Source organism: Zootoca vivipara, chromosome 2 (genome assembly GCF_963506605.1).
Source record: "Zootoca vivipara chromosome 2, rZooViv1.1, whole genome shotgun sequence".
NCBI lineage: Eukaryota > Metazoa > Chordata > Lepidosauria > Squamata > Lacertidae > Zootoca > Zootoca vivipara.
Genome location: NC_083277.1, coordinates 3,494,970 through 3,624,840, shown reverse-complemented (window position 1 = coordinate 3,624,840; position 129,871 = coordinate 3,494,970). Strand labels below are relative to the sequence as shown.

Sequence of the window (129,871 nt, the reverse complement as noted above, 5' to 3'; positions counted from 1 at the left end):
AATGGTTTAAATAATAAAATCAAAAGAAATAAAATTGAACATATATTTTAAAAAGGGGCATGGGACGTGGTGTGCTTACAAGAAACCCACGTTCCTAAAAAACATGAAAGAGTTCTGATAAATAATAAATTGGGTAACGAATTTATTTCCTCCAACCAGAAAAAGAAAAAGGGAGTTGTGATATATGTCAACAAAAAAATTAAATCAGAAAAATTGTTCCAGGATAAAGAAGGAAGGGTGGTGGCAACACGGTTGTATTTACCAGATGGTAATATTGTTGTGATAAATGTCTATGCGCCAAATGGAGGAAAAACAATTTTTTTAGAAGATTAAAAGCCCAAATAGAAGAATATATAAATGAGGAGGAAATAATATTGACCGGGGACTTCAATGGAGTGGTAAGACCTGAATTGGACAAATCTAATAAGGGGAAACAATACAAAGGGAAATTGCCCAAAAAACTTTTTGAAATAATAGAAGAGTTAGACCTACAAGATTGTTGGAGACTAAAAAACCCAAATGAAAGAAAATATACATTCTATTCTGGAGCCCAGAGATCGGCAACAAGAATAGACATAATGTGGATTACTAATAAAATAATGACTAGGTTACATAAATGTGAGATAATGGAAAAATCATTGACGGATCACAATCCAATCATACTGAAACTGAGGGATAAAGGTAAAAGGAATGATCGATGGAGATTAGATGAGAGCATTTTAAATGATGAAAAATTTGTTATTAAAGTTAAAAAATTGATAAAAGAATTTTTCCAAATAAATCAGGTAGGGAATATTGAATTAACTACAGTATGGGAAGCTAGCAAAGCTTACATACGAGGTATATATATACAACAGAAATGTAAAAATAGGAAAGAAAGGGAAGCCAATGTAAATATAATAAAGAAAAAAATGGAGGATAAAGAGAAAGAATTGGTGAAGAACCCACAAAGTCAGAAAATAGCGTCAGAAATTAAAATCCTGCAAAATGAGTTATCAATATTGATGGGGGAAGAAATAGGGAAAAAAATCAAATGGGCGAAACAAAGAAGCTTTGAAATGGGAGGGAAAATTGGGAAGTTATTAGCTTGGCAGTTAAAGAAAAGGAAAAATGAAAGGATAATCACAAATATCAAGATGGACGGGAAATATTGGATGAAGAGAGAGGATATTCATAAATGTTTTGTCAAATATTATAGAAAATTATATAAAGGAGAGGAGATAAATGAAGAAGAATTAGAAAACCATTTCAAAAAATGTAAATTAAATCAATTAACAGATGAGGAGAGGGAGAGTCTAAACCAACCAATAACGCTGCAAGAAATATATGAAATAATAGGGAAATTACAAACTGGGAAATCTCCGGGAACAGACGGTCTCACAAATCAACATTACAAGATATTTAAAGAAGAAATTGGAGGAATTTATGTGAAATTGATAAATGAAATAGTAGAAAAAGGAACCCTCCCCCAAAGCTGGCAAGAAGCTTACATAACTTTGATCCCTAAAGGAGATAAAACAAATGATCAGGTGGAAAATTTCAGACCAATATCCTTATTGAATACAGATTACAAAATTTTTGCAGGGGTTTTAGCAAACAGGATTAAAGGGGTACTAAATAGAATAATTGGAATGAATCAACAGGGATTTTTACCAAATAGAAAAATGAATAAGAATATTCGGATATTATTGGATTTAATAGAATATTTAGATTGGAACCCGGGACAAAAAGCGGCCTTTATTTTTTTAGACGCGGAAAAAGCATTTGACCACGTGAATTGGAAATACATGATTGGAGCGTTAGAACATATTGGAATAGAAGGTAATTTTTTAAAAGGTATACAGGCAATTTACAATAAACAAAAGGGCAAATTAATAATAAATGGGGAAGTAATAGAAGAGATTGAAATAACAAGGGGCACACGACAAGGATGCCCGCTTTCACCCCTCTTATTTGTATTATCGATTGAGTATTTGTTAAAAGAAATCAAAGACGATGAAGGAATAGGAGGCATAAAAGTGGGGGGAAATGTTCATAAAGTTATGGCATTTGCTGATGACGTAATTATTACGTTAGAAGATCCCATAGATAACATTCGGAATCTAGAAAAGAATTTGGATAGGTATGGAGAAATATCGGGCTTTAGGATAAATGCAAAGAAAACGAAAATAATTGTTAAAAATATGAGGAAGAAAGACGAGGAAGAACTAAGCAAGAAGATAAATTGGGAGATTGTTAAGAAGACAAAATACTTAGGAATAGAGGTCACGGCCAATAATGTAAATTTATTTGAAAATAATTATGGAAAAAATGGAGAGAAATCAAACAAGATTTAGAAAGATGGAATAACCTAAAATTATCCTTCTCGGCAAGAATAGCAGCAGTTAAAATGTCGGTGCTGCCTAAAATGCTATTCCTATTCCAAATGATCCAAATTATAGGGAAGAGAGAGACATTTGAAATGTGGAAGAAAGATCTGAGCAAATTTATATGGGCAGGAAAGAAGGCAAGGATACAATTTAGATTACTAACTGACACAAAAGAGAGAGGAGGCTGGGGAATGCCGGATCTTAAATTATATCATGCGGCAGCGGGGATGTGTTGGATTAGCGAATGGATTAAATTGGATAGTAAAGAATTGTTAAATGTGGAAGGCTTCAGGAACAATCAGGGATGGCACGCTTATTTGCTGGAGGAGAAAAAGGGGGGATACAAGGAGTTTACGGACCACGTCATTAAAAAACCCTTATTAAAGATCTGGAAGGAATATAAAGAAATTTTAGAACCAAAAACACCTAAGTGGGCCTCCCCCCCTTGAGATGACATCTTTATTTAGTAAAAACAAAGAAGGGAAATGGATGACGTATCAGGAGCTCCTAATAAAGGAGAATGAACAATTAAAATTAAAACCATACCAACAAATAAAAAAACATTGCACAAGCTGGTTACAATATTGTCAGGTGCAGAGTCTATTCCAGAAACATAAAGAGATTGGGTTTCAAGAAGGGAATTCGAAATTGGAGGAGTATTTGATAGTAAACAAAGAAAAATCATTAGCTAAAATATATAATTATCTCTTGGAATGGTTGGTTAAAGCAACTATGATAAAGTGGGCACAAGACATTGGGAGACCCATCTATATTAACCAGTGGGAAAGATTGTGGAAAGAAGGGATGAATTTCACGGCATGTACGGGAATAAAAGAAAATATGCTAAAATTAATGTATAGGTGGCATATCACCCCAGAAAAAATTGCAAAAATTTATAAGAGAAATTCAAACAAATGTTGGAAATGTCAAGAAGAGATTGGAAATTATTATCATTGTTGGTGGCAGTGCAGTAAAATTAAAGAATTTTGGAATCTGATATATGAAAAGTTAAAGAAAATGTTAAAAACAACATTTGAAAAAAAACCAGAGATATTTTTATTAAGTATGACACCTGAAAATTTCCCTAAAGATAGAGAAAATATCCTCCTCTATGCGGGTGCGGCAGCCAGACTCCTGATAGCTCAGAACTGGAAGGGGGAAAAAGTCCCGACAGTATTGGAATGGCAGGAGAAATTAGTAGAATTCATGAATCTCTCCAAAATGACATCAGCAATCAGAAATAAACCCAAACAGAGTTGTAAAAAAGAATGGAAATATGTTGAGGATTATTTAAAAAAAGAAGGAATGAATACTGATTTGGTGATCTGCTTAGATTGAAAGATATGAAGGGGAATATAGGAAATGTAGATAGGATATTAGGTAAGCCAAGAGAAAGAAATTTAATAAAGGAAAGCGGTGCGCAAGCATTAGGAAGCAACTACTAGTAGTATCACCATGTTTGTTTGCCTTTTTCACTTTTTTTTCTTTTCTTCTTTCTTCTTTCTTTCTTTTTCCCCCCACCCTTTCTTTTGCTCTCTTTTCCTTCCCTCCTTTTCTCCTTTTTTGGTACTTGAAGAGCAGTATTTGTATTATATTATGATTTGTATTATATTATGATTTGTATGGTTTATGTTTTTTTTTGTGTGTGTGTGTGTGTGTGATTAGTTTGATACAATTAGTTTGGTTCATTTAACTCATTTTTTGTTTGTTGTTACGATTATTTTGTTTTTATGTATCATTTTAAGAAATGGAAATAAAGATTGTTTTTTATTTTTTTAAAAAATGAAAGTAATGGAAAGTGGATTAATCCGTTCCAGACAAAGAAAAACACCCCCTAAAACAGCAATTTAACACAAATTTTACTGTCTAACGAGACCATTGATCCATAAAATGAAGGCAATAACCGATGTACAGTGCTACCTCATGTTAAGTACTTAATTGGTTCCGGAAGTCCGTACTTGACCTGAAGTGTACTTAACCTGAAGCAAACTTTCCCATTGAAAGTAATGGAAAGTAAACATTTCTGGGTCTACAGAGTACTTAACTTGAAACTACTCAACCTGAAGCGTACTTAGCCCAAGGTATGACTGTACTGTCTTATTTATTTTATAGTACAGTGCATTTATAATTGCTTTCATTTTATGAATAAATGGTCTTTTTAGATAGTAAAATTCATGTTAAATTGCTGTTTTAGGAGTTGTTTTTAAAAGTCTGGAACGGATTAATCTGTTTTGCATTACTTTCTGTGGGAAAGCACGCCTTGGTTTTGGAACACTTTGGTTTTTGAACAAACTTCCAGAACTGATTAAATTTGAGAACCAAGGTACCACTGTAGTCAGTTTCTTCAGTCAGTCCTCACTGACTATATACCCACAATGGGTTACCTTTCAGTTTTTGTGTGAACGTAAACAAAGATCCTTGGAGACTCAGGCAGAAGTTGAACAAACAAGATTTTTTTACAAAACAAAGTTGAAAAAAGCAAAGGATGTGTCAGGGGATATGTTCTTTCAGGAAACAGTTACCTTAATAATAAATTCTACTAAATTTAGTGTATGTTACAGGCTTCTAAACAAGGTAGTAAACGCACAGCTTCTTTTAAACTTCTGTTGCTTCTTTTAAGTTATTTCTCTTCGATGTTACAAGTGTCTACAGAGGATGGCCAATGCTGAGCTTATTTCCAGTTATTTCACTTCAGCTCCTTAACTTAGCTGTTGCAGCTTAATATTTTGATTCTTAAACAAGGTGGTACTTTCTGTCAGTTTCCACACTCCTGCTGTTCTGGCAGTATAGCAGACCAGGGGTCACCACACCCTTCATAAGTGGTTTGGGTTTTTTCTCTTTCCAGAAGATCTTTCCCTTCCTGACTGAAATGAAACCCAAGTAGACAGTATCCTCACAGCTTCTCCTTCTCCTTGCTTCCAGCCTTCCAGTTCACTCTTGTCAGAATACTCTCACAAGACACTAGTCCACGGGTGTCAGACCCAAGGCCCGCGGGCCAAATGTGGCCCGCGAGACCTCGCCATGCGGCCCGCGAGACCTCGTCATGTGGCCTAGAGCGCCAGAATGCAGGGGGCGCTGAGCAGCCCGCCCGCCGCCCGCTGCCGCCACCGCCGCCCTGTGCTGCCTGGGGCCGACTCCCGCGTCTGCAGGGGGGCGTAGTTGGCCCCCTGCACCAGCCCCTCCCCGCCGCCGCATCATACCCTCTGCCAGCCAATAGGGCTCAGGGGGGCGGAGTCCAGCTGCAGCGGGAGAATTTCTCTTTGCTGGGCTTCCGGCGAGGCATCACGGCGCGCGCCACGGAGCTCCTGAGGGCAGCCATCGTGTTTGCACTGCCCGAAGAGCTCCTGAGCCACTGAGACCGCCGCCGCGTGAGCCTGCTGGACCCCCCCCCCAGCTGAACAGAGAGAGAGAGAGAGAGAGAGAGAGAGAGAGAGATATCGACCCTACTGCGCAAGCGCCATTCATTTCCATGGGAGTTCGCCCTGCAAAGCCCCCTGAAATGAATGGCGGCGGCAAGAGTGGATCGTTTCCTGAGCCATTGAGCAAGGTTAGTGGCCGCTGGAGACGCAGGGAGGGAGGGAGGGAGGCTCTCAGAAGCAGCCGGAGCCCACCCGGGCAGATTAACCCTTGGGCTGCTGGGTACCATCAGCTCATTCACCCGCTGTCTTTCTTCCGCTGCTTTCGAGAGAAGTCTGGCTAGGTGGCAAGGCTGGAGTTGCAGGCTGATGCAAAGGAAGGGGCTTGAGGAGCTGGGAACGGGGAAAGAGATCTCTTAGAGATCTCTGCTGGCACCAGAGAGGGATGGCTGGTCGGGCAGTTTCAGCTCACGGAGGATTGTTTTCTGTTTGAGAAGCGGGGAGGCTATTGACAGGGAAGCGAGCGCTCACTTTCCCTCTGGAGAGCTCAACAGCTGCTCTCGGGCTGGCAGCGCCTTGAAATCAATTTTAAAGAGAGGGAAAGGGGAGGAGAACAAGCGGGGATGGATGGAAAGAAGGCGGGAGGGAGGGAGGGAGAGAGGGAGAGAAGGAGGGAGGGAGGGAGGGGAGGAGGACAAACCGGGAGCCTCTGAGGGGGAGAGCGAGAGAGCTAGGAGACAACGGGGGAGCAGCCGCTTTGCAGCCGGCCTCAAGATCTCACATCTATACACTCTCCGATCGATGGCAAGGAGGGATAATATTTGTCAGCTGCAGTCCTCCCCCACCTTTTCCATTCTAACCCAAGAAGGGAGGGAGCCGGAGGAGGCCATCTGTCTAAGAGGCATTTCCTCTCGGTTCCAAAAACAAAACAAGAATTAGCCCATTATAAAAGAGGAGAGAAGAACCCCGCAAGCAAGTAAAATCTAGTCAGAAAAGTTTTTAAAAAAAGTTAATGCCTTGTGTTTGCCATATGTGTAATAAACAGTGTTTGGCAATATTTGTATGTTTTTTTTAAAAATCACTCTCTGTTACCAAAAATCATTTTTCAATAAATTGTACAATAATTGTACATTTGAATACCTACTTGCCATTATTCTGACTATGTTTTTGCTTTCAGAGCTAGTTATTACTTACATTATTACAAAAAACAGTAATAATTGAATGCAGTGACAATAATTTATAATAATAAAGAGTGGACACATAGTCCTACAGATACAACCGGCCCTTTGAGGGTGAGCAAACTGCTGATGCGGCCCCCGATGAATTTGAGTTTGACACCCCTGCACTAGTCGTTCTAAGCTCAGAGACCCTTTTCTCTAGCTTTGGATAATTTCCTCAGAGTGGATTTCATACACAGACCAGAACCAACCCTCCTTCCTCTCCCACAAAACTTTCCCTCCGCTCTCTCAGAAACTGCTCATTTTATTTTCCCTCCAAAAGTGCTGGCTCCACCCCCTGTCTTGGTAGCCGATCAGAGAGAGGCTCCAGCCCTCTCATGGAATTCTGAAGGCACTGCACCCCCTGACTCCAGCTCAGGTGCCCATCACAGATAACGTCTACAATTACTAATTACACACAATCAACAAACCTTGGCTGGTTTGACGGTTGATTCAAAGCAGCTAAGAAAGCTCTAGCTAAGACAAGACATAAGAATCCATCAGAGGAACCCATGGAATATTTGATCAAACGTAGGTTGGAATACAAGAGTGCTCCACAACAAGAAAGTTGAAAATATGAAACCCTTGGGACTAGCTAATGGAACAGAGGGAAGACAAATGCTGGGAGCTGGCGGCCCAGAGTTAAATTTAAGACAGATCATAAGAGGAAGCCTGAATGGCAACCAGTCTCCTGTAATGAGATGAAAACCCTCATTTCTTGCCTGAAATCAAACGCAACATCCCCATGAGGTCATGGAATGGTGGATAGAATAAAAGGTGGGGAAGTGGGAAAGAAAAGAGGTAAAACAGATTACAAAAGCAAAACGCTGTAGGTCATAAGATGGACTAATCCTAGCCTATCCACTAACAATATAGTATTTCAAGCACATTAATGAGCAGCACAGGGAATGGTCAGTTTCCCAGTGGTATGGAAGATGCAGTTATGGACCCCATGGCGAGGGTCAGTGGGGACAAAGCTGCTTGGGCAGCTGTCTTGCACACACACCCAGTGACGGAGCTTCATGCTCTGGGGTTGGGTGGGGCTGGTGTGCGTCTTGGGGGCATGGCATGCCACCTGTGGGGCGCGGTGCCCAGCGCAAGCGGAGGAACAGCTGCGATACAGGGGCTGCTTTGCTTAAAGGAACGTCTGATGGAAGGAAACCAAAGCCTTTATTTCATTCATATATATATATATATATATATATATATATATATATATATATTCTTGGGTTACAAAAATACATGCATTGTGTCCATTTTCAGGTTGTAGAGTCTTTTCTACAGAGCAGTTACATTTGGTGGGGGAGAAATCAAGGCCTTCATCCACATCCCTCACCGAATGACTCAGAGACTTCTCTCCCTCTCCCCCTCCCTTGCACATTCCTCAACCCCTTTCACAATTGTCCCTCAGCCCTGATTTTTTCACACCTTCCTTTAGAACAGTTCTATGACCTAAAAGATGCAGAAAAGCACCTTCATTGGTCACCTTCCACGTATGTCACAAGCTTCTATTATTATAACTATTACCCTGCCCTTCACCCAAAGGTACCAGGGTAGGTTACAGAAACTAAAGCATTTGAAAGTTTAAAACAACTCACAATCGCAGAAAAAGGAGGGTCCTTAAAAAAATACAGCAAACCCACAATTTATGCTCACGTTTACTTGTACGATCGCTACCTTCCACAAGCAACCGGGGGGGGGAAACAAATTTGAAATATGCAGGGGGAAATTCAAAATATATACAGTAAGCAGTAGGAAAACATAAGGAAGGGGATGAGAGAGCAGGAAGCAACACTTTTCAATCCTATCGCCCACTGCACTTGCCCAGAGAGAGGGTTTGGGCGTCATCAGAGGGTATGAGTTGGCAGAGTGAGATTGGGCCTAGCAGGAGCACACAGAGCGAGGGAGGAGAGGGGATCCAGAATGAGAGGGAAAGGTGGTCTGAGTGAGCACTGAGCAGAGGAGGTGTGGAGATGGTTCCATCTGAGAGCATGGCCCCAGAATGCAAGGGAGGTGCATCCCCACCCAGAAACATGTGTTTGCACCAAAATGACTTTGCTTGCACCAAAAGGCTCTCTCGAGTGTGGTGTAGTGGTTAAGAGCGGCAGACTCGTAATCTGGTGAACTGGATTCCTGTCTCCGCTCCTACCCCTGCAGCTTGTGGGTGACCTTGGGCTAGTCACACTTCTTTGAAGTCTCTCAGCCCCACTCACCTCATTAAGTGTTTGTTGTGGAGGAGGAAGGGAAAGGAGATTGTTAGCTGCTTTGAAACTCCTTCGGGTAGTGATAAAGCGGGATATCAAATCCAAACTCTTCCTCTTCCTCTTCTTCCTCTTCTTCTTCTTCTTCTTCTTCTTCTTCTTCTTCTTCTTCTTCTTCTTCTTCTTCTTCTTCTTCTTCTTCTTCTTCTTCTTATCTTCCACAGCCAGTGAAGAAATTCAAAGCCAGCACCTGTTTTAAGAACCGCTTCAACCACAAGAACATGCACATGTCTGGGGAGGCTGCATATGAGCACAAGCAGGAGTCAAATACATCCCCTGAGCACTTAAAACAACGGATAAGCAACGAGGGATATGTGCCAGAACAAGTTCTTAATGTCGGGGCTTGTCTGTGGGGGGAAATGTCTAAATAAAGCCTTGTAATACCGTGTTTCCCTTTAAAAAAAAAGGCGTAGTCATAAAGTAATCCGTAGCAGGCTTTTTAAACATTTGTTAAATAGAAGACACCCCCTGGAAATAAGCCATACCTCCGCGCTGCGCTGTGTGAGACCGCGAGCGCCCAGCCAGCCAGCGGGACCCAGCAGCAGCGCTGTCCTCGTCCTCGTCCTCCTGCTGCTGCTGCTGCCCGGCTGGGCTCCGGCTGTCCCCGCCCAGCCTCCTCCGCGACCCCCAGGGGGCTCGCCTCCACCTGGACCGACCGACAGCAGCAGCGGGAGGACGAGGACGGCGCTGCTGCTGGGTCCCGCTGCCTGGATTCCTAGAGAGGATAGGAAGTGGAGGGCGGGGGAGGGTGAAGTCCTCCAGAGCAGAAGCCCTCCCCTGCCCAGTCCCTTCCTGCAAGCAAAGAGGAAGCTGCTTTCTTCTCTCTGCTTTGCAAAAACTTCCTCGGTGCCCCTCGTGGAATCTGGTGAGTCTCTTCTCTCTTCCCCTTTAGGGTGCAACTGGGAGAAGGGCGTCCCAGGGCTGCAAGGGAGGAGGGAAGGGCCACCCCCCCGTTCAGCTCATGCATGGGGGGGAGACCCCCAAGTCAGGGACAGGGAGCAGAGGGTCCTGCCCCCAATTCCTCTCTGCCAAGCCGTGGGGGGGGGGCTGAGTGTCCAGCAGGTCTGCAACTCTGTTCTTCCTTTGGACGGAGATGCTGCCTTCCTTTTTGGGGAGGAGTCTTCGGGGCAACAAAAACAGGGCATGCAAATAAGCCCCCTTCAGATTTAGGGGAGAGTCGCCTTTCATAACACAGATAAGCATCCGAGGAATCCGAGGGAGGAGAAGTCCTGGGGAGATACAGCCCCCCAAGTGTAGAGACTGGATGGGAGACCCTCTCCCACCATCTACCCATCAACTACAATTCCCAGAGTTCCCTGGCAAGAAGTGTGGGTTGGTGACCACCAGGGCCCGTCTTAAGCCTATCTGGCGCCGTGGTGCAAAGCTCCCTCCGGCGCCCCCCCCCCACGGTTTCCCGATGTCTTTTACAGCGAGAATAGTCATTTTGTAACAAACTGCAAACGCTAGTCACACACAAAAAATAGGATTCTGGGTGGGGGTTCAGCTTTATAGTTATAGTTTGAGCAGGAAGGGAGTCTTGGTGACAAACTGCAAGTTAAGAAAGGTAAATAATCTCTTTGCCCAAGAAACTGCAGTAGGGTAAATCCCCTTACTACCACATTCTTTTCAATGAAACTTTGTTTTTTCTTGCTCCCACACTGTCTTTCTTATTTCCCCAAATTTCAAGTTTTCTGCCTGTGATGTTTCTTCTTCTTCCCTGCCTCGTTCTGTGTTAATTCTTATTTTCTCTTCCCTCTTTCATTTCCTTTCATTCATTTTGGGGGTGGGAAGTATGCTGGATGCTTGGGGGGGGGAGTCAGAGCTTAGAATAAACCCCACTTACACTCCCATATTTTATCCCCCCAATGTACACATAAAAGTGTAAAAAGATGGCGACCTGAATGGGCTGCACCACTTCAGAAGGGTGCATGGTGCACATTACAGACTGAGACTTTAGTAGGTAATTGTCAGGGTCGAGACAGATGAGGAGGAATGGTGGCACACATACCCTGGCGAGGAGGTACCCGCAGAAGAATTTGAGGAATTCCTGCCTGATGAAGACTGGAAGCGGCACTTCTCTGAGGAGGAGGAATCTGACAGAGGGGGGAAGGAGATCAGAGCTGGGAGAAGTTGGGTCAGAAGCAGGTCCCAGTCAGGGAGGGAATCAGCCGGCCCCCTCCATTCGCTGCTCGACAACGCAGAGCAGAGAGAAAAAGACTGCAATTAGAAACAGCTGCAGCTCGTAGAAAGCGTGGGAGCGAATCAGATACTTAAGGGGAGGTTGGATGCCCCATTTTTCAGCGTCTGCAACTGCCGTGCTGAAGGCATAGTTGAAAACGCTCGCCGTGTGTTTATTCCTGTATTCTGACTCCTGGCTAACCCTGACCTCGGCTTCCTGACTGAACGGACTTCGGCTTTATATGACCCTGACTGCTGGCTTTGACCTGGACTGCGTACCTTGGCTTCACCTGGCCCTGACTGCTGCTCTTCAGTGCACCAACTTGTCGGCGTCCTAACAGTGATGCTGATTTCCTACTTGCAGGGAGTCATTTGTTTTAATGATTTTAAAAGAGAGGGGAACATTTAGTTCCCGCCTGCAGGTTTCCCATAGGAACTGGGTTGGCCACTCTGAGAACAGGATGCTGAACTAGATGAGTCTATTGCCTGATCCAGCAGGGCTCTTGTTCATAAACTCTGGCATTTTCAGTGAGGGGAGAGACTCCATCAGGCAAGGCCTCCTTCCACCTGCCTTGCTCTACCCTGTAGTCTCTGCTTCTCAATGTGTATTGTATTTTATGTACTGTGGCTTGCAGTTGATTTATTGATTATAGTTTAGATATTATTTATTGCAACTGTTGAGTGGATTTCTGTTTTAACTTTTATATGTTGATATTATTGTTTTATATTATTCTAATGATTGTTGAATGTTACTTTTTTGATGTAGGTTGCCTACATCAAAAGGTTATGTTTTATTATATTCTGTTGGAAGCCGCCCAGAGTGGCTGGCGTATAAATAATAAATTATTATTATTATTATTATTATTATTATTATTCAGTTAAAAGGATCAGGTGGTAACTAATGGAAAATACTCTGCCTGAGAAAGCTATTATCAGACAGACTAGACAATAAAGGGCTAAATGGACAAAGAGTAGTAATGGACAAACAACTTTCTTCACTTTATTAATGCAATACTATGGTGTCAACATATTATGAAGTTAACCATTCCTGGTAACAGAGGAAATTGGAACCACTAGAAATATTTAGAAATGGGGTTTCTCTTGGGAAGGGGCTGCCCCATTTGTGCTTCTCCAGGGGCAGGAGAATCCCTGCAGGGCCTCTGAGAATCCCTTTGCTTCTTCCTCTCTCCCAGGACCCTGCAGCTTGTTTTGGCTCCTTGACTCTTCGGGAAGGATGAGTCCTGCAAAGGTAGCGAGGATGGAAGGGGGAAGATGGACGGTTGACCTGATCAGGTTGTCTCCTGCATCCCTCTTCACAACCTCTGGGCTTTCCCTCCCAGGGACCTCTGAGAGATCTGGTGAGTTCCAGGGGAGTGGAGATGGGAGTATGGAGGGATGGAGCCAGAGAGGTATTGGGGCTTGCTCAGCTTGGGGGTGGCAGGGGAGGTAGGCAGACAGATGGAGATTGAGAAGGTGAGCACATTTTTGGGCTCCTCCACCTGCCTGCCTGCCTGCCTGTGCCTTTGTCTTCTGCAGACAATTTGAGCTAGGAATACATCACAGCTCCCCGGCCACCACAATGTATTGGTGGATCAAAATGTCTAATACCAGTGACGTGATCTGAATGCCTTACCAATGTCAGACTACATACCGCTGCATCACACAGCAGTAGAAGCAACGAATCTTTAAAGTAACGTGATCCTGCTTTGCACTTTGAATGCAGATAGGGCCTCTGTGTGTTGCCTTTTTCTTTTCTTTTTGGAATAACTTTTTATTTGCTTTTTAAAACAAGGAACATATGAATAATAAATGATACAAACAGGTAGACCGGGACTTCTCATGTCATTTGTATCTCTCAAAACTAGCAGAATATCTATAACATGGTTCATCATTAGTTGGCAGTTTATGAGTTCTTGGTTCATGAACACATAGCTTGATGTCTATTAAGGAGCTGTTGTGGTTGTTGTGCTTAGATTAAGTTTGAGTAATAGTCAGTTTCCCTCTTCTGTTAGCAATGAAACAATTCAGAGTTGCTCTCCTCAAGAACATGGGGGGGGGTTCAAACTGAAGAAAGTGATTTACATCTAAATTTAAATTTACACTAACCAGATTGAGGTAAATGCTGATGGGGAGTGTGCAAGTGATGGCGTTGCTGTTTCTTTCATAGACAAGACGTGGACATTGCTGGATCCTGACCAAAGAACTCTGCATAAGGAAGTCATGGAGGAGAATAGTGGAATCATGGACCCTCTAGGTAAAACTCCCCTTTGGATCATAAGATCAGTTTTTAAATTCCATACATACCTCTATGTGATGAACCTCCACTACTTGGATAGAGACCAACAGCATCTGGGATTCTTGCATCCCCACTGTGAGCCCTGAATGGAGGGATATCAACTCTTTTCTCTGTGAATATTCTTTGTCTAGTCATCCCTTTCTAAACAATGACCAGACTTGTCTGAACTGCCCAGGCCTTCTTAAATGTCGGCTTGAGAGTTTTTTGGGAAGTTGGAAGTAACTTCTGTCAGGTTTGTTGTTTTTGCTTTTGCTTCTGTCTGCATTTGGTTGACCAAAGAGATGACTGACCTTTCAGATGGAGTGGACTCCATGATGGAGCCAAACAAAATCTATCCTGGATGAAAGCCAAGCAATATGTCAGTTAATACCACCAACAAAGGCAGTGAAAACTATAGTAAGGCCTCACCTCTAACTCTCTTCAACTCTTCCTCTATCATAAGCATTCATTAACATTGTTCAATAATCTGGAGCTCCATTTCTTCCTGAGGCTCTAATTAGCTTCTCTCTTCATTGCAGATGGTGATGAATTGGAAGGGAAGAACAAGGGGGACCACAACAGAATCCACATAGCGGAGAAGTCAGATAAATATTCAGAGTGTGGAGAGAACATCCGTCAGAGCTCCCAATCCACCTCCAATCAAAGAAAGAGCTTAATTAAAAGGAATAGTCTCACATCACACGAAAGAACACAGAGTAGGGAGAAATTGTATCAGTGCAGAGTATGTGGGAAGAGCTTCAATCGGAAGTATAGTCTCACTTTGCACCAAAGAATTCATACAGGGGAGAAACCTTATCAATGCTTGGAATGTGGAAAGAGCTTCAGATACAGGGCATATCTCATTTGCCATCAAAGAATTCATACAGGGGAGAAACCCTATCAGTGCTTGGACTGTGGAAAGAGCTTCAGTCACAGGAACAATCTCACTTGCCATCAAAGAATTCATACAGGGGATAAACCGTATCAGTGCTTAGAATGTGGGAAGAGCTTTCGTCTGAGTGGTGATCTCACTTTCCATCATAGAATTCATACAGGGGAGAAACCCTATCAATGCTTGGAATGTGGAAATAGCTTCAGTCACAGTAATAGTCTCACTGCCCATCGAAGAATTCATACAGAGGAACAACCCTATCAGTGCTTGGACTGTGGAAAGAGCTTCAGTCAAAGGAGCACTCTCAAGACCCATCAAAGAATTCATACAGGGGAGAAACCCTATCAGTGCTTGGAATGTGGGAAGAGCTTCAGTAACAGTGCTATTCTCACTGCCCATCGAAGAATTCATACAGGGGAACAACCCTATCAGTGCTTGGACTGTGGAAAGAGCTTCAGTCACAGACACAATCTCACTTCCCATCAAAGAATTCATACAGGGGAGAAACCCTATCAGTGCTTGGAATGTGAAAAGAGCTTTAGACGCAGCCACCATCTGACTTCACATCAAAGAATTCATACCGGGCAGAAACCCTATCAGTGCTTGGAATGTGGAAAGAGCTTTCGTCAGAGTGGTGATCTCAATTCCCATCAAAGACTTCATACAGGCGGGAAACCGTATAATTGCTTGGAATGTGGAAAGAGCTTTCGTCTGAGTGGTGATCTCACTTCCCATCAAAGAATTCATACAGGGGAGAAACCCTATCGATGCCTGGAATGTGGAAAGCGCTTTAGTCTCGGCCACAGTCTCACTTCCCATCAAAGAATTCATACAGGGGAAAAACCCTATCAGTGCTTCGAATGTGGAAAAAGCTTCAGTCACAGGCACAGTCTCACTTCCCATCGAAAAGTTCATACAGGGGAGAAACCCTATCAGTGCTTCGAATGTGGAAAAAGCTTCAGTCAAAGTGCCCGTCTCACTTCTCATCAAAGCATTCATACAGAGGAGAAACCCTATCATTGCTTGGAATGTGGAAAGCGCTTCAGTCGGAAGGATATTCTCACTTCCCATCAAAGAATTCATACAGGGGAGAAACCCTATCAGTGCTTGGAATGTGGAAAGAGCTTTCGTCAGAGTGGGGATCTCACTTCCCATCGACGAATTCATACAGGGGAGAAACCCTATCAGTGCTTGGAATGTGGAAAGAGCTTCAGTCAGAAGAATAGTTTCACTTCTCATCAAAGAATTCATACAGGGGAGAAACCCTATCAGTGTTTGGAATGTGGAAAGAGCTTCAGTCGGAAGGATAATCTCACTTCCCATCAAAGAATTCATGCAAGAGCGAAAATGTCTTAGTGTTTGCAATGTGGGAGAAGATTCTGTCATGGCCCACCAAATACAGGGTTGAAAGCATATCAGCACATGGAACGTGTATAAAATTTCACTTGTTAAAAAGTCAATTTAAAATTTCACAGCAGGGTGAATTATGAAATTATAGATTCAGAATCTAGTCCAACCCCCTCCAGAAATTTCATTTCAAGCATCCATGACAGATGGTCATCCAACGTCTTCTTGCAAAACTCCCAATGAAGGTCCACCCCCTTCTGATAGAGTTCCTTTTCACTGTCAGGTCTTACTATTACAGATAAAATATTAAAAAAGACTTTGGAGAAGACTTCCGGTGTGATGGCCTATGGCGTTTGACTGCTTTCCTAGGACACGGCACCCCAGTCGTGCAATTAAACAATGTGAATCTGGGGGTAATTATCCCTGTTGAACCCCGCAGGGACGGGGCGAATGTGCCTTCATCCGCGGGGTCGTCCGATATCTGCTGCTTGCTACAATGGAATGCAGGGGCAGGGGCTCTGGATGTTTAGCATTGCACCAATTGGAAACTCTCCAATGCCAACGCCATGAGCGGGAGCATTCCTGTTTTTCAATAAAGATTTGAATTCGGGCTTTGACAGGACTTTCATCGCTCTGCTACAGAATATGTGATGTGAACGTCTCATTTTTTTTATACTTGCTACTGTTGGGCCAATGCCCTCCCTCACTTGTCTGAATGGTGAGGAACTTAGCCTGTAGTAGCAGAGTACAGCAGAACCAAACTGTCATTGGAACGCAGTATCAAGATTTATTTACAAAAGAAAATAATAAGTCAACAGAACGGGGAGCTGACTCACACACCCATATACTTCAGCAAAAGCCAGGTGCAACCACCAGAGGGGAGGAGGGCAACGCCCAGCGGGGAGAGGGAGGAGATATATAATAGCTCCCATTCTCGCACAACAATATATTAGGTAATTAAAACAAAACAAAAAATGAGAAAAATATCCTTCCACTTGCACCTTAGGGACCAACTATGTTTGTTATTGGTATCAGCTTTTGTGTGCATGCAAACTTCTTCAGAAGATTATGCAATCAGGCAATTAAAGGCAGCATGTCACATTATGCAATCAAAGAACGAAACATTGCAATACTGACAGCTACTTCATGATTTGGCAAGCCTCATGGAGAAAGATTCAAGTAATTAAATGGAATGCAAGTGAAACTTTATAAATAAATTGAGAATTTGATGTTTAATGGCGCGATCCTTTGTGGAGGGCTCTAATTAGAAGTGGCAAGGTATCAACTTGTTTGAAGTTATGAAGAGACTTTGTTCAAATACATGATTAAATATGTTTTCGGCTGGGAATGATAAAATGGCACAAATGATGGTGCATTAGGAAAAAAGGAGCCCCTCTCAAAGGGGACAGAAGACAACCAACAAATTACAACTGGGGAATATTTCACACAAGAAACCACATCTGCTCGCATGGACTTTTGTCATATAAGGATTTATATAAGTGAAGGCGAGTCTTTGATCTTTGGAAGGTTCCCCTAGGGGGAAGACAGCCCAGAGTCCTAGAAGATAAGACGGTGGGATGAAATAGGGCCTTCTGAGGAGGGATTGCACCAAAAACAATTGATTGACAACAGGAAGAAGAACAAAATTTTACTCTTACATGTTAATTTGCATATAGATCTGTTAAATATGATGAAAGTCGCATACCAGTGGCTGTCAAGATAAGATAAAGGATTAAGATCAGCTTACAATCTATTTGAAATAAACAACAAAGAGATTTGGAATCATTGGCAGCATTTGAATAAATGTACACAATTTTATTAGCACAAAAATGAATTGGAACAATAGGAAAGTAATATTTACAACTGTACAACATTCAGAAACTATGATTAAATAAAACAGTTAAGGGAGCAGGGAGGTGTCTGTGAGGGGAGAGGGAGGGAAAGGGGGGAAATGTAATTGACTGTACTCCTGAAAATTTGTATGGATTTTGTATTTTTTTCTTTAATAAAAAACTTTATTTTAAAAAAAGATCAGTATAATATTGGGCTCCAGGGTTAAAACGTTATCTAAAATGAATCACATATTACTTGAGTGGGATACAAAGAATGAAATGATGAAATCATCAATGATAAGCTGGTCCAGAGATGAAGGACACAACACTGACTTTGCTTTATGGGAACAACTGTGGAAAGCAAATTTAAGGGTTACATCTCTCAACATGCTAAGGGAAAACTTCATGAAGATGATGCAGAGGAGGTCAACCAAGATGACCAAGGGTCTGAAACCAAGCCTTATGAGGAGTGCTTGAAGGAACTGGGGGGGGGGTTATATATTTTAAGTGAAGTTTGCCAAAATCTACACTTCTGGCATGGGTTGCCATACGCCCAGATTTTATCGGACTTTCCAGCAATTTCTGCGCACACGCTGCTTACAATTCAGGATGTGTGGCAACCATATGTATATACAGTGGTACCTCAGTTTTCAAACAGCTTAGTTCCTGAACAACTTTGAACTCAAAAGCTGCAAACCTGGAAGTCAGTGTTCCGGTTTGCAAAGTTTGCTTTGGAAGGCGAACATTTTCCTGAGCTTCTACTATTGCACTGCTAATTTGTGCCCCCCCATTGTAATCAAAGCCTTTTTCCTCCTATTTTTCCTGTTGTGATGCTAATTTGGGTCCCCCCCCATTGTAATCAAAGCCCTTTTCCTCCTATTTTTCCTGTTGTGATGCTAATTTGGTTCTCCCCCCCCCATTGTAATCAAAGCCTTCCATTTCTGATTCAGTGTTCTGAGCTGATATTTGCAGCTTCTATTTGCTCCTTCTCTTTTTTTGTTTCTGTGACTGTGACTTGTTCATCATTTTTGATTCTGTTATTGCGGCACTGTATAAAAGCGGCCCATCCAAACAATGGCTATCATCAGTGCAGGTAAAGGGAGAAAATTAATTTACAGTACTGTCTTCTTTATTTCATAGTACAGTACATTGATTATTGCTTTCATTTTATGGATCAATGGTCTCGTTAGTAAAATTCATGTTAAATTGCTGTTTTAGGAGTTGTTTTTAAAAGTCTGGAACATATTAAAAAAAATTGCATTACTTTCTATGGGAAAGCACGCCTTGGTTTTGGAACACTTTGGTTTTTGAACAGACTTTCAGAACGGATTAAGTTTGAGAACCAAGGTACCACTGTAGTCAGTTTCTTCAGTCTGACTATATACCCACAATGGGTTGTCTTACAGTTTGTGTGTGAACATAATCAAAGATCCTTGGAGACTCAGGCAGAAGTTGAACAAACAAGATTTATATCACAGAACAAAGTTGAAAAAAGCAAAGGATGTGTCAGGAGATAATGTTTTTTCAGGAAACAGATACCTTAATAATAAATTGTACTAAATTTAGTGCATATTACAAGCTTCTAAACAAGGTAGTAAACACACAGCTTCTTTTAAAGTTCTGTTTGCTCATGTGAACTAAGGCTTGACTTCACATTCCACACATCCAACTTGTTTCTCTCCTGGTTACAGGTAGGTAGCCGTGTTGGTCTGGATCGAAGTAAAATAAAAAAATTCCTTCAGTAGCACCTTAAAGACCAACTAAGTTTTTATTTTGGTATGAGCTTTCGTGTGCATGCACACTTCTTCAGATACAGTGAATTATTTTGTTTCTCTCCTGTGTGAGTTCATTTATGTACTCTTAAGTGATCGACTTTGACTAAACCCATTTTCACATGCCATGCATTTAAATGTGTACAGTGGAACCTCGGTTTATGAACACCTCAGTTTACAAATTTTCGGTTTACGAACGCCGCGGCCCCCTCTGGAACGGATTAATTCACTTTCCATTACTTTCAATGGGAAAGTTTCCTTCAGTTTATGAACGCTTCAGTTTATGAACATACTTCTGGAACCAATTACACCCATGCTTCGGGTTAAGTACGCTTCAGGTTGAGTACTCTGCGGACCCATCTGGAACAGATTAATCCACTTTCCATTACTTTCAATGGGAAAGTTCGCTTCAGTTTATGAACGCTTCAGTTTATAAACAGACTTCCGGAACCAATTGTGTTCATAAACCGAGGTACCACTGTATTCCTCTGGTGTATAGTAAGGTTGTCCTTTGATCTGAACTACGTTCCACACTTCACACAACCCTAGAATACCTCTTGAACACTGAACAGATCTTTATGGATCAAAAAGGAACACATATGTTGATATACAACCTGAGGCCACTGGGTACAAGGGTGAGGCTGCATATGAGGGGCAGGAGGTGTGTGTCTTGTATTAACATTTTTGTACATTTTTAATGCCAATACAATAATATATATATATATATATATATATATATATATATATATTATATAAAGGTATTTGTATGCCAGTGATCTATATTGGAATCATAGAATCTTACAGTTGGAAGGGACACCCAAGGGTCATCTAGTCCAACCCCTGCAGTGCAGGAATCTCAGCTAAAGCATCCATGACAGAAGGCCATCCAACTTCTGCTTAAAGATCTTAAAGACCTCCAAGGAAGTGGAGTCCACAACCTACTGAGGGAGACCAATCCACTTTCGAACAGCTCTTAGTATCAGAAGGTTTCTCTGTATGTTTAGTCGGAATCTCCATCCCTGTAACTTGAAGCCCTTGGTTCGAGTCCTTGTTAACTTGGGGGTTGGACTGGATGGCCCTTGTGGTTTCTTCCAACTCTATGATTCTATTGAAATAGGAATCGGGGTACACAATCCAGGTTTAAGGGGTCCAGAAATGAACAGAGAGGGGACACATTCATTGCCCACTCAGAAGCCATATTTTTACCTGACATCAGGTCAAAGGGGAGACTGCCTGAACCAAGGGAAAGAATAATCCCTTCTTGCCCCAGACTTGCCCCAGGATGCTCTCCACCCTAGTAAACATTCCACGATTATCATAAACCCTGCTATCAACACCCTAGAGGGGCACACATAACAAAAGTCAAGTCAGGATGTCTGGAATGACAGCTATCACGATCGTTACACAAAATCCCGTTCTGGCTGCTGACGAAGCGTCTCCGTCTCCCTCCCAGAAGAGATTATCGGTTCCAGGAAACGCAACCGATCCTGTGTTAATAAACTATGTCAATTGAAAGGATTAATTGTTTTATACTATATAGCCAAAGCCTTTTCTCCATGCCCTCTCCTAGGCTGAGATTTCGTTGTATTTTATAACCATGTTACAAGCTGTCAAAACGTTCCTTGAAAATGTCAATACGAAGCTGCTATGTATCCACTGTGTTCCCTCCTTCCCGCTACAATAATTGTATAACTCCTTCCCAGAACAGCCCTGAAGTGTAACTTTTGATACCTTTCAATTGATATTGTATCCACTAGACAAAACGTTCCTGCAAGCTTCATTTCTATTAACTTTGTATATTCCGTTGCTCAGTATATGTTTATGGACAAATTTATATGAACCCCTATATACCCTATGGACTTTTTACTCTCTACGCTTTCCACCTTGTCATTCCTTATCCCACACTGCCACCTAGCCAGTCTTCGACAAAATGACACTAATACACAAGCTCAAGGAAGAAAAACAACTTTATTTAGATTTTTGATATCGCTGACGTCTGCCGCATAAGCATCAACTGGACTATCACCAGGAACTGTCACCTTTTGTTTTTCCTCATCAAGGACTATCAACTTGTTTGTCCTCACCGGATAGCCCTCCTCCCAAATCCATTTATCGCCTTTCATACAATTGTGTAACATGTACAGAAAAACCTATAAAACTGTAAACCTTCCTTTGTTCTGGGTTCTTCACTCCGTGCTGCTGCGTGAGCGAGGAACCCTGTTGCAACAGTTTTTTTTAATTCTTTAATAAACTGTACTTTGCTTTTGACAGCCTTAGTTTGGTCTCTGTCATTCTACGGCCAGCGGCAACATCGTGCCTGCTTGCCTGGATCCTTGGGCTCTCCCTGGGTCAGGATCCATTTCTCTGGGTTCATAGGAACCAGCTTAAATTTTACAACAATTTGGTGACCACTTCGGGGACCCAGTTTTTCCTTGAGCCCCGGACTTTCTGGGGAAAGGAGACCCAGCGCGCTCCTGCCTCTTGCAGGGGGAAACCCGACTTCAGGGTCCGGAGCTCAGGGGAGTGATTGGGAGCCTAGCGGGACCAAGCCAAGGCAAAGCAAAGCTTTGGGAAGGGTTGGTTTTTTCCCAGGAACCTGATCGTTGAGGAAAACCGAAGCTTCAGGAGTCATTCGTTGTGAGTATTAAACAGGGACATTTTGGGGTGGGCTGATTACTGCAGCAACTAAAAATCTAAAACTTCACTCTTCACTGTTCTCTCCTTTTCTGTTTCTTATCTTGGGCTCTAGTTGCAGCTAAGCTGTAAAGGCATAAGGGATAAAGAAGAATTGGAGCCTTTTGGGATCCGTCCTTTCGTTAAAACGAAATCCCTAGAAGGACGGACCCAGCTCGCTCCTGCCAATCTGCGCAGGGGTTCTGAGCAATCTACCCAACCTTATTCCGTGTTCCTCTGCTCTTAATCTTCGGGTGAAGACGCCCCTCTGCCATGGCGACCCTTGTTGGGTATGACCCATGATCAGAGATTGCAAGTGCGCCCATTCCTTTTCCTACTTTGTATTCCTCAGTTCCGACCTGACATTGCGTAGGCAAGCGTTCAGTAGGATCTGAGTCTAGTGTGTAAGAGGCAGGAAAGTTGCTGCAGGACCCTAGGCAATTAATGACCAGGAGGGGGTCCTTAGGTATCTAGCCACACCAGCCACCTAGTTAGCAAGTGCACGCAACAGGTAGGCAGGAGACGGTATCGTCTGTTGAGTGAGTCTTAGACTCAGGAGTTTAAGGTATAGAGTGTCCCGGATTGGAGGGTCTTCTGCCCGCACTGCAGTATAAATAGGCCAGAGAGTTGAACATGGGCACCCAATCTTCTAAGGAATTCCTACCCCAAACTCCCAACCGGAGCAAAGCACAGTGGAAGCTGGTAGGGACTTTGAGGGAGAAACCCCTTTACAATTTGTCCTCCAAAGTTGGAGTGATATCCCTGGAGCAGACAAGCTAGACAGAAACCAATTGCAAAAACTTTGTAAGAAAAAAACATTGGGTCCGATTTACTATGGACCACCCAGATGAGGGGAAATGGCTACCAGGAGGTTCCTTTAACATACAGAGAATCTCCACTTTAAAATTGACCCTGGAAGACCAGTACCCCCTTCAGAATGTTTACACGTTACATGTTGTCTGTTATGTGTGTTGTCTGTTAAGTGTATGTGCGTCTGTTCCTTGTGTCTGCTATAGTTCGTTGTTTCCCTTAAAGTAAATGAGAGATGTAATCCAGGTTTAGAAAATTAGGGGTTTGTGTTTAAAATTTGGCCATGACACCCACAGACTGCCTTTTTAAAGCACGCATAGTTTAAAATAATATAATAATAAGGCAAGCTTGCTTAAATAATCTTATGTAAGGGCTTGATCAACCCAAAAACAATGGCAAATATTTAAAAGAGTGGAGGTAGTGTGTAAAGGTTTGTTTTAAAGAGGCTGTAGAAGGCCATTTTTTCCTCTCCAAAAGTAAAAAGAGGGGGCAGGATGAAGGAAAATAAAGAGTTGTAAGTTTGAAAATGCTTGCTCAATGCTTTGAAAATATTTTGAAACTTGAAAATGTTCACTTCATGAGGTGTACAAATGTTTGTTATTGAGAGAGGCTCCAAAGGAGAGTCTTTCTCCAAGTGACTAGAGGAATATTGACTAAAGGAAAATTGAACAGCTATTCCTATAAAGGTGAATTGTCTATCTGAGTCTAGTTTTAGCTTCAATTGTGTTGGACAGAAGGGTTATTGTTGGGCTCCTGATACCAGTCTCTTAAGGAAAAAACTCATCTGCTAAAGGGTTCTGTATAAAGTTGGTATTTTCATTCAAATCTTGTGAATCCTGTATCTTAGAGGGTTAGACTAAATGACCTCAGGGTCCCTTCTAACCCCCATTTTAGAGCTATGTGAAAGGCAATGTGTCTGATGTGGTGATGGGTTGAAATTCAGCCCAGCTCTGCTTTCTGGCAAGGAAAGATTATTGGTTTTCAGAGTTGGAACAAGAGTGTCATTGTTGTTTTTTATGGAGTGATTATATAAGTTTTTATCACTTTGTCTATTAAGGTTTAAAGTTTAAGCACATATGAAAGTCTTGAACATTTCCCAATCTTTATCCAATCTTAAGGTTTGCTAAAGGCTTCTATATAACGTTGGTACTTTTAATCTTCCCCTTCCTTATTTTTCCCTTAGTACACACGTGTGCTTCCGTGATAGGGCATAGCCTGTGTTTCCTTCCCAGTCAGGCATCTGTACTCAAATGTATGTGTATCCTAAGGGCGGTGATAGTGTTGAGATCCCCATAATTCAGAAGGGGTGGACTAGATTACTCAAGCACTGAAAAGTGAGTTTAAACTCTGGTGGCTTAGTGAAATGGCCTGAATTCAGTCAAGCTTTACTCTTTGGTGGAGAAAGATGGAAAGATAGATTTTTAAAGTTTGGCATGAAGAGTTTGAGCTGCCACTTAGAAAGAGGTAGAGATGGTATATCATACATTGAAAATATCTGGTGTTTTCCCCCCCCACCATATTGTCAGCTATTTTTTTAACTGCAAAACTCCAGCCAACAGTTCAAGCACATACAAATTCATAATCAAGCAGAATGAGCCTTGACCATCCCTGTAAATAAAGGGCCAGAAATTTTTGTCTGGAATTGGTAAGGCTGAAAATCAACGAGAATGCAAAGGATTTTATGAATTCTGGCTCTATGGCCATTCCCCATACATAAGGGGGCAGAGAATTTAGTCTGCCATGGCTGTAATAAATTATTTAAAACATCTACAGGTTTACCACTCCCATCAGCCCATCACCCATTCCCACCCACCCCCACCACCCTCTGTATATATATATAGGGTCTGACACTTCTGTTTCTAGTGTATCTGAAGAAGTGTGCATGCACACGAAAGCTCATACCAAAATATAAACTTAGTTGGTCTTTAAGGTGCTACTGAAGGTTTTTTTTTTTTTTTTTGCTTTCTATGGGAAAGCGCACCTTTGTTTTGGAACGCTTTGGTTTTCGAACAGACTTCCAGAACGGATTAAGTTTGAGAACCAAGGTACCATTGTAGTCAGTTTCTTCAGTCAGTCCTGACTGACTATATAACCAGAATGGGTTTTCTTAACAGATTTTGTGTGAACGTAAACAAAGACCCTTGGAGACTCAGGCAGAAGTTGAACAAACAAGAAATATTTATTTTACAGAACAAAGTTGAAAAAAGCAAAGGATGTGTCAGGAGATAATGTTCTTTCAGGAAACAGTTACCTTAATAATAAATTGTACTAAATTTAGTGCATGTTACAGGCTTCAAAACTAGGAAGTAAACGCACAGCTTCTTGTAAACTTCTGTTGCTTCTTTTAAGCTATTCCTCTTCGATGTTACATGTGTCTTCAGAGGATGGCCAATGCTGAGCTTATTTCGAGTTATTTCACTTCTGCTCCTTAACTTAGCTGTTGCAGTTTAATATTTTGCTTCTTAAACAAGGTGGTACTTTCTGTCAGTTTCCACGCTCCTGCTATTCTGGCAGTATAGCAGACCCAGGGGTCACCACACGCTTCATAAGTGGTTTGGGATTATTCTCTTTCTAGAAGATCTTTCCCTTCATGACTGAAATGAGACCCAAGAAGACAGTATCCTCACAGCTTCTCCTTCTCCTTGCTTCCAGCCTTCCAGTTCACTCCTGCTGTGGCAAGGCTACCTGAAGAAAGCATATTATTGTACCTGTACCTCACAATCTGGTGCCTTATTCCTGAAACTAACTGTATGCTTCAAATTAGTGTCTTGTTCAAAAAGGCAATAATCGCTGTGCCTAACTGCTGCATTAACAGAGAGCATATATCTAGCCAAGAAAACATACTGAGAGAACATATATATTTAGCTGTGTTCACAGTCTGCAAAGGAAGGCATCCATCACCTAGTCACAAGATGTTTGGCAAAAACGATGTCCAAGTTGAAGTTGGGTGCTTTCCACACAGGTTGTCTGATAAAGATAAGGGGCTTTTTGCCTTGCCTGCCAAAAGGGGATTTTTGGCTATGACTGTGTATACCATGAGGCCTAAATAGGGTAAGAGTAATGGAAATGCTGTGCCTTGGCAGAAAAAATCAGAAGTAATCCTAAAAGGCTATAGGAAGGGCGATGTCCAAGCTTATTGGTTTAATTTTTCTGCAATATATGAATATGCATTTCTGATGTTGTATGCTGAAAAGGTATATACAGTGGTACCTCGGTTTATGAACACAATTGGTTCTGGAAGTCTGTTCATAAACTGAAGCGTTCATAAACTGAAGCGAACTTTCCCATTGAAAGTAATGAAAAGTGGATTAATCTGTTCCAGACGGTCTGCGGAGTACTTAAACTGAAGCGTTCATAAACTGAAGCGAACTTTCCCATTGAAAGTAATGGAAAGTGGAGTAATTCGTTCCAGACGGGTCCACAGAGTACTCAACCTGAAGCGTACTTAACCCGAAGCATGGGTGTAATTGGTTCCGGAAGTCTGTTCATAAACTGAAGAGTTCATAAACTGAAGCGAACTTTCCAATTGAAAGTTATGGAAAGTGATTTAATCCGTTCCAGATGGGTCTGCGGCATTCGTAAACCAAAAATTCATAAACCGAGGTGTTCATAAACCAAGGTCCCACTGTACTGTAAACTCTGGGCACTGTTGCCCTGGGTCCAGACTTTGGGAGAAGACTCCTCTTGGCCTGTTGCTGTTAGGAATAAACTTACTTTCTATTTCTCCAACTGCTGCATCTGTGATCCTTGAGAGGCCTCATACCTTAGGTCCCAGGTATCCCAGCAACACTGTCTGAATACTCTTACAAGACACTAGTCTTTCTAAGCTCAGACCCTTTTCTCTAGCTTTGGATAATTTCCTCAGAGTGGATTTCATACACAGACCAGAACCAACCGACCCTCCCTCCTCTCCCACAAACCTCTCCCTCCACTCTCAGAAACTGCTCATTTTATTTTCCCTCCAAAAGTGCTGGCTCCACCCCCTGTTTTGGTAGCCAATCAGAGAAAGGCTCCAGCCCTCTCATGGAATTCTGAGGCACTGCACCCCCTGACTCTGGTCCAGCTCAGCTGCTCATCACAGATAGCTTCTACAATTACTAATTACACACAATCAACAAACTTTGGCTGGTTTGACGGTTGATTCAAAGCGGCTAAGAAAGCTCTAGTTAAGACAATTAAGACATCAGAATCCATCAGAGGAATCCACGGAAAATTTGATCAAACGTAGGCTGGAATACAAGAGTGCTCCACGACAAGAAAGCTGAAAATACGAAACCCTTGGGACTAGCTAATGGAACAGAGGGAAGACAAATGCTGGGAGCTGGTGGCCCAGGGTTAAATTTTAAGACAGATCATCCGAGGAAGCCTGAATGGCAACCAGTCTCCTGTAATGAGATGAAAACCCTCATTTCTTGCCTGAAATCAAACACAACATCCCCATGAGCTCATGGAATGGTGGATAGAATAAAAGGTGGGGAAGGGGGGGAAGAAAAGAGGTCAAACAGATTACAAAAGCAAAACACTGTAGGTCATAAGATGGACTAATCCTAGCCTATCCACTAACAATATAGTATTTCAAGCACATTAATGAGCAGCACAGGGAATGGTCAGTTTCCCAGTGATATGGAAGAAGCAGTTATGGACCCCATCGCGAGGGTCAGTGGGGACAAAGCTGCTTGGGCAACTGTTTTGCACACACACCCAGTGACAGAGCTTCATGCTCTGGGGCTGGAGAGCAGGCAGGGGTGGTGCTGGTGTGCGTCTTGGGGACATGGCATGCCACCTGCGGGGTATGGCACCCAGCGCAAGCGGAGCAGCAGCCGCAATGCTTTTCTTAAAGGAATGTCTGATGGAAGGAGACCAAGGCCTTTATTTCATTAATATACCGTGTTTCTCATATTTTAAGTCATCCCTACAAAATAAGCCATGGCAGGATTTTCCCGAGTTGAAGAAATATAAGACATACCCCAAAAATAAGCCGTAGTGGTGGGAGCAGGTCTGGATGGCGCCATGGAAGAGGAAGATGCCTGTCAGCGCCCGGAACTGGCTGCTGCTGCCCCTCCAAAATGTCCAGCAGCATGCACCGCGCCAAGCGCTGACCCGGCGGCGGGACTGGCCAGAGCCGCAGTGCGTGCTGCTCCAAGCCCCAACCCGGCGGCGGGACGCAGCAAGAGCCGCAGCGCGCGCTGCTCCGAGCCCCGACCCGGCGGCAGGACCCGGCAAGAGCCTCAGCGCGCACCGCGTGGAGCCCCGACACGGCTGGACCCAGCAGCGTGCCCTGCTGAAGCGCCGACAACGCGCGCAGCAGCAGCCAGTTCCGGGCGCCGAGCCGCGACAGGAAGAGGAGGGACGCAGCGGGACGCAGCTACAACAACAAAAAACACCCGGCCGAGCCTTCATTGGCCGCCGCGGCTGCCACTCGCTGGTCCCTCCCGGAGCTCCTTTGCGAAGAGGCTGCCCCACTGGAGCTTTGAACTGCTGCGCGCGGAGGCAGCAGCGGCGGTGAGTCTTGCTGGGAGCTCGGCGCCAAGCAGGAGCGAGTGAAAAACGCCCCGAGCTTGAGCGTGCTGCGGCTCTTGCTGCGTCCCGCCCCCGCGTCAGGGCTTGGAGCAGCGCGCGCTGCAGGTCCCGCCGGTCCCGCCGCTGGGTTGGCGCTTGGCGCTGGCGCTGCTCCAAGCCCCAAACCGGCGGCGGGACGCAGCAAGAGCCGCAGCGCGCGCTGCTCCGAGCCGGAATCCGGCAAGAGCCGCAGCGCGCGCCGCGTGAAGCCCCGACCCGGCGGGACCCAGCAGCGTGCCCTGCTGAAGCGCCGACAACGCGCCCAGCAGCGCAGCAGCAGCCAGTTCCGGGTGCCGAGCCGCGACAGGGGAGGTACCATACTGTAATTTTTTAAAAAAATAATAAGACACCCCCCAAAAATAAGCCATAGGCTTATTTTCTTGAGTAAAAAAGATTATAAGACATGACTTATAATATGAGAAACACGGTATATACAGTGGTACCTCTACTTACGAATGGAGCTCCGCCCGCCATCTTGGATGAGGTTCAGATAGGATTTTTTCTACTTACGATTTTTTAGATAGGGTTGCTTCGACTTACGAATTTTTTCTCCCAATGCATTCCTATGGGATTCGACTTACAATTTTTTTCGACTTACAAATGTGCGTTCGGAACGCATTAAATTCGTAAGTAGAGGTACCACTGTATATCTATATATAAAATATTTTCTTGGGTTACAAAAATACATGCATTGTGTCCCTCAGCCCTAATTGTCCCTCAGCCCTTATTTTTTCACACCATCCTTTAGAACATTTCTATGACCTAAGAGATGCAGAAAAGCACCTTCATTGGTCACCTTCCACGTATGTCACAAGCTTCTATTATTATTACTATTACCCTGCCCTCCACCCAAAGGTACCAGGGTAGGTTACAGAAATTAAAACATTTAAAAAGTTTAAAACAACTCACAATCACAGAAAAAGGAGGGTCCTTAAAAAATACAGCAAACCCACAATTTATGCTCACTTTACTTGCACAATCACTACCTTCCACAAGCGACCAAAAAATAAGCAAACAAATTTGAAATATAAAACTTTTTTACTTCCAGCAGCACCTTAGAGACTGCACCCCAATTTCCTGTACATAAAGGAGGCAGTAGTTCCCAATTTCTTTCCCTGGGTTGCAGATATGTTTATTTGGTGCATGGTCATTTCACTCATATAAGAGAGTGGATGATTTTCCGCTAATGACCAGAAGGAAAGCACACAATAATAATAATAATAATAATAATAATCCATATTTGTGAAATATTTTTGATCAGAAATCTGCACCCCACAGGTGCTGTTGGAAGGATTTTTTTTATTTTGTTTCGACTATGTCAGACCAACATGGCTACCTACCTGAAATTCAAAATATGCAGGGGGAAATTCAAAATATATATAGTAATCCGTAGGAAAACATCAGGAGGGGGGTGAGAGAGCGGGAAGCCAACACTTTCCAATCCTATCGCCCACTGCACTTGCCCAGAGAGAGTGTTTGGGCGTCATCAGAGGGTCTGAGTTGGGAGAGTGAGATTGGGCCTAGCACAGGGGACCGGATGTGGCCCAATTGCCTTCTAAATCTGGCCCACAAACGCTCCGGGAATCAGCATGTTTTTGCATGAGTAGAATGTGTCCTTTTATTTAAAATGCATCTATGAGCAAGTTTGCAGATGACACCAAATTGGGAGGGGTGGCTAATACCCCAGAGGACAGGATCACACTTCAAAATGACCTTAACAGATTAGACAACTGGGCCAAAGCAAACAAGATGAATTTTAACAAGGAGAAATGTAAGGTACTACACTTGGGCAAAAAAAATGAAAAGCACAAATACAGGAAGGGTGACACCTGGCTTGAGAGCAGTACATGTGAAAAGGATCTAGGAGTCTTGGTAGACCACAGACTTGACATGAGTCAGCAGTGTGATGCAGCAGCTAAAAAAGCCAATGCAATTCTGGGCTGCATCAATAGGAGTATAGCATCTAGATCTAGGGAAGTAATAGTACCACTGTATTCTGCTCTGGTCAGACCTCACCTGGAGTACTGTGTCCAGTTCTGGGCACCACAGCTCAAGAAGGATACTGACAAGCTGGAGCGTGTCCAGAAGAGGGCAACCAAAATGGTCAAAGGCCTGGAAACGATGCCTTATGAGGAACGGCTTAGGGAGCTGGGTATGTTTAGCCTGGAGAAGAGAAGGTTAAGGGGTGATATGATAGCCATGTTCAAATATATGAAAGGATGTCATATGGAGGAAGGAGAAGGATTGTTTTCTGTTGCTCCAGAGAAGCGGACACGGAGCAATGGATTAAAACTTCAAGAAAGAAGATTCCACCTAAACATTAGGAAGAACTTCCTGACAGTAAGAGCTGTTCGGCAGTGGAATTTGCTACCAAGGAGTGTGGTGGAGTCTCCTTCTTTGGAGGTCTTTAAGCAGAGGCTTGACATCCATATGTCAGGAATGCTTTGATGGTGTTTCCTGCTTGGCAGGGGGTTGGACTGGATGGCCCTCGTGGTCTCTTCCAACTCTATGATTCTATGAGTTATTTGTGGGGCATAGGAATTCGTTCATTCCCCCCCCCCAAAAAAATATAGTCCGGCCCCCCACAAGGTCCGAGGGACAGTGGACCGTCCCCCTGCTGAAAGAGTTTGCTGACCCCTGGCCTAGCAGGAGCACACAGAGCAAGGGAGGGGAGGGGATCCAGAATGAGAGGGAAAGCTGTGAGCGAGGATAGGAGGTCTGGAGATGGTTCTGTCTGAGAGCATGGCCCCAGAATGCAAGGCAGCTTCCTCCTCAACTGGTGGGAAGCTAAAAAGCAGGGAGGTGCATCCCCACCCAGAAACATATGTGTTAGGGCAAAATTCTGGGTGCGAGAATGCTCAGCCACCCAGCTCATCAGGCAAGGGCCTGTGGTCATTGTGGAATATAAAAGGAAGGAGTCCAGCCACGATCTGGAGCAAACAGCAAGGTTTATTACTGCGCAGCAGGTTCAATGCCAGACTGAACACCGTGAACAGGGCTGCAAGAACTTTTAAAACTTCCCACCACCACCCCATAATGCACATCGAAAGCATCATACATACATCACTTGTGACAGGGTAAAACGTCAGAAAAGGGGAAGGTGCAAGGGGTATTAGCATACAGGTAAACAGGAGGTAAACAGGATTAACATAAGGTAACAATGCACGATGTTCCAGGACATTGATAAGCAAGTACCAGTAAGTATCTGGGAGGGGATCCTTGAGTACCTGGCGGGGAAAAACAATGGGTCCAGGTGTGTGTATTGCCTCTGGCTTCGGAGGGTCGGGAATTGCAGGAGATGGTACCTGAATGTATTATGGATATGCAGAGGAGCACCACCCTGGCTACATGACCTCTTGCTTAAAGGATTATGGCTGTTCCCTGCACCCCTGGGAGCCCTTGGCCAGAGTTGCAAAAGGGGGTTTCATTTAGAAATACAGATACAGTACAAGGTATTCATTCATAAAGAAATATGGTTACATAGAGTCTCAGGCAACAGAGAAAGGGTAGGAAAGGCAGCCTTTATTACACAGGGCTTGATCTTGAGGGGTTCGTGTTGGTGCGATACTAGAGTGGTGTTGTAGGATCAGACGGGGTCCCCTTGAGGGCATTTGTGCCAATCTTGATTTCCAAATGAAGCCTCGTTTGGGTGCCCCCCCCCTATAAAATTCCCTAACAATGTGCTTGCACCAAAAGGACTTTGCTTGCACCAAAAGGCTCTCTCCAGTGTGGTGTAGTGGTTAAGAGTGGTAGACTCGTAATCTGGTGAACTGGGTTCGCATCTCTGCTCCTCCACATGAAGCTGCTGGGTGACCTTGGGCTGGTCCCACTTCAAGGAGGAGTCAAATACTTCTGCTGAGCACTTAAAACACCGGATAAGCAACGAGGGATATATGCCAGAACAAGTTCTTAATGTCGGGGCTTCTCTTTGGGGGGAAATGCCTGAATAAAGCCTTGCAATAGGTGACTGAGTTGCCACTTCTTTTTAGCTACTGACGCCTAACTTGTAATTGTATCCTGAACTGCAGAATCTTCTTGTTTGGTGCTGTGATTCTCCACGTGTTCATGAAAATGCGCTCTGGGATTTTGCAACCTTTAGAGAACCTCTTGCTCTTCATCCCTGGCACGTTCTCTTCTGGCGTAGCCAGGATTTTTGTTTGGGGGTTTGAGTGCAGAACCTCAGTTTTCAATGTATTTTTCTAGTTTTTTATTGACTGGGGGCACCTGCCCCCCGTGTGCTCTTGAGAAGGCTGTTTTAACATTCAGTTATTTAGGGCTCCAGATGTACACTGCAGAACAGTAACGGGAACCCCCTTCTCCCTTGTATTTAGTCTGCATAAGATTGGGGGGGGGGCCTTAATGCAAAGTCCTTGGCACAGATGGAGAAGGGAGGGCAGCCCCTAGAGCGCAGGCGCAGAAGCAGGAAGCCGGCAGGCCGGGAGAGGGAGGGACAGTCTCGGTGCCCTCGGCTTGCCAAAGGTTAAAAGGAGCAGAGCTGGATTCCTAGAGAGGACAGGAAGTGGAGGGCGGGGGAGGGCAAGGTCCTCCAGAGCAGAAGCCATTTCCTGCCCAGTCCCATACTGCAAACAAAGAGGAAGCTGCTTTCTTCTCTCCGCTCTGCAAAAACTTCCTCGGTGCCCCTCCTGGAATCTGGTGAGTCTCTTCTATCTTCCCGCTTATGGTGCAACTGGGAGAAGGGGGTCCCAGGGCTGCAATGGAGGAGGCGAGCCCCTCGCCCCGTTCAGCTCATGCATGGTGGGGGGAGGGAAAGACCCCCAAGTCAGGGACAGGGAGCAGAGGGTCCTCCCCCAATTCCTCTCTGCCAAGCCAGGGAGGGGCTGAGTGTCCAGCAGGTCTGCAACTCTGTTCTTCCTTTGGACGGAGATGCTGCCTTCCTTTTTGGGGAGGAGTCTTTGGGGCAACAAAAACAGGGCATGGAAATAAGCCCCCTTCAGATTTAGAGGAGAGTCGCCTTTCATAACACAGATAAGCATCCCAGGAATCCGAGGGAGGAGAAGCCCTGTGGGGAGTGGGGAGATACAGCCCCCCCCCAAGTGTGGAGACTGGATGGGAGACACTCTCCCACCATCTACTCAACTACAATTCCCAGAGTTCCCTGGCAAGAGGATTGGTGACCACTCTGGGAATTGCAGTCTTTGGACAGCAGGACTGAAGGGGTCTCCTTGTCTTGGGAGGAGTCACTAGGGCCAGGTGAGATCTGGTTTCCAACCTTGTGATGGATCAGCATGTGCCACTCTCTTGAGCAATCCAGTCTTGCTCAGCTAAATATTTTCAGGAAGACCCATGCCCCTCCTGCCCTGGCACGGCACTGGGGGGAAGCTGCCGCCGCCATCAACATCCTGGGTGAATAGTAATATGTTAATAATAATATTTACCTGCCATCCATCTGACTGTGTTTTCCCAGACACTCAGGGCGGCTTCCAGCACATATAAAAATATAATAAAACATCAAACATTAAAAACTTCCTGATACAGGGCTGCCTTCAGATGTCTCCTAAAAGTTGTGTGGCTATTTATTTCCTTGACATCTGACGGGAGGGTGTTCCACAGGGAGGCAGAATGGTAACTGGTTTTTGCACCAAGTTCTGTCCATAAGCCCCACTGAGTTCAATGGGGTCTACTCTCAGGTCACTACTGTGCATACCATGCTAGCCTTACGAAGTGGGGTGAGGCGCAAACGGATGAAATTGGAATCACGGGGGATGTTTAAAATGGGGTTTCTGTTGGGAAGGGGCTGCCCCATTTGTGCTTCTCCAGGAGCAGGGCAATATCTAGGGCAGGAGAATCCCTGCAGGGCCTCTGAGGCTCCCTTTGCCTCTTCCTCTCTCCCAGGACCCTGCAGCTTGTTGTGGCTTCTCAACTCCTCAGAAAGGATGAAAGAGACTGAATCTGTAAACCTAGCAAGAATGGAAGGGGGAAGATGGACGGTTGACCTGGTCAGGTTGTCTCCTGCATCCCTCCTCACAGCCTCTGAGCGTTCCCTCTCAGGGACTTCTGAGAGATCTGGTGAGTTCCAGGGCAGTGGAAATGGGGACATGGATGGATGGAGCTGGAGAGATATCGGGGTTGCTCAGCTTGGGGGTGGGAGGAAGCAGGAAGTCAGGCAGATGGAGATTGGGAAGGTGAGCACATTTTTGGGCTCCTCCACCTGCCTGCCTGCGCCTTTGTCATCTGCAGGCAATTTGAGCTAGGAATACATCACAGCTCCCCAGCCACTACAATGTATTGGCAGCTCAAAATGTCTAAAACCAGTACCGTGATTGAATGCTCTACCCATGTTAAACAACTTATTGATCCATCACGCAGCACTAGAAGCCATGACTTTAAAGCAGAGGATCCCGGCACTGTCTGTACGGTGCTGGAGCAACACCGGCGGCAACCCACTATGTACAGCGTATGTAGCGATGCTGCACATGCGCGCTACATAGTGATGCCCCGTCCCCTGCATGCATGTCATGTTTGCCGCTCCAGGTGCCCGAGAAGCTTCCTATGCCGAGAAGCCCACTCACCACGACAAGGTGTTGATCCAGCGAGTGAGAAATACATTTTTGCTAATTTAACCGGGGTCAAATACCACCTATACATCATTTTCATGTAGTTCTCCTTCAGTAAAGAACATGCAGAAAATATCAAATATAATTTCCAATGCCTTTCCCAATCCTTCTTTAATATATTATGTCCCACATCCTTCGCCCATTTTATCATAAAACATTTGACCTGTTCCTCTTTAGTGTCCCATTCCAAAACAGATTGTTCATTTTTGACAGCATTTTGAATACTATTTCTCTCCGAAAACTTGACACGATAACTAAATTCTTTCCTTTTTTTATTTTTAAAAGTTTCATTTAGTTGGAAATATTGTATCCATTCTATTACATTTTCTCTTACTTCTCGAAAGTCTTTTAATTTTAATTGGTTCTCAATTTCTGTTAACAGCTCTATATGTTGGGCAATTTATCCTCATATTTACTTTTTTCAAAGATATTGCTTCTAATGGGGAATGTCACCATGCTGTTTTCTTTTCAAATAAATCTTTATATTTTGTCCAAACTTTAAGAATAGAGGTTCTTATTATGACTATGAAAACCTTTATGAACTTTTGCCTTATGATACTGTCAGGACCGCCTAGTGCTGCTCACGAGTAACGAGACCTTCAGCCAGTTTGCCTTTCATAGTTTTATTGGTGCAAAACTACAGTGCAGAGCTCTAAAAACTACGATCCATCCTATTGACTCGCAGAATCTCCGAGTGATTGCTTCCGCCCCCCCCCCCGCCAGCAGAAATTCTTTGATACCCCCAGTCTCTGCCTCCCCTCTGTCCGTTTCACCCCTCTACATAGTTGGGGCGACGGAAGAGGTGTACCCCCTTCTGAGCGCGTCTCCCGGGCATTGCTGGGTCTTTGGGCAACATCCTCAAGCCCATGCATCTCCCGGTTACTCATGGCTAACCCCTCCTCAATGTGGGAGGAGCTGCTCTGCGCAGAAGAAGATGTGTCTGAAGCCAGGTGGCTCCGGGGCTCTCTATACCTGTCAAAGCCCTCCCTCCACCCCACGGGCTGTTCCCTGACAGATATCATAGATAAGCATGCCTGGTGTTGCAGTTTACAGGCTTGGGGACAGGATGGTGACTGGTTTTTGCACCAGGTTCTGTCCATAGCCAAGTTCTGTCCATGAGCCCCACTGAGTTCAATGGGATCTATTGGTCACTACTGTGTAGACCATGCTGGCCTTACAAAGTGGGGAGAGGAGTAAACAGAGGAAATTGGAACCACCGGGAAAGTTTAGAAATGGGGTTTCTGTTGGGAAGGGGCTGCCCCATTTGTGCTTCTCCAGGGGTAGGGGAATATCTACGGCAAGAAAAACTCTGCAGGGCCTCTGAGGCTCCCTTTGCTTCTTCCTCTCTCCCAGGACCCTGCAACTTGTTTTGGTTCCTTGACTCTTCAGGAAGGATGAAAGAGATGGATCTTCCCCCACTGCCGCTTCTCGCCGCGCACAGCCGGCATGGGGTGCAGTTTCGGAGGTTTCCGAACCTGCGCCCCATATCGGAGAAGGCAGGCAGGAGGTGGTGGCGGGAGAAGAGAACTTCTCCCCTCCGCCGCCTCGCACACAGCCGGCATCAGACGGGGCTTCGGAGACCTTCTCTGAAGCCCCGTCGCATGCCACCACCACTCCCCCAGAGCCCATAGGAACGCATTGATTAAGTTTCAATGCATTCCTATGGGAAACTGGGACTTGCTAGACGAAAAATTCGTTACACGAATTGACCCGTGGAATGAATTAATTTCTTCTTGCAAGGCACCACTGTACAGAGTTGGTCTCCTCAAGAACATGGGGGGGTGGCGATTCACCACCGAGACAAGACCCAGCATGTGAGGGGTTAAGCTTAGAGCAGATAGAACCCTCGGGGGCGGGCTCAGCCCAGGGATAAAAACCCCTCCCGAGTGGCAGTTAGGGGGGAGTGAGTTGAGGTTGGAGTCAGTTGAGGTTGAGCTAGGAGTGGTTGGTTATATGCAGAGAGAGCTAATTTAATATATTGAGGAAGGAGAATAGGTGGTGATTTAGTCAGACGGGATACAAAGTTGGGAGATTATTAATAAATATTTACTTAGTTGACTTTGGCGGTAATAGGCCGGTAATTTATAATTAGAGGTAATAGGCCGGTATAGGAACCATCTGAAATTTAGAACAACCTAAGATTTGTACTGCAACCATTAAGCATATGAACACACAATAAAGCAACTTCGTTTTATTTTATCTGTATCCTGGTCTGTGGTGTTTTGGTGGAGGTGTTTATTTTGTAGTTGGCACATCACCAATCGACCGTAAAACTTCCAGTGGTGATGTGCAGGTCAGAGTGACCGCTACAGGGGGTGTTTGATTTCAAACTGAAGAAAGTGATTTACGTCTAAATTTAAATTGAGACCAACCAGATTGATGTAACTGCTGATGGGGAGTGTGCAAGTGAAGATGTTGCTGTTTCTTTCACAGACAAGGCGTGGACGTTGCTGGATCCTGTCCAAAGAACTCTGCATAAGGAAGACATGGAGGAGAATCGTGGGATCATGGACCCTCTGGGTAAAACTCCCCTTTGGATCATAAGATCAGTTTTTAAATTCCATACATACCTTTATGTGATGAACCTTCACTACCTGAATGGAGAACAAGAGCATCTGGGATACTTACATAACCACTGTGAGCCCTGAATGGAGGGATATCAACTATTTTCTCTGTGAATATTCTTTGTCTAGTCATGCCTTTTTAAACAATGACCAGACTTATCTAAACTGCCCAGGCCTTCTTAAATGTCGGCTTGAGAGTTTTTAGGGAAGTTGGAAGTAACTTCTATCAGGTTTGTTGTTTTTGCTTTTGCTTCTGTATGCATTTGGTTGACCAAAGAGATTACTGACCTTTCAGATGGAGTGGACTCCATGATGGAGCCAAACAAAATCTATCCTGGATGAAAGCCAAGCAATATGTCAGTTAATACCACCAACAAAGGCAGTGAAAACTATAGTAAGGGCTCACCTCTACTCTCTTCAATTCTTCCTCTATCACAAGCATTCATTAACATTGTTCAATAATCTGGAGCTCCATTTCTTCCTGAGGCTCTAATTAGCTTCTCTCTTCATTGCAGATGGTGATGAATTGGAAGGGAAGAACAAGGGGGACCACAACAGAATCCACATAGCGGAGAAGTCAGATAAATATTCAGAGTATGGAGAGAACATCCGTCAGAGCTCCCAATCCACCTCCCATCAAAGAAAGAGCTTCGTTCGGAGGGATAGCCTGACTTCACACAAAAGAACACACAGTAGGGAGAAATTGTATCAGTGCAGAGTATGTGGGAAGAGCTTCAATCGGAAGTACAGTCTCACTTCGCATCAGAGAATTCATACAGGGGAGAAACCTTATCAATGCTTGGAATGTGGAAAGAGCTTCAGACACAGGGCGAGTCTCACTTCGCATCAAAGAGTTCATACTGGGGAGAAACCCTATCAGTGCTTGGACTGCGGAAAGAGCTTCAGTGACAGGAACAAACTCACTTGCCATCAAAGAATTCATACAGGGGATAAACCGTATCAGTGCTTAGAATGTGGGATTAGCTTTCGTCTGAGTGGTGATGTCACTCGCCATCACAGAATTCATACAGGGGAGAAACCCTATCAATGCTTGGAATGTGGAAATAGCTTCAGTCACAGTAATAGTCTCAATGCCCATCGAAGAATTCATACAGAGGAACAACCCTATCAGTGCTTGGACTGTGGAAAGAGCTTCAGTCAAAGGAGCAATCTCAAGACCCATCAAAGAATTCATACAGGGCAGAAACCCTATCAGTGCTTGGAATGTGGGAAGAGCTTCAGCAACATTGCTATTCTCACTGCCCATCGAAGAATTCATACAGGGGAACAACCCTATCAGTGCTTGGACTGTGGAAAGAGCTTCAGTCACAGACACAATCTCACTTCCCATCAAAGAATTCATACAGGGCAGAAACCCTATCAGTGCTTGGAATGTGAAAAGAGCTTTAGACGCAGCCACCATCTGACTACACATCAAAGAATTCATACAGGGCAGAAACCCTATCAGTGCTTGGAATGTGGAAAGAGCTTTCGTCAGAGTGGTGATCTCACTTCCCATCAAAGACTTCATACAGGGGGGAAACCGTATCACTGCTTGGAATGTGGAAAGAGTTTTCGTATGAGTGGTGATCTCACTTCCCATCAAAAAATTCATACAGGGGAGAAACCATATAAATGCCTGGAATGTGGAAAGAGCTTTAGTCACAGGCACAGTCTCACTTCCCATCAAAGAATTCATACAGGGGAAAAACTCTATCAGTGCTTGGAATGTGGAAAAAGCTTCAGTCACAGGCACAGTCTCACTTCCCATCGAAAAGTTCATACAGGGGAGAAACCCTATCAGTGCTTCGAATGTGGAAAAAGCTTCAGTCAAAGTGCCCGTCTCACTTCTCATCAAAGCATTCATACAGAGGAGAAACCCTATCATTGCTTGGAATGTGGAAAGAGCTTCAGTCGGAAGGATATTCTCACTTCCCATCAAAGAATTCATACAGGGGAGAAACCGTATCAGTGCTTGGAATGTGGAAAGAGCTTTCGTCAGAGTGGGGATCTCACTTCCCATCGACGAATTCATACAGGGGAGAAACCCTATCAGTGCTTGGAATGTGGAAAGAGCTTCAGTCACAGGGTGAGTCTCACTTCCCATCAAAGAATTCATACAGGGGAGAAACCCTATCAGTGTTTGGAATGTGGAAAGAGCTTCAGTCGGAAGGATAGTCTCACTTCCCATCAAATAATTCACGCAAGAGTGAAAACGTCTTAGTGTTTGGAATGTGGGAGAAGATTCAGTCATGGCTCACCAAATACAGGGTTGAAAGCATATCAGCACATGGAATGTGTATAAAATTTCACTTACTAAAAAGTCAATTTAAGATTTCACAGCAGGGTGAATTATAGAATTATAGAATCAGAATCTAGTCCAACCCCCTCCAGAAATTTCATTTCAAGCATCCATGACAGATGGCCATACAACGTCGTCTTCAAAAAAACCCAATGAAGGTCCACCCCCTTCTCATAGAGTTCCTTTTCACTGTCAGCTCTTACTATCAGAGTGAAAATATTTAAAAAGACTTTGGAGAAGACTTCCGGTGTGATGGCCTATGGCCTTTGACTGCTTTCCTAGGACACCGCACCCCAGTCGTGCGATTAAACAATGTGAATCTGGGGGTGATTATCCCTGTTGAACCCCGCAGGGACGGGGCGAATGTGCCTTCATCCGCGGGGTCGTCCGATACCTGCTGCTCGCTACAATGGAATGCTACAGTTGGGCCAACGCCCTCCCTCACTTGTCCGAATGGTGAGGAACTTAGCCTGTAGTAGCAGAGTACAGCAGAAGCAAACTGTCATTGGAACGCAGCATCACGATTTATTTACAAAAGAAAATAATGGTATGGTCTCTTACGGAAGATTCTTCAGTTTGGGAAAATATCAGTTCGTTAAAAGACCCGAAAGACTGCTGTGTCTTGATTTTAACCAAACCAAAGAAAGCTGGAGGACAGCCCAGAGTCCTGGAAGAGAAGACGGTGGAATGAAGTAGGGCCTTCTGAGGAGGGATTGCACCAAAAACAATGGATGGACAACAGGAAGAAGAACAAAATTTTACTCTTACATGTTAATTTGCATATAGATCTGTTAAATTTGATGAAAGTTGCATACCAGTGGCTGTCAAGATAAGATAAAGGATTAAGGTCAGCTTACAATCTATTTGAAATAAACAGCAAAGAGACTTGGAATCATTGGCAGGATTTGAATAAATGTACACAATTTTATTAGCACAAAAATGAATTGGAACAATAGAAAAGTAATATTTACAACTGTACAATATGCAGAAACTATGATTTAATAAAACAAGGGAACCATCAGACAGCACTAGATGTCATGACTCTTTAAAGCAAAGGATCCCGGCACCGTCTGTACGGCGCTGGAGTGGCACCGATGGCAACCCACTATATACAGCACATATACAGCACATGTGCGGCGTCGCTACATACGACACATGTGTTGTAGGTAGCAACGCTGCGCATGAACGCTCCGTAGTGACATCCCACCCACTGAGTTCAGTGGATCTATTGGTCACTACTGTGCAGACCATGCTGGCCTTACAAAGGCTTCCGGAGAAGACTTCCGGTGTGATGGCCTATGGCCTTTGCTTTCCTAGGACACCGCACCCCAGTCGTGCAATTAAACAATGTGAATCTGGGGGTAATTATCCCTGTTGAACCCCGCAGGGACGGGGCGAATGTGCCTTCATCTGCGGGTCGTCCAATATCTGCTACTCGCTACAATGGAATGCAGGGGCAGGGGTTCTGGATGTTTAGCATTGCACGAATTGGAAACTCTCCAATGCCAACGCCATGAGCGGGAGCATTCCTGTTTTTCAACAAAGAATTGAATTCGGGCTTTGACAGGACTTTCATCACTCTGCTACAGAATATGTGATGTGAGCATCTCATCTTTTTTATACTTGCTACTGTTGGGCCAACGCCCTCCCTCACTTGTCTGAATGGTGAGGAGCTCAGCCTGTAGTAGCAGAGTACAGCAGAAGCAGACTGTCATTGGAACGCAGCATCAAGATTTATTTACAAAAGAAAATAATAAGTCAACAGAACGGGGAGCTGACTCACGCATCCGTATCCTTCATCAAAAGCCAGATGCAAGCACCAGAGGGGAGGAGGGCAACGCCCAGAGGGGAGAGGGAGGATATACATAAATAGCTCCCGTTCTCACACAGCAATATATGTTGCCCCGCGGAGGACCTTAAGGTCCACAAACAACAATATTCTGGAGATCCCAAGCCATAAGGTGGCTATATTGGCCTCAACTAGGGCCAGGGCCTTTTCAGTATTGGCCCCAACTTGGTGGAACGCTCTTTCACAGGAGACCAGGGCCCTGCGGGATTTGTCATCTTTCCGCAGGGCCTGCAAGGCAGAGCTGTTCCGTCTGGCCTTTGGGTTGGATTCAGTCTGTCCCCTGTGTTTTCCTCCCTAATGGTTTGGATTTATGGACTACTTAAAATGAGGATGCTTTTTAAATTTTAATCTGTATTTTAATTAATTCTTTTCTTTTCTTTTATGTCTTATTGTAATTTTATTGATGTTAGCCGCCCTGAGCCTGGTTTTGACTGTGGAGAGTGGGGTATAATTAAAAAATCCTTCCAGTAGAACTTTAGAGACCAACTAAATTTGTTATTGGTATGAGCTTTTGTGTGCATGCAAACTTCTTCAGAAGATTAGGTAATTAGGCAGTTAAAGGTAGCATGTCACACTATGCAATGAAAGAATGAAACGCTGCAATACTGACAGCTACTTCATGATTTGGCAAGCCTCATGGAGAAATATTCAGTTAATTAAATGGAATGCAAGTGAAACTTTATAAAAAAAACATGAGAATTTGATGTTTAATGGCGCGATCCTTTGTGGAGGGCTCTAATTAGAAGTGGCAAGGTATCAACTTGTTTGAAGTTATGAAGAGACTTTGTTCAAATACATGATTAAATATGTTTTCGGCTGGGAATGATAAAATGGCACAAATGATGGCGCATTAGGAAAAAAGGAGCCCCTCTCAAAGGGGACAGAGGACAACCAACAGATTACAACTGGGGAATATTTCACACAGGAAACCACATCTGCTCGCATGGACTTTTGCCATATAAGGATTTATAAAAGTGAAGGCCAGTCTTTGATCTTTGGAAGGTTCCCCTAGGGCCCGGGGGGAGCAAACCTGAATTGTAGAGGAACCAAATAATTATTACCGGTGACTGTGAAATATATCAAATGGTATGGGCTTTTAAGGAAGATTCTTCGGTTTGGGAAAATATCAGTTCGTTAAAAGACACGAAAGACCGCTGTGTCTTAATTTTAACTAAACCAAAGAAAGCTGGAGGACAGCCCAGAGTCCTGGAAGAGAAGACGGTGGAATGAAATAGGGCCTCCTGAGGAGGAATTGCACCAAAAGCAATTGATGGACAACAGGAAGAAGAACAAAATTTTACTCGAACATGTTAATTTGCATATAGATATGTTAAATATGATGAAAGTCGCAAACCAGTGGCTGTCAAGATAAGATAAAGGATTAAGGTCAGCTTAAAATCTATTTGAAATAAACAACAAAGAGACTTGAAATCATTGGCAGGATTTGAATAAATGTACACAATTTTATTAGCACAAAAATGAATTGGAACAATAGGAAAATAATATTTACAACTGTACAACATGCAGAAACTGATTTATTAAAACAGTTAAGGGAGCAGGGGAAACTGTGAGGGGGGAGGGAGGGAAAGGGGGGGAATGTAATTGACTGCACTGCTGATAATTTGTATGGCTTTTGTATTTTTTTTCTTTAATAAAAAACTTTATTTAAAAAAGATTGGTATGATATTGGGTATAAGTAAGAGAGAGAAAAGCTGGAACAAGAAATAAATAATAATAATTCTCCTGGCCAGCCAGAACATTATTTTATTGTCATAATTACAGACATACTTACTGGTTTGGACGGAAGTGATTCTTATTCCAGGGGAAGTGGTGACTGTGAGATGACAGGTGCTCTCGCCAATATTGTCCAAACATCCAGTAAATATTTGACACAGCAGACCAATAGTTTACCCGCTGAAGTAGGTGTATTGGGAGGTTAGGTTTAGGGCCGTGTGGTATTGCTTTATTGTATGTGGGATCCCTATAAAGGGAACTTCTTCCTCTAGGTGGGTGGGAGACTGGTCAAGTTACCATCAGTTGAATGCAACATTTAAGTTAGACCTTAAAAAATGGATTTGCAGAACAAAACTCACTGTTTGAAAGGGAGCTATTAGGCTCCAGGGTTAAAACGTTATCTAAAATGTATAACATATTACTTGAGTGGGATACAAAGAATGAAATGTTGGAATCATCAGTGATAAGCTGGGCCAGAGATGTAGGACACAACACTGACTTTGCTTTATGGGAACAGCTGTGGAAAGCAAATTTAAGATTTACAGCTTGCTACATGCTAAAAGAAAACTTCATGAAGGTGATGCGGAAGAGGTCAACCAAGATGATCAAGGGTCTGAAACCAAGCCTTATGAGGGGTGCTTATAGGAACTGGTGGAGGGGTGGGGGTGGGGGTTCAAATTTATTTTAATATACAGTGGTACCTCAGTTTTCAAGCAGCTTAGTTCCCGAACAACTTTGAACTCGAACGGTGCAAACCTGGAAGTCAGTGTTCCGGTTTGCAAACTTTGCTTTGGAAGGCGCACATTCTCCTAAGCTTCTGTTTCTACTATTGCGCTGCTAATTTGCACCCCCCCCCCCATTGTAATCAAAGCCTTTTTCCTCCCATTTGTCCTGTTGTGATGCTAATTTGGGTGTCCCCCCCCCCGCATTGTATTCAAAGCCTTCCATTTCCAATTCAGTGTTCTGAGTTGATATTTGGAGCTTCTATTTGGTCCTTTTTTCGTTTTTGTGACTGTGGCTTGTTCATCATTTTTGATTGATTGTGTTATTGCGGCAATGTATAAAAGCGGCCCCTCCAAACAATGGCTATCATGAGTGCAGGTAAGAAAAAAAATTAATTTACAGTAGTGTCTTTATTTTATAGTACAGTACATTGATTATTGCTTTCATTTTATGGATCAATGGTCTCGTTAGTAAAATTCATGTTAAATTGTTTTTTAGGAGTTGTTTTTAAAAGTTTGGAACATATTAATCTGTTTTGCATTACTTTCTATGGGAAAGCACGCCTTGGTTTTGGAACACTTTGGTTTTTGAACAGACTTCCAGAACGGATTAAGTTTGAGAACCAATGTACCACTGTAGTCAGTTTATTCAGTCACTCCTGACTGACTATATGCCCACAATGGGTTATCTTACAGTTTTTGTGTGAACATAAACAAAGATCCTTGGAGACTCAGGCAGAAGTTGAACAAACAAGATTTATATTACAGAACAAAGTTGAAAAAAGCAAAGGATATGTCAGGAGATAATGTTCTTTCAGGAAACAGTTACCTTAATAATGAATTGTACTAAATTTAGTGCATGTTACAAGCTTCTAAACAAGGTACCGTAGTAAACACACAGCTTCTTTTAAACTTCTTGTTTGCTCATGTGAACTAAGGCTTGACTTCACATTCCACACATTCAACTTGTTTCTCTCCTGTGTGAGTTCATTTATGTACTCTTAAGTGATCGACTTTGACTAAACCCCTGGAATAAAGCAGTCTCTTGAACACTGAACAGATCTTTATGGATAAAAAAGGAACACATATGTTGATAAACAACCTGAAGCCACTGGGTACAAGGGTGAGGCTGCATATGTGGGGCAGGAGGTGTGTGTCTTGTACTCCCTGCTATTTTTGTACATTTTTATTGCCAATACAATGATGTTGTTGTTGTTTAGTCATGTCCGACTCTTCGTGACCCCATGGACCAGAGCACGCCAGGCACTCCTGTCTTCCACTGCCTCCCGCAGTTTGGTCAGACTAATGTTGTTAGCTTTGAGAACACTGTCCAACCATCTCATCCTCTGTCGTCCCCTTCTCCTTGTGCCCTCCATCTTTCCCAACATCAGGGTCTTTTCCAGGGAGTCTTCTCTTCTCATGAGCTGGCCAAAGTATTGGAGCCTCAGCTTCAGGATCTGTCCTTCCTATTATTGGGGCGGGTCCCCCACTCCACCACAGCTTTTGAGGCTCCTGGGAGGCCTGGAACATCACTGCTGCTGTGAGTACTGGAAGGACTGCTCCCCCTGAAGCCCACTTCCACCTGGGGCTTGGGGCGGGTCCCCCACTCCACCACAGCTTTTAAGGCTCCTGGGAGGCCTGGAACATTGCTGCTGCTGCTGCTCTGCCAGGGAGTGTTTGGGAGGACTGCTCCCCCTGAAGCCCACTTCCACCTGGGGCTTGGGGCAGGTCCCCCACTCCACCACAGCTTTTAAGGCTCCTGGGAGGCCTGGAACATTGCTGCTGCTGCTGCTGCTCTGCCAGGGAGTGTTTGGGAGGACTGCTCCCCCTGAAGCCCACTTCCACCTTGGGCTTGGGGCGGGTCCCCCACTCCTCCACAGCTTTTGAGGCTCCTGGGAGGCTTGGAACATCACTGCTGCTGTGAGTACTGGAAGGACTGCTCCCCCTGAAGCCCACTTCCACCTTGGGCTTGGGGCGGGTCCCCCACTCCTCCACAGCTTTTGAGGCTCCTGGGAGGCCTGGAACATCACTGCTGCTGTGAGTACTGGAAGGACTGCTCCCCCTGAAGCCCACTTCCACCTTGGGCCCGGGGGCGGGACCCATACTCTACCACAGCTTTAAGGCTCCTAGGAGGCCTGAAACAGTGCCGCTGCTGCTTTTCTTGTAATTCTGATGTGTTTGTAACTTTTATTGTTTTTGGTTTTTGTTTAGCGTTTAGTCTGTTAGTTTGTTTTCTGTATTGGTTTTAAATTCGATTTTAAGGGGAGGGGTCAATTTTAGTTTGTAATTTTCTGTCTTTGTTTGTATTGTTTTATTGCATTAGTTTGTTTTCTGTATTGGTTTTAAATTTGATTTTAAGGGGAGGGGTCAATTTTAGTTTGTAATTTTCTGTCTTTGTATTGTTTTACTGTATTTTTTGATTTACATAGGTTTTAGGGAGGGATTTTTAGTCGGGTGTGGGAATCTGTTAAATTTTAGTGTATTTGTAATTTTTATTGTTTTTGGTTTTATTGTTTTATTGTGTTTTTTGTGTTTTTCTTTTGTTCTGTTCTTTGCTGTTTTTACAGAGGTTTTATTTTGTTTTTAAGGGGAGGGGTCAGGGCTGCCCGGGAGGGGGTCCCAGCAAGCAAAATGGCTGGGGCAGATTCCACAGGGGGTGATGCACTGGGACAACCGATCTCAGTGGTCACGGGTAGGAGGAGGAGTTACGCTAAGACCAGACCATGTCATTACCGAGGAGGCAGACTTAGTCGTTGTCTGAGGACTATCCCTGCCTCCGGGTCTGGTCCTGACCGGACGGATATTGGAATCAGCAAGGGATACCCACATGACCTGAAGGTGCTGCTGTGCAATGCCAGGTCGATGATGAATAAGACCACTGCCATTCACGACCTGATTGTGGATGGAGGATTTGACCTGGCATGTGTGACAGAGACCTGGTTGGATGAAGCCGATGGGCCCGTTCTTGGCGCTGCTTGTCCACCAGGTTTCTCTTATGCACAGCAACCCAGGCCATCTGGGCGGGGAGGGGGGGTTGCAGTGATTTTTAGGAAGTCATTAGTTTGCACCAGGCGTCCTATTGGTAAGACGGAGTTTTCTGAGTGCATGTTCTGGAAGTTGGGCAATAGGGGCAGTACAGGATTCCTTTTGGTGTACCGACCTCCCCGCTGCACCAAGGATTCCCTGCCCGAGCTGCTTCAGGTTGTGTCGGATGTGCTCCTGGAGACACCTAGCTTGGTTGTCTTAGGGGATTTTAACATCCATGCCGACACGACCTTACAAGGAGCCGCTCGGGACTTCGTGGAAAGCATGGCCACCATGGGGCTGTCCCTGAATAAGTCTGGCCCAACTCATAGCCGCGGACATGCCTTGGACTTGGTGTTCACCTCTATGGATGTTGGTGATCTGACATTAAGTAAAAGCGAAACAAAAGAAGTGCCATGGTCAGATCACTTTCTGGTGCAACTGGACTTCTCCGCAACCCTTCCCCTCTGCAGGGAGGTGGGACCGATTCGGATGGTCCGCCCCCGCTACTTAATGGATCCAATTGGCTTCCAGAGAGTGGTAGGGGATGTTTTATCCCATGTCGATGGCCTTTCAGCTGATTCCCTGGTGGCCCGCTGGAATGTGGAGTTAACCAGCGCTATTGACTGTCTGGCTCCGAAGCGCCCTCTCAGATTGCATGGAGCCCGGACAGCCCCGTGGTTTTCCCCGGCGCTGAGGGCGATGAAACAGTCGTTGAGACGGCTAGAGCGCTGGTGGCGGAAAACTCATTTTGAATCAGACCGGACACGGGCTAGAGCTCAACTTCGAGCCTACCAAGTGGCAATGACGACAGCGAAGAGGACCTTCTTCACCCTCTCCATCGCATCTGCAGAAAACAGCAGCAGGAGACTCTTCCAGGTGGTTCGCAATTTAGCGGAACCACCTGCTCCATCCGGGCCCAGTACGGGCCACATGATCTCCTGCAATGATTTTGCAAAGTTTTTTGCAGATAAAGTCGCTCAGATTCGGGAAGAGGTAGACTCCACCGTGGGAGCAGGGCCGGGGCGGGGGAGTGCTAGAGTCCTGTCTAGTCAAGTTTTGTGGGATCAATTTCAATCTGTTACCTCCGAGGATGTGGACAGGCTGCTTCGACGAGTGAAACCAACCACCTGTCTCCTTGATCCTTGCCCATCCTGGCTTATAAAAGCTAGCCAGGAAGGGCTGGGCGATGGGCTTCGCGGGTTGGTAAATGCTTCTCTCCATGAAGGAGCCTTCCCAGACCCGCTGAAAGAGGCGGTTATTAAACCGCTTCTTAAAAAACCATCTTTAGATCCGGCCAATATGGCCAACTATCGCCCAGTCTCAAATCTTCCATTCTTGGGCAAGGTGATTGAGCGAGTGGTTGCTGAACAACTTCAGGCACGCCTGGAAGAAGCGGACCATTTGGATCCCTTCCAGTCAGGATTCAGGCCTCACCATGGGACTGAAACTGCCTTGGTCGCACTGGTCGATGATCTCCGGCGGGCTAGGGACAAAGGTAAGAGCTGTTTCCTTGTTCTGCTGGATCTCTCAGCGGCTTTTGACACCATCGACCATAACATCCTTCTGGATCGTCTAGAGGGTTTGGGAGCTGGGGGCACTGTCATGCAGTGGTTCCGCTCCTTCCTCCTGGGCCGTGTTCAGAAAGTGGTGGTGGGGGATGAGTGTTCAGACCCCTGGGCTCTCACTTGTGGGGTGCCTCAGGGTTCTGTCCTCTCCCCCATGCTTTTTAACATCTATATGCAGCCGCTGGGAGAGATCATCAGGGGGTTTGGGCTGGGTGTCCATCAGTATGCTGATGATACCCAGCTCTACCTCTCTTTTAAATCAGAACCAGTGAAGGCGGTGAAGGTCCTGTGTGAGTGCTTGGAGGCGGTTGGAGGATGGATGGCGGCTAACAGATTGAGATTGAATCCTGACAAGACAGAAGTACTGTTTGTGGGGGACAGGAGGCGGGCGGGTGTGGAGGACTCCCTGGTCCTGAATGGGGTAACTGTGCCCCTGAAAGACCAGGTGCGCAGCCTGGGAGTCATCTTAGACTCACAGCTGTCCATGGAGGCACAGGTCAACTCTGTGTCCAAGACAGCTGTTTATCAGCTCCATCTGGTACGCAGGCTGAGTCCCTACCTGCCCACTGACTGTCTCTCCAGAGTGGTGCATGCTCTAGTTATCTCTCGCTTGGACTACTGCAATGCGCTCTACGTGGGGCTACCTTTGAAGGTGACCCGGAAACTACAACTAATCCAGAATGCGGCAGCTAGACTGATGACTGGGAGCGGCCGCCGAGACCACATAACACCGGTCCTGAAAGACCTACATTGGCTCCCAGTACGTTTCCGAGCACAATTCAAAGTGTTGGTGTTGACCTTTAAAGCCCTAAACGGCCTCGGTCCGGTATACCTGAAGGAGCGTCTCCACCCCCATCGTTCTGCCCGGACACTGAGGTCCAGCTCCGAGGGCCTTCTGGCGGTTCCCTCACTACGAGAAGCCAAGTTACAGGGAACCAGGCAGAGGGCCTTCTCGGTAGTGGCACCCACCCTGTGGAATGCCCTCCCACTAGAGGTCAAAGAGAACAACAATTACCAGACCTTTAGAAGGCATCTCAAGGCAGCCCTGTTTAGGGAAGCTTTTAATGTTTGATGGATTTCTGTATTTTAATGTTTGATGGATCTCTGTATTTTAGAATTTCTGTTTTGTTGGAAGCCGCCCAGAGTGGCTGGGGGAACCCGGCCAGATGGGCGGGGTATAAATAATAAATTATTATTATTATTATTATTATTGTACATTTTTAATGCCAATACAAATATATATATATATATATATATATATATATATATATATATATATATATATATATATATATGTGTGTGTGTGTGTGTGTATTGGTATGCCAATGATCTATATTGGAATCATAGAATCTTAGAGTTGGAAGGGACCCCCAAGGGTTATCTAGTCCAACCCCCTGCAGTGCAGGAATCTCAGCTAAAGCATCCATGACAGAAGGCCATCCAACTTCTGCTTAAAGATGGAGTCCACAACTTACTGAGGTAGACCATTCCACTTTCGAACAGCTCTTACTGTCAGAAGGTTTCTCTGTATGTTTGGTCGGAATCTCCATCCCTGTAACTTGAAGCCCTTGGTTCGAGTCCTTGTTAACTCTTTTTATTAAGCCATTTCCCACCTCAAGTATTTGTTGAGGGAGGGAGGGGAAGGTTCATCTCGAAGGTGGATGCCTTAATGTTTATAAAGGCCAAATCCTTGCTATTCAATCTCACAAATCATGTGCTGGTGTCCCTGTGTCAATTCTCTGAGAGGATGCAAGACGGGGGCGCCGTCAGAAGCTGTTTCGACATCTCTCGTCCCCTGTGGTTCCTTTGATGGCTCTTTAGAATATACTTATCGTCAAACCTCTTCCCGCACTCGGGGCCCTGATACGGCTCCCCCCTCCCCCCCCCGTGTGCATTCTCTGGTATGTGAGAAGGCGCGTTGTCTCTTGTAGGGTTTGTCCCCGTGTGCTCTTGAGAAGGCTGCTTTAACATCCAGTTATTTAGGGATCCAGATGTACACTGCAGAATAGTAACGGGGAACCCCCATCTCCCTTGTATTTAGTCTGCATAAGATTGGGGGGGGGGGCCTTGATGCAAAGTCCTTGGCACAGATGGAGAAGGGAGGGGGCAGAGATGGAGAAGGGAGGGCAGCCCCTAGAGCGCAGGCGCAGAAGCAGGAAAACGGCAAGCAGGGAGAGGGAGGGGGCGGTCTCGGTGTCTTCCCGTAAAAGGAGCAGAGCTGGATTCCTAGAGAGGACAGGAAGTGGAGGGCGGGGGAGGGCAAGGTCCTCCAGAGCAGGAGCCCTCCTCTGCCCAGCCCCTTCCTGCAAACAAAGAGTAGGCTGCTTTCTTCTCTCTGCTTTGCAAAAACTTCCAAGGTGCCCCTCCTGGAATCTGGTGAGTCTCTTCCATCTTCCCCTTTAGGGTGCAACTGGGAGAAGGGGGTCCCAGGGCTGCAAGGGAGGAGGCTCATGCATGGTGGGGGGGAGACCCCCAAGTGAGGGACAGGGAGCAGTGGGTCCTGCCCCCAATTCCTCTCTGCCAAGCCGGGGGGGGGGCTGAGTGTCCAGCAGGTCTGCAACTCTGTTCTTCCTTTGGACGGAGATGTTGCCTTCCTTTTTGGGGAGGAGTCTTTGGGGCAACAAAAGCAGGGCATGCAAAAAAGCCCCCTTCAGATTTAGGGGAGAGTCGCCTTTCATAACACAGATAAGCATCCCAGGAATCCGAGGGAGGAGAAGCCCAAGTGTGGAGACCCTCTCCCACCACCTACCCAACTACAATTCCCAGAGTTCCCTGGCAAGAAGTGTGGATTGGTGACCACTCTGGGAATTGCAGTCTTTGGACTTCGGGGCAGCAGGACTGTAGGTGCCTCCTTGTCTTGGGAGGAGTCCTAGGGCCAGGTGATATCTGGTTTCCAACCTTGTTATGGATCAGCAGCTAAACATCTGCCCCCTCCCCACTGAGCATGTACCACTCTCGTGAGCAATCCAGTCTTGCTCAGCTAAATATTTTCAGGAACACCCATGCCCCCTATGCCCTGGCAAGGCACTGGGGTGAAGCTGCCGCTGCCATCAGAATCCTGTGAATACCCTGTTTCTCCAAAAATAAGACGTAGCCATAAAATAAGCCATAGCAGACAGTGGTACATCGGGTTAAGTACTTAGTTCGTTCTGGAGGTCTGTTCTTAACCTGAAACTGTTCTTAACCTGAAGCACCACTTTAGTTAATTGGGCCTCCCACTTCCACTGCGCCGCCAGAGCACAATTTCTGTTATTATTCTGAAGCAAAGTTCTTAACCTGAAGCATTATTTCTGGGTTAGAGGAGTTTGTAACGTGCAGTGTATGTAACCTGCAGCGTATGCAACCCGACGTACCACTGTACTAATAATACTATATACCAGCCACGCATCTGACTGGGTTTCCCTGCACTGGGTTTTCCAGTACATATAAAAACATAATAAAATATCAGACATTAAAAACTTCCCGATACAGGGCTGCCTTCAGATGTCTGCTAAAAGTTGTGTGGTTCTTTATTTCCTTGACATCTGATGGGAGGGTGTTCCACAGGGAGGGTGCCACTACTGAGAAGACCCTCAGCCTGCTTCCCTGTAACTTATCTTCTTTCAGTGAGGGAACCGCCAGTGTCCGAGCTGAATGATAGGGGTGGAGACTCTCCTTCGGGTATACTGGGACAAGGCCATTTTGGGCTTTAAAGTCAGCACCAACACTTTGAATTGTGCTCGGAAACATACTGGGAACCAATGTAGATACTTTAGGATTGGTCTTACATGGTCCCAACAGCCACTCCCAGCCACCAGTCTAGCCTCCACATTCTGCAGAACACTAAGTGAATGACACAGAAGTTGCTGGAGACTAAAGTTAGAAAAGCTTTGATTGCTACAAATGGTATAAGGAAACATGATAAGGAACTAAGGGGAAAGATGGTGTTGACCTGGAGTGGTTACAAAAACAATTATGGTCTCTCCCCAAGAGCCACGGGCCCTCCTCCGACGAGAGCTTCTCTAAAGAAAGCACAAGCAAAAATCACTCAATTTTACATGAATGAGGAGGTGGCTAAGAAACAGCAGGAGCCAGATACTATTACCAAACTTATAGGAAATAAATAAATTCCTTCCAGTAGAACCTGAGATACTCAGTTTGTCATTGGTATGAGCTTTCGTGTGCATGGTCTCTAAGGGGCTACTGGAAGGAATTTTTTAATTTTATTTTTTGCTTCTTCCTCTCTCCCAGGACCCTGCAGCTTGTTGTGGCTTCTCAACTCCTCAGGAAGGATGAAAGAGACTGAATCTGTAAATCTAGCGAGGATGGAAGGGGGAAGATGGACAGTTGACCTGGTCAGGTTGTCTCCTGCATCTCTCCTCACAGCCTCTGAGTGTTCCCTCTCAGGGACCTCCGAGAGATCAGGTGAGTTCCAGGGGAGTAGAGATGGGGACATGGAGGGATGGAGCTGGAGAGATATCGGGGCTTGCTGAGCTTGGGGGTGGGAGGAAGCAGGAAGGCAGGCACATGGAGATTGAGAAGGTTAGCACATTTTTGGGCTCCTCCACCTCCCTGCCTGCGCCTTTGTCATCTGCAGGCAGTTTGAGCTAGGAATACATCACAGTTTCCCCGGCCACCACAATGTATTGGCACCTCAAAATGTATACAACCAGTACCGTGGTTGAATGTTAGACAACTTATCGATCCGTCACACAGCACTAGAAGCCATGACTCTTTAAAGTAACCGGATCCAGCTTTGCAGATTGAACGCAGATTCTGTGTGTTGCCTTTTTATTTTATTTTTGGAATGACTTTTATTTGCTTTTAAAAACAAGGATCATAAAGGACTAATACAAATATGTACACTGAGTCTTCTCAGTCTTCTCATATGATTCTCAAAAATAGCAGAATAGATTTACAGGAATATCTATAACATATTGTTCATCATTGGTGGTCGGTGTATGAGTTCTGAGTTCATGAATTGGTTTAAATTGGGTGTTGGGAAGGAGAGATAGGAGAGAGCAGAGTACATTCAACATCTCCTAGCTGAATGCTGAGTCAGGAGCTCTTGTGGCTGTTGTGCTTAGAATAAGTGTGAGTCATAGTCATTTTTCCTCTACTGTTACCAATGAAGCAATACAGAGTTGGTCTCCTCATTATGGGAGACTTAAATGGAGTAACAAATCCGGAAGTTGATAGAACAGCAAACAGAAAGAAAAAACAGAGAGAATAAATTACCCAAAAATTTCTTTGGAATGGTGGATAATTTAGATTTGATTTATTCGTGGAGGTACAGACACCCCATTCAAAAAGAATGTAGACTCGATGGAATATGGGTATTGAAGGACTTAAGAATAAGAATAGGCAAAGTAGAGATACAACCCAAGACAATAGCAGATCACAATCTGGTGACATTAATTTTAAATGAAAAGGATCAAGAATTTTTTTTTTAAAAAAGGAGAATGAATGTTTTTCTATTAAGGAATGAAAAAGTATTACAAGGAGCACGTAAATTAATGAAGGAGTATTTTGAATTAAATTGTAATGGAGAAGTAGATTTAAAAACAGTTTGGGAAGCTGGAAAAGCAGTGGTAAGGGGTTATTTTTATATGCCTGCTGTCTTTGTCCATGGAGTTTTCTTGGCAGGGATACTGGAGTGGCTTGTCAGTTCCTTCTCAAGTTCCTTCTCCTTTTCACCGAAGAATTGATGCTTTTGAATTATGGTGCTGGAGGAGACTCTTGAGAGTCCCATGGACTGCAAGAGAGTCCCATGGACTGCAAGAAGATCAAATCTATCCATTCTCAAGGAAATCAGTCCTGAGTGCCCACTGGAAGGACAGATCCTGAAGTTGAGGTGACAGCAGTCACGAAATTAGAAGACGCCTGCTTCTTGGGCGGAGAGCAATGACAAACCTAGACGGCATCTTAAAAAGCAGAGACATCACCTTGCCGACAAAGGTCTGTATAGTTAAAGCCATGGTTTTCCTAGTAGTTATGTATGGAAGTGAGAGCTGGACCATAAAGAAGGCTGATCGCCGAAGAATTGATGCTTTTGAATTATGGTGCTGGAGGAGACTCTTGAGTGTCCCATGGACTGCAAGAAGATCAAACCTATCCATTCTTAAAGAAATCAGCCATGAGTGCTCACTGGAAGGACAGATCCTGAAGTTGAGGCTCCAGTACTTTGGCCACCTAATGAGAAGAGAAGACTCCCTGGAAAAGACCCTGATGTTGGGAAAGATTGAGGGTGCTAGGAGAAGGGGACGATAGAGGATGAGATGCTTGGACAGTGTTCTCAAAGGTACAAACATGAGTTTGACCAAACTGCAGGAGGCAGTGGAAGAGTGCCTGGTGTGCTATGGTCCATGGGGTCACAAAGAGTCGGACACGACTAAACGACTAAACAACAACAAAGGGGTTATTTTATTCAACAGAACTCGATATTCAGAAAAGAAAAAAAATGAATTTGTTGGAGGAAATAAAGAGAAAAGAAAAATTATTATATAAAACCAGGAAAATGGGAAACAAATGGGAATGGAATGGGAAACAAAAGATGAACAGATAAAAGAAGTAATGATTAGATGGGCACAAGATTTGGGGGAAACGATTATGTTAGAAAGATGGGAATTATTTTGGAAAAGGGATATAAATTTTACCCCAAATTATGATTTGAAAGAAAATGTGCTTAAAATGCAATATAGGTGGTATTTAACACGGGCAAAGATATATAAAGGCAGTAGTAATATTTGTTGGAGGTGCCATAGTGAAATTGGAACATTTATACACGTCTGGTGGCATTGGAAAGAAATCAAGAAATTTTGTGAAGAAATCTACAAAGAGCTTTAAAAAGTAGTTAAGTACTCCTTCAGGAAGGACCCAGAGATATTTTTATTAGGAATGTTAAATGATGATATTAAAGAAAAAGACAGATGCATAATGATGTATGCAACTGCAACCACTAGCAGGGCTGTCTTAAGCACCTTTGGTGCCCTGGCGCCGTGGTGCGACGGATCCCTCTGCCGCCCCCCGCCGCCCTGTTTTCCAGCGCAACAGGCGGGTGGGCGGGCTCAGCGTGCAGCGCGACCGCCGAGAGCACTGCTGCGTGACAGGTGGGCGCGCGGGCTTGCTGCGCGGCCGGCGGGCGGGCAGGCGGGCTGCATGGCGCCCCCCCTGGCGGGCTGGCGTCATGGCGCCCTGCGCCACCCAGCCTGGCCGTAGAGCCGGCCCTGACCACTAGACTCCTAATCGTGAAGAATTCGAAAAGTATGTAATAAATAAAATTAAGGTTGATGAAGAAATGACGGAAGACCCAAAGGAAATTAGGAGAGCCTTCAAAGATATTATAGAAATTTATATAGCAGAGGAAAAGAAGATGGTAAGAAGATAAAAGAGTACTTGGAGAAATATAAATTAATGCAAATTCCCGAAAAAGAGAGAAAGAAATTGAATGCTTCAATAACAGTACAAGAGATTCAAAATGCGATAAAGAAAATGAAACAAGGAAAAACTCCAGGACCGGATGGACTATCAGCAAAATATTATAAAGTTTTAAATGGACAATTAACACCTGTTTTAGTAGAAGTAATGAATAACATACTTATAGGAGGAAGGATCCCAAACACTTGGAAAGAAGCATATATAACTTTGATTCCAAAACCAGGCGCAGATGGATTAGATGTGAAAAATTACAGACCAATGTTGAATAATGATTATAATATTTTAGCAGACATAATGGCAACAATAATGGCAACACAACACCTCTCAACTTACTGGGGAACAACCATCACCCTCCAAACGCATCAATGAACAGAACATTGACCACCAACTACCACCGAAAAGAAGTTACACAAAAAGGGACTCCACATGGACCCCTCCTGATGGACGCAATACCACACTAGATCTGTACATCGAATGCTTCCGCCACAGAATCCAAACGGATGTGACCAGAAAACACCATCGCTTACAACAAAATCTAAACCATGCTGAAAGGAGAGCCATGGAAAATCTCAGGAACAACCCAGACATTATAATTAAAGAGGCAGACAAGGGTGGAGCTGTCGTCATCATGAACAAAACTGATTACATCCAAGAGGCCCACAGACAACTTTCCAATACTGCCTTTTACATGAAATTGGACTCAGACCCCACACAAGCATACAAAAAAGAACTGAACAAGATTATTAAGGAGCTACCCCTACACATCCAAGAACAGATCCTCACAAACACACCAGCGGAACCTCGGCCAGGAACTTTCTATCTTCTACCCAAAATACACAAACCAGGAAACCCAGGACGCCCCATCATCTCAGGTATTGGCACCATTACAGTGGGTGTTTCCGGCTATATGGACTCTGTTCTGAAACCATATGCTATCAGTGCTCCCAGCTACGTACGTGACACCACAGATTTTCTGAGGAAAATACAATATTTGAACAATCTTCCTAACAATACTATACTAGCCACTATGGATGTGGAATCTCTATATACCAACATCCCACACAATGATGGTTTACAAGCCATAAGGAACACCATTTCAGATAAAACCACAGCGGACTTTGCTACCAAACTCTGCCACTTTGTCCTTACCCACAACCACTTCAAATTTGGTGATGACCTGTTCCTCCAGATCAGCGGCACAGCCATGGGCACCCGCATGGCCCCACAGTATGCCAACATCTTCATGGCAGATTTAGAACAACGTTTCCTTAACTCCTACCCACTCAAACCTCTCCTGTACCTGCGATACATTGACGATATTTTTATTATCTGGACACATGGACAACAGACCCTGGAAACCTTCCACCAGACATTCAATGACTTTCACCCCACCATCAACCTAACAATGAACCAATCTATGCAAGAAATACATTTTTTGGACACTACTATAAAAATACAGGATGGACGTATAGACACCACCTTATACAGAAAACCAACTGACCGACAAACATATCTACATGCTTCTAGCTACCATCCCAAACATACCAAACAATCCATCGTATACAGCCAGGCCTTACGTTACAACCGCATCTGTTCCAACTCTACAGACAGAGAATCTCACCTAAGAGATCTACAGCAAACCTTTTTAGAACTAAAATATCCACCTGATGAAGTTAAACAACAGATCAACAGAGCCAGACAGATACCTAGAGAGAACCTGCTGCAAGACAGACCCAAAAAAGAAAATAACAGAACACCACTAGTCATCACATACAGCTCCCAAGCTAAAACAGTACAACGCATCATCAGAGATCTACAGCCTCTCCTGGACAATGACCGCTCCCTTTCTCAAGCTCTGGGAGGAAGACCTTTCATTGCCTACAGACAGCCACCCAATCTTAAACAACTCCTCACCCACAATAATACAACCACCAGACTTAACATGGACACTGGTACCAGAGCCTGCAATAAACCCAGATGCCAACTTTGCTGCCACATACACCCAGACAACACCATTACTGGCCCCAACAACATCCAACATACCATCTCAGGACTATTTAATTGCTCATCCTCTAACATTGTGTATGCCATCAAATGCCAACAGTGCCCTTCAGCTCTCTATATTGGACAAACAGGCCAAACCCTACGCCAAAGGATAAATGGACATAAATCTGACATCAGGAACCAGAAGACAGAAAAACCAGTAGGAGAACACTTCAATCTCCCAGGACATTCTATACAAGATCTCAAAGTAGCTGTCTTACTACAAAAGAATTTCAGAAATAGACTGGAAAGAGAAGTTGCTGAATTGCAACTTATCACCAAGCTCAAAACCATGGAGGGACCTGGTTTGAACAGAGATATCGGGTTCTTATCACATTATACATGATAAGCGATCTTCAGCCATTTCAACCCTTGCTTTTTCATGCAAAACCATTTGCAGTCGTTTGCGGTCATCAACAGCTATCAGTCAGTCAATCACCCATTTCCACCACCCTTCTGAGTGATCCCCCCTCCCCATCCCCATCCCCACCCCTCCCCACCCCTTCTCTACATAAGTGCCTGGAAACTTCCATTTCACTGTATCTGAAGAAGTGTGCATGCACACGAAAGCTCATACCAAAATAAAAACTTAGTTGGTCTTTAAGGTGCTACTGAAGGAATTTTTTTATTTTACTTCGATCCAGACCAACACGGCTACCTACCTGTAACCAGAATAATGGCAACAAGATTGAAAGAGATATTGAAGGAGATGATTCATAAAGATCAAGCAGGATTTCTACCTGGTTGACAATTAAAGGATAATGTAAGACATATTATAGACGTAATAGAGTATTTGGAGACCAGAATAGATAAACCTGCAGTTTTAATGTTTATTGATGCAGAAAAAGCTTTTGATAATATATCTTGGCAGTTTATGAAGAAGAACCTGGAATTGATGGAAGTAGGGGGATCCTTCCTGAATGGAATAGAAGCAATCTATTCAAAACAAAGAGCAGAATTGATAATAAATAATGTTTTAACAGATTACTTCGAAATTACGAAAGGAACTAGACAAGGATGTCCACTATCGCCGTTATTGTTCATCACGGTTCTGGAAGTATTGCTAAATAGAATCAGAGAAATCCAAACAATCAAAGGAATTAAAGTAGGTGCAAAAGAATTTAAATTAAAGGCCTTTGCAGATTATTTAGTTCTTACCTTGGAAAACCCCAAAGAAAGTGTTGCAGAAGTGATAGAAGCAATAGAAAAATTTGGACAATTAGCGGGATTTAAACTAAATAAACAAAAAACGAAGATGGTGACCAAAAATTTGGAAAAAGAAGAAAAGGAACAATTACAGCAGAAACATGGTATTGCAATAGTAAAAAAGGTACAATATTTGGGAATCTGGATGACAGCAAAAAAAATAAACTTATTTAATGACAATTATGAACCAACATGGAAAGAGATAAAGAAAGATCTAGAAATATGGAACCGAATGAAGTTGTTGTTCCTTGGGAGAATAGCTGCAGTAATGATGAATGTATTACCCAAAATGTTATTTTTGTTTCAAACGATTCCTATAATAAAGGGGACAAGATAATTCAAAGAATGGCAAAAAGATTTGCAGAGATTTGTCTGGCAGGGGAAGAAACCAAGAATAAAATATAAAAATTTGGTGGATAGAAAAGAGAGAGGTGGACTCTCCATGCCGGACATCAGACTATATTATGAGGCGTCCTGTCTCTGTTGGCTAAAGGATTGGATAACACTGGGAAATACAGACTTATTAGATTTGGAAGGTTACGACAACAGATTTGGTTGGCATTCATATCTTTGGTATGACAAGAAAAAAAGTTCATAAAGGTTTTACAAATCATGTGATAAGAAAGTCTTTGTTTGATGTATGGGAAAGAAATAAACCGCTGTTAGAGAAAAAGATTAATATGGAAGGGAGGAGGCCAACCTATGAGGAAATATTAAGAAAATCCGAACATGGCTGGAAATTGAAATCTTATGAGGAAATTAAAGACTCTTTGACTAGTTGGTTGCAATACCATCAAGTAAATGATATATTCTCAAAGGATAAAAAATAGGCTTTGAGGACAAAAGGTCTTGTCAGGAGTATGGGCAGGAGTCAGACTCTGGGGCCTGTAGTGCCTTGCAGGACTGGGGCCTGCCTCAGCTTGTGCTGGGGAAGCAAGGCGTGGCCACACAGGTGAAGGCATCAGCTTGTGCTGGAGAGGCAAGGAGTAGTCACCCAGGTGAGGCCACTTGAGATCTCACTGCACCTGGTGGCAGGAGCTGGGAGGGATAAAAGCCCAGCATTTCCCTTCAGCTCTTTGCCACAGCAACGCTATCCCTGCCTGGTTGCATCTGGCCTCCTGCTCCTTGGACCCTTGCCTTGCCGACGTCTTGATCTTTGCTCCATGGACCCTTGCCTTGTTGACGTCTTGATCCTCGCTCCATGGACCCTTGCCTTGCTGACGTCTTGCTCCTTGCTCCTTGGACCCTTGCCTTGCCGACGTCTTGATCTTTGCTCCTTGGATCCTTGCCTTGCCGATGTCTTGATCCTTGCTCCATGGACCTTTGCCTTGCCGACGTCTTGATCCTTGCTCCTTGGACCCTCGCCTTGTCGACGCCTTGCTCCTCGACCCTTGGACCTTCGCCTTGCTCCTCGACCCTTGGGCCTTCACCTTGCTTCTTGTTCCTGGGACCTTTGCTTTGCCTTCGCCTTGCTTCTTGTTCCTTGGACCTTCGCCTTGCTTCTTGTTCCTTGGACCTTCGCCTTGCTTCTTGTTCCTTGGACCTTCGCCTTGCTTCTTGTTCCTTGATCCTTCGCCTTGCTCCTTGCTCCTGGGACCCTTGCTTTGCCTTTGCCTTGCTCCTCGACCCTTGGACCTTCGCCTTGCGTCTTGTTCCTTGAGCCTTCGCCTTGCTTCTTGTTCCTTGCGCCTTCGCCTTGCTTCTTGCCCCTTGGACCTTCGTCTCTGCCTTGCTCCTTGACCCTGCAACTGCCTGCTGCTGGACCCTCAGCCCTGCACCTGTTCCTGCTTCTTCACCACCATCTTGCCTCTGGTCCTGACGCCCGCCGACCGGACCGTGACAGTTTGCTGTGGCCCACCCACGTCCCGGCCAGGGTGCGAGATGGACAGAGCCCAGCCTATGGACCTCGCCACTGTGCTGAAGCACCTCCACATGCAGGTAGCTACGCTCCAGGGGGAGGTGTGAGCTCTTCGAGCAATCCCTGCTGCGGCCCCAGCCCAACGGACTCTCCCCGTCCCAGTGCCACATAAATTCAGGGGGAGGCGTGGGGCTCCTCCAGCCACTACCCCCCCCCCAGGCTGTGGTCCTGGGTAGTCCCTGGTTGATCCGGCATGACCCCGCCATTTCATGGGCGCAGCGGACACTGTCTTTTTCATCATCCTTCTGCCAGGATGTCTGCGCTCAACCCCCAGTGTTACCTCCATTGCCACAAGCGCCGGGGGCGTCTCACCAGCCGACTCTTACTTCTTCCACCTTACAGGGGACTGCCCCTGACGGAATAGCATCTCCGGATGTCCGGTTAATCCCGGAGCCCTACCGGGACTTGGTGGACGTGTTTGAGAAGGAAGGGACCGAGACTTTGCCCCCCCATCGGACTTATGATTGCCCCATTGATCTGCAGCCGGGAGCAGAGATACCCTTTGGCCGCATTTATGCCTTGTCGGCCCCTGAACTTGGGGCCCTCCGAGGGTACCACCCATGCAACCATCCCTGCACCCCCACGGTTTCTCTCGTGCCTTCCGCCAATGATCGGGTCTCCCACATCCAGGGGACACAAGCCGACCTGGCACAGCACCTAGAGAGGGCCAAAGCGGACTATGAGGTGCAAGCGGATCGACGGCGGTGGCAAGGACCTGTGTTCCAGGTTGGGGATAAGGTTCGGCTGTTCCTGGAACATCACCGCACCGGACGTCGGCCCATGAACTTGTCGTCCCCTGAACTCGGGGCCCTCCAAGAGTACCACCCATGCAATCATCCCTGCACCCCCGCGGCTTCTCTCGTGCCGTCCGCCAATGATCGGGTCTCCCACATCCAGGAGACACAAGCCGACCTGGTACAGCACCTAGAGAGGGCCAAAGTGGACTATAAGGTGCAAGCGGATCGACGGCGGTGGCAAGGACCTGCGTTCCAGGTTGGGGATAAGGTTCGGGTCTTCCATCAGAGGTTCCCAGGTAGCCTGGGCCATGACCAGGGGTGGAACCCCGTTTTCCCTATGGGGGGGGAGTACTGTCAGGAGTATGGGCAGGAGTCAGACTCTGGGGTCTGTAGTGCCTTGCAGGACTGGGGCCTGCCTCAGCTTGTGCTGGGGAAGCAAGGCATGGCCACACAGGTGAAGGCATCAGCTTGTGCTGGAGAGGCAAGGAGTAGTCACCCAGGTGAGGCCACTTGAGATCTCACTGCACCTGGTGGCAGGAGCTGGGAGGGATAAAAGCCCAGCATTTCCCTTCAGCTCTTTGCTACAGCAACGCTATCCCTGCCTGATTGCATCTGGCCTCCTGCTCCTTGGACCCTTGCCTTGCCGACGTCTTGATCTTTGCTCCATGGACCCTTGCCTTGCCGACGTCTTGATCCTTGCTCCGTGGACCCTTGCCTTGTCGACGTCTTGATCCTCGCTCCGTGGACCCTTGCCTTGCTGACGTCTTGATCCTTGCTCCTTGGACCCTTGCCTTGCCGACGTCTTGATCTTTGCTCCGTGGACCCTTGCCTTGCCGACGTCTTGATAGAATCATAGAATCATAGAGTTGGAAGAGACCACAAGGGCCATCCAGTCCAACCCCCTGCCAAGCAGGAAACGCCATCAAAGCATTCCTGACAGATGGCTGTCAAGCCTCTGCTTAAAGACCTCCAAAGAAGGAGACTCCACCACACTCCTTGGCAGCAAATTCCACTGCCGAACAGCTCTTACTGTCAGGAAGTTCTTCCTAATGTTTAGGTGGAATTTTCTTTCTTGTAGTTTGAATCCGTTGCTCCGTGTCCGCTTCTCTGGAGCAGCAGAAAACAATCTTTCTCCCTCCTCTGTATGACATCCTTTTATATATTTGAACATGGCTATCATATCACCCCTTAACCTTCTCTTCTCCAGGCTAAACATACCCAGCTCCCTAAGCCGTTCCTCATAAGGCATCGTTTCCAGGCCTTTGACCATTTTGGTTGCCCTCTTCTGGACACGTTCCAGCTTGTCAGTATCCTTCTTGAACTGTGGTGCCCAGAACTGGACACAGTACTCCAGGTGAGGTCTGACCAGAGCAGAATACAGTGGTACTATTACTTCCCTTGATCTAGATGCTATACTCCTATTGATGCAGCCCAGAATTGCATTGGCTTTTTTAGCTGCTGCATCACACTGCTGACTCATGTCAAGTTTGTGGTCAACCAAGACTCCTAGATCCTTTTCACATGTACTGCTCTCAAGCCAGGTGTCTCCCATCCTATATTTGTGCCTTTCATTTTTTTTGCCCAAGTGTAGTACTTTACATTTCTCCTTGTTAAAATTCATCTTGTTTGCTTTGGCCCAGTTGTCTAATCTGTTAAGGTCATTCTGAAGTGTGATCCTGTCCTCTGGGGTGTTAGCCACCCCTCCCAATTTGGTGTCATCTGCAAACTTGCTCAGGATGCCCTCAAGCCCATCATCCAAGTCATTGATAAAGATGTTGAACAAGACTGGGCCCAAGACAGAACCCTGTGGCACCCCACTAGTCACTACTCTCCAGGATGAGGAGGAGCCATTGATGAGACCGGACCGTGACAGGTCTAAATTTCAAATAGAATTGCTGGAAGGCAGAATAAAATTGTTGTCTAAAATGTATAATCTGTTGTTAGAATGGTATGCAAAACATGAATTGACAAAGGAGGTGATGATAAAATGGGCAAAAGATTTTGGGCATAATATTGAATATGGTGCGTGGTCGAAATTATGGAATCAAACATTGAAGTTTACTGCATGTACTGCCCTGAAAGAGAATGTTTGGAAGATGGATGTATAGATGGATGTATAAATTAGCTAAAATGTATAGAATGAGTAATAAAATGTGCTGGAAATGTAATGAGAAGGAAGGGGATTTTTATCATATGTGGTGGAAATGCAAAAAAGTTTTTAAAAAATTGGGAAATGATATATAATGAACTGAAAAAGGTTTTCAAGTACACTTTCCCCAAAAAACCAGAAGCATTTTTGTTAGGAATTATGGGACAAGAGATCACAAAGGAGGACTGTACATTATTCGTGTATGCGACAACTGCGGCTAGGACATTATTAGGCCAAAAATGGAAAACCCAGGACTTACCGACGATTGAAGAGTGGCAGACAAAAATGATAGACTATGCGGAATTAGCGAGACTGACTAGCAGGATTCGGAACTAGGGGGAAGCAAGGTTCCAAAGGGACTGGAGTAAATTTGTGGACTATATGGAAAATAACTGTAGAAGTTTAAAGACACTTGCAGGACTGAAATAAATCCTACAAATTGACTTTAAATGGGAGGTATAAAGGAACTGCGAGATAAGAACTGAATAGAAAACCAAATGAGGGGAGGGAGGGAAGTCAAGCTCGGCAGAGCATTGAGAATGAGAGATTTGGAAAGAATTGTTACAAAGATTGATGTATGTGTAGTATTGTATTTTTTAATGTTTGTTTGTTTTGTGTATTGTCTTATATGTGCTTTAATTGGAAAATGTAATAAAATGCTTTATATATAAAAAAAGAATTTGAAAAGTAAGAGAGTACCAAGTAAGAATGATTGGCAAACAAAATTGATAATATATCAGAATCTGGCGGAAAAAAACGGGAAATAGACACAAAACTGATCAAAAAATAGACAAAGATTGGAAAAATTTTAAGGATTATAAAATGCATTTTATAAAAAAAGAAAAAGAAAAAGCTGATCTCAAAGCAGACTGTTGAAGGGCCCAAAATAAATAAAAGGAAGGAAAAAATGACATACAGGTATACACAAGAACTGAGAAATGTAAAGCACAATACAGAAAAGGCTGGAAGTCACCACAAGGTGGGGGTGGGGTGGGAATTGGAATATTTTGTTATATTTTCTTTTATTATTGTTTGTATTTATGTTCCTTTTTCTTGTTTTGTATTAGTTTTGTAATTTGAAAGGAAAATTAAATTTAATTTAAGAAAAACCATGACTGACCTTTGAGATGGAGTGGACTCCATGATTGAGCCAAACAAAATCTATCCCAGATAAAAGCCAAGCAATTCCAGCCAACTAAGGCAGTGAAGTGAAAATTGTTCAATAATCTGGCGCATCATTTCTTCCTGAGGCTCTAATTAGCTTCTCTCTTCATTGCAGATGGTGATGAATTGGAAGGGAAGAAGAACAAGGGGGACCACAACAGAATCCACATACAGAAGAAGTCAGATAAATATTCAAAGTGTGGAGAAAACGTCCGTCAGAGGTCCCAATCCACCTCCCATCAAAGAAAGAGCTTAATTCGAAGGAATAGCCTCACTTCCCATCAAATAATTCATACTGGAGAGAAACGCTATCAGTGCTTTGAATGTGGGAAGAGCTTCAGTCGAAAGGACAGTCTCACTTTGCATCAAAGAGTTCATACCGGGGAGAAACCCTATCAGTGCTTGGAATGCGGAAAGAGCTTCAGTCAACGCCCCCATCTCACTTCCCATCAAATAATTCATACAGGGGAGAAACCCCATCAGTGCTTCGAATGTGGGAAGAGCTTCAGTCGAAAGGACAGTCTCACTTCGCACCAAAGAGTTCATATAAGGCAGAAGCCCTATCAATGCTTGGAATGTGGCAAGAGCTTCAGTCGAAAGGACAGTCTCACTTCCCATCAAAAAATTCATACAGGGGAGAAACCCTATCACTGCTTAGACTGTGGAAAATGCTTCCGTCTGAAGCAAAGTCTCACTTCCCACCAAAGAATTCATACAGGGGAGAAACCCTATCAGTGCTTGGAATGTGGAAAGAGCTTTCGTCTGAGTGGTGATCTCGCTACCCATCACAGAATTCATACAGGGGAGAAACCCTATCAGTGCTTCGAATGTGGGAAGAGCTTCAGTCAGAGACGAGGTCTCACTTTGCATCAAAGAATTCATAGAGGGGAGAAAAGATATCAGTGCTTTGAATGTGGGAAGAGCTTCCTGGACGGGGCCTATCTCATTACCCATCAAAGAATTCATACAGGGCAGAAACCCTACCAGTGCTTGGAATGCGGAAAGAGCTTCAGTCAACACCACCATCTCACTTCCCATCAAAGAATTCATTCAGGGGAGAAACCCTTTCAGTGCTTGGAATGTGGAATGAGCTTCAGGCACAGTAAGAGTCTCACTAACCATCAAAGAATTCATACAGGGGATAAACCCTATCAGTGCTTGGAATGTGGAAAGAGTTTTCGTCAGAGTGGGGATCTCACTTCCCATCAAAGAATTCATACAGGGGATAAACCCTATCAGTGCTTGGAATGTGGAAAGAACTTCAGTAACAACTCCAATCTCATTTCCCATCAAATAATTCATACAGGGCAGAAACCCTATCAGTGCTTGGAATGTGGAAAGAGCTTTAGTCACAGCCACCATCTGACTTCCCACCAAAGAATTCATACAGAGCAGAAACCCTATCAGTGCTTGGAATGTGGAAAGAGCTTCAGTCGAAAGGACATTCTCACTTCCCATCAAAAAGTTCATACAAGAGAGAAAACTACTTAGTATTTGGAATGTGGGAGAAGCTTCAGTCACAGTACCACTCTCATAAATCACCAAATAATTAATCCAGCATTCAAATCATATCAGCGTATGGAATGTGGATAAAATTTCACTCGTAAAAAAGTCAATTAAAGAACTCACAAGAACCCCCCCAATTTTTAAATTTATTTATTTCAATATTCATTAAAACAATACAAAGCTTCTTCGAAAGAGTCCAAATACATTCTTTACACTCTTTGCATATTCCATTGCTTAGCTATAGAAAATCAAAAATCAGAATACAAAACAGAAAAAAAGAAAAGAAAAAATTAAAGGAGGAATATAAAGAGAAAAATTTCGAATAAAAATAAAATAAGATCAATACAAAAGAATTCATATTGTAACATAATGCTTCCATCGCATTCGACACAGTAGTTCACATTCAATCTTTGTCTTCCTGTCAATTAGTATTATAATATAATTCAAACATTGAAACCTATCTGTCGATCATAATCTTTTTAGATTTCACATCCTTACAAGGTTATTCTAAACATAGCCATGTTTTAATCCCCTTGCCCGTTTTCTTTAAATAATCATTTAAGCATTCCCATTGTTTTTTAATCCTGTCTTTTGGCTTTTTATAACTGTGAGTTTCGCCAGTTCCAGGTATTCACATAATTTATTCATCCATTCTGCTTTTGTTGGTATAAGGTTTCCTTTCCAGTTTTTGGCAATTAACATTCTAGCGGCTGTCGTTGCATATAAGAAAATATTGGTGTGGTATGTCCTTACCTAAAATGCCCAGAAGATAGGCTTCTGCTTTTTTAGAGAAATATATTTTTATTAACTTTTGAATTTCAGTGTGTACCATTTCCCAAAACTTTTGCACGTCTGGACATGCCCACCACATATGAAATAGGGTTCCAACCGTACTTTGGCACGTCCAGCATTAGTTATTCATATTTTTGTTCATTTTCGTTAGTCTGTCCATGGCCAAGTACCATCTGTGATGGAGTTTCATAAAGTTCTCTCTTAAAGAATAGCAGGCTGTAAACTTTATGTTATTCATCCAAAATTTCTTCCAATCATCTAATTCTATTTCATATCCTGTCTTGTTCCCATTTATACATGTTTTTATTTTTCACTTCATGTTCTATTTCTGATTCCCCTAGAAGCCTATACATTTTTGAAAGTAATTTTTCATTACAATTCAGAATTTCCTTTTCAAATCGCGTTACTCTATTTTCGAATCCCCTTGTTTTTTAATCTTTCTCGAATGTTGCCTTGATTTGAAAATACTCTAACCACGTTATTCCCTTTTCTTTTAATTCCTCATAATTTTTCAATGTAATATTTCCATTTCCATTTTCCATTATCTCTCTATATGTTGGCCAATTTTCTTTTTTATAACAGTTTAAAGTTGTGTTTGCTTCCACTGGCGACAACCACCAGGGTGTTTTTCCTATTATTCCTTCTCTTGTTCTCTCCCAGACCTCTATCAACACCCTCCTAATCGTGTGATTTTTAAATTCTTTATGGATTTTACCCTTTTCGTACATCAGGTAGCCATGCCAGCCATAAATTTTGTTGCATCGTTCCAATTCCAAAATATCAGGTGTTCTCAAGACAAACCACTCTTTTAACCAAGTCCAAGAAGCCGCTTCAAAATACCTTTTCAAGCCCGGAAGTGAATTATAGAAAGTTAGATTCGGAATCTATTCCAAACCCCTCCAATGCAGAAATCTAATTTCAAGCATCCATGACAGATGGCTATCCAACTTCTTCTTAAATACCTCCAATGAAGGAGAGTCCGCTCCCTTCTGAGGAAGTTCCTTTTCACTGCTGGCTCTTACTATCGGAAAATTCTTCCTCATCTTTATGAGAAATCTCCTTTTCTGTTGCTTGAATCACCTCTTCAGATTCCTTCATGACCTTGAGAAGGACTTCTGTAAGTCTGAGAATATCCAGGGGATTGGACCATGCTCTATATTTGGTGGGAAACCCATAGAAAGGAGTCCGATATAGGGCCTAAGTCATCTAGGCATTGGTCAGATTGTCATAATTACACACATGCTTATCTGTTTGGATGGAAGTGATTCTTATTCCAGGGGAAGTGGTGACTGTGAGATGACAGGTGCTCTTGCCAATATTGTCCAAACGTCAAGTAAAACTTTGACACAGCAGACCAAGAGTTTACCCGCTGAGGTAGATGTATTGGGAGGTTAGGTTTAGGGCTGTGTGGTATTGCTTTATTGTATGTGGGATCCCTATAAAGGGAACTTCTTCCTGTAGGTGAGAAGTTACCATCAGTTGAATGCAACATTTAAGTTAGATTTTTAAAAATGGATTTGCAGAACGAAACTCAGTTTGAAAGGGAGTTATTAGGCTCCAGGGTTAAAATGTTTTCTAAAATGTATAAGCTCTTACTTGGGTGGGATACAAAGAATGAAATGATGAAATCATCAATGATAAGCTGGGCCAGAAATGTAGGACACAATATTGACTTTGCTTTAAAGTTTATGGGAACAGCTGTGGAAAGTAAATTTAAGGTTTACAGCTCTCTACATGCTAAAGGAAAACTTCATGAAGATGATGCAGAGGAGGTCAACCAAGATGATCAAGGGTCTGAAACTAAGCCTTATGAGGAGTGCTTGAAGGAACTGGGGGGGGGGGTTAAATCTATTTTTTTGGAATGCTTCGGTTTTCGAACAGACTTCCAGAATCGAATAAGTTTGAGAACCAAGGTACCATTGTAGTCAGTTTCTTCAGTCAGTCCTAACTGACTATATAACCACAATGGGTTACCTTACAGTTTTTGTGTGAACGTAAATAAAGATCCTTGGAGATTCAGGCAGAAGTTGAACAAACAAGAAATATTTATTTTACAGAACAAAGTTGAAAAAAGCAAAGGATGTGTCAGGAGATAATGTTCTTTCAGGAAACAGTTACCTTAATAATAAATTGTACTAAATTTAGTGTATGTTACAGGCTTCAAAACTAGGAAGTAAACGCACAGCTTCTTGTAAACTTCTGTTGCTTCTTTTAAGTTATTCCTCTTTGATGTTACAGGTGTCTAGAGAGGATGGCCAATGCTGAACTTATTTCGAGTTATTTCACTTCTGCTCCTTAACTTAGCTGTTGCAGCTTAATATTTTGATTCTTAATCAAGGTGGTACTTTCTGTCAGTTTCCATGCTCCTGCTATTCTGGCAGACCAGGGGGTCACCACACGCTTCATAAGTGGTTTGGGATTCTTCTCTTTCTAGAAGATCTTTCCCTTCCTGACTGAAATGAGACCCAAGTAGACAGTATCCTCACAGCTTCTCCTTCTCCTTGCTTCCAGCCTTCCAGTTCACTCCTGTTGTGGCAAGGCTACCTGAAGAAAGCATATTACTGTACCTGTACCTCACAATCTGGTGCCTTATTCCTGAAACTAACTGTATGCTTCAAATTAGTGTCTTGTTCAAAAAGGCAATAATCACTGTGCCTAACTGCTGCATTAACAGAAAGCATATATTTAGCCGAGAAAACATACTGAGAGAACATATATCTTTAGCTGTGTTCACAGTCTGCAAAGGAAGGCATCCATCACTTAGTCGCAAGATGTTTGGCAAAAATGATGTGCAAGTTGAAGTTGGGTGCTTTCCACACAGGATGTCTGATAAAGATAAGGGGCTTTTTGCCTTGCCTGCCAAAAGGGGATTTTTGGCTTTGACTGTGTATGAGGCCAAAATAGGGTAAGAGTATGCTGTGCCTTGGCAGAAAAAAATCAGAAGTAATCCTAAAAGGCTATAGGAAGGGTGATGTCCAAGCTTATTGGTTTAATTTTGCTGCAATATATGAATATGCATTTCTGATGTTGTATGCTGAAAAGGTATATACTGTAAACTCTGGGCACTGTTGCCCTGGGTCCAGACTTCGGGAGAAGACTCCTCTTGGCCTGTTGCTGTTAGGAATAAACTGACTTTCTATTTCTTCAACTGCTGCATCTGTGATCCTTGAGAGGCCTCATACCTTAGGGTCCCAGGTATCCCAGCAACACTGTCTGAATACTCTCACAAGACATTAGTCTTTCTAAGCTCAGAGACCCTTTTCTCTAGCTTTGGATAATTTCCTCAGAGTGAATTTCATACACAGACGAGAACCAACCCTCCTTCCTCCTTCCTCTCCCACAAAACTTTCCCTCCGCTCTCTCAGAAACTGCTCATTTTATTTTCCCTCAAAGTGCTGGCTCCACCCCCTGTTTTGGTAGCCAATCAGAGAAAGGCTCCAGCCCTCTCATGGAATTCTAAGGCACTGCACCCCCTGACTCTGGTCCAGCTCAGCTGCCCATCACAGATAGCTTCTACAATTACAGTGGTACCTCTACTTACGAATTTAATGCGTTCCGAACGCACATTTGTAAGTCGAAAAAAAAAGGTAAGTCGAATCCCATAGGAATGCATTGGGAGAAAAAATTCGTAAGTAGAAGCAACCCTATCTAAAAATTCGTAAGTAGAAAAAATCCTATCTAAACCACATCCAAGATGGCGGGCAGAGCTCCATTCGTAAGTAGAAACATTCGTAAGTAGAGTTATTCGTAAGTAGAGGTACCAACCAACCCTCCTTTCTCCTTCCTCTCCCACAAAACTATCCTTCCACTCTCTCAGAAACTGCTCATTTCATTTTCCCTCCAAAAGTGCTGGCTCCACCCCCTGTCTTAGTAGCCAATCAGAGAGAGGCTCCAGCCCTCATGGAATTCTGAGGCACTGGCTCTTGTCCAGCTCAGCTGCCCATCACAGATAGCTTCTACAATGACTAATTACACACCATCAAGAAACCTTGGCTGTTTTGACGGTTGATTCAAAGCAGCTAAGAAAGCTCTAGCTAAGACAATTAAGACATTAGAATCCATCAGAGGAACCCACGGTGCTACATAACAAGAAAGCTGAAAATACGAAACCCTTGGGACTAGCTAATGGAACAGAGGGAAGACAAATGCTGGGAGCTGGTGGCCCAGGGTTAATTTTTAAGACAGATCATCCGAGGAAGCCTGAATGGCAACCAGTCTCCTGTAATGAGATGAAAACCATCATTTCTTGCCTGAAATCAAATGCCTGAAATCAAACACAGCATCCCCATGAGGTCATGGAATGGTGGATAGAATAAAAGGTGGGGAAGGGGGGGGGAAGAAAATAGGTAAAACAGATTACAGAAGCAAAACACTGTAGGTCTTAAGATGGACTAATCCTAGCCTATCCACTAACGATATAGTATTTCAAGCACATTAATGAGCAGCACAGGGAATGGTCAGTTTCCCAGTGGTATGGAAGATGCAGTTATGGACCCCATGGCGAGGGTCAGTGGGGACAAATCTGCTTGGGCAACTGTCTTGCACACACACCCAGTGATGGAGCTTCATGCTCTGGGGCCGGAGAGCAGGCAGGGGTGGCGCTGGTGTGCGTCTTGGGGGCATGACATGTCACCTGTGGGGCGTGATGCCCAGCGCAAGCGGAGCAGCAGCATTTTCAGGTTGTAGAGTATTTTCTACAGAGCGGTTACATTTGGTGTGAGAGAAATCAAGGCCTTCAGCCACATCCCTCACCAAATGACTCAGAGACTTCTCTCCCCCTCCCTCTCCCCCTCCCTTTCACATTCCTCAACCCCTTTCACAATTGTCCCTCAGCCCTAATTTTTCCACACCATCCTTTAGAACAGTTCTATGACCTAAGAGATGCAGAAAAGCACCTTCATTGGTCACCTTCCAGAATGCAAGGGAGGTGCATCCCCACCCTGAAACATGTGCTTGGGAGTGGGGGGGGCCTTGATGCAGAGTCCATGGCAGCCCCTAGAGCGCAGGCGCAGAAGCAGGAAACCGGCAGGCCGGGAGAGGGAGGGGCTGTCTCGGTGCCCTCGGCTTGCCAAGGGTTAAAAGGAGCAGAGCTGGATTCCTAGAGAGGACAGGAAGTGGAGGGGGGAGGGCAAGGTCCTCCAGAGCAGAAGCCCTCCCCTTCCCAGTCCCTTTCTGCAAACAAAGAGGAGGCTGCTTTCTTCTCTCTGCTTTGCAAAAAAACTTCCTCGGTGCCCCTCGTGGAATCTGGTGAGTCTCTTCTATCTTCCCCCTTAGGGCGCAACTGGGAGAAGGGGGTCCCAGGGCTGCAAGGGAGGAGGGAAGGGCCACCCCCCCGTTCAGCTCATGCATTGGGGGGGTGAGAGACCCCCAAGTCAGGGACAGGGAGCAGAGGGTCCTGCCCCCAATTCCTCTCTGCCAAGCCGGGGGGGAGGGGCTGAGTGTCTAGCAGGTCTGCAACTCTGTTCTTCCTTTGGACGGAGATGCTGCCTTCCTTTTTGGGGAGGAGTCTTTGGGGCAACAAAAACAGGGCATGGAAATAAGCCCCCTCCAAGTGTGGAGTGTGGAGATACACCCCCCTCCAAGTGTGGAGACTGGATGGGAGACCCTCTCCCACCACCTACCCAACTACAATTCCCAGATTTCCCTGGCAAGAAGTCTGGATTGGTGACCACTCTGGGAATTGCAGTCTTTGGGCAGCAGGACTGAAGGGGTCTCCTGGCAACTCTCAGCGTCCTGAACCAATTCTGGTTCCCAGGATTCTTGGGAGGAGTCACTAGGGCCAGGTGAGATCTGGTTCCCAACCTTGTGATGGATCAGCAGCTAAACATCTGCCCCCTCCCCACTGAGCATGTGCCACTCTCTTGAGCAATCCAGTCTTGCTCAGCTAAATATTTTTAGGAAGACCCACGCCCCTCCTGCCCTGGCAAGGCACTGGGGTGAAGCTGCCACCGCCATCAGCATCCTGTGTGAAGAATAATAATAATAATATTTAAAGGTAAAGGGACCCTTGACCATTAGGTACAGTCGTGACCGACTCTGGGTTTGCGGCGCTCATCTCGCATTATTGGCCGAGGGAGCTGGTGTACAGCTTCCAGGTCATGTGGCCAGCATGACAAAGCCGCTTCTGGGGAACCAGAGCAGTGCACGGAAACATCGTTTACCTTCCCGCTTGGAGCGGTACCTATTTATCTACTTGCACTTTGACATGCTTTCAAACTGCTAGGTTGGCAGGAGCAGAGACCGTGCAACGGGAGCTCACCCCATCACAGGGATTCAAACCGCCGACCTTCTGATTGGCAAGCCCTAGGCTCAGTGCTTTAACTCACAGCGTCACGCGTGTCCCATATAATAATATTTATCTGCCACCACTTTGACTGGGTTTCCCCAGACACTCAGGGCGGCTTCCAGCACATATAAAAACATAATAAAACATTAAATATTAAAACCTTCCCGATACAGGGCTGCCTTCAGATGTCTCCTAAAAGTTATGTGGTTCTTTAGTTCCTTGACATCTGATGGGAGGGTGTTCCACAGGGAGGGCGTCACTACCAAGAAAGCCCTCTGCCTGCTTTCCTGTAACTTCTCTTCTGGCAGTGAGGGAACCGCCAGAAGGCCCTCGGAGCTGGACCTCAGTGTCCGGGCTGAATGATGGGGTTGAATACATTCCTTCGGGTATACTTGGCCGAGGCCTTTTAGGGCTTTAAAGGTCAGCACCAACACTTTGAAGTGTGCTCAGAAACATACTGGGAACCAACATAGATCCTTTAGGATCGGTCTTACATGGTCCCAACAGCCACTCCCAGCCACCAGTCTAGACTCCGCATTCTGCAGAACACTAAGGGAATGACACAGAAGTTGCTGCAGACCAAAGTCAGAAAAGCTTTGATTGCTACAAATGGTATAAGGAAACATGATAAGGAACTAAGGGGGAAGATGGTGTTGACCTGGAGTGGTTATAAAAATTATGGTCTCTCCCTGAGAGCCACGGGCCCTCCTCCGAAGAGAGCTTCTCTAAAGAAAGCACAAGCAAAATCACTCAATTTTACGTGAATAAGGAAAATGAGGAGGTGGCTAAGAAACAGCAGGAGCCAGAATATTACCAACCTTATACGGTCTCTCAGCAGCTATAATGATGAGCGGAAAGAGGTTTTGGGCCCAGCCAGCTCAACTGCTAAGTCATCTCTTGCATTGAGACGTGGGGGCACTACATGTAATAGCTACTCGGCTATTTTCTGCCCATGCTCTGGGGTTGCAGATTTCAGGCTTGGGGACAGAATGCTGGCTGGTTTTTGCACCAAGTTCTGCCCATAAGCCCCACTGAGTTCAATGTGATCTACTCTCAAGTCACTTCTGTGCAGAAAGTGCCAGCCTTACGAAGTGGGGGTGAGGCGCAAACAGATGATATTGGAATCACTGGAGATGTTTAAAATGGGGTTTCTGTTGGGAAGGGGCTGCCCCATTTGTGCTTCTCCAGGAGCAGGGCAATATCTAGGGCAGGAGAATCCCTGCAGGGCGTCTGAGGCTCCCTTTGCTTCTTCCTCTCTCCCAGGACCCTGCAGCCTGTTGTGGCTTCTCAACTCCTCAGGAAGGATGAAAGAGACTGATCCTGCAAACATAGCGAGGACGGAAGGGGGAAGATGGACAGTTGACCTGGTCAGGTTGCCTCCTGCATCCCTCCTCACAGCCTCTGAGCCTTCCCTCCCAGGGACCTCCAAGAGATCTGGTGAGTTCCAGGGGAGTGGATATGTTTTTTAACAAAAAAGACAGTTTTTTAAAATTAAAAATAACAATTTATTGTTTGCTGACAGGAAGCAGTGCCTCAGAGGATACTTCCAAAAGCTGAGCGCCTCACTATGGTTGCCCAGAGGCTTATATACTTTATTTCTGGCTGACATACATGAAGCATTACATATTCATTAGCTAATTGTTCAACAACATCCTTCCTCACTCCTTTTAAACTTAACTTCCCCTATTCTCACATAAGCTCTATTGTTCTGAACAAACTTTATTGGTTCTTCCAAGCAACATTCCACAGATAAGATAAGCGGAGCTTTACCGTCACTGGTTAGTACAAAGAGAATAGTCTTCTAGCAAATGTCCATGGCAATGGAGAGGGGAACAACATCCTGTTGTACGCAACAAACTGTTTCTCACAATATGGGTTTTCTCAGGTCACTACATGCCATCCTTTCAAAGTGGGGGTGAGGTGCAAACAGATGATAATGGAATCACTGGAGATGTTTAAAATGGGGTTTCTGTTGGGAAGGGGCTGCCCCATTTGTGCTTCTCTATGAGCAGGGCAGTCTGTAGGGCAGGAGAATCCCTGCAGGGCCTCTGAGGCTCCCTTTGCTTCTTCCTCTCTCCCAGGACCCTGCAGCTTGTTGTGGCTTCTCAACTCCTCAGGAAGGATGAAAGAGATGGATCCTGCAAAGGTAGCGAGGATGGAAGGGGGAAGATGGACGGTTGACTTGGTCAGGTTGTCTCCTGCATCCCTTCGCACAGCCTCTGAGCATTCCCTCTCAGGGACTTCCGAGAGATCAGGTGAGTTCCAGGGGAGTGGAGATGGGGACATGGATGCATGGGGCTGGAGACATAATGGGACTTGCTCAGCTTGGGGGTGGGAGGAAGCAGGCAGGCAGGCAGATGGAGATTGAGAAGGTGAGCACATTTTTGGGCTCCACCCACCCACCTGCCTGCTTGCGCCTTTGTCATCTGCAGGCAATTTGAGCTAGGAATAGATCACAGCTCCCTGGCCACCACGATGTATTGGCAGCTCAAAATGTCTAAAACCAGTACCGTGATTGAATGCTCTACTCATGTTAGACAACTTGTTAGACAACAATGTTAAAGGATCCTGGCACCGTCCGTACGGCGCTGGAGTGGCACCGACGGCAACCCGCTATGTACAGCACATGAGCGACAGCACTACATACGAGGCATGTGTCGTATGTAGTGATGCTGCACATGCGCGCTATATAGTGATGCCCCGCCCCCTGTGTGCATGTCATGTTTGCCGCTCCAGGTTTCTAAAACCAGTACCGTGATTGAATGCTCTACCAATGTCAGACAACTTACCGATCCATCGGGCAGCACTAGAAGCCATGACTCTTGAATCTGCTTTGCAGATTGAAAGCAGATGGGGCCTCGGTGTTTTGTCTTTTTTCTTTTCTTTTTCGAAAAACTTTTTATTTTCTTTTAAAAACAAGGATCATATAGGACTAATAAATGATACAAATATGTAGACTGAGTCCTCTCAGTCTTCTCATATGATTCTCAAAAATAGCAGAATAAATTCGCAGGAATATCTATAATAGTGTTTCTCAACCTTTTTTGGGCAATGGCACACTTGTTTCATGAAAAAAATCACGAGGCACACCACCATTAGAAAATGTTAAAAAAATTAACTCTGTGCCTATATTGACTATATATAAAGTAATTCTCCCACGGCACACCAGGCAACATCTCGCGGCACACTAGTGTGCCACGGAACAGTGGTTGAGAAACACTGATCTATAACATATTGTTAATCATTGGTGGTCAGTGTATGAGTTCTGAGTTCATGAATTGGTTTAAATTGGGGGTTGGGAAGGAGAGATAGGAGAGAGCAGAGTACATTCAACATCTCCTAGCCGAATGCTGAGTCAGGAGCTCTTGTGTGCTTAGAATAAGTGTGAGTCATAGTCATTTTTCCTCTACTGTTACCAATGAAGCAATACAGAGTTGGTCTCCTCATTATGGGAGACTTAAATGGAGTAACAAATCCGGAACTTGATAGAACAGCAAACAGAAAGAAAAAACAGAGAGAATAAATTACCAAAAAATTTCTTTGGAATGGTGGATAATTTAGATTTGATTTATTCGTGGAGGTACAGACACCCCATTCAAAAAGAATGTAGACTCGATGCAATATGGGTATTGAAGGACTTAAGAATAAGAATAGGCAAAGTAGAGATACAACCCAAGACAATAGCAGATCACAATCTGGTGACATTAATTTTAAATGAAAAGGATCAAGAAATTAATAAAAAATGGAAAATGAATGTTTTTCTATTAAGGAATGAAAAAGTATTACAAGGAGCACGTAACTTAATGAAGGACTATTTTGAATTAAATTGTAATGGAGAAGTAGATTTAAAAACAGTTTGGGAAGCTGGAAAAGCAGTGGTAAGGGGTTATTTTATTCAACAGAACTCGATCCTCAGAAAAGCAAGAGAAAATAAAAAAAAATAATTTGTTTTGAAGGGCAGAATATGGGAGCATAATTGATCAAGAGATGGAATATCATATCCAATATTGGAAATACAAAAATTTTGAAAGGGCAAATAAGCCAGGCAAGTTGTTAGCGTGGCAGCTAAAAAAATGGAAAAATGAGAGATTAATAATTAGATTAAGAGTAGAAGAAAAAATTATAGATAAACCAAAGGAAATTATGAAAGTTTTTGAAAAAAATTATACAGTATTGTACAAGAGAGAGAAAATTAGTAAACAGGATATAGATTAATTTATTTAAAAAATCATAAATTTCCAAAGATACCCATAGAGAAAATTAAATTATTGAATGAGGCATTTACTGAAACAGAAATAAAAAAAGTAACTCAAATAATGAAGATAGGGAAAGCGCCTGGGCCCGACGGAATCCCAATAGAGTATTATAAAAGCTTAGAAGAAATATTAATAACACCACTAAAAGATTTAATGAATGAAAAAAAGGAATTATGCCAGATACCTGGAAAGAAGCATTGATAACACTACTACCAAATCAAAATACTGATTTAGAATTACCAATCAATTATAGACCTATATCATTGTTAAATTGTGATTATAAAATTTAAGCAGGAGTATTAGCTGAGATATTCAATTTAATATTAGAAGATATAATCCATGGAAATCAGGCGGGATTTGTGAAAGGAAGACAAGTGAAGAACAACATAAGAAATATAATAAATATTTTTGAATGCTTAGAAAATGAGAGAGGGAAACAGGCTGCAATAATGTTAGTTGATGCTGAATTAAGAGAATATAATGAAATAAAATTACATCTGAATGTCTGGTTAGAGTATTTTCAAATTAAAGATTCCAAAAATATTTTAAAAATTTGCTTCGAAATTTCAAAAATGGATAATATATTATTAGAGGGGGGAAGGAAATATGTTAAAAATTATATAAATTGTTATTGAAATGGGAAACAAAAGATGAACAGATAAAATAAGTAATGATTAGATGGGCACAAGATTTGGGGGGAACGATTATGTTAGAAATATGGGGGAAATTATGGAAAAGGGATATAAATTTTACCCCAAATTATGATTTGAAAGAAAATGCTTAAAATGCGATATAGGTAGTATTTAACACCGGCAAAATTGGCAAAGATATATAAAGGCAGTAGTAATATTTGTTGGAGGTGCCATAGTGAAATTGGAACATTCATACACTTCTGGTGGCATTGCAAAGAAATCAAGAAATTTTGTGAAGAAATCTACAAAGAGCTGAAAAAAGTAGTTAATTACTCCTTCAGGAAGGACCCAGAGATATTTTTATTAGGAATGTTAAATGATGATATTAAAGAAAAAGACAGATGTATAATGATGTATGCAACTGCAACTGCTAGACTCCTAATTGTGAAGAATTGGAAAAGTAAGAGAGTACCAAGTAAGAATGATTGGCAAACCAAATTGATAATATATCAGAATCTGGCGAAGAAAATAGGGGAAATTAAGGGGTTATCTGATCAAAAAATAGACAAAGATTGGAAGATTTTAAAGTATTATATAATGTATTTTGTTTTTTTAAAAAAGCTGATCTTATAGCAGACTTATAGCAGGCCAGAAATAAATAAAAGGAAGGGAACAAATAGACATACAGGTATACACGAGAACTGAGAAATGTAAAGCTCAATACAGAAAAGGCTGGAAGTCAGCACAAGGTGGGGGTGTGGTGTGGTGGGAATTGGAATCTTTTCTTATATTTTATTTTATTATTGTTTGTCTTTATGTTCCTTTTGCTTGTTTTGCATTAGTTTTGTAATTTGAAAGGAAAATAAAATTTCAATTTTAAAAAAAGACTGACCATTGAGATGGAGTGGACTCCATGATTGAGCAAAACAAAATCTATCCCAGATAAAAGCCAAGCAACTCCAGCCAACAAAGGCAGTGAAAACTATAGTAAGGCGTCACATCTAAGTCTTTTCAGTTCGTCCTCTATCAAAAGCATTCATTAACATTGTTCAATACTCTGGCACTTCATTTCTTCCTGAGGCTCTAATTAGCTTCGGTCTTCATTGCAGATGGTGATGAATTGGAAGGGAAGAACAAGGGGGACCACAACAGAATCTACATAGAGGAGAAGTCAGATAAATATTCAGAGTGTGGAGAGAACATCCGTCAGAGCTCCCAATCCACCTCCCATCAAAGAAAGAGCTTAATTCGAAGGAATAGCCTCACTTCCCATCAAATAATTCATACTAGAAAGAAACCCTATCAGTGCTTTGAATGTGGGAAGAGCTTCAGTCGAAAGGACAGTCTCACTTTGCATCAAAGAGTTCATACCGGGGAGAAACCCTATCACTGCTTAGACTGTGGAAAGAGCTTCCGTGACAGGAACAAACTCATGACCCATAAAATAATTCATACAGGGGATAAACCGTATCAGTGCTTAGAATGTGGGATGAGCTTTCGTCTGAGTGGTGATCTCACTTCCCATCACAGAATTCATACAGGGGAGAAGCCCTATCAATGCTTGGAATGTGGAAATAGCTTCAGTCACAATAATAGTCTCACTGCCCATCGAAGAATTCATACAGGTGAACAACCCTATCAGTGCTTGGAATGTGGGAAGAGCTTTAGTCAAAGGAGCACTCTCAAGACCCATCAAAGAACTCATACAGGGGAGAAACCCTATCAGTGCTTGGAATGTGGGAAGAGCTTCAGTCACAGTACTAGTCTCACTGCCCATCGAAGAATTCATACAGGTGAACAACCCTATCAGTGCTTGGAATGTGGGAAGAGCTTTAGTCGCAGCCACCATCTGACATCACATCAAAGAATTCATACAGGGCAGAAACCCTATCAGTGCTTGGAATGTGGAAAGAGCTTTCATCAGAGTGCTCATCTCACTTCCCATCAAAGAATTCATACAGGGGAGAAACCGTATCACTGCTTGGAATGTGGGAAGAGCTTTCGTCTGAGTGGTGATCTCACTTCCCATCAAAAAATTCATACAGGGGAACAACCCTATCAGTGCTTGGACTGTGGAAAGAGCTTCAGTCACAGTAATAGTCTCACTGCCCATCGAAGAATTCATACAGGGGAACAACCCTATCAGTGCTTCGAATGTGGAAAAAGCTTCAGTCAAAGCGGCCATCTCACTTCTCATCGAAGAATTCATACAGAGGAGAAACCCTATCAGTGCTTCGAATGTGGAAAGAGCTTCAGTCGGAAGGATAGTCTCACTTTCCATCAAAGAATTCATAAAGGGGAAAAACCCTATCAGTGCTTCGAATGTGAAAAAAGCTTCAGTCGGACGGATAGTCTCACTTCCCATCAAAGAATTCATACAAAGGAGAAACCCTATCAGTGCTTCGAATGTGGAAAGCGCTTCAGTCACATCCAAAGCCTCACTTCCCATCGAAGAATTCATACAGGGGAGAAACCCTATCAGTGCTTCGAATGTGGAAAGAGCTTTCGTCTGGGTGGAGATCTCACTTCCCATCAAAGAATTCATACAGGGGAGAAACCCTATCAGTGCTTGGAATGTGGAAAGAGCTTCAGTCAGAAGAATAGTTTCACTTCTCATCAAATAATTCATACAGAGGAGAAACCCTATCATTGCTTGGAATGTGGAAAAGGCTTCAGTCAAAGGAGCAATCTCAAGACCCATCAAAGAATTCATACAGGGGAGAAACCCTATCAGTGCTTGGAATGTGGAAAGAGCTTCAGTCGGAAGGATAGTCTCACTTCCCATCAAAGAATTCATGCAAGAGCGAAAACGTCTTAGTGTTTGGAATGTGGGAGAAGATTCAGTCATGGCCCACCAAATACAGGGTTGAAAGCATATCAGCACATGGAATGTGTATAAAATTTCACTTACTAAAAAGTCAATTTAAGATTTCACAGCAGGGTGAATTATAGAATTATAAATTCAGAATCTAGTCCAACCCCCTCCAAAAATTTCATTTTAAGCATCCATGACAGATGGCCATCCAACGTCTTCTTGCAAAACCCCCAATGAACGTCCACTACTTTCTGATAGAGTTCCTTTTCACTGTCAGGTATTACTATTACAGATAAAATATTAAAAAAGACTTTGGAGAATACTTCCGGTGTGATGGCCTATGGCGTTTGACTGCTTTCCTAGGACACCGCACCCCAGTCGTGCAATTAAACAATGTGAATCTTGCTTGCTACAATGGAAGGCAGGGACAGGGGCTCTGGATGTTTAGCATTGCACGATTTGGAAACTCTCCAATGCCAACGCCATGAGCGGGAGCATTCCTGTTTTTTCAACAAAATTTGAATTTGGGCTTCGACAGGACTTTCATCGCTCTGCTACAGAATATGTGATGTGAACGTCTCATCTTTTTATACTTTCTACTGTTGGGCCAACACCCTCCCTCACTTGTCTGAATGGTGAGCAACTTAGCCTGTAGTAGCAGAGTACAGCAGAAGCAAACTGTCATTGGAACGCAGCATCAAGATTTTTTTACAAAAGAAAATAATAAGTCAACAGAACGGGGAGCTGACTCATGCACCCCTATACTTCAGCAAAAGCCAGGTGCAAGCACCAGAGGGGAGGAGGGCAACGCCTAGGGGGAAGAGGGAGGAGATACATAAATAGCTCCCGTTCTCACACAACAATATATGTTGCCCCGCGGAGGACCTTAAGGTCCACAAACAACAATATTCTGGAGATCCCAAGCCATAAGGTGGCTATATTGGCCTCAACTAGGGCCAGGGCCTTTTCAGTATTGGCTCCAACTTGGGGAAACGCTCTTTCACAGGAGAATGCTTTGAATGTGGGAAGAGCTTCAGTCGAAAGGACAGTCTCACTTCGCATCAAAGAGTTCATACCGGGGATAAACCTTATCAGTGCTACAAATGTGGAAAGAGCTTCAGTCGGAAGAATGGACTCACTTCCCATCAAACAATTCATACAGAGGAGAAGCCCTATCACTGCTTAGACTGGAAAATGCTTCCGTCTGAAGGAAAGTCTCACTTCCCATCAAAGAATTCATACAGGGGAGGAACCCTATCAGTGCTTGGAATGTGGGAAGAGCTTCAGTCGGAAGAAATATCTCACTTACCATCAAAGAATTCATACAGGGGAGAAACCGTATCAGTGTTTAGAATGTGGGAACAGCTTTCGTCTGAGTAGTGATCTCACTTCCCATCAAAGAATTCATACAGGGGAGAAACCCTATCAGTGTTTGGAATGTGGGAAGAGATTTCGTCTGAGTGGTTATCTCACTTCCCATCAAAGAATTCATACAGGGGAGAAACCCTATCAGTGCTTGGAATGTGGAAAGAGCTTCTGTCAGAGGTCAGGTCTCACTTTGCATCGAAGAATTCATAGAGGGGAGAAAAGATATCAGTGTTTTGAATGTGGGAAGAGCTTCCTGGACGGGGCGCATCTCATTACCCATCAAAGAATTCATACAGAGCAGAAACCCTATCAGTGCTTGGAATGCGGAAAGAGCTTCAGTCAACGCCCCCATCTCACTTCCCATCAAAGAATTCATTCAGGGGAGAAACCCTTTCAGTGCTTGGAATGCGGAAAGAGCTTCAGTCACAGCCATAATCTCACTTCCCATCAAAGAATTCATACCGGGGAGAAACCCTATCAGTGCTTCGAATGTGGGAAGAGCTTCAGTCGAAAGGACAGTCTCACTTTGCATTAAAGAGTTCCTTTAAGGCAGAAGCCATATCAATGCTTGGAATGTGGGAAGAGCTTCAGTCGGAAGGAAAGACTCGCTTCCCATCAAACAATTCATACAGGGGAGAAACCCTATCAGTGCTTAGACTGTAGAAAATGCTTTTGCCTGAAGGAAAGTCTCACTTCCCATCAAAGAATTCATACAGGGGAGATACCCTATCAGTGCTTGGAATGTGGAAAGAGCTTCACTCGGAAGGAGAGTCTCAGTTCCCATCAAATAATTAATATAGGGGAGCAACCCTATCAGTGCTTGGAATGTGGGAAGGGCTTCAGTCACAACTCCCAACTCAATTTCCATTGAAGAATTCATACAGGGGAGAAACCCTTTAAGTGCTTGGAATGTGGAAAGAGCTTCACAAGGAAGGACCGTCTCACTTCCCATCCAAGAATTCATACAGGGGAGAAACCCTATCGGGGGAAACGCATGGAGAGGAGTCCCATATAGGGCTTAAGTCATTTTGGGATTGGTGAGATTGTCATAATTACACACAAACTGGTTTGGACGGAAGTGATTCTTATTCCAGGGGAAGTGGTGACTGTGAGATTGCAGGTGCTCTCGCCAATACTGTCCAAACGTCCAATAAAACTTTGACACAGCAGACCAGTAGTTTACTCTCTGAGGTAGATGTGTTGGGAGGTTAGGTTTAGGGCCATGTGGTATTGCTTTATTGTATGTGGAATAGGAGGAGTCAAATACATCCGCTGAAGCTCTTTGACTCCTCCTTTCGACTGAAGCTCTTTCCACATTTGTATGTGCAATGAGCTTCAGGCACAGTAAGAGCCTCACTTACCATCAAAGAATTCATAATGGGGAGAAACCCTATCAGTGCTTCGAATGTGGGAAGAGCTTCAGTCTAAAGGACAGTCTCACTTCCCATCAAAAAGTTCATACAGGGGAGAAACCATATCAGTGCTTGGAATGTGGAAAGAGCTTTAGTCGCAGGCACTATCTCACTTCCCATCAAAGAATTCATACACACACACAAAGAGAATTCATACAGGGCAGAAACACCATCTGACTTCCCATCAAAGAATTAATAGAAGAGAGAAAACTTCTTAGTGTTTGGAATGTGGGGAAAACTTCAGTCACAGTGCCACTCTCATGGCCCACCAAATAATTAATACAGGGTTCAAAGCATATCAGCGTATGTAATGTGGATAAAATTTCACTCATAAAAAAGTCAATTCAAGAATTCACAACAGGGTGAATTATAGAAAGGTAGATTCAGAATCTATTCCAATGAAGAAATCTGATTTCAAGTATCCATGACAGATGGCCATCTGTGACGACCAGTGTCCCACTCTCTCTTACTATCAGTGCGGCACAGGAATCCAGAGGGGAAAACACCCACCCTCTTCTCCTGCCGCCTCAAAAATAAACCCCTTTTACTAGTGGGTTTCTTAGTAAGGAGAGCCTTCCAGCTTACGTGGCCTGGTACCTTAGGGAACTCTAGGCTGTCCGATGGAATAACCTCTTGCCTACAGTAAAGGGTCTCCCTCAGTTGGATTCCCCACTGTAAAAGTTTGCCCTTTTCACTCTGGCAACTTCTTGGCGCCTCAGGTTACCCTACAAAGCCTCCCCCGTGTAACCCCAGGACACAAACTGCCACCTCCCTGCCTGAGGTGAGTTTTGCCCTCTCTTGAGCCACCACGGCTGTGAGTCCTGGTACCTCGCTGGACAAATAAGGACGAACCTTTTTGGCAAAACAGAGATGAAGTTTTATTGTTTTAAAAGCATAAGTGTTTCTTTAACGTGTCGTGTATTTATTTGCCTTGTTCCAGTTGTACAAGAAAAAAAACCTCAGTCAAACATTTAACTTTAAGTTTTCCTAGCCTCTTCACTTTCTTCATACAAGCCACCACACCCTCCTCCCTCTCCCTCCAAACTGACCAAACCGACACTCCCTCCTTTTGAACCGGGCACAGTCCCGCCCCCATCAGAGTTCTATGTCAGTCAGGCTGGAGGTGGGTTAACTCTTTGCCAGCCGGGTAGGAATAAACATTCCAAAAGTGCTTCAATTTGTCAAAGCATATCAGCGTATGTAATGTGGATAAAATTTCACTCATAAAAAAGTCAATTCAAGAATTCACTGGGTGAATTATAGAAAGGTAGATTCAGAATCTATTCCAATGAAGAAATCTGATTTCAAGTATCCATGACAGATGGCCATCCAACTTCTTAAATACCTCCAATGAAGGAGAGTCCACCCCCTTCTGTGGGAGTTCCTTTTCACTGCTGGCTCTTACTATCAGAAAGTTCTTCCTAATCTTTAGGAGAAATCTCCTTTTCTGTTGCTTGAATCACCTCTTCAGATTCCTTCATGACCTTGAGAAGGACTTCTATAAGTTTGAGAATTTCCAGGGGATTGGACCATGCTCTATATTTGGTGCGAAACCCATGGAGAGGAGTCCAGTATAGGGCTTAAGTCATCTAGGCATTGTTCAGATTGTCATAATTACAGACATACTTACTGGTTTGGATGGAAGTGATTCTTATTCCAGGGGAAGTGGTGACTGTGAGATTACAGGTGCTCTCGCCAATATTGTCCTAATGTCCAGTAAAACTTTGACACAGCCGACCAATAGTTTACCTGCTGAGGTAGATGTATTGGCAGGTTAGGTTTAGGGCCGCTTGTTATTGCTTTATTGTATGTGGGATCCCTATAAATGGAACTTATTTCTCTAGGTGGGAAGGAGACTGATCCAGTTACCATCAGTTGAATGCAATATTTAAGTTGGATTTTTAAAAAATGGATTAGGTTCCAGGGTTAAAACATTATCTAAAATGTATAACATATTACTTGAGTGGGATACAAAGAATGAAATGATGAAATCATCAATGATAAGCTGGGCCAGAGATGTAGGACACAACACTGACTTTGCTTTATAGAAACAACTGTGGAAAGTAAATTTAAGATTCACAGCTTGCTACATGCTAAGGGAAAACTTCATGAAGATGATGCAGAGGAGGTCAACCAAGATGACCAAGGGTCTGAAACCAAGCCTTATGAGGAGTGCTTGAAGGAACTGGGGGGGTGGGGTAACTATTTTAAGTGAAGTTTGCCGAAACCTACACTTGCGACATGGGCTGCCATACATCCAGATTTTCCCGGACATTTCAGCAATTTCCGCCCAGACGCTGCTTACATTTCTGGATGTGTGGCAACCATATCTACATACAGTGGTACCTCCGTTTTCAAGCAGCTTAGTTCCCGAACAACTTTGAACTTGAACCCTGCAAACCTGGAAATCAATGTTCCAGTTTGCGAACTTTGCCTTGGAAGTCAACCGTGCTCCTGATCTTCTGTTTTTACTGTTGCGCTGCTAATTTGTGTCCCCCTGCATTGTAATCAAAGTCTTCCATTTCCGATTGCAGTGTTCTGAGGTGATATTTGGAGCTCATATTTGGTGCTTTTGTTTTTGCTAAAAAAAAAAAAGTGTTCATATTTGGCTTTTTTTGTTTTTGTGACTGTGGCTTGTTCTTCGTTTTTGATTGATTGTGTGACTGCGGCACTGTATAAAAGCGGCCCATCCAAACAATGTGTATCATCAGTGCACGTAAAATGTTTTTTTAAAAAAGAATTTAATATACAGTACTGTCTTCTTTATTTTAAAGTACAGTACATTGATTATTGCTTTCATTTTATGGATCAATAGTCTCGGTAGATAGAAAAATTCATGTTAAATTGCTGTTTTAGGAGTTGTTTTTAAAAGTCTGGAATGGATTCATCTGTTTTGCATTACTTTCTATGGGAAATCGCACCTTTGTTTTGGAACGCTTTGGTTTTCGAACAGACTTCCAGAACGGATTAAGTTTGAGAACCAAGGTACCACTGTAGTCAGTTTCTTCAGTCAGTCCTGACTGACTATATAACCAGAATGGGTTATCTTATAGTTTTTGTGTGAACGTAAGCAAAGATCCTTGGAGACTCAGGCAGAAGTTGAACAAACAAGAAATATTTATTTTACAGAACAAAGTTGAAAAAAGCAAAGGATGTGTCAGAATATAATGTTCTTTCAGGAAACAGTTACCTTAATAATAAATTGTACTAAATTTAGTGTATGTTACAGGCTTCTAAACAAGGTAGTAAACACAAAACTTCTTTTAAACGTCTGTTGCTTCTTTTAAGTTATTTCTCTTCGATGTTACAAGTGTGTAGAGAGGATGGCCAATGCTGAGCTTATTTCCAGTTATTTCGCTTCAGCTTCTTAACTTAGCTGTTGCAGCTTAATATTTTGATTCTTAATCAAGGTGGTACTTTCTGTTAGTTTCCACACTCCTGCTATTCTGGCAGTATAGCAGACCAGGGGTCACCACACGCTTCATAAGTGGTTTGGAATTCTTCTCTTTCTAGAAGATTTTTCCGTTTGTGACTGAAATGAGACCCAAATAGACAGTATCCTCACAGCTTCTACTTCTTGCTTCCAGCCTTCAAGTTCACTCCTGTCTGAATACTCTCACAAGACACAAGTCTTTCTAAGCTCAGAGACCCCTTTCTCTAGCTTTGTATAATTTCCTCGGAGTGGATTTCATACACAGACCAGAACCAACCCTCCTTTCTCCTTCCTCTCCCACAAAACTATCCCTCCACTCTCTCAGAAACTGCTCATTTTATTTTCCCTCCAAAAGTGCTGGCTCCACCCCCTGTCTTAGTAGCCAATCAGAGAGAGGCTCTAGCCCTCTCATGGAATTCTGAGGCACTGCACCCCCTGACTCTGGTCCAGCTCAGCTGCCCATCACAGATAACGTCTACAATTACTAATTACACAGAATCAACAAACCTTGGCTGGTTTGACGGTTGATTCAAAGCAGCTAATAAGCTCTAGCTAAGACAAGACATAAGAATCCATCAGAGGAACCCACAGGAAATTTGATCAAACGTAGGTTGGAATACAAGAGTGCTCCACGACAAGAAAGTTGAAAATACGAAACCCTTGGGACTAGCTAATGGAACAGAGGGAAGACAAATGCTGGGAGCTGGTGGCCCAGGGTTTAATTTTAAGACAGATCATCAGAGGAAGCCTGATTGGCAACCAGTCTCCTGTAATGAGATCAAAACCCTCATTTCTTGCCTGAAATCAAACACAGCATCCCCATGAGCTCATGGAGTGGTGGATAGAATAAAAGGTGGGGAAGTGAGGAAGAAAAGAGGTCAAACAGATTACAAAAGCAAAACACTGTAGGTCATAAGATGGACTAATCCTAGCCTATCCACTAACAATATAGTAGTTCAAGCACATTAATGAGCAGCACAGGGAATGGTCAGTTTCCCAGTGGTATGGAAGAAGCAGTTATGGACCCCATGGCGAGGGTCAGTGGGGACAAATCTGCTTGGGCAGCTGTCTTGCACACATGCCCAGTGACGGAGCTTCATGCTCTGGGGTCGGAGAGCAGGCGGGGGTGGGACTGGTGTGCGTCTTGGGGCCATGGCATGCCACCTGTGGGGTGTGGTGCCCAGCGCAAGCGGAGGAACAGCTGCGATACAGGGGCTGCTTTGCTTAAAGGAACGTCTGATGGAAGGAGACCAAAGCCTTTATTTCATATATATATATATATATATATATATATATATATATATATATATATATATATTCTTGGGTTACAAAAATACATGCAATGTGTCCATTTTTAGGTTGTAGAGTCTTTTATATGGAGCAGTTACATTTGGTGGGGGAGAAACCAAGGCCTTCAGCCACATCCCTCACCAAATGACTCAGAGACTTCTCTCCCTCTCCCCCTCCCTTTCACATTCCTCAACCCCTTTCACAATTGTCCCCCAGCCCTGATTTTTTCACACCATCCTTTAGAACATTTCTATGACCTAAGAGATGCAGAAAAGCACCTTCATTGGTCACCTTCCACGTATGTCACAAGCTTCTATTATTATAACTATTACCCTGCCCTCCACCCTAAGGTACCAGGGTAGGTTACAGAAGTTAAAACATTTTAAGTGTTTAAAACAACTCACAATCACAGAAAAAGGAGGGTCCTTAAAAAATACAGCAAACCCACAATTTATGCTCACTTTACTTGCACGATCGCTACCTTCCACAATTCAAAATATATACAGTAATCCGTAGGAAAACATCAGGAGGGGGGTGAGAGAGCAGGAAGCAACACTTTTCAATCCTATCGCCCACTGCACTTGCCCAGAGAGAGTGTTTGGGCGTCATCAGAGGGTCTGAGTTGGGAGAGTGAGATTGGGCCTAGCAGGAGCACACAGAGCGAGGGAGGGGAGGGGATCCAGAATGAGACGGAAAGGTGGTCTGAGCGAGCAGAGGAGGTGTGGAGATAGTTCCGTCTGAGAGCATGGCCCCAGAATGCAAGAAAGGTGCACCCCCACCCAGAAACATGCGCTTGCACCCAAAGGACTTTGCTTGCACCAAAAGGCTCTCTCCAGTGTGGTGTAGTGGTTAAGAGTGGACTCATAATCTGGAGAACTGTGTTCGCATCTCTGCTCCTCCACATGCAGCTGCTGGGTGACCTTGGACTAGTCACACTTCTTTGAACTGTCTCAACCTCACTCACCTCACAAAGTGTTTCTTGTGGGGGAGGAAGGGAAAGGAGAATGTTAGCTGCTTTGAAACTCCTTCGGGTAGTGATAAAGAGGGATATCAAATCCAAACTCTTCTTCTTCTTCTTCTTCTTCTTCTTCTTCTTCTTCTTCTTCTTCTTCTTCTTCTTCTTCTTCTTCTTCTTCTTCTTCTTCTTCTTCTTCTTCTTCTTCTTCTTCTTCTTCTTCTTCTTCTTCTTCTTCTTCTTCTTCTTCTTCTTCTTCTTCTTCTTCTTCTTCTTCTTCTTCTTCTTCTTCTTCTTCTTCTTCTTCTTCTTCTTCTTCTTCTTCTTCTTCACATCTTCCACAGCCAGCAAAGAAATTCAAAGCCAGCACCTGTTTTAAAAACTGCTTCAACCACACACACACTTCTTGGGAGGCTGCATATGAGCACAAGGAGGAGTCAAATACATCCCCTGAGCACTTAAAACACCGGATAAGCAACAAGGGATATGTGCCAGGACAAGTTCTTAATGTCGGGGCTTCTCTGTGGGGAAAAATAAATAAAGCCTTGTAATAGGTAACTGAGTTGCCACTTCTTTTTAGCTACTGAAGCCTAACTTGTAATTGTATCCTGAACTGCAGGATCTTCTTGTTTCCTATGGTATTCTCCTTCTGTTCATGAAAATGCGCTCTGGGATTTTGCAGCCTGGAGAGAACCTCTTGCTCTTCCTCGCTGACATGTTATCTTCTGGCGTAGCCAGGATTTTTGTTTGGGTGTGTGTGTGCAGAACCTCAGTTTCCTATGTATTTTTCCAGATTTTAATTGATTGGGGGCAGCTGCCCCTCCCTGCCCCCCCCCACCCGGTGTGCTCTTGAGAAGGCGGCATTAACAGGTGTACACTGCAGAATAGTAACGGGGAACCCCCTTCTCCCTTGTAGTTATTCTGCATATGACTGGGGGGGGGGCTTGATTTCAGAGTCCTTGGCACACATGGAGAAGGGAGGGCAGCCCCTAGAGCGCAGGCGCAGAAGCAGAAAAACGGCAGGCAGGGAGAGGGAGGTTAAAAGAAGCAGAGCTGGATTCCTAGAGAGGACAGGAAGTGGAGGGCGGGGGAGGGCAAGGTCCTCCAGAGCAGAAGCCCTCCCCTGCCCAGTCCCTTCCTGCAAGCAAAGAGGAGGCAGCTTTCTTCTCTCTGCTTTGCAAAAACTTCCTCGGTGCCCCTCGTGGAATCTGGTGAGTCTCTTCTATCTTCCCCCTTAGGGTGCAATTGGGAGAAGGGGGTCCCAGGACTGCAAGGGAGGAGGCGAGCCCTCCCCCGTTCAGCTCATGCATGGTGGGGGGCGGGAGAGACCCCCAAGTCAGGGACAGGGAGCAGAGGGTCCTGCCCCCAATTCCTCTCTGCCAAGCCGGGGAGGGGGGGCTGAGTGTCCAGCAGGTCTGCAACTCTGTTCTTCCTTTGGACGGAGATGCTGCCTTCCTTTTTGGGGAGGAGTCTTTGGGGCAACAAAAACAGGGCATGCAAATAAGCCCCCTTCAGATTTAGGGGAGAGTCGCCTTTCATAACACAGATAAGCATCCCAGGAATCCGAGGGAGGAGAAGCCCTGTGGGGAGTGGGGAGATACAGCTCCCCCCCCCAAGTGTGGAGACTGGATAGGAGACCCTCTCCCACCCCCTACCCAACTACAATTCCCAGAGTTCCCTGGCAAGAAGTGTGGATTGGGGACCACTCTGGGAATTGCAGTCTTTGGACAGCAGGACTGAAGGGGTCTCCTTGCAACTCTCAGCGTCCTGAACCAATTCTGGTTCCCAGGTTTCTTGGGAGGAGTCCTAGGGCCAGGTGAGATCTGGTTTCCAACCTTGTGATGGATCAGCAGCTAAACATCTGCCCCCTCCCCACTGAGCATGTACCACTCCCGTGAGCAATCCAGTCTTAGAATCATAGAATCATAGAGTTGGAAGAGACCACAAGGGCCATCCAGTCCAACCCCCTGCCAAGCAGGAAACACCATCAAAGCATTCTTGACATATGCCTGTCAAGCCTCTGCTTAAAGACCTCCAAAGAAGGAGACTCCACCACACTCCTTGGTAGCAAATTCTACTGCCGAACAGCTCTTACTGTCAGGAAGTTCTTCCTAATGTTTAGGTGGAATCTTCTTTCTTGTACTTTGAATCCATTGCTCCGTGTCCGCTTCTCTGGGCAGCAGAAAACAATCTTTCTCCCTCCTCTATACGACATCCTTTTATATATTTGAACATGGCTATCATATCTTGCTCAGCTAAATATTTTTAGGAAGACCCATGCCCCTCTTGCCCTAGCAAGGCACTGCGGTGAAGCTGCCGCCACCATCAACATCCTGTGTCAATAATAATAATAATAATAATATTTACATGCCACCCATTTAACTGGGTTTCCCCAGGGAGTCTTCCAGCACGTATAAAAACGTAATAAAACATCAAACATTAAGAATGTCCCGATACAGGGCTGCCTTTAGATGTCTCCTAAAAGTGGTGTGGTTCTTTATTTCCTTGACTTCTGATGGGAGGGTGTTCCACAGGGAGGGCGCCACTACCGAGAAGGCCCTCTGCCTGCTTCCCTGTAACTTCTGTTCTTGCAGTGAGGGAACCGCCAGAAGGCCCTTGGTGCTGGACCTCAGTGTCCGGGCAGTGTCCGGGAGCGGTCTTACATGGTCCCAACAGCCACTCCCATCCACCAGTCTAGCCTCTGCATTCTGCACAACAGTAAATGGATGACACAGAAGTTGCTGCAGACTAAAGTTAGAAAAGCTTTAATTGCTACAAATGGTATAAGGCAACATGATAAGGAATTAAGGGAAAAGATGTTGTTGACCTGGAGTGGTTACAAAATTTCTGATCTGTCCCCAAGTGCCACGGGCCCTCCTCCAAAGAGAGCTTCTCTAAAGGAAGCAGAAGCAAAAATCACTCAATTTTACGTGAATAAGGAAAATGAGGTGAGTAAGAAACAGCAGGAGCCACATACTATTCCCAACCTTATAGGGGGGGAAATTCCTTTCAGTAGCACCTATATAGACCAACTAAGTTTGCCATTGGTATGAGCTTTTGTGTGCATGCACACTTTTTCAGATACATACCTGTTTCGAGTACGTCAGACTAACATGACTACCTACCTGCAACCTTATAGGGTCTCTCAGCAGCTATAATGATGAGGAGAAAGAGGTTTTGGTCCCAGCCAGCTCAGCTGTAAAGTCATCTCTTGCATTGAGACATGGGGGCACCTACATGTAATAGCTACTCGGCTATTTTCTGCCCATTCTCTGGGGTTGCAGTTTTCAGGCTTGGAGACAGAAGGGTGACTGGTTTTTGCACCAAGTTCTGCCCATAAGCCCCACTGAGTTCAATGGGGTCTACTCTCAGGTCACTACTGTGCATACATACCATGCCAGCCTTATAACATGGGGGAGAGGAGTAAACAGATGAAATTGGAATCACTGGAAATGTTTAGAATAATAATAATAATTTATTATTTATACCCCGCCCATCTGGCCGGGTTCCCCCAGCCACTCTGGGCGGCTTCCAACAAAACAGAAATTCTAAAATACAGAAATCCATCAAACATTAAAATACAGAGATCCATCAAACATTAAAAGCTTCCCTAAATAGGGCTGCCTTGAGATGCCTTCTAAAGGTCTGGTAGTTGTTGTTCTCTTTGACCTCTAGTGGGAGGGCATTCCACAGGGTGGGTGCCACTACCGAGAAGGCCCTCTGCCTGGTTCCCTGTAACTTGGCTTCTCGTAGTGAGGGAACCGCCAGAAGGCCCTCGGAGCTGGACCTCAGTGTCCGGGCAGAACGATGGGGGTGGAGACGCTCCTTCAGGTATACCGGACCGAGGCCGTTTAGGGCTTTAAAGGTCAACACCAACACTTTGAATTGTGCTCGGAAACGTACTGGGAGCCAATGTAGGTCTTTCAGGACCGGTGTTATGTGGTCTCGGCGGCCGCTCCCAGTCACCAGTCTAGCTGCCGCATTCTGGATTAGTTGTAGTTTCTGGGTCACCTTCAAAGGTAGCCCCACGTAGAGCGCATTGCAGTAGTCCAAGCGGGAGATAACTAGAGCATGCACCACTCTGGAGAGACAGTCAGTGGGCAGGTAGGGTCTCAGCCTGCGTACCAGATGGAGCTGATAGACAGCTGCCCTGGACACAGAATTGACCTGCGCCTCCATGGACAGCTGTGAGTCTAAAATGACTCCCAGGCTGCGCACCTGGTCTTTCAGGGGCACAGTTACCCCATTCAGGACCAGGGAGTCCTCCACACCCGCCCGCCTCCTGTCCCCCACAAACAGTACTTCTGTCTTGTCAGGATTCAATCTCAATCTGTTAGCCGCCATCCATCCTCCAACCGCCTCCAAGCATTCACACAGGACCTTCACCGCCTTCACAGTTCTGATTTGAAAGAGAGGTAGAGCTGGGTATCATCAGCATACTGATGGACACCCAGCCCAAACCCCCTGATGATCTCTCCCAGCGGCTGCATATAGATGTTAAAAAGCATGGGGGAGAGGACAGAACCCTGAGGCACCCCACAAGTGAGAGCCCAGGGGTCTGAACACTCATCCCCCACCACCACTTTCTGAACACGGCCCAGGAGGAAGGCGCGGAACCACTGCATGACAGTGCCCCCAGCTCCCAAGCCCTCTAGACGGTCCAGAAGGATGTTATGGTTGATGGTGTCAAAAGCCGCTGAGAGATCCAGCAGAACAAGGAAACAGCTCTTACCTTTGTCCCTAGCCCGCCGGAGATCATCGACCAGTGCGACCAAGGCAGTTTCAGTCCCATGATGAGGCCTGAATCCTGACTGGGGTTTCTGTTGGGAAGGGGCTGCCCCATTTGTGCTTCTCTATGAGCAGGGCAGTCTGTAGGGCAGGAGAATCCCTGCAGGGCCTCTGAGGCTCCCTTTGCGTCTTCCTATCTCCCAGGACCCTGCAGCTTGTTGTGGCTCCTTGACTCTTCAGGAAGGATGAAAGAGATGGATCCTGCAAAGCTAGCGAGCATGGAAGGGGGAAGATGGACAGTTGACCTGGTCAGGTTGTCTCCTGCATCCCTCCTCACAGCCTCTGAGCGTTCCCTCCCAGGGATTTCCGAGAGATCTGGTGAGTTCCAGGGGAGTAGAGATGGGGACATGGAGGGATGGAGCTGGAGAGATATTGGGACTTGCTCAGCTTGGGGGTGGGAGGAAGCAGGCAGGCAGGCAGATGGAGATTGAGAAGGTGAGCACGTTTTGGGCTCCTCCACCTGCCAGCCTGCGCCTTTGTCATCAGCAGGCAATTTGAGCTAGGAATAGATCACAGCTCCCTGGCCACTGCGATGTATTGGCAGCTCAAAATGTCTACAACCAGTACCGTGGTTGAATGCTCTACCAATGTTAGACAACTTATTGATCCATCACGCAGCACTAGAAGCCACGACTCTTTAAAGTAACCTGATCCTGCTTCGCAGATTGAACGCAGATTCTGTGTGTTGCCTTTTTCTTTTCTTCTTGGAATAACTTTTATTTGCATATTGTAAATAAAAGGTTTCCAGTAAATGAAAAAGGGAGTGTGGTAGCCTCCCTTTCCTAGTTTTCCTTTCTTTTTCTGTTCTGTCAAGATTTATTGAGGTCACTCCGTCAAGGTCCCCCTCCAAAATTATATCTTAATTATTGTAATCTATTATTTTTGTTTATAATTGTTTATAATACTCTGTTTTGCTCCTGTTAGGTGCATATATTCCCACTATCACCACACGTTCTTTTCCCTTTAGTATTTCTACTCCTAATGTCCTTTCTTCATCATCTTTAAATTATTGTTTTGCCTGTAGTTTAGTATTCACATAAATCACCACCCCTCTTTTCTTTTTACAATCTGATGCTATAAATTATTGTCCCAACCATTTGTTTATGGTTGACACAGAAGTTGCTGGAGACTAAAGTTAGAAAAGCTTTAATTGCTAGAAATGGTATTAGGAAACATGATAAGGAATTAAGGGGAAGATGGTGTTGACCTGGAGTGGTTACAAAATTTCTGGTCTCTCCCCGAGTGCCACGAACCCTCCTCCAAAGAGAGCTTCTCTAAAGGAAGCAGAAGCAAAAATCACTCAATTTTACGTGAATAAGGAAAATGAGGAGGTGGCTAAGAAACAGCAGGAGCCAGATACTATTACCAACTGTATAGGGTCTCTCAGCAGCTATAATGATGAGCAGAAAGAGGTTTTGGGCCCAGCCAGCTCAACTGCTAAGTCATCTCTTGCATTGAGACGTGGGGGCACCTCCATGTAATAGCTACTTGGCTATTTTCTGCCCATGCTCTGGGGTTGCACTTTTCAGGCTTTGGGACAGAATGCTGGCTGGTTTTTGCAAGAAGTTCTGTCCATAAGCCCCACTGAGTTCAATGGGGTCTACTCCCAGGTCACTACTGTGCATACCATGCTAGCCTTACAAAGTGGGGTGAGACGCAAACGGATAAAATTGGAATCACTGGAGATGTTTAAAATGTGGCTTCTGTTGGGAAGGGGCTGCCCCATTTGTGCTTCTCCAGGAGCAGGGCAATATCTAGGGCAGGAGAATCCCTGCAGGGCCTCTGAAGCTCCCTTTGCTTCTTCCTCTCTCCCAGGACCCTGCAGCCTGTTGTGGCTTCTCGACTCCTCAGGAAGGATGGAAGAGACTGAATCTGTTAACCTAGCGAGGATGGAAGGGGGAAGATGGACAGTTGACCTGGTCAGGTTGTCTCCTGCATCCCTCTTCACGGCCTCCAGGTGTTCCCTCTCAGGGACTTCCGAGAGATCAGGTGAGTTCCAGGGGAGTAGAGATGGGGACATGGAGGGATGGAGCTGGAGAGATAATGGGACTTGCTCAGATTGTGGGTGGGAGGAAGCAGGAAGGCAGGCAGATAGAGATGGATAAGGTGAGCACATTTTTGGGCTCCTCCACCTGCCTGCCTGTGCCTTTGTCATCTGCAGGCAATTTGAGCTAGGAATACATCACAGTTCCCCAGCCACCACAATGTATTGGCAGCTCAAAATGTCTACAACCAGTACCGTGGCTGAATGCTCTACCAATGTTAGACAACTTATTGATCCATCACGCAGCACTAGAAACCACGACTCTTTAAAGTAACCTGATCCTGCATATGGTTCATCATTAGTGGTCAATGTATGAGTTCTGGGTTCGTGAATTGGTTTAAATTGAAACAAAAAAGGCGGAAACAGGAGAGAACAGGGAACATTCAGCATCACATAGCCGAATGCCTTGTCAGGAGCTCTTTTTCCTCTACTGTTACTGTCACAGATGGGTGTTGGCTACTCCCGAGTAAGCACTCCACACATCCTCTGGATTTTTCAGAGTTTTATTGTGCATGCTATATACAGTGGTGAGATGTCTCAAATCATGTCTGCTCTGCATGGGGGAGAAGCCCGCAATGGCGTCTTGCGGGCTCTGACCCCCCCTTTTAAGACTGGGCATCCAAACGCCCCTCCTCCTTGCTCTACGGGTCCTCCGTGGTGCCAAACCAGGCTCCTGAGGTGCCGTTCTACCTACCTTCTCCCTTCCAGCCCCTGCTGAAGCTAGCTCCACCCCTGCTTCCCTTCCCCCAGCCTGGAGCTGAGCCTCCAGGAATCTGCAGAGCCCTGGACCCTTCTTAACCCTTCCTGTTCCTGGTTTTCCCTCCCAGACTTGCTGCTGCTCTCTCATCTGATGGAAGTCAGCAGAGTGGGCTGCTCTCTGCAAGCCCTCTCTCTTACATCCACCCCCCTCCAGCCCCCCTCCCCCCTTCTGAGGCTTGGGTTGCCTGGTCTGGTGTCTGTAAAGAGGGCTGGAAGCCTGACAGGTCTTCCTCCTCTGCTGTAGTGTGTGTAAAATCCTGTTCCCAGTCGGTGCTGGGTGGCTGGTCCGTGTAGTCCCCTCCGTTGTCATCCTCCTCCTCCCTCTGGGAAATTGCTTCCGATTCCTGGAGGGCTCCGTGGATCTGCGTCTCCCAAGCTCTCCACCTGGGATCGCCCTCCCCCTCTGTGTCCCCTGTGCTACTGACGTGTGGTGGTTCGGGTCTGTGGGAGAAAGGGGCGTGCAGTTCCAGCGTGCGGCCCTCCCCTTGCATGGTGTGCGTGGGTGCCTCCGCGTTTTGGGAAGCAGGAGTGTCCTGCCTTGCCATCAGACATTCTAACCCCCCTCCCCCCATCGGTAGCCTGGGCTCGCTGTGGCACTGTAGGCCTCCTCCTCTTCCCTTCTGTCTGGAACCTCTTGCCTGCCTTCTCCCTCCACCCTTCTGTCTGGTGTCTTTTGTGTGATTTCCTCCCCCTCCCTCCTGTCAGCGTCTTGTGTTGGATGTGTGTCACATCCTCTGAACCTTGGGCGTCATTGCTAAAGAGTAAGCCCTCTTTCTCTGCAAGCCCTGCCCCCTCCCTGCCCCCTCTTCCTCCCTCAAGTCCCTCCATATGTTCTGGGTAAAAATGTCCTCTTTGGTGAGTTTGCTCAGTTCCTCTTTCCTTTTCACGATGGCCACAGTGGCTGCGCGCTCTTGGTGTTCTCCTCCTTTCCTGCAGTGCTCCTTGCCTTCTGCATCTCCAAAGGTGAGATCTCCCTGACGCTGGCTGCCCACAGGGTCATGGTCCATTAAGTCAAAAGCTAGCACTTCTGAGTGCTTGTTCACTGTCATTTTCAGAGAGGGGGTCTGTTGCGTGATCCCACTCCCCTACAATAGCCTGCTGTCTATGGTCGAGACGCTCATGGGCAGCTTCCTTGGGAAAAGGGAAATCTGATTCTGCCTAGCAAAGTCCACCGACAGGAAATCGTTCCTGCTGCCCCTGCAGAGACGCCCAACTGTCTCCTGGGTCTGGCCTCTTGGCAGCTGCAGACTCACTTCCATCACTTTGCCATGCTGTGGGGTGTTATAGGAGGGTTCTGTTGCTGTTCCTCCGCCTGGCCACTCCCCTCCTGATCTGGCAGCCAGGCTGGCGCGTTTCCCCACGCTCCAGTTTGCATTCTGAGCGCCTCCATGTCTGTGCTTGCCTGCTCTCGCCATTCCTTCCTCTGGGGGCGGTCAAGTGGCTGGACGCATTGTAAAGGAGGCATCTCCAGCCTATCTCTTCCTTTTGTTTTCCCACGTCAGCGTTTGAAAGCACCCGCGCGCGGGCTTTGTCCCTCTGCATCACATCTGGTGGGAGGGGTCTGTGCTGGGCTGCAGCTGCCTCACCAGGACTGTGTGGGAACTTGGGGTGGCTGCCTTTCCCCTCCGTCTGTCCCCTCTGCCCGGACTCGCATTGCACCCCCTCCTGCGCTTTCACGGCACCATGCCTCTCAGCCTCAGAGCCAGCTTGTGCTGGGGGGTCGCCTTTCAAAGTGCTGGCCCATGACGGCACCCTGCTCCTCAGCCCTCCCGAGTGTCCTCTCTGCTTGTCCAGCCTCCGCTCCTCCGGCTTGGCTGTGTTCAGAGCTGCTCGGTTCACTAAGCCTGGCTTCCCCTGTGACCGGGCGCCTACCTGGTGCTTGAGCCATTCCATAGTTGCAGGGTGCTGGCTGTGGCTTGCTCTCTGCTGCTCCCCTCAAGCGTGCCAATCCTCCCTTGGCATCTCTCTCTTCCGCTTCAGATGCTGCCAATTCCATGCCTGCTGCCACCTTCGCCGCTCTCTCCCCTTGGGGTAGCCATCAAAGATTGCGGGCTTGCTGTCACAGATGGGTGTTGGCTACTCCCGAGTAAGCACTCCACACATCCTCTGGATTTTTCAGAGTTTTATTGTGCATGCTATATACAGTGGTGAGATGTCTCAAATCATGTCTGCTCTGCATGGGGGAGAAGCCCGCAATGGCGTCTTGCGGGCTCTGACCCCTCTTTTAAGACGGGGCATCCAAACGCCCCTCCTCTTCGCTCTACGGGTCCTCCGTGGTCCCAAACCAGACTCCTGAGGTGCCGTTCTACCTACCTTCTCCCTTCCAGCCCCTGCTGAAGCTAGCTCCGCCCCTGCTTCCCTTCTCCCAGCCTGGAGCTGAGCCTCCAGGACTCTGCAGAGCCCTGGACCCTTCTTAACCCTTCCTGTTCCTGGTTTTCCCTCCCAGACTTGCTGCTGCTCTCCCATCTGATGGAAGTAAGCAGAGTGGGCTGCTCTCTGCAAGCCCTCTCTCTTACAGTTACCAATGAAACAATACAGAGTTGGTCTCCTCATGAACTTGGGAGGGTGGTACAAAGTGAAAGTTCTGCATAAGGAAGTCAAGGAGGGGAATCGTGGAATCATGGACCCTCTCGGTAAAATTCCATACATACATACATACATACATACATACATACATACATACATAGATACCTCTATGTGATGAACCTCCACTATTTGGATTGAGACCAACAGCATATGGGATTCTAACATCCCCACTGTGAGCCCTGAATGGAGGGATATCAACTCTTTTCTCTGTGAATATTCTTTGTCTAGTCATGCCTTTTTAAACAATGACCAGACTTGTCTGAACTGCCCAGGCCTTCTTAAATGTCGGCTTGAGAGTTTTTTGGGAAGTTGGAAGTAACTTCTGTCAGGATTGTTGTTTTTGCTTTTGTTTCTGTCTGCATTTGGTTAACCCAAAGAGATGACTGACCTTTGCGATGGAGTGGATTCCATGAATGAGCCAAACAAAATCTATCCCAGATAAAAGCCAAGCCATTCCAGCCAAAAAAGGCAGTGAAAACTATAATAAGGCCTCACATCTACAGTAACTCTCTTCAGTTCTTCCTCTATCACAAGCATTCATTAACATTGTTCAATAATCTGGAGCTCCATTTCTTCCTGGGGCTCTAATTAGCTTCTCTCTTCATTGCAGATGGTGATGAATTGGAAGGGAAGAACAAGGGGGACCACAACAGAATCCACATAGCGGAGAAGTTAAATAAATATTCAGAGTGTCGAAAGAACATCCGTCAGAGCTCCCAGTCCACCTCCCATCAAAGAAAGGACTTCATTCAGAGGGATAGGCTCACTTACCATCAACGAATTCATACAGGGGAGAAACCCTATCAGTGCTTCGAATGTGGGAAGAGCTTCGGTCACAGGCAGAATCTCACTTCCCATCAAAAAGTTCATACAGGGGAGAAACCCTATCAGTGCTTGGAATGTGGGAAGAGCTTCGGTCACAGTCAGAAGCTCACTTACCATCAAAGAATTCATACTGGGGAAAAACCCTATCAGTGCTTGGAATGTGGGAAGAGGTTCAGTCGAAAGGACAGTCTCGCTTCCCATCAAAAAGTTCATACAGGGCAGAAATCCTATCAGTGCTTGGAGTGTGGGAAGCGGTTCAGCTGGAAGGAAAGTCTCACTTACCATCAAAGAATTCATACAGGGGAGAAACCATATCAGTGCTTGGAATGTGGAAAGAGCTTCCGTCTGAAGGAAATTCTCACTACCCATCAAAGAATTCATACAGAGGAGAAACCCTATCAGTGCTGGGAATGTGGGAAGAGCTTTCGACTGAGAGGTGAGCTTGCTTTGCATCAAAGAGTACATACAGGGGAGAAACCATATCAGTGCTTGGAATGCGGGAAGAGCTTCAGACAAGGCTCCCATCTCACTTCCCATCAAAGAGTTCATACAGGGCAGAAACCATATCAGTGCTTGGAATGTGGAAAGAGCTTCAGTCAAAGTTCCCATCTCACTTCCCATCAAAGAATTCATACAGGACAGAAACCCTATCAGTGCTTGGAATGTGGAAAAAGCTTTAGTCACAGGCATGATCTCACTTCCCATCAAAGAATTCATTCAGGTGATAAACCGTATCAGTGCTTGGAATGTGGGAAGAGCTTCAGTCATAGGCAGAGTCTCCATTCCCATCAAAAAGTTCATACAGGGGAGAAACCATATCAGTGCTTGGAATGTGGAAAGAGCTTTCGTCGGAGTGGGGAGCTCACTTCTCATCAAAGAATTCATACAGGGCAGAAACCCTATCAGTGCTTGGAATGTGGAAAGAGCTTTCGTCTGAGTGGGGAGCTGACTTCTCATCAAAAAGTTCATACAGGGGAGAAACCATATCAGTGCTTCGAATGTGGGAAGAGGTTCAGTCACAGAAACCATCTCACTTCCCATCAAAGAATTCATACAGGGGAGAAACCATATCAGTGCTTTGAATGTGGAAAGAGCTTCAGTCAAAGCCAGAGTCTCACTTCTCATCAAAGAATTCATACTGGGGAGAAACCCTATCAGTGCTTCAAATGTGGGAAGAGCTTCGGTCGGTTGTCCAGTCTCACTTCCCATCAAAGAATTCATACAGGGGAGAAACCCTATCAGTGTTCTGAATGTGGGAAGAGCTTCCGGGAGAGGAGTAAGCTCACTTCCCATCAAAGAATTCATACAGGGGAGAAACCCTATCAATGCTTAGAATGTGGGAAGAGCTTCAGTCGGAAGGATAGACTCACTTCCCATCAAAGAATTCATACAGGGGTGAAACCCCATCACTGCTTAGAGCCTTAAACTGTGGAAAATAGAATAGAATAGAATAGAATAGATCTTTATTGTCATTGTCCCCTTGCAGGAAACAACAAAATTCCTCGGTTGCTGTATCAACTCAAATAAAGCTCTCCACATAATTTAAAAAATACTGATAAACACATTACAATACAGGACTGTTGTTGTTTGGTCGTTTAGTTGTGTCCGACTCTTCGTGACCCCATGGACCATAGCACGCCAGGCACTCCTGTCTTCCACTGCCTCCCGCAGTTTGGTCAAACTCATTTTGGTAGCTTCGAGAACACTGTCCAACCATCTTGTCCTCTGTCATCCCCTTCTCCTTGTGCCCTCCACCTTTCCCAACATCAGGGAGTCTTCTCTTCTCATGAGGTGGCCAAAGTATTGGAGCCTCAGCTTCACGATCTGTCCTTCCAGTGAGCACTCAGGGCTGATTTCCTTCAGAATGGATAGGTTTGATCTTCTTGCAGTCCATGGGACTCTCAGGAGTCTCCTCCAGCACCTTAATTCAAAAGCATCAATTCTTCGGCGAACAGCCTTCTTCATGGTCCAGCTATCACTTCCATACATCACTACTGGGAAAACCATAGCTTTAACTATATAGACCTTTGTAGGCAAGGTGATGTCTCTGCTTTTTAAGATGCTGCCTAGGTTTGTCATTGCTTTTTTCCTAAGAAGCAGGCGTCTTTTAATTTCGTGACTGCTGTCACCATCTGCAGTGATCAAGGAGCCCAATAAAGTAAAATCTCTCACTGCCTCCATTTCTTCCCCTTCTATTTGCTAGGAGGTAATGGGACCAGTGGCCATGATCTTGGTTTTTTTGATGTTGAGTTTCAGACCACATTTTGCGCTCTCCTCTTTCACCCTCATTAAAAGGTTCTTTAATTCCTCCTCACTTTCTGCCATCAAGGTTGTGCCATCTGCATATCTGAGGTTGTTGATATTTCTTCTGGCAATCTTAATTCCGGCTTGGGATTCATCTAGTCCAGCCTTTCGCATGATGAATTCTGCATATACGTTAAATAAGCAGGGAGACAATATACAACCTTGTCGTATTCCTTTCCCAATTTTGAACCAGCCAGTTGTTCCATATCCAGTTCTAACTGTAGCTTCTTGTCCCACATAGAGATTCCTCAGGAGACAGATGAGGTGGTCAGGCACTCCCATTTCTTTAATAACTTGCCATAGTTTGCTGTGGTCGACATAGTCAAAGGCTTTTGCATAGTCAATGAAGCAGAAGTAGACGTTTTTCTGGAACTCTCTAGCTTTCTCCATAATCCAGTGCATGTTTGCTATTTGGTCTCTGGTTCCTCTGCCCCTTCGAAATCCAGCTTGCACTTCTGGGAGTTCTTGGTCCACATACTGCCTAAGGCTGCCTTGTATAATTTTAAGCATAACCTTGCTAGCGTGTGAAATGAGCGCAATTGTGCGGTAGTTGGAGCATTCTTTGGCACTGCCCTTCTTTGGAATTGGGATGTAGACTGATCTTCTCCATTGCTCTGGCCATTGCTGAGTTTACCAAACTTGCTGGCATATTGGGTGTAGCACCTTAACAGCATCATCTTTTAAAATTTTAAATAGTTCAGCTGGAATATCATCACTTCCACTGCCCTTGTTATTAGCAGTGCTTTCTAAGGCCCATTTGACTTCACGCTCCAAGATGTCTGGCTCAAGGTCAGCAACCTGGGGTGTACGAGACCTCCATATCTTTCTGGTATAAATCCTCTGTGTATTCTTGCCACCGCTTCTTGATGTCTTCTGCTTCTGTTAGGTCCTTACCACTTTTGTCCTTGATTATGGTAATCTTTGTACGAAATGTTCCTTACATATCTCCAATTTTCTTGAACAGATCTCTGGTTTTCCCCATTCTATTATTTTCCTCTATTTCTTTGCATTGCTCGTTTAAGAAGGCCCTCTTGTCTCTCCTTGCTATTTTTTGGAAATCTGCATTCAGTTTCCTGTATCTTTCCCTATCTCCCTTGCATTTTGCTTGCCTCCTTTCCCCCGCTATTTGTAAGGCCTCATTGGACAGCCATTTTGCTTTCTTGCATTTCCTTTTCCTTGGGATGGTTTTTGTTGCTGCCTCCTGTATAATGTTACGAGCCTCCATCCATAGTTCTTCAGGCACTCTGTCCACCAAATCTAAATCCTTAAACCTGTTCCTCACTTCCACTGCGTATTCATAAGGGATTTGATTTAGATTGTATCTTACTGGCCCAGTGGTTTTTCCTACTTTCTTCAGTTTAAGCTGGAATTTTGCTATAAGAAGCTGATGATCTGAGTTACAGTCAGCTCCAGGTCTTGTTTTTGCTGACTGTATAGAGCTTCTCCCATCTTTGGCTGCAGAGAATATAATCAATCTGATTTCAATGCTGCCCATTTGGTGATATCCATGTGTAGAGTCGTTTCTTGTGTTGTTGGAAAAGAGTGTTTGTGATGACCAGCTTGTTCTCTTGACAGAACTCTATTAGCCTTTGCCCTGCTTCATTTTGAACTCCAAGGCCAAACTTGCCAGTTGTTCCTTTTATCTCTTGATTCCCTACTTTAGCATTCCAATCCCCTGTAATGAGAAGTAAGTCTTCATAGAATTGGTCAATTTCACTTTCTTCAGCACCGGTAGTTGGTGCATAAACTTGGAATACTGTGATGTTAAAAGGTCTGCCTTGGATTCGTATCGAGATCATTCTGTCATTTTTGAGATTGCATCCCATTACAGCTTTTGCCACTCTTTTGTTGATTATGAGGGCCACTCCATTTCTTCTATGGGATTCTTGCCCACAGTAGTAGATATGATAGTCATCCGAACTGAATTCGCCCATTCCCTTCCATTTTAGTTCACTGATGCCCAGGATGTCAATATTTATTCTTGCCATCTCATTTTTCACCACATCCAGCTTACCAGGGTTCATGGTTCTTACATTCCAGGTTCCTATGCAATATTTTTCTTTACAGCATCGGACTTTCCTTTCGCTTCCAGGCATATCCGCAACTGAGCGACCTTTCGGCTTTGGCCCAGCCACTTCATCAGCTCTGAATCTACTTGTACTTGTCCTCCGCTCTTCCTCGGTAGCATGTTGGACGCCTTCCGACCTGAGGGGCTCATCTTCCAGCGTCATAACTTTTATATGCCTGTTGTCTTTGTCCATGGAGTTTTCTTGGCAGGGATACTGGAGTGGCTTGCCAGTTCCTTCTCCAGGAGGATCATGTTTAGTCAAAACTCTCCACTATAATCTGTCCATCTTGGGTGGAGCTATGCACGGCATAGCTCATAGCTTCTCTGAGTTATTCAAGCCCCTTCGCCACGACAAGGCATTGATCCATGGAGGACTATACAGGACTATAAATAAAAATGTAAATGTTCGTTTGTTCAAAATCTAAAAACTCTGAAAGTTATTCACCAATTGCTTTGAAATTTTGATACAACGTTGCATTCAATTATGCACGTTTATATATTATATATATTATATAGATGTCACACGTGTGGCAGGTAAAAACATGTTTTTTTTTAAAAAAAAGAAACGCCAACTGTTGGACGTAAAAGCAACACATGCTATACTAAATATTTTACCTCGTCCGGAATAGCTGCAACATTGCTACCAGGTGCAAGAACTGCTCATTCCGCTTTGAAATTACCATTGAACATACAATTCATTGAAATTCCCACGTGCAACATTTCCAAAGCATCCAGAATGGGGGAAGTATTTCCAGAAATGCGAACAGGGAAGGCAAGCAGGCGGGCTGTCTGCCTGCTTGTGTTCGCCGAGGAAGCGCAGTCCCATGCCGGCGGTGCGCGGCAAGGCTGCCGGGGGGAGCACTTCTTTCCCCCGCCGCCTCACCGCGCACCTCCAGCATGAGACTGGGCTTCGGAGCAGCGGTTGGCGGAGCGGCGGTTGGCCGTTGTCCCTCCGTCCAATCCCTGCGTCTCTGGGGGACATGCGCAGTGACCCAGGGACACACGGGACAGCTTGGACGCAGGGACAACTTGGACTTTATTATATAGGATAAGTCCATCCAGTTGCACGTTTTTATCTTTCCTTTAGCTAGCTTCCATTCTTCCTTTGCTGTCTTTTGATTTTCTGGCGCATTTTCTTTTTACATATTCATATAATTTCCAAGTATCAACACATTATACCATTTGCGTCCATTCTACTGATCTTATCTTGAGTTTCAAGTTAATTTCTCAATATACTCCATAAGTTTTTTCCATTCCCTGTCAAATACTTCGTCTCCTTGATGCCTAATTTCCCCTAATAATCTGGCTATTCCTGCATATTCTGTTATTTTTTTTACTCACAGTTTGAAAGGGAGTAATTAGGCTCCAGGGTTAAAACGTTATCTAAAATGTATAAGCTCTTACTTGAGTGGGATACCAAGAATGAAATCATTAAATTATCAGTGATAAGCTGGGCCAGAGATGTAGGACACAACACTGACTTTGCTTTATGGAAACAACTGTGGAAAGTAAATTTAAGATTCACAGCTTGCTACATGCTAAGGGAAAACTTCATGAAGGTGATGCAGAGGAGGTCAACCAAGATGGTCAAGGGTCTGAAACCAAGCCTTATGAGGAGTGCTTGAAGGAACTGGGGGGGGGGTATATATTTTAAGTGAAGTTTGCAGAAATCGACACTTGTGACATGGGCAGATTTTCCTGGACATTTCAGCAATTTATACCCAGAGGAGAATATTAGCCGCTTTGAGACTCCCTTTGGGTAGTGATAAAGCGGGATATCAAATCCAAACTCCTCCTCCTCCTCTTCTTCTTCTTCTGTAAAAAGGTCTTCAAGAGATTACGTAAAGTTCAGGTAGTCAGCGCCTGTTGAATCTCAGAAGGGATGCTGAGCCACAGGACAAGGGCAGCCCATCATTTTGGCAGTGAAAGGGGGAGGATAAAACTCAACTGACTCATCACACACCTTGAGCTGTCCAGATTCACTCTCCCTCCCTCCGTGCATCTTACTTCATACACATTGTAGATTATACCTTCATTACTTTAATACATAGCTAAACAAATTTACATATGAACACCAGAACATTGTATGCACTCCGTACATTTAAAATTGCTTTTCCCCTTTGAGTTTTTTGTGATGTGAAGGAGTGAACTGAGTGAAATACTTTCCATACTCCATACATTTCAATGGGTTTCCCCCTGTTTGTTGATGTTTTGCATGGCTTCTAATATCGGTGAACGTCTTTCCCTTTGTGAGTTTGTTGATGCAAAGTATGCTGTGCCTTCTAACAAACTCTTTCCACACTCCGTACATTTAAATGGTTTATACCCTGTGTTAGTTTGCGCATGTGAACTAAGGCTTGACTTCACATTCCACACATCCAATTTGTTTCTCTCCCGTGTGAGTTCACAAGGGAATCCCAGGGAGGGGAAGCCTTCTCCCTTTCCTATTATTCGGGGGTGGGCTTCTTCCCCGGGCCCCCGCCACCAAGGTCGCTAGGGGTTGTAAAGCAAGCCAGACCATTTAGCACCGACCCCATTCATTCCAGCAGCTGGCCATCACCCGCTCACTCCAAGCCCTGCGAAAAATATCACCATTATTATTATTATTACTACTACTACTACTACTTATGGTGCTGGAGGAGACTCTTGAGAGTCCCATGGACTGCAAGAAGATCAAACCTATCCATTCTGAAGGAGATCAGCCCTGAGTGCTCACTGGAAGGACAGATCGTGAAGCTGAGGCTCCAATACTTTGGCCACCTCATGAGAAGAGAAGACTCCCTGGAAAAGACCCTGATGTTGGGAAAGATGGAGGGCACTAGGAGAAGGGGACGACAGAGGACAAGATGTTTGGACAGTGTTCTCGAAGCTACGAACATGAGTTTGACCAAACTGCGGGAGGCAGTGGAAGACAGGAGTGCCTGGCATGCTATGGTCCATGGGGTCACGAAGAGTCGGACACGACTAAACAACTACTACTACTACTGCCCTAAATATCAGGGTGGCTCACAGCCGGAAACTATGGTACTAAGCACATGCTAAAAACTAGAACAAAGGTAAACCAAACCAGAGAGAACTTGATGCAAGACAGACCCAAAAAAGAAAATACCGTAACAGAACACCACCAGTAATCACATACAGCTCCCAAGTTAAAACAGTACAACGCATCATCGGAGATCTACAACCTCTCCTGGACAATGACAGCTCCCTTTCTCAAGCTCTGGGAGGAAAACCTTTCATTGCCTACCCAATCTTAAACAACTCCTCACCCACAATAATTCAACCACCAGACTTAACATGGACACTGGTACCAGAGCCTGCAATAAACCCAGATGCCAACTTTGCTTAAGTGATTGACTTTGACTTTTCACACGTCATACATTTAAATGTGAATTTGTTAAATGTGAATTTGCCTGGTGTATAGTAAGGTTTTCTTTCAATCTGAACTACGTTTAGGGCTGCCTCTACCCCTCGTGGTTCAAGTGGCTCGGGGTGCCAGGGCACCCAGCTCTGAAGGGGGCAAACCTGAGTGTCCGGGGAGGAGAGTTGTAGTCCAGGGAGAGCAGAGCCCGTCCAAGCACTGCAGGCTCTTCTACTGCAAGCTCTGCGTCCAGGCCCAGTGAGGTGATGATGAGGCGGCCACCAGCTTTCGAGGGGCCCTCCCACCCAGCGCGCATTGCCCACCCAACCCCCGGCACCTTCCTTTGCTCAGTTGCTGCCTTGTGCTCTGCTTTGATGCAAGGTGGCCGGTGGGCTTGTGGGAAAGAGGGAGGTGGGCAACGGCAAAAGGGAAGTGGAGTGCAAGGGGGCGAGTCAGGGGGGCGGTGGAAGAAGAGAGGCACCCCCTGTGGCGATTAGCCCCAGAGCCAGGCCCGAACAAGTAAGGGTTAAATTTTGTGCCAGTTAGAACCCAGAGGGGCGGGCTCAGCCAGGGTATAAAAAGCCCCTCCCTGTGGAGTTGGTAGGAGAGTCAGGAGAGAAGAGGGAGAGTTAGGAGAGGGAGAGCTAAGAGTCCGAAGTGAGAGCTGGGTCTGGGAGTGATAGGTGTAGCATTGGTGGTAGCTAGCAGACAGGATCATAGAATCATAGAGTTGGAAGAGACCACAAGGGCCATCCAGTCCAACCCCCTGCCAAGCAGGAAACACCATCAAGGCATTCTTGACATATGCCTGTCAAGCCTCTGCTTAAAGACCTCCAAAGGAGGAGACTCCACCACACTTCTTGGCAGCAAATTCCACTGTCGAACAGCTCTTACTGTCAGGAAGTTCTTCCTAAGGTTTAGGTGGAATCTTCTTTTCTAGTAGTTTGAATCCATTGCTCCGTGTCCGCTTCTCTGGAGCAGCAGAAAACAACCTTTCACCCTCCTCTATATGACATTCTTTAATATATTTGAACATGACTATCATATCACCCCTTAACCTTCTCTTCTCCAGGCTAAACATACCCAGCTCCCTAAGCCGTTCCTCATAAGGCATCGTTTCCAGGCCTTTGACCATTTTGGTTGCCCTCTTCTGGACACGTTCCAGCTTGTCAGTATCCTTCTTGAACTGTGGTGCCCAGAACTGGACACAGTACTCCAGGTGAGGTCTGACCAGAGCAGAATACAGTGGTACTATTACTTCCCTTGATCTAGATGCTATACTCCTATTGATGCAGCCCAGAATTGCATTGGCTTTTTTAGCTGCTGCATCACACTGCTGACTCATGTCAAGTTTGTGGTCTACCAAGACTCCTAGGTCCTTTTCACATGTACTGCTCTCAAGCCAGGTGTCTCCCATCCTGTATTTGTGCCTTTAATTTTTTTATTTTTTATTTGCCCAAGTGCAGTACTTTACATTTCTCCTTGTTAAAATTCATCTTGTTTGCTTTGGCCCAGTTGTCTAATCTGTTAAGGTCATTCTGAAGTGTGATCCTGTCCTCTGGGGTATTAGCCACCCCACCCAATTCCGTGTCATCTGCAAACTTGCTCAGGATGCCCTCAAGCCCATCATCCAAGTCATTGATGAAGGTGTTGAATAAGACTGGGCCCAAGGCAGAACCCTGTGGCACCCCACTAGTCACTTCTCTCCAGGATGAAGAGGAGTTATTGTGAAACTTGTTGTGTTTATTAATTAGCTGTTTTTAGCAGTAGTAGGCCGGTAACTTTATAGCGGTAATAGGCCGGTATAGGTCATCTATTATAAGTTTATTGAACACTGTTTATTATCCAGCAACCGCAAGCCTTTGTACACAATAAAGCAACTTGTTTATTCACATCCTCCTCGTCTGTGGCAAATAAAACGAGCAGGTACCAGTTAGCAGTCTGGTGGGGTACCATTTGTCATTGGTGTAGTACTCATAGACCGTGAAACGTCCGGGGGTGCTGCACAGTTGTGCAGAGACTGTGACATAAAGTGGTGGCAGCGTCGGGATTCGAGAAAGATTTGAAGTTGTTAGCAAAAGGCGGGAGGTGTAGAGATTGAACGGAATTAAACGTAAAGTGTTGAGCCTCTACAATCCAGTCAGGAAGGGGATCGCATACACCTGGAAAGGGAGTGGGTGAATTCAGGAAAGGATTGCCTTGCCCCTAGGGTGTGATTGCTCCTAAAGCTGAGGGATTGTGAGAGGAATACAAACTTGCGTTGCATTTGAAACTATTTCTGGCGGAAAGGTTTTTAGTAAAAGGTCAGGATAAAGTACACTGAATAAAGTTGACTGAAAGAACTTGATGTGTGACTTTAGACCTAAGCTGAGGAAACCAAGCCTGAAGAAATCGTGAGCGGAAACATTTCAGATTCAAGTGGTAGGGACTTTACCTACTTTCTATCTCTGGGCTAACAACATCTGCACAGCTTTCGTCACATACCGTACATAAAAAATAGTCTTTTCTGCTCTCTTGGAATTTCAGCACCTACAATTCCTAATATAAAAGCCTCTAGGATGTTTTTTTGGGGGTAAAAGTTATTTTGAACTTTTTTTTCAGTTCATTGTATATCATTTCCCATAATGCTTTTATGATCTTACACGTCCACCACATATGATAAAAAGTGCTTTCTTTTTCTTTACATTTCCAACAGGTATTTGTACCTACAATTCTACGATTCTATGCAGCCCTTCATTTGAGAAATCCTGGGTTATGCTTTGGGGGCTTATAACACAGGCAAAACACCCCCACATGTCCTGAGACGGTTGTTTTCCTACCTGAGCTGGCTGCACACCTGCTGCTTCCATGCCACCACAAAGAGGGGGCATTTGCAGGGGCATGCAGGACGTCCCTCCGGGCCCTGCAAGGTGGTGGAAACAGAACGTTGAAAGCAGATTTGTTGTTGCTTTTTGTGATTGGAACTTGGAACGTTCTGTCACCCCACGTGACTCCAGCAGCAGCGCCTCCCTCTTCCTCCTCCCGCAAGAGGAGGCGAGGAGAGCAGAAATTGCGTTTGAGTGGCAAGCGAAATGCAGTATTCCGGGAGAGGAAAAACCAATGGTCTGGGGTTGCAGCAACTCCTGGCTGGATGGATGGGGAGGCCACGCCGATCTCTCTCTCTGTTTCACACACACCATTTCCTTTTTCTTTTTTTACAAATTTAAACAGATAAATGTATATTTTGTATTTGAACTTAAAATTGACTCCCCCCCCCCACGGTTCATTTCATTAACTCTTTTCTAATACATAATCTATTCTCCCCTCCCCCCTTTCTCGTTTTCCCAGTTTTATATCAAATTATTGTTAATTGCTCTTTAAATACTCCATTAGCCTGTCCATGTTGCATCAGTTCAGGGCCTATGCACTTACCTGTTGATTTTATTGCATTGCATATGAGTGTGCAAGTATAGCTCAGGCGACCCAAAATAAGCAAAGAGATGGAACAATATGAAATTTACTGCATGTACTGTTTTAAGAGAAAATATGATGAAAATGATGTACAGGTGGTACTTACCGCCAGTAAAACTTGCTAAGATTTACCATAATCAAGATAATAAGTGTTGGAAATGTAAAAAGGTGGAAGGAACAGTCTATCATATGTGGTGGACTTGCCCATTAGTTAAGGACTTCTGGGATAAGATTTATAATGAATTAAAAAAGGTGTTGAAAAACACCTTTGTTAAGAAACCAGAGTCCTTTCTATTGGGTATAGTAGGAAAAGAATTACCTATGAAAGATGTAAATCTGTTTTTATATGCCACAACCACAGCCAGAATATTGTTAGCAAAGGACTGGAAGACTCAGAAGATACCTACAGTGGAGGAATGGCAAATGAAGATGTTGGACTATATGGAACTTGCTGACCTGACTGGAAGACTATGCGACCGGGGAGAGGAGAAGGTGGAAGAAGACTGGAAGAAATTCAGAATTTACTATAAAAAATATTGTAGAATTGAAGTATGAGGAGAAATATAAGCAATTGTGAAGTTGCAGGTTAAGAAATTAAGTGAGAGATATTTGAAAATAGGTTAGAATATTATAACGGATAGCAAAGTTGAGGAAAGAATTAATTGTAAATGTATTAAGTTTAGAAAATAAGATATAGAATCTGCTAAGAATGTTATGCAATGAACCGTTAGAAGGGGGACTTGGGGAAGTCCACTATTGAGAAAAAGGGAATGGACAGTTAGATGTTTTTTTTAAAAAAATTCTTCATTGTTTTTATCTTTCATTATTGTTTTCTGTTTTTTAATATGGGTGTTATAATAATGTATGATTATACAGATGTTACTTTCTTCTTTTTATAAAATTTAATAAAAAATAATTTTTAAAAAAGAGAGATGGAACAATTCCCCTATGAGGAAAGTTTGCAGCTTTTGTGGGCTTTTTAATTCAAAGCAGGGCAGTCCAACCCCTCAGACCAAGCGGGTAGCAATAATACCTTGACATGGGACCCAGGGGCCACTCACCGAATTAGATTTGTTGTTTAGTCATGTCCGACTCTTCGTGACCCTATGAACCATAGCACGCCAGGCACTCCTGTCTTCCACTGCCTCCCACAGTTTGGTCAAACTCACGTTCGTAGCTTCGAAAACACTGTCCAGCCATCTCGTCCTCTGTCGTCCCCTTCTCCTAGTGCCCTCCATCTTTCCCAACACCAGGGTCTTTTCCAGGGAAAAGAATTAGATTTAGGGATGTGTGTTTATACTCCCCCCCTCCATATCAGCACAGAGAATATTTAGGGTTCAGGGAAGACTTGCAGTCTCGTCGTTTTATTTAGCATGTTTATTTACTTAAGCAAGCGCAATTCAAGATTACAAAGGAGAAAAACTCATACAGAAAATGCCACCTAGCAAATTACCACAAAAGTAACAAATACGGTAATTCCCTAGGCACAGGCCTGATTCTATCAACAAGAGAAGACAGTTGGTTCCCCAGAAGGTAGCAATATCTATACCCCGTCTCCCCTCTGAAGAGGAAATTTTTACAATACACATTCAAAATGATTGGTCATCTTCACAATTGCCAGAGGGAAATATCTCTTTTAGACCAAAGGAAAGCTATCCGATTTGTAGGAGATCTGTACACATGAAAAGAAAGCAATCGTTCTAATATGAAGGCTACGCATACAGCTGTTTTCATTGAAACATCCTTTACTTTGATATTTGATGTGCTTAGACTAAAAGTTGGCACTCAGTAGATGTGGATTTCTGCTAGGTCACATAGTTCTTTTTCAGTCTACACAGATATTAATTGGCACATCAGTCCTTTAATTTGCTGAGCAGTTTGTTATAAAGATTTTATTGTTGACAACAGAGAGACGCTTTGAGGCTTGGCTTGTTTAGAAAGGCCAGGGGGTTGGAACGCACTGCTTGGCACTTCCGTCAAGGGAGCTCCTGGGTCCTTCACCAGCTCTCTGGACACTGAACTGAATTACGCTGGAGAAAATGGGGTATTCTGGCTATGTGGTCTAGGCCTGCTCCTTTTTCTTTGTGGAAGTGGAAGAACACAGGACACCCACAACAGCACAACAAACCACTGGTGTTTGTGGGTGTTTAAACGGCCCTTTTGTGATTTGGAAAGTTATGAATGATTGACGCCATATCAGCAGATCAGGCTAGCGATACGACTGCCCCGTAAACAAACCAGAATGAATGCCCAATGACACCAGATTTAGTCTCACCGCCATGCTTTAACTGCGGAGGAATGCGGAATAATCTGAATAAGCAAGACATCTGGAAGAGACTATAGGCTTAATAAGGCCTGGACAGAAGCTTTTAACCACAGTGATCAATTCTGCTGTCTCTCTCATATGAGAGATAGTAAGGGCCTCACTGTGACAGAACCTCCGCAGAAGTGGAAGGATATGGGACATCCATAACGGTCAAACCCATCATGGAAAAAACTGGTCTCCCCCACCTGTTTATTACAATTCTTCCATAATACATATAACAAAAATGTTAGTATGCATTGCTTATTCCATAACTTTCTGTAATAAACAAAATGAGACAAAAACAAAGGTGGGGGAGAGGAAAGAGCAAGACATAAAAGAAAAGAAGCTAATAATCTGCAAGTTCATGGTGCTATATAACAGATGATTGGACTAGATGACCCCTGGGGGACCCTTCCAACACTACAATTCTAGGGAGAGAGGAACTTTCAATCCGTGGGTCAATACATTTCATTCTAATTCAAGCTGTTGCAAATTCCATGCTATTTCATATGGCTGATCCATTGTATGGGTTCTTTGATGTGAAGTAAATTTGCAGCTTGTACTGAAGCTCTTTCCACACTCAGCGCATATACAGGGTTTCTCTCCCATGTTTTTCTGATGTAAAGTAAGACTCCTACGAGAATTAAAACTCTTTCCACACTCCAGACATTTGAATGGTTTCTCCCCTGTGTGGGTTTTTTCATGTGAACTAAAGTTTGCCTTTCGACTGAAGCTCTTTCCACACTCCAAACACGTGTGTGGTTTTTCTTCTGTGTGGATTCTTTGATGTTTAGTAAGTGCTCCATTATCCATGAAACCCTTTCCACACTCCAGACATTTGTGTGGCTTCTCCCGTTTATGGATTCTCTGATGTGAAGTAAGGTGCCCAGTTTGACTGAAGCGCTTTCCACACTCCATGCATTGATATGGTTTCTCTCCTGTGTGAGTTCTTTGATGTGAAGTTAAGCGTCCATTTTGACTGAAGCTCTTTCCACATTCGTGGCATTCGTAAGGTTTCTCCCCCGTGTGGGTTCTCTGATGTAAACGAAGGTGTCCACTCTGACTGAATCTCTTTCCACACTCTTTGCATTCATATGGTTTCTCCCCTGTGTGGGTTCTCTGATGTGAAGTTAGGAGGCCACTCTGACTAAACCTCTTTCCACATTCACGACATTCGTATGGTTTCTCCCCAGTGTGGGTTCTCTGATGTAAAGTAAGGTGTCCACTCTGACTGAACCGCTTTCCGCACACTGTGCATATATAGGGTTTTTCTCCCGTGTGGGTTCTTTCATGTGAAATAAGGTTTCCAATGTAACTGAAGCTCTTTCCACACTGCGTGCATTCATATGGCTTCTCTCCTGTGTGGGTTCTTTGATGTAAACTAAGGTGTCCACTCTGGCTGAAGCTCTTTCCACACTCCGTACATGTATACGGTTTGTCTCCTGTGTGGGTTCTTTCATGTGTACTAAGGTTTCCAATGAAACTGAAGCTCTTTCCACACTGCATGCATTCATGTGGCTTATCTCCTGTGTGGGTTCCTTCATGTGCCGTAAGGCTTCTGCTATGTGCATAACTCCACATGTATTTATATGGTTTCATCCCTGTGTTGGCTATTTGATGTTCAGGAAGTGCTTCCTTAGCAAACTCTTGCTGCCCTCCTTGCATTTATATGGCTTCTCCCCTGGTGTGGGCTCCGCAATATTTATTTAACTTTGGTTTATTTTAGAATATCCCGCCTCCCCACCCCAGGGCCCTTTTCCCTTGCTTATTGTCCCTTTGTCATATTCCACTGGGATCAAGATTTCATAGATAGCAGCAACATGGAAGGGTTTCTCTCTCTGGTTTCCTTTGTGCCTCAAAGGTATCCTTGGATTTCTAGACGTGTTTTCTCCCTTCTTTCTGCTCACACCACATATGAATTCCTATAATTTTAGTTTTCCTGCTTTTGACCTGTTTGGGGAAATAAGAAATGGACATGAAAACCTGTTAGGTGTTCAAGCCTGCTACTCTATTAATCATCTTCAGAGTTTTCTCTCTTCCTTTTTCTATGCCCTGCTGAATAAATTGATTATGCTACTGTCTGAAGACAATAACATAAATTCCTTTCTCTTCCCTCTTGATACCTCTCTTCATCTCCCAAGCACACCTCTCTCTTTCACATGTGTGGGTTTATGAGGAGGAGGGTAAGGTCGAACAGACTAACTTCTTAGGAGAAAAGAGAAGATTGTTATCTACTTTCAGTGTTTTTAGCTGGGAATGTGGAGACTGTGCTTCATCCGGGGGCATTGAATTTGACTTTCACAAGTGCCATCTGTGGGCATCAGATTAGTGAGCCCCGAATTAGGCATACACACAGCCTCTGACTTTTTTTAGTTTAGGACTGCTCTTCTATGTTTTTAAGGTGCTTCCTGCTTTTGTCTTATAGAGCTGTCGACCTAGAAACTGTTTTATGTTCTTGGTTGCCTTGTGTTGCACACCCAGTAAGAGAGTAAACTGAAGTTAAAAATGCATACAGTGGAACCTCGGGTTGCGAACGTGATCCGTGCGGAAGGCACGTTCGCAACCCACAGCGACACGTCTGTGCATGTGCGTGATGCGATTCAGCGCTTCTGCGCATGCGCAAAGTGCGATTTAGTGCTTCTGTGCATGCACCGAAACCTGGAAGTAACCTGTTCCGGTACTTCCGGGTTCGGCGCGTCCGTAACCCGAAAACGCGCAACCCGCGGCGATAGCAACCTGAGGTATGACTGTACCAACAAATAAACATTCTTGCAATATATCTTATGGCTTTGTGTGTCCTGCACAAACATCTCCCCCCCCCCTTACAAAGCAGGAGATGAGCTCAGATTTCAGCAACAGGGGCCATTCCTCCTCATAAAGCAAAAGCATAACTGCTATTCATGACAAAAATTTTTTAAAAAATCCTTCCAGCAGCACCTTAAAGACCAACTAAGTTTTTTATTTTGCTATGAGCTTTTGTGTGCATGCACACTTCTTCAGAAAGGTATCTGAAGAAGTGTGCATGCACACAAAAGCTCATACGAAAATTTTCGACTACGTCAGACCCACACGGCTACCTACCTGTAACTACTGCTATTCATGACATTCACAAGACCATATAACACTGGTCCTAAAAGACCTACATTGGCTCCCAGTACATTTCTGAGTACAATTCAAAGTGTTGGTGCTGACCTTTAAATCCCTAAACAGCACCAGCCCTGTATACCTCTCTACCCCCCATCCTTCTGCCCAGACACTGAGGTCCAGCACCGAGGGTCTTCTGGCAGTTCCCTCACTGCGAGAAGTGAGGTTGCAGGGAACAAGGCAGAGGGCCTTCTCGGTAGTGGCGCCCGCCCTGTGGAACACCCTCCCATCAGATGTCAAGGGAATAAACAACTATCCGACTTTTAGAAGACATCTGAAGGCAGCCCTGTACAGGGAAGTTTTTAATGTTTGATGTTTTATTACAGGGTGGATAAAAATCAATGTTTTTTTAAAAAACCCCACAAAAAATTAGATTTTTTTGATTTAAATCGGATTTTTTTTAATTTAAATCGATTTTTTTGATTTAAATCAGATTTTTTTTTTTAAATAAAATGCTTTTTGAGGAAAATATATTACCATCCAAAGGTTATTCTATCATGAAATAAAGATTAGTTTTTTTAATTATGTAGAATAAGGTTGCATATGTTTAATTTTTTGGGTAAATAAATTCCATTAATCCATTCACAATGTCATGCTCTTCCAGAGGTTTTTGTAAGATTTTTGGGCAGTTCCTCTGCCTACAAGATATTATCACAGATACTTGGTTTACTTTTGCAGTTCTCAAAACTGAATTTGACTCAACAGAGATCACATGCCTCTTCCTCACAGCAAAAATGTTATAACATGCACAGAGTTGAGAAAAAGACCTTAATCCTATTGTTCTACAAACCTATGAATACAGAAACAACCCCTTCAGTGCTAAGTTTCAAGAAGTTCAGTGAATAGAATAGAAACAATATTTTTCTGATTGTTTGGAGTGGACAGTATTTAAGTTTTTCATGTGTAGGCTGGGCTGACAGTCTAAGTTTCTTAAAATATATATATATTGTTTTTGTTTAGCCAAATTAGTTAACAAACATGGATGTTTGTTTAAGCAAATAACATATGCTGTAATGTTATTGTTTCAGTTGAATAAATCTATTTAAATTGTTATTATTAAGGTAATGATTATTTTTCTCCTTCCTAAGTACAACAGTAAAGTTGTCCAAATATGAATGATTAACCTATTAAACTGGGGATAAAAAACTAATATGAAAAGTTGTTATTCTAAAAATCTTCATCTACTTGCATATTAAAGTTATACCAGCAAGAATTAGTCTTTATGTAGAAAACTATGATTTAAATCAAGCCTTACTGACTAGTGATTTAAATCGTGATTTAAATCAGTTTGATTTAAATCAAATCCACCCTGTTTTATTATACTTTTATATTTGTCGGAAGCTGCCCAGAGTGGCTGGGGAAACCCAGCCAGATGGGTGGGGTATATATTATTATTATTATTATTATTATTATTATTATTATTATTATTATTTCTGGCTGCAACAGAAATCCCAACCACACTCATGCCAAGGCTGCAAGTTAGATCCCCGTATGAGACAGCTGCACGTTCCTGCATTGTAGGGGGTGAGACTACATGACCCTCAGGGTCTCTTCCAACTCTACGTTTCTACGATTCTAATTCACTGGCTAACAAGTGTTGGGTTACTGTATGTGGGGCTCTATGTGGGGCTCTACCTTGGGAAAGTGCTCAGAAACTTCAGCTGGATCAAAAGAACTGCAATCAGATTGTTAACCAGGGCTGGTTATGGGGGGGCCATAAGACTTCCTTGTTACAACAACTGCACCGGATGGCAGTCTGCCTCCTGGCACAATTGAAAGCAAGCTATCTTAAAGACTGTATTCCCTCCTAAGAACCTACCTGGGTTTTGAGATCTGCAGTGGAGGCCCTTTTTCTCTGTCCCGCTACCCTCCCTGGCACATTGGGTGGGGACACGGGAGAGGGCCTTCTTGGTGGCTGCTCCCCCACTTTTGAATTGCCTCCCTAGAAAAGCCAGAGAAGCTCTTTCCTTGGTGTCTTTCCGCCGGCAGGTGAATACTTTCTTGTCCCAATGGGCTTTCGGAAACTTTTTCGCTGTTCTTATTTTATCTGTAAGTCGCCTTGAGTCTCTGTCAGGAGAAAAGGTGGGGTATAAATAAATATAACAACAACTATAACAACAACAACCACCACCACCACCACCACCATCTGGTAAGGTGGGCTGGTCTGAGAAAGGTTTAGCTGCCCCAACCACAACCACAACCTCAACCCTAAACCAACCCTAGCTGTCATACTGCCCCACCTTACACAACTCTTGTGAGACTGTACTTTGAACACTCAGCCAATAATTTCTACTTTCTACCTTCGCTGTATTCTTTTCCGGACCCAAAGTTTCCGGACTCATGGTTTTAGGCATGCCTCCTGAGGCACGTAAAAGTCAGCATGTCTTTTTCATCTGCAATTCTGCTGACAATTTAACAGGATGCAAATTTCATTTAAGAAGTAGTGAGGCCTGCTCTCTCTCTCTCTCTCTCTCTCTGTGTGTGTGTGTGTGTGTGTGTGTATTTGTGTCAATGGTGTCTCCAAAAAAATTGTACACATTACTTGGGAAGACAGGCGAACTAATGCCAGTGTCCTGGAAGAGGCAAAGATCACCAGTGTTGAAGCAATGATTCTTCAACATAAACTTTGTTGGACTGGTCATGTTGTGCGAATGCCTGATGATCGTCTTCCAAAGCAACTACTCTATTCCGAACTTAAAAATGGAAAGCGTAATGCTGGTACTCAACAAAAGAGGTTTAAAGACTGTCTCAAGGCAATTTTTTTTATTTTTTAAAAAGTAGTATAAACACCAGCAATTGGGAAGCACTTACCTGCGAGCGCTCCAATTGGAGAACAACCTTTACCAAAGGTGTCATGGGCTTTGAAGAAACTCGAACTCAGGACGCAAGGGAGAAATGTGCTAAGAGGAAGGCACGCTTGGCAAACCCTCACTGTGATCAACTCCTGCTTGGAAACCTACGCCCCTACTGTGGAAGGATGTGTGGATCCAGAATTGGCCTCCACAGTCTCTTACGGACTCACTGTTAAGACCGTGTTTGTGGAAAACAATCTTTCTCGGCTATGAGTGATCACCAAAGAAGAAGAATTTGTGTGTTACCGGAGAGGGTGGTAGTGGAAGCCCCAGAAGAGAAGGACCCTTCAACTCAGCACCATTCTGCCCGGAGCCAGTCCTGCAAGAGAAGCGCAGACCAGGAATTCCCTCCATCAAACACCTGGGGAAGTCCAGGTGAGGAGGGAAGCAAATATTCTTTATTTCTTCCAGCCTTTTTAACAAGGCCACTGACAGCCTGGTTCTCAGGACGCTAGTCAGTTACAAACGCCACCCTTTGCTTAGCAGGAAGGAAGCCGACCCGGCTCCTTTATTTTCGGGTCAAGGAAAAAAAGCAAAGAGAAGATTGGAAAGATTTTTAAATGTATTTTTAAAATTATGCTAAAACTGAGTATTAGGAGTGGATTTAGAAGTGTATACCGTGTTTCTCATATTTTAAGGCATCCCCAAAAAATAAGCCATGACAGGATTTCTAAGGGTTAGTGAAAAATAAGACATACCCCGAAAATAAGCCATGTCGTGTAGCCCCGACCGAGCGAGAGGCGAAGGCGCGGGACCCAGCAGGAGCTCCCTGCCTGCTTCCCCGAGCCGTCGCGCATCGGGGGACAGAGCCGAAGATCGGCGGGCGCTCCTTGCTGGGCTTGACAAGCCCGGGAAACAGCGCCCGCCGATCTTCGGCCCTGTGCTGTGTGACAGGCGGGGGTGGGGGAGAAGCGGAGATCGTTCTCCGCTCTCCCCCCATCCCCGCCTGTCACCGAAGATCGGCGGGCGCTCCTAGCTGGGCTTGACAAGCCCGGCAAACAGCGCCCGCCGACCTTTGCTGTGTGACAGGCGGGGGTGGGGGGAAGCGGAGATCGTTCTCCGCTCTCCCCCCATCCCCGCCTGTCACCGAAGATCGGCGGGCGCTCCTAGCTGGGCTTGACAAGCCCGGCAAACAGCGCCCGCCGACCTGTGCTGTGTGACAGGCGGGGGTGGGGGGGAAGCGGAGATCGTTCTCCGCTCTCCGCCCACCCCCGCCTGTCACCGAAGATCGGCGGGCGCTGTTTGCTGGGCTTGACAAGCCCGGCAAACAGCGCCCGCGTGCACTTTATTAAAAAATAAGACATCCCTCAAAAATAAGCCATGTCGTGTTTTTTTGAAGAAAAAATTAATATAAGACATGACTTATAATATGAGAAACACGGTAGAAACTGCAGGTTTATGAATTATGCAAAATTAGTTGTTATATTGAGAGAATGGAAATGGGAAGAATTTAAAATTAAGAAGCAGAACTTGCTAAAGAAGAGCAGAAATGAACCGCAGATAGGGGAAGTTTGAGGAAGTCCCCTTTTAGAATGTTAAAGGAAAACGAGTATTGTATCGTAGTTTTTTTTTATTTGTTATTTTTTATGTTGTTTTTAGGTTTGTATTACGTTTGTATTATGTGTTGTCGGTTGTGTTTAATTAGAAAACGAATAAAAATTATTATTATTTTAAAAAAGCAAAGAGCAGTTCACCTAACATGAAAACAACATCCCTGAAAACAAAGCAACCAAAGATCCCAAACAAACTATACCGCCTTATTAACTTTTTAATACGTTCATTAGTTTTTACTCTCCTTCCCCAGAGGTTTTTAAGCAGAGGTTGGCTTTAGATGCAGGGGGTTGGACTAGATGACCCATGGGGGTCCCTGCAAGCTCTATAAGATTATATGATTCCATTACAGGAAAGGAGCAGAGGCCTCTAACCTTCGCGCTTCCCAACCACGCCATTGAGGGCTGTTGGAAGGGACCCAGTGCTCGCTGCAGCTGGATAAGCCTGGATTCTCTTTGAGATGGGGGGGTCCCCCTTCGTTCCTCTTTTTTTGTGGGGAAGGGGAGGCAGGAGGAGTCGTGCTCCTGCCTGCTCTCTCCCTCCCCCCATCCCGCTCGGGCAAGGCTGTTTCCTCTGCATCCAGGCGCTTGCTTCCCACCCCCACCCCCACCCCGTACATCCAATGTCGTCTGAGCTCTGGGATTTGGGGGCCGGAGGAGGGGGGGCTTCAAAGGATTTGGTGCAACAGAGAGCCATGCAGCCGCCCGGCCTCCACTTTGCAGCTCCTTTGCATGGATTAGCGCCCCCCCTCCACCCCGACCTTCTCCGTGGATCCTTCCTTTCCCATTCCAAAAAATACAGCAAATAAAAATAGAATTACCCTCCCCTCTCTGGCCCTTTTACCTGTTTGACCTCTCCAGGCACCAGCCTCCTCCCCCTCGACGAGAAGACGATTTCCTTCCCTGCACAAAAAAGAGGAAAATAAAAATAAAGGGAGGGACTGTGACCCCCTCCTCCTCCTCCTCCTCCTCCTCCTGCCCCTCTAGGAATCGCAAACCCTGGCCGGAAACCGTCTCTCGCCACTCAACCGCCTCTTTCCACGCATTTCAAGTGCGTCACTCGCAACTTCGGGTTCCTTTTCGAACGCAGAGGGGGGGGTGGAGCCGTAGAGCTATTGCGTACTCCTGCCTGCGTTCGAGTGGGAACCGGAAGTGGTGATGCTGCGCGCGCGCACGCACACACACAGCGGGCGAAGGGCGAAGGGCTGAAAGGAGCTGAAAGATTTAAGCATTGCAAAAGCTGAGTATAAGTGGGGAGAGAAATTGTTGTTTTTATTTTTATTTTTATTTTATCGCCCTATACCAGGCATCTCCAAACTTTGGCCCTCCAGATGTTTTGGCCTACAACTCCCATGATGCCTAGCTAACAGGACCAGTGGTCGGGGAAGATGGGAATTGTGGTCCAAAACATCTGGAGGGCCAAAGTTTGGAGATGCCTGCCCTATACCTACCTGCAAGTCTAGAAACTAGAACTTGTTGACCTCCAAGGAATCTGGATGATGGAAGATGAAAGTCATAGAATCAATCATAGAATCATAGAGTTGGAAGAGACCACAAGGGTCATCCAGTCCAACCCCCGGCCAAGCAGGAAACACCATCAAAGCATTCTTGACATATGCCTGTCAAGCCTCTGCTTAAAGACCTCCAAAGAAGGAGACTCCACCACACTCCTTGGCAGCAAATTCCACTGCCGAACAGCTCTTACTGTCAGGAAGTTCTTCCTCATGTTTAGGTGGAATCTTCTTTCTTGTAGTTTGAATCCATTGCTCCGTGTCCGCTTCTCTGGAGCAGCAGAAAACAACCTTTCTCCCTCCTCCTTCACAAGGCATATAATCAAACTGAAACTTGCTCCTGCATGACGCAGTGATGGCCACCCAGTTGGGTGGCTTTTAAAGAGGATTAGACAAATTGGCTTAAGCAGCCTTGAACATTGCTTGGGAACAGTGGGGGCAGAAAAGCCTGTCTCTGCCTAGACCAGTGGTTCTCAACTGTTTTTGGCCGTGCCCCACCTAAGCATCTCTAAAATCCTGATGCCCTTTCCCCCCCTGTTACATATAATTCTTATTATTCAAAAAGTGAACTCCTGTTCACATGGAGGAAGCCTAAAAGGTTGATAACTCATTCTCAAATTGCCTCCATGTGGGGCGTGTGCCCCATGCTGGGAACCACGGGTCTAGACTCTGGAACAAGGGAAGAAAAAAAATGCTGACAAGGTCTTTGTCTTAGAAAACTGAGAAAACAAAGTAGCATTTTCCACCCTGTTCCTACCGTCTGGATTTTTCTGGATCCTATCTACTGGATTCAAAATTCATCTCTCAACTATCCCCTAAGCTAAGCCCACGAGAAACTATGTGTCCACTTTTTCTTGGAGTTTTCATTTTGTTTTCTTTCCTCATTTCTTAAATGTCTAGGTTCAATATGTGCTAGAATTTAATTAAGGTATTGTGGTGTTGAAGCTGATTTCCTCAGAGGCGATAGCTAGACTCGTGTGCATTTAAACCAGGCACCCCCAAACTGCAGCCCTCCAGATGTTTTGGCCTACAACTCCCATGATCTCTAGCTAACAGGACCAGTGGTCAGGGATGATGGGAATCGTAGTCCAAAACATCTGGAGGGCCGAAGTTTGGGGGTGCCTGATTTAAACCGTTAGACCTTGTTAATCCTTAGCTACACCCTGGGTCCATATTCTAGGTCAAGACAGCATGAATCCTATTCACAATTTAATAATCATCTTCTATGGCGATCACTCGTAGCCAAGTAAGACAGTCTTCATCCTCATCATCAATAAGATGAAGAGGTCTTTGGTTCCAGCGGCCTCCATTTCACCTTGGAGGGATTTAAAATTTTAAGTAACCTTTTGATGATAGTCATGTCAGAAGCCTTGTCTGCCTGTCTGATGAATGCGAGTGGCTGTTACTGCTAGAAGATGCCAGGGAAAGTTCAGAGAACATACGATAGTAGACCAGTACTTGCCAGCATGACACACCCGATAAAACAAGCAGAGACCTATTTTGTAAAATGCAATGCTGCTTTCTGGCTTAATTTCAACACCCACAGGCCCTCTTCCCCCCCCCCTGCTGCTCAGCAAGTTCAAGATTTCATAATCCCATCATCACTGGAAGTGTGCCCCCTCCTCACAAGTCATCCTTGCCCATGTGGCGGTAGTTTGGGGGGTTCCAGCTGCTCTCAGGGGTGGGATCAAATATTGGGCACACCTAAATGGGGTAACTGTGCCCCTGAAGGACCAGGTGCACAGCCTGGGAGTCATTTTGGACTCACAGCTGTCCATGGAGGCGCAGGTCAATTCTGTGTCCAGGGCAGCTGTCTATCAGCTCCATCTGGTACACAGGCTGAGACCCTACCTGCCTGCAGACTGTCTCGCCACAGTGGTACATACTTTGGTTCATGGGCGTACCCAGGATCAAAACTAGGGGGGGGGCAAGGGGAGGGGCCAAGGCACGGAAGGGGAGGGGCCACAAAGTGGGCGGGAACAGCGAACTCGCGCTCCGCCGGGCTGTGCCCCTCCCTAGGAGCAGGGCTGGTGGGCGGAGGCGGAGCCCAGCCCAGCGGAGCGCGAGTTCAGCGTTCCCGCCCGCCGCGCCGCGCTCTCTAGTTCCCCGCCGCGCTTGGCCTTGCCAGAGGGCGCGACGGGGAGCTGGAGGGAGGGCGCAGCGCGGCGGGCGGGAATGGCGAACTCGCGCTCCGCCGGGCTGTGCCCCTCCCTAGCAGCAGGGCTGGTGGGCGGAGGCGGAGCCCAGCCCAGCGGAGCGCGAGTTCAGCGTTCCTGCCCGCCGCGCCGCGCTCCCTGGTTCCCCGCCGCGCTTGGCCTTGCCTGAGGGCGCGCCGGGGAGCTGGAGGGAGGGTGCGGCGCGGTGCGGCGGGAATGGCGAACTCGCGCTCCGCCGGGCTGTGTTCCGCCTCTGCCCACCAGCCCTGCTTCTAGAGTAGGGCAGCTGCCCTAACTTGCCGCATGGTGGGTACGCCCTTGCTTTGGTTATCTCCCACTTGGATTACTGCAATGCGCTCTACGTGGGGCTACCTTTGAAGGTGACCCGGAAACTACAATTAATCCAGAATGCGGCAGCTAGACTGGTGACTGGGAGCAGCCTCCAAGACCATATAACACCGGTCTTGAAAGACCTGCATTGGCTCCCAGTACGTTTCCGAGCACAGTTCAAAGTGTTGGTGCTGACCTTTAAAGCCCTAAACGGCCTCGGTCCAGTATACCTGAAGGAGCGTCTCCACCTCCATCGTTCTGCCCGGACACTGAGGTCCAGTATCGAGAGCCTTCTGGCGGTTCCCTCGTTGCGAGAAGCCAAGTTGCAGGGAACCAGGCAGAGGGCCTTCTCAGTGGTGGCGCCTGCCCTGTGGAACGCCCTCCCATCAGATGTCAAAGAGAAAAACAGCTACCAGATTTTTAGAAGACATCGCAAGGCAGCCCTGTTTAGGGAGCCTTTTAATGTTTAATAGATTACTGTGTTTTATTTTTCTGTTGGAAGCTGTCCAGAGTGGCTGGGGAAACCCAGCCAGATGGGCGGGGTATAAATAATAAATTATTATTATTATTATTATTATTATTATTATTATTATTATTATTATTATTATTACTTTCCTCTCCCTATCAAGGCTGCTTCCTCTGCACCAAGTCCCCACCCCCACCCCAGCGGCAAACCACCCCCTCTACCGCCAGAGAGGACTAGACTGGCAACAGAAAGAACAGCAAAAGTGTTTTACCTCTTTAGGAACCAAAGTTTCATGCTTTTGCCATCAGAGAACTGACAATTTCTTCCGCTTGATGTCTTGGGGGGGGGGGAACCCTGTGAATTTTGCTCCTCCCACTGTCTCTCCAATAGGGCCTCTTTTTCTCCCAATAATTTGATGAGGATGCCCTCCACCTTCAATATTGCCTCTCCCCCCTCCTTTAAAAATAAACAGGAAGAACAACGAAAACATTTTGCCTCTCTAGGAACTAAAGTTTCGTGCTTTTGCCACCAGAGAACTGTGTATACCTCCCCCTTAGTGCTCGGCGGGGTGTGTGTGTGTGTGAATTTTGCTCCCTGCCCACTCTCTCTCCAGCCATCCTCATCGTGTTTGGGGCCTTTTGGAAACCAGATGGGTATATTGGTTCAGTTACCTCCTCTTATACCAAGCTCAGAGTGACCTTATCTTTGCAATTATTGCAGCTCTCAGATGAAATTCCCAGTTTCGTGGCTGGTGATGTTTTGTGTGACCCATTTCAGCTTATGCAGTCCGCTGATATAGACACCTAGGCTGAGGAGGTAAACTGGTCGACCGGAGACCCAGATAACAATTGGAAGCAGAAATCACGTTTGGGGAAATTATTCTTTAAAAAATCGCCAGCATGATAAAAGTGAATGCAATTCATTTTATTTAAAGTGCAATCATCTACCATTCTTAAAAAATATAATAAAAACGACACTATACAACACATTGATTAAATGGGAGAAAGAAGTTGTGAAACTAAATCTATGAAAGTATCTGGTAAAGTGGGCACTACCCACAATCTTATAATCTAGCTCAGGGGATTAAAATTAACTATGAATTTAACATGCATTCGCCCAGCTAAATTCCACCCCTCCTGTAATCTAATGCTTCTATATTCCCAGAGCGACGTCTTAATTTAACAGAAGCTGCCAACAGAGAGGTTAATCCCAGGGAACAAGCTCCTCTGGTCTTGGAGGCAGGTTAGGCCCAAGGTCAAACTGGTCTCCAGGATAAACGTCAAGGAAAGCGCAAGATACAAAATTAATAAAATACTTAAGTCTGAACCACACTTCGGAATAAATGAAAGGAAATGATTTATAATGAGCTGGAAAAACTGTCAAAGATAACTTTTATTTTAAAAAAAACCAGAAGCTTTTCTAGTAGGAATACCTGGTTTAGTGGTACCCAAAGAACAGAAAAAATTGTTTATGTATGCTACTACAGCTGCTCAAATGATATATGCCCAGTGATGGAAAGAATAAGCAGTTCCGACCCCAGAGGATTGGCAACAAAAATTGATGGGAGTATGCAGAAACTTACTGGAAGAATAAGAAATCAGTAAGAAAGATGCTTTAGTATAGAATTTATGGACTATTTGAAGGATCATTGTAAACAACTTAAAATCATTGCCAGGACTGATATAAAAATGTGCAGCAAGAGCAAGTTAAATAGAATATGAAAAGTTCGAAAAAATGGTTTGAATCGGATAACGGTAAAGGTAAAGGGACTCCTGACCATTAGGTCCAGTTGTGACCGACTCTGGGGTTGCGGCGCTTATCTTGCTCTATTGGCCGAGGGAGCCGGCGTACAGCTTCCAGGTCATGTGGCGAACCAGAGCAGCACACGGAAACGGCGTTTACCTTCCCGCCAGAAGCACTTTGATGTGCTTTCGAACTGCTAGGTGGGCAGGAGCTGGGACCGAGCAACGGGAGCTCACCCCATCGCAGGGATTCGAACCACTGACCTTCTGATCGGCAAGCTCTAGGCTCTGTGGTTTAACCCACAGCGCCACCCATCAAATTACTATTGAATTGGATATGCAGTAGTAAAAGAGATAATATAAGTACTGTAACTGCAGAAAGGGAGGGGAGAGGGTCGATATTAAGATTCGGTATTTTAAATTGATTATGTAATTTCTTTGTTAAAATATCTGTGAAACAATGAAATGGAAAATGAAATGGGGAAAATAAAGGAGAAAATAATTTTTTTTTACTTATAACAACTAATTCATTGCCCAATAAAATCTTCGCTTTTTCTTTGGGCAACTCACGATGATCTGAGAGCTTTTTCAGGGTAGCCTCTGGTGGACCAAAGCCAATGGACATGCCTATTGTCAGCCCTCCATCCCACTATGGGCCATGGCGGCACAGCTGGACCAAAGCGTGCTCTCTATGCAGCATCTGATGAAGGAGACTCTAGGCAATGGAACACTTACATCACAATACATGTCCAGGTGCCCCAAAGTTCTTGTTTCTACACTGTAGTTTCATGCCTGTCTTGGTTCTTCCATGTACAGTAAGGTTTCCTGCTCCCATTGCAGCTCTTTTCCTATTCCATTCACTTAGAGGGTTTCTCCATGGTGTGGGTTTTGTGTTGTGATTTGAGACTTCCCATATCATGGTTTCTTCCACACTCATGAATTTCTCCCCAGCTTGGGTTTTGGATAGAAGTTAAGGCTTCCACTATGTCTGAAACTCTTTTGATGTACCATACATTTAAAGAGCTTCTCCCCTGTGTGGATTGGTCGATGGGATCTGAGGCTCAGAGTGGTTCTTTCCACACACCATGCATTTAAATGGCTTCTACCCTGTGTGGGTTCTTTAATGCTTAATAAGGTCACCTCTCCCAGCTGAAGTTCTTCCCATACTCCATGTCTAAATATGGCTCCCCAGTGTGGATTCTTTGATGTAAAATAAGAGGGTAAGAACAACTGAACCTCTTTCAATACTCCATACATTAATGTGATTTCTCCACTGTGTGGGTTCTTTTATGTAAAGTAAGATTACTCCTTTGACTGAAGCCCTTTCCACACTCCATACATTTAAAAGGTTTCTCCCCGCTGTGGGTTCTTTG

The 129,871-nt window shown here is 44.8% G+C and overlaps 6 protein-coding genes across 11 annotated transcripts in view; 4 read left to right on the top strand and 2 right to left on the bottom strand.

The window, feature by feature from the left end:
* The first annotated feature begins 10,020 nt into the window (after positions 1-10,020).
* Positions 10,021-43,398, top strand: LOC118081209 (zinc finger protein 883-like). Of its 2 annotated transcripts, none has more exons than XM_060269135.1 (4): positions 10,021-10,068; positions 34,395-34,568; positions 37,550-37,636; positions 38,196-43,398. In XM_060269135.1, exons 2-4 carry the CDS (start codon positions 34,436-34,438, stop codon positions 39,902-39,904), a joined length of 1,929 nt encoding a protein of 642 aa, XP_060125118.1. In that variant the 5' UTR covers positions 10,021-10,068; positions 34,395-34,435; the 3' UTR covers positions 39,905-43,398. The 2 variants fall into 2 exon arrangements, with proteins under 2 accessions (XP_060125118.1, XP_034963420.2); XM_035107529.2 differs by lacking the exon at positions 10,021-10,068 and adding an exon at positions 33,111-33,194.
* On the top strand, positions 12,621-17,452 carry LOC132591274 (zinc finger protein 345-like). Its single transcript, XM_060269154.1, has 3 exons — positions 12,621-12,739; positions 13,549-13,635; positions 14,196-17,452. The coding sequence occupies exons 1-3, from the start codon at positions 12,640-12,642 to the stop codon at positions 15,902-15,904; spliced, it is 1,896 nt and encodes a 631-aa protein (XP_060125137.1). The 5' UTR covers positions 12,621-12,639; the 3' UTR covers positions 15,905-17,452.
* A 4,776-nt stretch (positions 43,399-48,174) lies between the features above and the next one.
* LOC132591286 (uncharacterized) lies at positions 48,175-50,066 on the top strand. Its single transcript, XM_060269267.1, has 2 exons — positions 48,175-48,809; positions 49,143-50,066. The coding sequence occupies exons 1-2, from the start codon at positions 48,245-48,247 to the stop codon at positions 49,949-49,951; spliced, it is 1,374 nt and encodes a 457-aa protein (XP_060125250.1). The 5' UTR covers positions 48,175-48,244; the 3' UTR covers positions 49,952-50,066.
* Positions 50,067-51,137: 1,071 nt separating this feature from the next.
* Positions 51,138-103,610, top strand: LOC118081506 (zinc finger protein 345-like). Of its 5 annotated transcripts, XM_060269072.1 has the most exons (6): positions 51,138-51,255; positions 53,110-53,283; positions 75,360-75,533; positions 76,178-76,351; positions 96,861-97,034; positions 101,045-103,610. In XM_060269072.1, exons 2-6 carry the CDS (start codon positions 53,151-53,153, stop codon positions 102,682-102,684), a joined length of 2,295 nt encoding a protein of 764 aa, XP_060125055.1. In that variant the 5' UTR covers positions 51,138-51,255; positions 53,110-53,150; the 3' UTR covers positions 102,685-103,610. The 5 variants fall into 5 exon arrangements, with proteins under 5 accessions (XP_060125055.1, XP_060125059.1, XP_060125066.1 ...); XM_060269076.1 differs by lacking the exons at positions 96,861-97,034; positions 101,045-103,610 and adding an exon at positions 80,094-82,191; XM_060269079.1 differs by lacking the exons at positions 51,138-51,255; positions 53,110-53,283 and adding an exon at positions 72,790-73,057.
* An 11,535-nt stretch (positions 103,611-115,145) lies between these two features.
* Positions 115,146-123,264, bottom strand: LOC118081323 (zinc finger protein 470-like). Its single transcript, XM_035107791.2, has 3 exons — positions 123,138-123,264; positions 119,711-119,958; positions 115,146-116,697 (listed from the first exon to the last, which is right to left on the bottom strand). Exon 3 carries the CDS (start codon positions 116,410-116,412, stop codon positions 115,216-115,218), a length of 1,197 nt encoding a protein of 398 aa, XP_034963682.1. The 5' UTR covers positions 116,413-116,697; positions 119,711-119,958; positions 123,138-123,264; the 3' UTR covers positions 115,146-115,215.
* A 4,606-nt stretch (positions 123,265-127,870) lies between these two features.
* LOC118081128 (zinc finger protein 850-like) overlaps positions 127,871-129,871 on the bottom strand; it is a 14,165-nt gene continuing 12,164 nt past the window's right edge. Inside the window, exon 3 of the mRNA XM_060269019.1 lies at positions 127,871-129,871. This exon is cut by the window's right edge and continues 2,609 nt beyond it. Coding sequence (XP_060125002.1) covers positions 129,755-129,871 — 117 coding nt within the window. The 3' untranslated portion in view covers positions 127,871-129,754.

Coding starts and splice junctions, on each gene's coding strand:
- LOC132591274 (XM_060269154.1), top strand. CDS start 12,640: ATGGAAGGGGGAAGATGGACGGTTGACCTGATCAGGTTGTCTCCTGCA. Junction 12,740..13,548: donor AGGGACCTCTGAGAGATCTG/GTGAGTTCCAGG, acceptor TTTCTTTCATAG/ACAAGACGTGGACATTGCTG. Junction 13,636..14,195: donor TGGAATCATGGACCCTCTAG/GTAAAACTCCCC, acceptor TCTTCATTGCAG/ATGGTGATGAATTGGAAGGG.
- LOC118081506 (XM_060269072.1), top strand. CDS start 53,151: ATGAAAGAGACTGAATCTGTAAATCTAGCGAGGATGGAAGGGGGAAGA. Junction 75,534..76,177: donor AGGGACCTCCAAGAGATCTG/GTGAGTTCCAGG, acceptor CCTCTCTCCCAG/GACCCTGCAGCTTGTTGTGG. Junction 76,352..96,860: donor AGGGACTTCCGAGAGATCAG/GTGAGTTCCAGG, acceptor CCTCTCTCCCAG/GACCCTGCAGCCTGTTGTGG.
- LOC132591286 (XM_060269267.1), top strand. CDS start 48,245: ATGATCTCCTGCAATGATTTTGCAAAGTTTTTTGCAGATAAAGTCGCT. Junction 48,810..49,142: donor CCGGCGGGCTAGGGACAAAG/GTAAGAGCTGTT, acceptor CTTTTAAATCAG/AACCAGTGAAGGCGGTGAAG.
- LOC118081323 (XM_035107791.2), bottom strand. CDS start 116,412: ATGCAAGGAGGGCAGCAAGAGTTTGCTAAGGAAGCACTTCCTGAACAT.
- LOC118081209 (XM_060269135.1), top strand. CDS start 34,436: ATGAAAGAGACTGAATCTGTAAACCTAGCAAGAATGGAAGGGGGAAGA. Junction 34,569..37,549: donor AGGGACTTCTGAGAGATCTG/GTGAGTTCCAGG, acceptor TTTCTTTCACAG/ACAAGGCGTGGACGTTGCTG. Junction 37,637..38,195: donor TGGGATCATGGACCCTCTGG/GTAAAACTCCCC, acceptor TCTTCATTGCAG/ATGGTGATGAATTGGAAGGG.